At 34.9% G+C, this 144,179-nt stretch overlaps 1 protein-coding gene and 1 pseudogene across 1 annotated transcript; one reads left to right on the forward strand and one right to left on the reverse strand.

The window, feature by feature from the left end:
• The first annotated feature begins 819 nt into the window (after positions 1-819).
• LOC139865831 (bidirectional sugar transporter NEC1-like) lies at positions 820-2,455 on the forward strand. The gene is made up of 6 exons (XM_071853939.1): positions 820-973; positions 1,076-1,112; positions 1,221-1,431; positions 1,517-1,678; positions 1,782-1,901; positions 1,997-2,455. Exons 1-6 carry the CDS (start codon positions 928-930, stop codon positions 2,297-2,299), a joined length of 879 nt encoding a protein of 292 aa, XP_071710040.1. The 5' UTR covers positions 820-927; the 3' UTR covers positions 2,300-2,455.
• A 33,413-nt stretch (positions 2,456-35,868) lies between these two features.
• Positions 35,869-91,870, reverse strand: LOC139867962 (bidirectional sugar transporter SWEET14-like; annotated as a pseudogene).
• Positions 91,871-144,179: the final 52,309 nt, after the last annotated feature.

A 144,179-nucleotide genomic window follows, 5' to 3' on the forward strand; every position in this document is an offset into this window, starting at 1 on the left:
TTTGACCGTTGGTCTTTGGATACATAATAATGATTCAACGACACTGACAGTACAAGGTGTCACGGGGTAACTTTTGTTTAGTCGCGATATTACAAACAGCAACTCTTTCGATTGATATATTTGGTATCAATCGACTTTAAACTTAAATATTGTAGTCTAATGCTATACTGAACTATTGATTTATGATAAACCTATGAACTCACTCAACTTCGTGTTGACTTTTTAAAGCATGTTTATTCTCAGGTACTTAAATATTGCTTCCGCTGTATATCTGCTGCTTTGATGATGATTGCTTGCCATGCTTGGAGTCTTCATTACATATCATATCAATTAAAGATATTTAATGCTCTAAATACAATGTAATTTATTTAACTTCCGCTGCAAAACTCAATAAAACGTCTCATATAGAGTCGTTCTCGTTTGTACAACTATAATTTGATATAATTAGTCACAAATACCCCATGCCCTATTTGGAGGTGTGACAGAAGGTGATAAACCAACACACCTCACCATGAATGTATACAAATTTCAACAGATATGTTCATTCTTAATTTAACTTAAAGCCACAACCTCATAGTTGAAGGATTAACTAAATACAGCAAGAAGAGTGCTCTGTGGTTATAATAGTAGAGAATATATTGATCCTCTTATTAATTATACATGTACTTTTAAATATTAATTTAATTTAATTTAAATATAATACACCTCTATCATTTTCAAATGGAAAAGCAGACAGGGAAAGTGGAACCATCACCATCAACCCTTGCTTCCTATAAAAAGGGATCATTCTACAATATCTTATGCACATCTCATAGCAATTCAAGAAAAACCATCTAGAGAGATAGGAAGCAATATAGTTGCATATTTTTCTAAAAGAAACTAGGAGATAATAATACTTGTAGAACTGATCACTTAATTAAGGAAGATATGACAGGAAATATGGCTCACCTCACTCTTGCATTTGGCCTTCTTGGTATATACTCCACCCTTGATTTCTATTCATTTTGTCTATATATATATATATATATTCAAGCAGATTCTGCTACTAACATGGCTTAATTTCCAAAATTTGCAGGCAATGTTGTTTCATTTATGGTCTTTCTGGCACCAATGTAATTAAACCTCTTATTTAATGTCTAGCTTTTATATATTCTTATTTCATGCATTTTATAAAGACTATATACATTCTTACTAACATTCTGACCTTAACATAAACGCAGTCCGACATTTTATAAAGTCTATAAAAAGAAATCAACAGAAGGGTTTCAGTCAGCACCTTATGTAGTAGGCTTATTTAGCGCGATGCTTTGGATATATTACGCTTTGCTCAAGAGCAATGTCTTACTTCTAATCACCATTAACTCAGTTGGTTGCTTCATTGAGACCTTGTACATTGTTTTCTTCCTCTTCTATGCACCAAAGAAGGCTAGGGTATGTACAAATATATCTAATGATCATATATAGTCATCATTAAAGAAGCTAGGCTATATTAACAATTTTAAACTTGTTTATGCAGATGGAGAATTTGAAACTAATTGTATTGCTCATAGTATTTGGCTTCGGATCAATCGTTGGGCTTACGCAAATATTTACAAGTGGAGTTACGCGTGGCGTGATTGTTGGATGGATTTGCCTTATATTTTCTTTATGCGTCTTTGTAGCACCTTTGGGAGTTCTGGTAAGTATATTTCTATAAACTATAAACTAACACTTTTTTTAATTTTACTAAAATAACGAATACTATATAATATTTAATAACCCTTTTCTTTTGTTTTTTACAGCGACAAGTGATTAAAACAAAAAGTGTAGAGTACATGCCGATTCTACTATCGGTAGCACTCACACTGAGCGCTGTTATGTGGTTCTTTTATGGCCTACTTCTTGGCGACTTCAATATCGCGGTATGTACGCATAAGACACAATTTTGTTGTACCTTGTGCTTTACAAAGTTATATTTTTTATTTATTGAGTTTTTTTTTTCTAACTTGTTATACAGATTCCAAATGTTCTTGGATTCACTTTTGGAATAATTCAAATGATACTATACTTTGTATACAAAAACAAAAAGCCTGTTATCGATGAAAAGACAATTTTCGAACAGAAAATTTATGAAATGGAGCCGCAAAAGATCGCAGAAGTTAAAGACCAGAAAGTCATTGATGTTGTAAAGCTGAACGCTTTGTTACAAGCTGAGACTCTTTCAGTGGCTGCTAAAAAGCCTCATACGTTTGATCATGTTGCTGTCGAACCTCAAGTTGTTCGAGATATGCCTATTCACACAATTAATGTCGGTGCATGAAATCGTATAATCGACTAGGATGTCTTCTGATCGAGATGTTGTCTCCTGCATATATATCTTCTAATTGAAGTTAGTTATGTGTGGTTTGATCTATTTGGTTTATAAATTACTAGACGTTATCTACATGCACTATATTTTGAGATTTTGTATTTCACATGTCCAGTATTTTTCTTACGTTTTTATTTTCATAAATTTACACAGTGCTTTAAAGTTTTAACACACTGCATCTTACAATATTTTTGTAGACCACAAAATTTGTGTTTTGTTTATTTTATACCAAAACAGCCTACAAACTCACTCAGACAAAAAAAAAAATAAAAAATTAAGAAAACGCAAATAAATGTATCTCTTATATAACATTATTTATATTATTTTTGTTAACGTGTGCTCTTATGATACATTAAGCAGTATTTAGTGAAGCTATAATTTCCTTAAATATGATATTTTGTGATTAAACACTAAAAAGCAAATTTATATTGGTTTAACTTAGTAATACTGAATAAATTGCTAATATAATTTTTTTTTTCTTGTCCTAAATAAATCGAAATTAATGTTTGTCCATGTATCCTGTTTTTAATTTAACCATATGTCTTGAACATAATAAAGGCAATTAAAATTCAATCATATATACAGTTTCGGCAAACTTATATAAAAGTACGTCAATTTTATAAGATATGTTTAAACTTAGTAAAAAAACCAAATTTACTTCGAAGTTCTCATCTTTATCTAATTAAACAGGGTTGATTTATGCATAGCAGATAAAGTACTTTGCTATGTTTGGATCGCCGATGATGGTGGTTTGGAGGTGCTCACCACCGTGAAATGGTCAACTGCCACTCTGTTAGTGGTGGTTGTCCGTGGTTAACAGGGAATGGTGGAGGCGGTGGTGGAAGCGGTTCGGTCGTGGATTTGGTTGCTAGTTTCCGTGGATGTGTATCAGATCCTTTCTTTTCCGATGACATCGTCGACATTGTGGTGGAAGCGGTTCGGTCGTGGATTTGGTTGCTAGTTTCCGTGGATGTTTATCAGGTCCTTTCTTTTCCGATGACGTCGTCGGGTTTAGGTCATGATTTCCCAGTTGAAGATCTGGCTACAGACTTGGTAGTGGGTCGAGTGTTTTTGCAGTTTGGGATCTCCTTTAGACGGTTCGTGATCGTCCGTGGCTCTGGTGCCATTTTTGTTACGTGGCAGTCGGCGTTCTCTCAACCATCGTCGTTGTTTAATTTGTACTTATTATTCGTGTTCCGCCCTGTTCGTTAGACTAGTGATTTAGGTGTTGTAGTTACAACCAGGGGCATTTTCTAAAAGGGACAAGCGGGGGCAACTGCTCCCAGTGGATTTGCAAGTTTCAGTGTAAAATTTTTAGATTTTTCGACTTTGTCCCCGGTGGATTTTTTTTGCCCCAAAACCTACACATTTTGTCCCAAAACCTTCAAATTTTACCCCAAAATCTTCAAATTTTGCCCACAACCCTTCAAATTTTGCCCCAAAACCTCCATATTTTTCCCAAAAAAATTGCTACGGTTTTAATTTTTTTGTGTGCCCCCGGTGAAAAAAAAATCCTGGTACCGCCACTGGTTACAACATTTATTTGGCTATGTTTGGATCTTCTTTTGTCGGTTGTAGCTGTTGATCTTCGAAACGGTTTTAATGTATCATGTTTTTCGTAAAAAACTTAAAGTACTTTGCATACTCTCTTTCCCCTTTTCCATTTAAAAATAAACCTCGCATTTTCTAAACGTCAACAACCGTAACCATTACCCTAATCATCACAAATGCCACTCTCAATCACCATTCACCAACTTTAAACCACCGTAAGAACATCACATTCAAACCTTTCAATAGTCCATATTTATCTTCAAAGCTGTTCTAAAACACCTTCTATTTATTTCTTTTTCATTGCCACTAACGCCCCTCATCTCATTTCTTTTTAATCAGTTTTGAAGAACTTCAACGATTGTTCCTTTCCAACCACCTGCAACTCACCAGTGGTCTTGTATGTTTTTCTTTTTTTTTCAGGTTATCCAACGGCCGTTTGTTTCCCTTTTCTTGACGGTCGGAGGTTGCTCCAACGGCTATAGCCACCATCCACCATCATTTACGTGTTGGTTGTGGCTATCGCTTTTAGGGCTTCAATATGTCACCATTGTTAACCCTTTCTGCCATCGGATTTCTTTGATTTTATTTCGGTCAGTGATGGTTTTGTGGTCCAATACCTTATTGGTAGTAGCCACCGGCCATTTGCAGTGATGGAGGGTTTCGTTGCTCCTTCTTTCTTCCTTCAATTCCTCATGGTGTCCTATGTATTTAAGGCTCTTTAGTGGCCCACCACTTTGTTGATGGTAGCCATCGGAGGTTATTGTATGGTCAGTCGTCGTCCGGTGTACTGTGGTGGTCTACCACCTAGTTGTGGTGGCCACAAAGGACGACCGTATTATGGTGGATACGTTGTAATGACCCGAAAAATTTCGACTTATTTAAACCAATTCTCTATACGATTTATTATTTTGACACGTTAAACAAAGTCTGTTAGATTGAGTCTCAAAAATTTTAGAACTGTTTCATATATACAATTACCTTTGACTACTCTAGACGATTCATGAACAATTATATGTATGTATATATATATATGTGTACAAGTAAAAACGACTTTCCTACAGTAAAACACTAATTGATGCAGTAAAAATGACTTTGCTACAGTAAAACCGTATTTTGCTACAGTGCTACAGTGAAAACGTCTTTGCTACAGTGATTTGCAACAGCAAACACTATTTGCTACAGTAAACACTATTTGCTACAGTAACACTATTTGTTAAGTAAACACTATTTGCTACAGTAAACACTATTTGATGTCGACGAACTAGCAAACAAAAACGGATAAGGCGGCCATGCGATCGCATGACAAAAACACTGAAAACTCATGCGATCGCATGAGCTACAGTAAATGAAAATATGCCTATAAAAAGGCAGTTTGCTCGACGAATTTATTACACCATCTTTCTTTTCTCTTCTTCTGTACGTAAATTTTATATTTATAATTATAATTATAATTATAATTTTAAGTTTAATAATAATAAAGTATATTCGAGGGTATTTTTAATTCGGGTTTCAAACCGTTTTAAAATAAGGAAATATTAGGTATTGTTCGGGGTATTGTTCTTGAATCCAAGGCCAACCATACAGTCGTCTACCATCATTACGTCTACGCAAATTGCCTACAATATTGAGTCTCAATATTGAACTGTGGGTTTATAGTCTCCCTTTTTAAATACTTTAAATATTTTTGGGCTGAGAATACATGCAATTTATTTTAAACGCGATAAGACACAAGTACATACTAAATTCTACCCTGAGTTAAACCGAAAATCCCTTAGCTTTGGTAACTAGTAGCTGCCAGTACATAGGATATGGACTGGTGGGCGCGAATAATTGTATATGGATCCATAGGGCTTGACATCCCCGTCCGAGCTAGAGCGCTAGCCTTTTAACGGACGTATGTTATTTGAGTTTAAGACACGTTGGTTTGCGTGTATTAAAACAAATGGGGTAATTATCACTATAGCGTTAAGTTTAGTTACCAGGGTGCTCTGTTACGTAGAATCTATTGATAAACTTTTGATGAAATCTTGTGGTCTATCTTTATATATGTTTATGACTCGAGCAATTAAACCTATAACTCACCAATATTCGTGTTGACTTTTTAGCATGTTTTATTCTCAGGTCCTTAGAATGCTTCCGCTGTGATGTGCTTGTTGCTTGCATGGAGTCTCTCATGCTTTGTACAAAGTTTATTGCATTCAAAATAAAACTGCGTTGTGTAATAAATAATTGGACTGTGATGTCAACCTGTAAATTAAAGACTTATGTATTTCGGGGTTTTGCTTATACCTAAGCACTCGCCCACATGTTTATAACTTTCTATGTTTAGAAAGTCACTTATTTTAATGAATGCAATATTTTATCAAAACGTATCATATAGAGGTCAAAACCTCACTGTGGAATCAATGATTAACGTGCCGCGTCAATAGCGATTTTAACGGGTCGTTACAGTTGGTATCCGAGCTTGAGGTCATAGGGAACCAGAAATTACATTAGTCCAGACTCACTAATGCATCCAAAACAGATATGGTCATAGTCCAGACTCACTAATGCATCCTAACAATTTGGTCAAAAACATTATATGTGATATATTTATATGCTAACGTAATTGTTGTTTCAATTATGTGATAGATGACTTCTTCTAATCCTATCATTTTGTACGACTCGGAATCGGACACTGAATCTATTCTATCCACAACTGAAAAGGGCGTTCCAATACCTATTAAAGAAGAAATTGTGTTAGCCGGAGAATCTCAACTCCCGGTAAACCCAGAGGAGGTTCCAACTCCACCCAGCTTTAGTTTTCCGGAGCCACAGTATCATTGGCATGGACCCATGATCCCTAGAGTAAACGAGGATCGTCCATTTCTAAACAAATATGGACATTGGTCCAGATATACCGCCGACGGGCGGGTTGTGCCAATTACGCCTGGCAGATTTCGGTTCATGACCACCGGTACATATTCTCGCAGTTTGTCATCATATTCTCCTACACATGACTCAGACAGTTCGTCATCAGATGAAATCAGTAAGGAGGAGGATTTCGCTAATGAAATAAAAGAGGTCACTAAGGAGAAATTCCAACTTGCTATATATAATAAAAACAACCACAATAATAAAAAGTTCTTAATTATTAAAAAGGAACATGACCATTCGATCCGTAACCACCCTTATTGTATTAAGCCCACTGAGACAGCGGGTACCTCAAAACCCCAACCAAAAATAAAATACACTGCCAGAATGTCTGTCGGACCATGTGCACACAAACAATTGGCAGAGAGAACCGAATGGGAAGAAGTTTCTGATAGTTCTGAATAAACGACCTCGCAACCATAAATCTTCAATGCGCTATTTTATTGCTTATGTGTACTACTCTATCTTGTTATGTAAAATATGCATATGTAAAATATCGGTATTGTATGGTATTGTATTATTTTGGTTTATTAATAATAAATGCATGGAATGATTATTTGTATTATTACTACTTCTTATTATTATTATTATTACATAATAACGTAGTAACTCGCTATAATTTTTCATAGTGGAATATTATTAGGATTTTAGTAGTTAATTCCTTGTACTAGCTATTATGTATGAACTTAACGGGTAGGTAATACCCTAGAAATAATTATAAAATGCTAATAAGAAGAAAAGGCTTTTTATAATAATTGGTTCATATTATTAATATGCTACGATTAACTATTGACAACTCATTTTACCTATAATATTCTATATGATTAAATTATCTCTGTTATATTTATTGAAGAAACATGTCACAAATGTCGGATGCTGAGTTTGAGGAACTAGTCGAGAAACGTGTGAATGAAAGAATTGCTACAGCTGAGGCAGCAAAAGCAACAGCCAAAGCAGCAGCCAAAGCAGCAGCCGTAAACACAAACTCACGAAACGGATGCTCATACAAAACTTTTCAAGGATGCAAACCACAGACGTTTAGTGGAACCGAGGGACCAGTCGGTCTAACCCGATGGTTTGAAAAGATGGAGTCCGTTTTCAAAATCAGTAATTGTGCGAACGGAGACAAGTCAAAGTATGCTTCGTGCACGTTGCAAGACGGCGCACTTACTTGGTGGAACAATTATGCTAAAGCAGAAGGAATAGATACGGCATATGATATCTCTTGGGAAGAACTGAAAAAGATGCTAATCGAGGAGTACTGTCCTCGAAACGAGATCAGAAAAATGGAATCTGAGTTACGTAATCTGAAGGTTATCGGCACGAATCTCAATAACTATGAAAAGCGTTTCATGGAACTAGCCTTGCTGTGTCCCGAATTGGTGCCAAACGAGAAACGAAAGATAGAAATGTATATTGACGGTTTATCGATCAATATCAAAGGAAATGTTACCTCGTCCAAACCGAATACGATGCAGGAAGCCATGACAATGGCACACCAACTCATGGACCAGATCACAGAGAGTTCGATTAAGGCACCAATTACCGAAGTCAAGACAACTGAAGAAAAGAGGAAATGGGAAGACTATAAGGGCAAAAGTACTCAACTGAAGAAACAAGAAACTTTTAAAGGTAAACAAGATGGGGCAACTGCAAGTCCAAACTATAAGGGACCCCATCCGTTCTGCAAAAGATGTTACACACATCATGCAGGTTATTGCCAAGTGGTCTGTGATAAGTGCAACAAGAAAGGACATGTGGCGAAAGATTGTTATGCCACCGTTTCTGAAGTAAAGACAAAACCGACCGATGTCAAGAAATGTTTTCGATGCGGGAAGCCTGGTCACTTTATAAATCAATGCCCTGATAAGGAGAAGAACAAAGAACCCGCACGTGGGAGGGCATTTAATGTTAGTACCAGTGAAGCACGTGAGGATCCTAATCTTGTCACGGGTACGTTTACCGTTAATAATCAACTAGCTTCTATTATGTTTGATACGGGTGCTGATAGAAGTTATATGTGTAAAGACTTTAGTTCTAAACTAAAATGTGCATCATTACCTCTAGACGATAAATATACTATTGAATTAGCTAATGGTAAACTGTTAAAAGCCGATAAAATTTGCCATGGTTGCGAAATAAATCTCGCTGGTGAAACCTTCGAAATCGATTTGATACCCGTAGAATTAGGAAGTTTTGACGTAATCGTTGGCATGGACTGGATGTCCAAAACAAGAGCGGAAGTTGTTTGCGCTGAGAAAGCAATCCGCATCCCTCGTAAGGATGAAACGTCATTAATGATTTATGGGGAGAAGAGCAACTCAAAGCTGAACTTTATCAGCTGTATGAAGGCCCAAAAACTTATAAGAAAAGGTTGTTATGCTATTCTGGCACACATAAAGAAGATCGATACTGAAGAAAGAAGCATTAATGACATGCCGGTTGTAAGAGAATATCCCGGAGTATTTCCAGAAGAATTACCGGGGCTACCTCCACACAAATGTGTAGAATTCCAGATTGATCTCATACCAGGAGCTGCACCTGTAGCCCGATCTCCATATAGACTTGCACCTTCAGAAATGCAAGAATTACAAGACCAGTTGCAAGAATTATCGGACCGTGGATTTATTCGTCCTAGTTTTTCACCTTGGGGTGCTCCTATTCTGTTCGTCAAGAAGAAGGATGGATCTATGAGAATGTGCATAGATTACCGAGAATTAAACAAATTAACGATCAAGAATCGGTACCCATTACCGAGGATTGATGATTTGTTTGATCAATTGCAAGGATCAAGTGTTTATTCTAAGATTGATCTACGCTCCGGATATCATCAGCTGAGAGTGAAGGAAGAAGATGTTCTTAAAACTGCGTTCAGAACCCGTTACGGTCACTATGAATTTTTAGTCATGCCTTTTGGATTAACTAATGCTCCAGCAGTATTCATGGATCTAATGAATCGCATCTGTAGACCGTATTTAGACAAATTTGTCATTGTTTTTATTGACGACATATTGATTTACTCGAAGAACAAGGAAGAACATGAGCAACACTTAAGACTGGTACCAGAGATACTCAAGAAAGAAGAATTGTACGCAAAATTTTTGAAGTGTGATTTCTGGATACAAGAAGTACAATTTTTGGGCCATGTTGTCAGTAAACATGGAATTAAAGTTGACCCTGCCAAGATCGAAGCCATTAGTAAATGGGAAATACCGAAGACTCCAACACAAATTCGTCAATTCTTAGGTCTTGCTGGTTACTACCGAAGATTCATTCAAGATTTCTCTAGAATCGCCAAACCCTTAACTGCATTGACTCAAAAGGGAAAGAATTATGATTGGTCCACGGAACAGGAATCCTCATTCCAGTTATTAAAGAAGAAGTTAACTTCTGCACCCATTTTGTCATTACCAGAAGGAAATGATGATTTCGTGATCTATTGTGACGCTTCGCGCCAAGGTTTAGGATGTGTATTAATGCAACGCACAAAAGTTATCGCATATGCCTCACGACAACTAAAAATTCATGAAAAGAACTATACGACGCACGATTTGGAACTTGGAGCAGTAGTTTTTGCACTCAAAATATGGAGACACTATCTATATGTGTAACATCCTTGAATCGGGCCTAGTTGAAATGGTCTATTTTGCCGTTGTGTGGTTTTATATGTTTTTATTTTAATTAACATTTATTGTTATTTGATGACGTGGTTAGGACCAGTTTGTGACAAGGGTCACAGAACAGGTTTGTTTATTTAATTTGGACTTCGTTTGGGTTACCAAATGATGTACGAAAGATATCAGATAACTGATAAATACCCGTGTGTTGTGATGTATGAGTTTTAAGACTCATAAGTGTTTGGTGGGAGGGTTATTCTTCCATTTTCTAGAAAATTCCCCAAACCCACCCGTTCACTCACCTCTCCATCCTATCAAACCCTAATCTTCAAATCAAGGTCTTGAGCTCAATTAATCATAGCTTCTTGTTCTCTGTGATTTCGTGATCATTTTAAGGTAAGCTTCTCATAGATTCATGTAGTGATTCTTGCTCAAATTGGGTTTTTGTGTTAGTTTGTACAAAATGAGTAATTTCGGTTAAAATGGCTTGATTAAGTGTTGTTTGTGTTAAAATCTTGTGGGTTTATGATCCTAAGTGTTTAGTGTACAAGATGTGGTTGGTTTTGAGGTCGTAATTGAGCTCTAGAGCAAGAATTGGTCGATTTTGGGTGAAACCCGTCACTTTGTTCTTCAGCTTCTACAGATGAACACGGTCGGCCGAGTGTCTCGAGACACTCGACCGACTGACTCGACCGACTGACTCGACCATCGACCGAGTGAGTGAGACCCACGGCCGAGTGTGTCTGTGAAAGACCATCGACCGAGTGACTTGTCAATCGGCCGAGTGTGTGTAGACAATCGGCCGACTGTCTCTGACAGTCGACCGAGTGTCTTGGGCAGTGGAAATTTTACCAAGTGTTGATTTCTAGCCGTTATGCTGCTCGTTTGTATTTTGAGATTTTGATGAAAATTTCAAAAGTGCATAAGTGTTAAATAGAAAAATTTTAGCGGACAGATTTTCTGACAAAATTTATATATTTGTGTTATTTGGTGTTTATGGACATAAACTAACTCGTGTATATGTATTTCTCAGGAGAAAAGGAGAAAGAGAAGGTTCAGTGATTAGATAGTTGAACACCTTCTCGTTTGCTGGTAATCGGTGAGTGGGACTAACTGGAGAATATAGTATATAGAAGCATGTTATATTATGATTGCCATGCTTGTTAGATATACTTATTGTTGTGGTTAGTTAGTTCTTGTGATGACTGCATGTTAGTTGATGCTTGTCTGCTGGAGCCCAGTGCGTCCCTATTGTGTGGTAGCCTCGGTAGGAGAGATCAACCTGCAGGTTGGGTTCCTCTGTGGTAGCCTAGACAGCCGTGGTGTATATATATGTGAATGACGCGTCCGTCGCGTGTGGATTATGTATATACATACGGTGGTGGAGGAACTTCTGGTAAACCCCAGCCCGATCAACTGGTGGTTAATGGTTTGGCCGAGCCGCCAGAGTCTCTGTAGACGGCACTTGGGTGATGTTTGTGTGTTAGCTCTTTGTGACATGATTAGTATAACTGTTCTGTATACTATTGCCTGTGGTTAGTCGTACTCACTTAGCTTCGTGCTAATTCCCCTCCATCTCCTCCCTGCAGGTTATTAGCTTTTGTAGAGATGATGCTTTTGGGGAGAAGACGGGGCATGCTGATGTTATGTTTGACAGGAGCCAACTCTGATGTGTCTTTTCCTATAAAACTAAACTTTTGTTGAAACGTCACGTGACACCATATGTATTAGTTAAATGCTAGCTGTCAACTGTTTTGGTTATGTAATTATGATATGTTTATATTATTATAATGGTTTAATTAACGTTAATGCTTCCGCCACGTATTTATAAAAAAAAAATCAGCGGTGTCACAAGTTGGTATCAGAGCTGAGTTTGGCAGCATGTGCATTGTGATTCGAATGTCATGTTCCCAAACTTAGTAAAGTCATGTCAAACATAACATGCCGGGGATGGGTTAAGTGAGTATTAGGACAGGTTATGTGTTAGTTGTTAGTACTAACCGAGTTTATACTAAGCTTTGGTGTAAGATGATGTGCAGTACAGGTATGACTGATAGTGACGGTAACGCTGTGACCCCAACGCCCCTAGAACAGTTAGAGCTGCAGAGTACAGATTTATATCAGGTGAAGAACCTCGGAGACAGATGTCAAGGTTGTAAGGACAGTTATTGAAGATTCAGGGCAGGTAATATACGTTAGAGCAGTAAGTACAAGTGGACTTAGATATTATACTTCAGATCAGACGGTCTAGTCAGTGTCAGGTGGATGTTCAGTTTCTGCTTAGATGTAACCGTGATGGATAATATTTTAGTCACCGATGATACAACCTCAACAACAGTTCAACAACCGTACTATTATCTGATACAGAAGCATTCATCGTCAGTAGTAAAAGTAATAAAATAATGATAATAATAAAGAAAAAGATTCTGTTGGACGGAGTCGGTGTTCTCGACCTATTAGGTATTCCAGGTTAAATTGATCAGTGAATTAGGAAGTTTATTGGATTTAATCAAGTAGAAGGATAAAGATGAAACGATATGGGTTCTTTGTAAAAGATGAGGAGTGACAGGTACAGGTTGTTCTACTTCGGGGTATGATTCCTTCTTGCGATGTTAAATGTGGGATGTGGTATGATAAATCAAGAGGCGAAGTTGGATTCTTGCAGAGATAATACATATATATAAAGGATTTATCAACTTATGGGATACAAAGCGTTACAGTGTTCGTCAAATCAGAGATTGAGTTCTGGGGTGGGGTCCGGGGCACAGACTTTATCAGCCGGGTGATCTTCTGCTCTTGTTGTTGGACAGGAGAGGAGAAACCCCACAGATGATATAGTTGGAGCATGTTAGATGTTGACGGAGGCTTGTGATACATAAGATGACTTAAATGCCGGTACGTGTTTTATTACATTTTGTAATTTGTTAGTGCATATTGTAAGTCGTCATTTGTGGATATGTATGCTTCATAAATGTTGTTTGATGTGGTAGTGGAAACGGTTAAATGGCCTTAGAAAATTTTCCTTTTTAGCTAGTACATAGTGGCTTAGTTACTGTAGCGTGTTTACATGCTAGTTTGGATTTGCAACTTTTATTGTATGCAACATGTTAGATTTGTTAAGTACCATGCTTTAGGTATTAGTTAGTATGACTGATTTTGATTGGCCTGTTAGTCCGGAGTTGATATGATATTGTTATGCGTACTTTGGTTGTATTAAATTAAGACTTGTAAGAAGTCTTTCTCTTTACCATAGACCGTTGACTGGTTGGACACACGTAGTGACCAGTGGGGACTGTTTAGGTAGTAGTTCCCTTATTTCTTGACCCAAGACTTGTACCTTAGTTTGTGACCGTATGATATGTAGTCTGTAGGTTTACAGACTGTGACTGAAACAGTAGGTGACTGGCCTAGTAGTGATATTATATGCTTGGACTAGTTGTGTGGAACCTGTAGGGTTGTCAAGTAGAACTATCTTCCTACTTTGGTTTAACATCACCTTGTGTATGGTCCTTAGAAATTTATTGGGGGAGGCTTTCCTTATTTGGTCTCTTGAGGAGATAGAGACAGACTTTGACTTGACCTTAGATTAGATAATAATTGTACTACTGACTTCAAGATCAGTGGAAGTGTCAGACGATGTTTTGGGAATATCATGGCTAGTATTTTCTTAGAGTAAATTGGTATGGTTTGACCATGATTATTTCCAACGGTAGTGAGATCTCGTTAGTTGACAGTTGTGACTATATACGGCGGGAATGTGGGCGGTGAACCGTGTGAACTCTTTAGAGAATATGTGACTTTTGACTTAGAATTGTGATTGGAACATCGTTGGAATTGCATGGTATGATTTAATATATTCCTATACTTTGAGAGTTGTGTGACATTTGTACTTGACGATTGTAATCTCCAGGGATATGAATGGTAATGATGGGGTTAGTTATTGGTTGATGATATCATGTTCTGAGGGAACTATAACTTCTTCATTTAACAGTTGTAACTGTAGAGGATTTGGGTAGAAATGTCAGGATTTACCAGTGTGTTTGCAAAAGTGGATCAGTTGGGTAAATTCGAACAGTGTGATTGTGACAGGTGCGTTAGTATACCGAGATAGTTGCAATCAGGTGATCCAGTTAGAAACTTTACGTTAGAATAAATTTGTATTAGTGGATTGTAACTATCAGTGACCAGAGGAACATACTGTGATAGATTGACAGTCTTGATTAGGGACTTGCTCCGAAATACTCGAAATGAAAATATGATTTAGGATGATGTATTAAGTTTGGCCAACGAAAATACATCATGGTAAATCATGCAGTAGTTTCGGGAGTCGGAGGAGACGTAGCAAGTGACGAATAAGATGATAATTGATGTTTGGTATATATATGGTTTCGATGGATTGTAAACTATAGTTTGATTATGTATATATGAAATCTTCTTAAAGAAAGAAACTTGATGGATAATGATTGATATTTATTAGTGGAATTTCCTTTAATGTCGGTTTATTGCGATTTTTCAGAGGATTTTGATCAGAAGTTGACTTTCAGATTTGGTATTGATCGTTGGACTGGAAGTAGATATTGGATTATTATTGGTTAAACATTGTTAAATTGCGAATCTTAATGGAGTTTTAATCAAGTGATAACCTTACTGAGGTAGTGTGTGATGTCCGATTTGTATGCTGAGATTATTTGATGGATATAACTTGTTAATAACCGTGTCATAACAGTATACGTGGATATCCGTTAGTATAAATCATTGATGGTATGATTGAAAGTGGTTTGAGAATCGTGTTTGTAATAATTCTTATTGTTGAAGAGATGATCAGAGATATATTCTAGTCGACGGATTATTGAGTATATATAATAATATTCTTGCGAGAATTGTGGTTAAATTCTTAAATACCGGGTTAGTAATGGGTATGTAACTACAAATTTGGGTAAGTTTAGTGAACCAGTGTTGACATTGTGGTTCAGAAATTGCGGGAATGGATTGAACAAGTGTTTTCAAGTAATGTGATGACAACAAATTTATGGTTTAGATGAATTGAATTGGAAAATTCGATGGAGTTATCTAATGGGTAATCTCATAACCTGATGATATGGTTTACATATGATGAATTAAAAGTGGATTTCCATTCGTCTTTATGATGTGTGATGTGCAATTGTCGTTCTAATGTAGAACTTTTTATGGAGAATTGACGGAAACCAAAATGTTAGTGATAATTGATGGGTTAAATGGTGAACAATTACCTATGACTGGGAAAAAAGTGTGAAAATTTATTAGAATCGATGACGGATCGATGTATTGTCTATGTGTTGTTTCCTGTTTAAAAGGAGTTTAACGGTAGATGGTATTGAACTGATGAGTTGTTATCCTTTTATCTTAGAACTCGGATAGAAAATGACTTGCACAGTTTTTGAAATATGATTGACCGATGGTACTTACTTATGTGTGCAAGAGAAGAGTGTGATACTATGGTCAATTGTGTAGTAAATTGTCTGACTATTGTGCTGTATGATTGGAATTTAGTGAATTAGAGAAATATCTGTTGCATGTACTTAGAAATTTTTAAGAAAGATAACTGCATAAAAGAGATAAATGCTATGACAAAATGAGTAATTTGTTGATAACAGATGACATAGTGATTTGATATGGACCTTGATCTATGAAAGGACCGTGGAAATTGAGAATGATGATTGTTAGAACTACGAACTCTGTGGTAACCATAATTATTATTGACGGTGTTTGTCATGAAAGTTAGTTATCCTTTACATCTTGTTACAAACGGTGGTTGGTTTTAAATGATAAGAGTTTTGATTTGGTTATTGATTTTGGTAAGTAAATTTGTTGATTTTGTTGATGAGAAAGACCCTGGTGGTGATTTAACCGACTATGTGTGTTGGGGTACTTGTGCATCGTACGTTTGACTAGCACTTAGATTAGAGAACAGTGGATGTGATTAGAACCTGTGACTTTATTTGTTTTGGTAGACCAGATTCCGAGGACGGAATCTCTTTAAGGGGGGTAGATTTGTAACATCCTTGAATCGGGCCTAGTTGAAATGGTCTATTTTGCCGTTGTGTGGTTTTATATGTTTTTATTTTAATTAACATTTATTGTTATTTGATGACGTGGTTAGGACCAGTTTGTGACAAGGGTCACAGAACAGGTTTGTTTATTTAATTTGGACTTCGTTTGGGTTACCAAATGATGTACGAAAGATATCAGATAACTGATAAATACCCGTGTGTTGTGATGTATGAGTTTTAAGACTCATAAGTGTTTGGTGGGAGGGTTATTCTTCCATTTTCTAGAAAATTCCCCAAACCCACCCGTTCACTCACCTCTCCATCCTATCAAACCCTAATCTTCAAATCAAGGTCTTGAGCTCAATTAATCATAGCTTCTTGTTCTCTGTGATTTCGTGATCATTTTAAGGTAAGCTTCTCATAGATTCATGTAGTGATTCTTGCTCAAATTGGGTTTTTGTGTTAGTTTGTACAAAATGAGTAATTTCGGTTAAAATGGCTTGATTAAGTGTTGTTTGTGTTAAAATCTTGTGGGTTTATGATCCTAAGTGTTTAGTGTACAAGATGTGGTTGGTTTTGAGGTCGTAATTGAGCTCTAGAGCAAGAATTGGTCGATTTTAGGTGAAACCCGTCACTTTGTTCTTCAGCTTCTGCAGATGAACACGGTCGACCGACTGACTCGACCGACTGACTCGACCATCGACCGAGTGAGTGAGACCCACGGCCGAGTGTGTCTGTGAAAGACCATCGACCGAGTGACTTGTCAATCGGCTGAGTGTGTGTAGACAATCGGCCGACTGTCTCTGACAGTCGACCGAGTGTCTTGGGCAGTGGAAATTTTACCAAGTGTTGATTTCTAGCCGTTATGCTGCCCGTTTGTATTTTGAGATTTTGATGAAAATTTCAAAAGTGCATAAGTGTTAAATAGAAAAATTTTAGCGGACAGATTTTCTGACAAAATTTCTATATTTGTGTTATTTGGTGTTTATGGACATAAACTAACTCGTGTATATGTATTTCTCAGGAGAAAAGGAGAAAGAGAAGGTTCAGTGATTAGATAGCTGAACACCTTCTCGTTTGCTGGTAATCGGTGAGTGGGACTAACTGGAGAATATAGTATATAGAAGCATGTTATATTATGATTGCCATGCTTGTTAGATATACTTATTGTTGTGGTTAGTTAGTTCTTGTGATGACTGCATGTTAGTTGATGCTTGTCTGCTGGAGCCCAGTGCGTCCCTATTGTGTGGTAGCCTCGGTAGGAGAGATCAACCTGCGGGTTGGGTTCCTCTGTGGTAGCCTAGACAGCCGTGGTGTATATATATGTGAATGACGCGTCCGTCGCGTGTGGATTATGTATATACATACGGTGGTGGAGGAACTTCTGGTAAGCCCCAGCCCGATCAACTGGTGGTTAATGGTTTGGCCGAGCCGCCAGAGTCTCTGTAGACGGCACTTGGGTGATGTTTGTGTGTTAGCTCTTTGTGACATGATTAGTATAACTGTTCTGTATACTATTGCTTGTGGTTAGTCGTACTCACTTAGCTTCGTGCTAATTCCCCTCCATCTCCTCCCTGCAGGTTATTAGCTTTTGTAGAGATGATGCTTTTGGGGAGAAGACGGGGCATGCTGATGTTATGTTTGACAGGAGCCAACTCTGATGTGTCTTTTCCTATAAAACTAAACTTTTGTTGAAACGTCACGTGACACCATATGTATTAGTTAAATGCTAGCTGTCAACTGTTTTGGTTATGTAATTATGATATGTTTATATTATTATAATGGTTTAATTAACGTTAATGCTTCCGTCACGTATTTATAAAAAAAAAATCAGCGGTGTCACAATATGGCACCAAGTGTACAGTGTACACCGACCATAAGAATCTTCAGCATATTTTTGATCAAAAACAACTCAATATGAGGCAACGTCGCTGGGTAGAGTTGTTAAACGATTACGATTGTGAAATCCGTTACCACCCCGGAAAGGCTAATGTTGTAGCTGATGCCCTAAGTCGGAAAGAAAGAGTAAAACCTCTTAGGGTCCGAGCTTTGAATATTACAATTCGTCCTGATCTCACAAAGCAAATTCAAGCAGCACAGTTAGAAGCTTTAAAAAAGGAAAATGAAAAAGGCGAAATGAGCAAAGGGTTAGAAAAACAACTTGAAGTAAAAGCCGATGGAACCCTGTATTTTGCTGGTAGGATATGGGTACCAAAACATGGTAACCTAAGGCAACTAGTACTGGATGAAGCACACAAAACGAGGTACTCAATTCACCCAGGAAATGGGAAAATGTACCACGATCTCAAGAAGTTTTATTGGTGGCCTAATATGAAGACAGAAATTGCTACTTATGTAAGCAAATGTTTGACATGTGCAAAGGTCAAAGCTGAGCACCAAAAGCCGTCAGGATTACTGCAACAACCGGAAATTCCGCAGTGGAAATGGGAAAGAATAACCATGGATTTCATTACGAAATTGCCAAGGACTACAAGTAGTCATGATACTATTTGGGTGATAGTTGATCGTCTAACTAAATTAGCTCACTTTCTACCAATAAAGGAGACAGACAGTATGGAGAAATTAGCACGCCTATATTTGAAGGAAGTAGTTTCCAGGCATGGTGTACCTATCTCCATCATATCTGATCGCGACACCCGATTCACATCACGTTTCTGGCAGTCATTACAAAAAGCATTGGGAACTCGATTAGATATGAGCACCGCTTATCACCCACAGACAGATGGTCAAAGTGAAAGAACAATACAAACATTGGAAGACATGTTACGGGCATGCGTGATTGACTTTGGAACCAGTTGGGATCGACACTTACCGTTGGCAGAATTTTCATACAATAACAGCTATCATACGAGCATCAACGCAGCGCCATTTGAAGCACTTTACGGTAGAAAGTGCAGATCTCCTATCTGTTGGAGTGAAGTAGGAGAAAGACAACTTACTGGACCAGAAATTATTCATGAAACCACCGACAAGATCATTCAAATACAAAAGCGATTGAAAACGGCCATGAGTCGCCAAAAGAGTTATGCTGATGTAAGAAAAAAACCGCTAGAATTTCAAGTGGGTGACAAAGTCATGTTGAAAGTATCACCCTGGAAAGTTGTTGTACGATTCGGTAAACGAGGAAAGCTAAGTCCTAGGTATGCAGGACCCTTTGAAATCACCGAAAGAATTGGAGCAGTTGCTTATCAATTAAAGCTACCACAAGAACTTAGTAGTGTTCATGACACATTTCACGTGTCAAATTTAAAGAAATGTTTAGCTGAAGATGTAAAGACCCGTCCTTATCCATTCGGACGAAATCTTCAACATTTGGTTCCATTGCGATGATCGACTCCAAGTAATGTCTTTAGTATGAGCAAATGCACAGCGGAAGACTTAATTCGTACCTGAGAATAACATGCTTTAAAATGTCAACATAAAGTTGGTGAGATATATAGGTTTGATGCTAGCAGCGTTATAACTATGGACCACAAGATTTTAAGTTTATACATAATACACTCCTCGTGTATGGAAAAGTCGTTGAGCACTTGGTAACCATACTTAACAATTAAATCACAGCAGCATATTCTTAAATAAACCCTACACCGTACCAAGTGTAGTAACGAAACGAAGTACTGTGCAACCGTTTAAAACTGGTCGTCCAGCCCGGTTGGGGTTGTCAGGCCCGATAGATCTATCAACAGGATTCGCGTTTACAATACCGCTGTAAATATTAGTTACCAAGCTACAGGGAAGTATGCCAGTGGTACAACTCAACGTAGAATATATTTTTCAGTTACTTGTGTCCATAACGTAAAACATAAAATACATGTATTCTCATCCCGAAATATTTAGAGTTTAAAAGTGGGACTATATACTCACCATACTGTATTTTGTAGTAAAAATACATATAACATCATTGAACATGTGTAGGGTTGGCCTTGGATTCATGAACCTTATATAAACAGGTTTTAAAAAAAAGTTGTCCAGGACGGGGCTTGAACCCCCGACCTCTTGAAACACAACACCATCACTTAACTACTAGACCGATCCTGTCTTTCTGATTATAACACGATTTGAGTGTTTATAACCCGTTTTACCCAGCACTTATCTTCAACATTCCTGTTAATCTGGCCCATCCTATTTCGGCCCAACAGGAAAACGAATTCTAGCCCGGTCCAACAGATAATACCAGTCCAAAAACAGATTAAAATGTCCATGTTTATTACGTTTGGAAAATATGGCAAGGATCAAAAGAATCAGTCGCTATCCTAAACCACTTTACAGCTCGATTCCCTTTTTAATTGATAATCAAATGGGGTATTTGATTTATTGAGTGTCGGCCACAAAGGAAACGACCAAGAAACTGCACTTCATCATCCTTATCGATTCAAAGAGAAAAAAAAATAGAGATAAACCGGGGAACAAATACAGTCGAGTAGCAGAATAATTGCAGGTTTAATGGTGGTTGCTGTTTGAATAAAGAATGGTGTTTGACGATTAGGATAAACGTGGGGATATGGGTGGTAGTTCGTGTTCCAGGGATGGTGGTTGCTAGATGAATATGGTGTTGAACTAGAGAACCGATGTATATAGTCGACATCCATGATTGCCGTTCATCGAGAAGAAAATAAGAAGAAATAGAAATAGTAAACTTGGAGTTACAACAGGGATAGTTCAGTGGTGGTGGTGATCGTGAAGTGGTGGTGATCCGGTGGTGTTAATCGGGCATGAACACCACGGTTTTGATGACGATGATGGGTGTTGTTCTTAGTCGAAAGAAATAGAAATAATTACAAGCAGGTAGTTTTGGTTGTTATCGAAAGAAAATAATTAGATGGATAGAGAAAGACAAGGTGGTGATGGATGGTGAACTATGGTGGTGAGGTGAAGTGGTGTTAAAGCTTACGGTTGTGTGGTGTAGTTGTAATCTTGGTCGGTTGAAACAAAAAAAAAATCGACTTGAATGGGTTGTGGTTGGGTAGTAAGTCGAACAAGAAGATCACGAAGGTTGTTTATGAATGGTTCTAGTGGAATTTATGGTGGGTTTCGAATGGTGGTTCCATGGGAATGTTGGTTTGCAAAGATGGAAAAACAAATAGCGATAGGTGATGGTTCTTTCATGGTTGATCGATAGGAACAAGAAGGGTGGTATACGCTTGACTGTGGTGATGATCGAATAGGAATATTTCAATCAAATTTCTTGGTTTATCTAGACAACAAGGGAATTGCAACTTTACGAGTCTGGGTGAATGATGAATTTCAGATCATAGAATAGACAAAATGTTAAAGGAAAAGAGAGAGATTGTTTAAGGGTGTTGTTACATGTATTGAAAGATCATTTTTATAATGAAGGAAAAGGCAATTAAGATTCACGGGTTTAATAGAAAAGGAAGGAAACAAAATAAGCAGATAGTGACATATAGACACCTTAATTGCTAAATAAATCTATACATATCAGTTTATATTTACTTCTGTATATAACCGTATTTATGTATATAAGTATTTATATACTGTAATTACTCTTATTAATTAACAATTATAGTTATAATAGCATTACCCTTATTATTATAGATGATAAAAATTTATAAATAATGATAATACTATTATTATTGATGGTGATCATTATAAAATTTATAATAACGATATTAATAATAATAATAATAATAATAATAATAATAATAATAATAATAATAGTAATACTGATATAATACTATCTCTAAGTTTGTGGTTATATATTATTAACTACGTAATATTTAATAATCATATAATATATTATACAATACTTTTATTGAATATTTATCATTTATAAATTTTTATATATCATGATATACATATAATAATAATTATACCTATATTTATATTATATATATATATATATATAGATTCATTTTTTTTTTTAATTACACACACTATCTTAAATCCTATTTTAACTATTTAATTCAAACATTAAATTTATATTTTTATTGTTTCAATTTATTATATAAACATACATGTATACATATTTATCTGCAAACAATTGTTCGTGAATCGTCAGGCTTGGTCAAAAGGGTAACTGATTATCCGAATATAGATTTCAAACTTTCTAGACTCAACGTTGGGGTTTTTGCTTATCGTGTCAGAAACATATAGAGATTAGGGTTTAAATTTGGTCGGAAATTTCCGGGTCGTTACAGTACCCACCCGTTAAAGAAATTTCGTCCCCGAAATTTGGTAGAGGTGGTCATAAATAACAATAGGAATGTTTTCATGACGAATATGAGGTGATAATGGAGTTTTTTTTTTTTTTTTTTTATCATTAGTGAGAGATATAGATAAAATGATTCGATCAGATGAAGCGCACGAGTGAAGCTGTCACAAAAGAGTGAAATAAGTAGTTAAATGTATTCGTTTCAACCAATGACGTGGTTAGGATTGAATTCCGGAATTTAAGGGATTTAAAGAAAATCTTATGTAGTAAGGTTCGGTTTTTCGGCAATCAGGATCTTCTTTGATTTAATGCGGCCATCTGTTTCGATTTCTTTGTCGGATATTTTACTATAAATCCACCTCTTGCATTTCCTTATTTTCCACAACTCACATCTTCTATTCTTCCTCCTTAACTCCTACTTTAAGACATTCGTCAATATGTTCCATCCCATTCTGATTCTTGATGTACTCTTAATTTTCACATCTGTCATTCTTCTTTTTCATCTACCACAAAAAAAAATCTATTTACTTCTACTATACTCTTGTGTTTATAGTGTTTCTAGTTCTCCCGTGTCTCTATATTGCTATCTGCATCGATATGCACGGTTTGTAAATTCTGGGTGGTTGTTGGATTTTATATCTTCCCGTCCTCGAGTCAAGCGAGCAAGGGTCCAGAATTCGTAGGTATGAAGTTTGGAATGAACATAGCTAATGCTTTTAGAAAGAAATGGTATTGGCACAAATTTTGATTTGTTAAATTACCAGAATACCCTGGAAAAGATAGAACTATTAAGACGATATGTTCCTAATACGTTTGGGAATTGGACAGAATGTAAGAGCCGTGTAACATGGCACATGATGACGGTACTGTGAATCATCACATTCCATTAGTAACTTAACATGACTTACTGTAATATAATGAAGTTGATCAAGTTTCATTATATTATACTAATTCATGCATCAGTTCCCAACACTGCTTCAGAACATTCCTATTTTAAACTCGAAGGTTTTAGAATTTTAGAAACTAACACAGTTTCTTTTATATTATAACGCAGATATTACGGAGAGGTAAATGATTTGCAGATAAGAATAGTTGTGAAAATATTTTCAGAAATATTGAGGATAGGAAAGATACGATGATATCTTGGAATTTCTAATATCAAAGGATGATGATGAAGATTTACCCGTAAGGGTTTAGATTCGGAAGCAAGGTGTTCACTAAAGATTTCATCAGAAACAGAATCATCTGGATTCTTTAAATACAGAGTTTGGTCCTTGTATTTGTCCTTGGTCTCTTTCATGGTTAGCTCAATCCGATTTTCAATACCAAATTTTCCATCGGGTGTTCCTAACACCTCCTTCTTTATCATCAACTTTTGGTCATTAAAACCATCTACAACATGCTGCTTCGTCAGCATTTTCAAAGTTAACGAATTTGGGTCATTGGTTTTCAAACCGAGGTGATTTTAAGAGATTTTTGTTTTTAGATGATTAAACGCTGATGGTAGTATGGTAGAAAGGTTCTCCAGTAACGACGGCGAAAGGATATATATTGAGATTATAATAAAAGTAGTCTTACTGAGAAGTCGAAGTGGAGCTGTGACAAAATCAGCTTCTTGAAAAGGAATTGTGAGGTTGTTTTTGCTAATAAATGATAAGGAATTCGACGCGGATACGTTTTAACTAAAATTTTGGTTTCAAAAATTTTTCAGGTGCATAATGTATGCATAAATCTTTCTTCCGTAGATGAGGTGCGGCTGGTTCAACTTCTCGATCGAAGTGTTTTCAAGAATCATTAAAAGATTTGAACGCGGATTGTAATTGTCGTGGTACCAATGAGGTTTAAGATGAAATCAAGTGGCAAACTTGAAGAATTGTTTAGTTTCATATGTTATAATCAACATTTTAATTCATTTTTAATCGTCCAATGTTAGCAGTCCAATAGTCCGATTGTCCAATGGTACAATAAATTCATATATAAATTAAATATATAATATTCGAATTAATTAATACGTATCGTGACCCGTGTACCGGTCTCAGTGTCGATCACAACTCAAAGTATATATATATTTTGGAATCAACTCCGACCCTGTATAGCCAACTCCCACCTTCACATATAGAGTGTCTATGGTTGTTCCGAAATATATATATAGATGGGTCAATATGATAAGTCGAAACCTTGTATACGTGTCCCGTTATTTAAAGTGCGTAAAAGTAAATAACAGAAATTAAATGACGATAAATAAAATTGCGAGAATGTAAATTGCAATAAATTAAATGTTAGCCGGGAACAGTTAGCTAGGAACAGTTAGCGTGGATTCCTAACAATATTTCAATTTATTTAACTCGTCTGTTTCTAACAAATTTTATTTTGTCCAATGTTTTCTTCTTTATGCCACTTGTTGGATTCTGATAGGTCAAAATCCGAATATGAAATTTGAATAGAAATGGTTATTCTGTGGTGAACGGATACGTGTATTGGTAGTTGTAAATAGGATAGTAAATGATCGTTGAATCAGATTCGAAGAATGTACAGTGTAACTTATTAATGTGAATTCTAAATATTCCTCGGGTACTACCCACCCGTTAAAATATTTTCATCATTAACAGTTTGTACGAAAGAATTTTTAATTACAATTTCATCGGATGTAATCATGAATTTAATGAGTCAATAAGGTATTAAACTCATTTGATTTATCGTTAATACTAAATTACATATTCTCTAAAACATTAGAGATTATATAATCGCCTTGTTGAACGAAGATAAATGAGGTAGAACGATACGTAGAGCGAAGATAATTGATGTAGAACGATATATAGAATGGAGATCATGCTCGAAGTACAGATGGTGATATTGAGGCATGTGAGGTTGATATCCGAGGTACAGGTTGTGATGTTGAAGTTTACGACGCGGTTGTGGTGGAGGGTGATAAGAGTATTGTCGGCGTTGATGATGGTGGTACGGATTATGCTGTTGGTGCTTGTAACTTCCGCACTAGATTCTCCAAAGCCATTACTCGAGCATGTAGTTCGTTAACTTCTTATATTATGTCGGGATGATCGACGATTGAAGCGAGCGGATGAATAAGATTCGAAATATGGAATAGTATATAATTGTGACGAGATAATCTAGAAATGACAAAGAAAAAGGTTTCTCGAACAGGTTCGCCGGTAAGTGCTTTCAGGTTCATCGCCAAGAGAAAATCGATGAATGGAATGGATCTCAATGTGAAACGATTTTCGTAAATAGAATGATATTCTAAATCCATATTTATGGTACTAAAGATTTTGTAGACTATAGAGGAACCTATGGCATATATCAGGCAAGTCTACAGATGCGCTAAGATATGAATTTCGTCTATACACTATCAATGCACTAAATGCAGTAGAACGTGTCTAGACTGGAGAATGATAGGCAGGCAATTTCCTAAGGATAATAAGCAGATGGTTTCCGACTAGAAATGATAAGCAAAACTTTTAACATGCAGACACGGTCAAAGTCCAGACTCATTAATGTATCCTAACAACTACTAGTCAGACACACTAATGCAAGACCTGGTTCGCTAAGACCAACGCTCTGATACCACCTGTAAAGACCCGTCCTTATCCATTCGGACGAAATCTTCAACATTTGGTTCCATTGCGATGATCGACTCCAAGTAATGTCTTTAGTATGAGCAAATGCACAGCGGAAGACTTAATTCGTACCTGAGAATAACATGCTTTAAAATGTCAACATAAAGTTGGTGAGATATATAGGTTTGATGCTAGCAGCGTTATAACTATGGACCACAAGATTTTAAGTTTATACATAATACACTCCTCGTGTATGGAAAAGTCGTTGAGCACTTGGTAACCATACTTAACAATTAAATCACAGCAGCATATTCTTAAATAAACCCTACACCGTACCAAGTGTAGTAACGAAACGAAGTACTGTGCAACCGTTTAAAACTGGTCGTCCAGCCCGGTTGGGGTTGTCAGGCCCGATAGATCTATCAACAGGATTCGCGTTTACAATACCGCTGTAAATATTAGTTACCAAGCTACAGGGAAGTATGCCAGTGGTACAACTCAACGTAGAATATATTTTTCAGTTACTTGTGTCCATAACGTAAAACATAAAATACATGTATTCTCATCCCGAAATATTTAGAGTTTAAAAGTGGGACTATATACTCACCATACTGTATTTTGTAGTAAAAATACATATAACATCATTGAACATGTGTAGGGTTGGCCTTGGATTCATGAACCTTATATAAACAGGTTTTAAAAAAAAGTTGTCCAGGACGGGGCTTGAACCCCCGACCTCTTGAAACACAACACCATCACTTAACCACTAGACCGATCCTGTCTTTCTGATTATAACACGATTTGAGTGTTTATAACCCGTTTTACCCAGCACTTATCTTCAACATTCCTGTTAATCTGGCCCATCCTATTTCGGCCCAACAGGAAAACGAATTCTAGTCCGGTCCAACAGATAATACCAGTCCAAAAACAGATTAAAATGTCCATGTTTATTACGTTTGGAAAATATGGCAAGGATCAAAAGAATCAGTCGCTATCCTAAACCACTTTACAGCTCGATTCCCTTTTTAATTAATAATCAAATGGGGTATTTGATTTATTGAGTGTCGGCCACAAAGGAAACGACCAATAAACTGCACTTCATCATCCTTATCGATTCAAAGAGAAAAAAAAATAGAGATAAACCGGGGAACAAATACAGTCGAGTAGCAGAATAATTGCAGGTTTAATGGTGGTTGCTGTTTGAATAAAGAATGGTGTTTGACGATTAGGATAAACGTGGGGATATGGGTGGTAGTTCGTGTTCCAGGGATGGTGGTTGCTAGATGAATATGGTGTTGAACTAGAGAACCGATGTATATAGTCGACATCCATGATTGCCGTTCATCGAGAAGAAAATAAGAAGAAATAGAAATAGTAAACTTGGAGTTACAACAGGGATAGTTCAGTGGTGGTGGTGATCGTGAAGTGGTGGTGATCCGGTGGTGTTAATCGGGCATGAACACCACGGTTTTGATGATGATGATGGGTGTTGTTCTTAGTCGAAAGAAACAGAAATAATTACAAGCAGGTAGTTTTGGTTGTTATCGAAAGAAAATAATTAGATGGATAGAGAAAGACAAGGTGGTGATGGATGGTGAACTATGGTGGTGAGGTGAAGTGGTGAGGTGAAGTGGTGTTAAAGCTTACGGTTGTGTGGTGTAGTTGTAATCTTGGTCGGTTGAAACAAAAAAAAAATCGACTTGAATGGGTTGTGGTTGGGTAGTAAGTCGAACAAGAAGATCACGAAGGTTGTTTATGAATGGTTCTAGTGGAATTTATGGTGGGTTTCGAATGGTGGTTCCATGGGAATGTTGGTTTGCAAAGATGGAAAAACAAATAGCGATAGGTGATGGTTCTTTCATGGTTGATCGATAGGAACAAGAAGGGTGGTATACGCTTGACTGTGGTGATGATCGAATAGGAATATTTCAATCAAATTTCTTGGTTTATCTAGACAACAAGGGAATTGCAACTTTACGAGTCTGGGTGAATGATGAATTTCAGATCATAGAATAGACAAAATGTTAAAGGAAAAGAGAGAGATTGTTTAAGGGTGTTGTTACATGTATTGAAAGATCATTTTTATAATGAAGGAAAAGGCAATTAAGATTCACGGGTTTAATAGAAAAGGAAGGAAACAAAATAAGCAGATAGTGACATATAGACACCTTAATTGCTAAATAAATCTATACATATCAGTTTATATTTACTTCTGTATATAACCGTATTTATGTATATAAGTATTTATATACTGTAATTACTCTTATTAATTAACAATTATAGTTATAATAGCATTACCCTTATTATTATAGATGATAAAAATTTATAAATAATGATAATACTATTATTATTGATGGTGATCATTATAAAATTTATAATGACGATATTAATAATAATAATAATAATAATAATAATAATAGTAATACTGATATAATACTATCTCTAAGTTTGTGGTTATATATTATTAACTACGTAATATTTAATAATCATATAATATATTATACAATACTTTTATTGAATATTTATCATTTATAAATTTTTATATATCATGATATACATATAATAATAATTATACCTATATTTATATTATATATATATATATATAGATTCATTTTTTTTTTTAATTACACACACTATCTTAAATCCTATTTTAACTATTTAATTCAAACATTAAATTTATATTTTTATTGTTTCAATTTATTATATAAACATACATGTATACATATTTATCTGCAAACAATTGTTCGTGAATCGTCAGGCTTGGTCAAAAGGGTAACTGATTATCCGAATATAGATTTCAAACTTTCTAGACTCAACGTTGGGGTTTTTGCTTATCGTGTCAGAAACATATAGAGATTAGGGTTTAAATTTGGTCGGAAATTTCCGGGTCGTTACAGAAGAGGATGTCATAATTCCTCTTGACGAAATACGAATCAATGATAAACTCCATTTTGTCGAAGAACCTGTTGAAATCATGGACCGTGAGGTCAAACAATTAAAACAAAGTAAAATACCGATAGTTAGGGTTCGTTGGAACGCAAGACGAGGACCCGAGTTTACTTGGGAACGAGAAGATCAAATGAAGCAAAAGTATCCACATTTGTTCACTGATATCGCTCATGAAACAGGTACTACTCAAAATTTCGGGACGAAATTTTCTTTAACAGGGAGGTACTGTAATGACCCGAAAAATTTCGACTTATTTAAACCAATTCTCTATACGATTTATTATTTTGACACGTTAAACAAAGTCTGTTAGATTGAGTCTCAAAAATTTTAGAACTGTTTCATATATACAATTACCTTTGACTACTCTAGACGATCCATGAACAATTATATGTATGTATATATATATGTGTACAAGTAAAAACGACTTTCCTACAGTAAAACACTAATTGATGCAGTAAAAATGACTTTGCTACAGTAAAACACTATTTGCTACAGTAAGCCGTATTTTGCTACAGTGCTACAGTGATTTGTTACAGTAAACGCTATTTGCTACAGTGAACACTATTTGCTACAGTGAACACTATTTGATGTCGACGAACTAGCAAACAAAAACGGATAAGGCGGCCATGCGATCGCATGGCAAAAACACTGAAAACTCATGCGATCGCATGAGCTACAGTAAATGAAAATATGCCTATAAAAAGGCAGTTTGCTCGACGAATTTATTACACCATCTTTCTTTTCTCTTCTTCTGTACGTAAATTTTATATTTATAATTATAATTATAATTTTAATTTTAAGTTTAATAATAATAAAGTATATTCGAGGGTATTTTTAATTCGGGTTTCAAACCGTTTTAAAATAAGGAAATATTGGGTATTGTTCGGGGTATTGTTCTTGAATCCAAGGCCAACCATACAGTCGTCTACCATCATTACGTCTACGCAATTTGCCTACAATATTGAGTCTCAATATTGAACTGTGAGTTTATAGTCTCCCTTTTTAAATACTTTAAATATTTTTGGGCTGAGAATACATGCAATTTATTTTAAACGTGATAAGACACAAGTACATACTAAATTCTACACTGAGTTAAACCGAAAATCCCTTAGCTTTGGTAACTAGTAGCTGCCAGTACATAAGATATGGACTGGTGGGCGCGAATAATTGTATATAGATCCATAGGGCTTGACATCCCCGTCCGAGCTAGAGCGCTAGCCTTTTAACGGACGTATGTTATTTGAGTTTAAGACACGTTGGTTTGCGTGTATTAAAACAAATGGGGTAATTATCACTATAGCGTTAAGTTTAGTTACCAGGGTGCTCTGTTACGTAGAATCTATTGATAAACTTTTGATGAAATCTTGTGGTCTATCTTTATATATGTTTATGACTCGAGCAATTAAACCTATAACTCACCAATATTCGTGTTGACTTTTTAGCATGTTTTATTCTCAGGTCCTTAGAATGCTTCCGCTGTGATGTGCTTGTTGCCTGCATGGAGTCTCTCATGCTTTGTACAAAGTTTATTGCATTCAAAATAAAACTGCGTTGTGTAATAAATAATTGGACTGTGATGTCAACCTGTAAATTAAAGACTTATGTATTTCGGGGTTTTGCTTATACCTAAGCACTCGCTCACATGTTTATAACTTTCTATGTTTAGAAAGTCACTTATTTTAATGAATGCAATATTTTATCAAAACGTATCATATAGAGGTCAAAACCTCACTGTGGAATCAATGATTAACGTGCCGCGTCAATAGCGATTTTGACGGGTCGTTACATACGTGGCGCTCTAGTAGCAACGACGAACGTCGGGCCACCACCCTGTTGGTGGTGGACACATGAGGTTTGCAGTTCCAATCTACTCTTTTCAGGTTGTTGTGGTTGCTTTATACTCCGTTGGCGGATGGGAGGTTGGGGACCGGGAAGTTGGTAGTGGGTGTGGGGTCCCGGGCGGGTTAGGGTTGACTGCTATCGTGGGTACGTTTGTGGGTTCTTTCCTTTTCAGGGATGCCTTCGGGTTTTGGGTTGATAATGATCGTCATGTTGGAGATTCGGTTCTAGATTAGGGAGGGGTTCGGCTTTTTCAGTTTGACCTCTTCATAAGAGAGTTCGGATTGATATGCAGTTGCTGGTGTTTGTTTTGGTTGTTGTTGCGGTGCTGGTCAACATTCTCTCGACCGTTGCCGTTTTGTTATTTTGTACAGTATTTGTTTGTTTACTGCTTTTTAGTGCAACTAGTAGTTAGGTTATCACGTGTTTGCTTGTTAGGCATGAATTATTTTCATAGTTTTTGGCGTTCTGGCCTCTTGGCTGGAATTTTGATCTAAGTTAGTTTTTTGTGCCGTTTGTTTTGGCGACGTTTGGATATCATTTTTTATTGGTTGTACATTTTGATCTTCGAATCCGTTATATGTAATCATGTTTTTTTATTTCAAAACAGAAAGTACTTTGCACATGTACTTTATTGTAGTGTAGATCCCATAATTCACCAAGTGTTAAAGTGGAAGGTGTTTTACCTTGCATGGGGTGACGTTTGGAATTTTGATGACCGATGTTTATCTGCTACGGGGGAGTCAGTGTGCTCGTTCATAGGAGGAGGTTCCTCGTCACAAAAAAAAAAAAAAAAAAAAAAAAAAGCAAAAAATCCCGATATAATAAACATTCATTGCCGTTAACAAGAAAAAGCACTCATTAAGTTAAATGGCGTAATTCATAAATTATTTAGTATATGACAAATATTGGCCAATTGGATATGCATAAATTATCTAACAATATACTCCGTAATAGATAGATGCATTATGCATATATGGAGTGTCGTCATGGTGCCAGGAAGGACGTTAATTTAAAGCTAAAAGGGCAATACTTTTGGAAAAGAAAGATTGACATAAAAGGAAGGAAATGAAAAAAAGATGGAGATATAGCGCAATAACGTATTATTATTGGTAATGGAAGGATTGGTTTGATTTCAATCCTATCAATTGCAGATAATATATGGCATTGTTTCCATTACCGTACTGTTTAAATTATCACCTACATTAAGTGGAGGACGTAAGCATGTGTTTATATCTACCAGTTTGGTTGGAGGCTTGTGACCCATTTTGTGCTTTCTTTCATTATTTGCTACACCCACAAATAAATAATTCAATTAGAGGCGAAACAGGAATTTTAGAATGATAGTGGTACAAAACGTCTCTCTTTCGATCTTAATTTTTTTTTTCAAAATATCTAAAAAGAATGACACCGAGATCAAATTAATAATAATCGAACATTAGAAGTTATACAATTACAATATGAAGAATATAAATAATACAGTAATTGTTAACGACAATCTTAATTCTTAAGGACCCTTTAGTAATTTTTTTTATTTTTATTTTTTACCATTATCTCAATGCATTTGACTGTGATCATGTGCCCAAAGTTTATAGTTTCTTTGTTTTCGAAAGAAACTAGCGACCACTTGAACGCTTGTAACTATACTTCAATACTTGTTTGTGTTGTCACTTTTTCTTGTGGCGCCAACGATGACCCAAAGTTAATTTTTGTTATAACGAAATGTCAAAAAGAATGTCGTCATCCGATCATCATTGTAATGAAGAATGGAACTTATTCTCCTTGGTGTGAACCTTTGGCTATCATGAAAAGTGCTTTGATGATTTTATGTTAGATATAAAAAGTTATGTGTTGTAATTATTTGATATAGTTAGATTTAGGTTAGATTTGTTTACACCACAAGTTCTAAGTCTTTACAACGTTAGTCCTGAAACTAACGACCGTTAACTCTCAACAACCTTCCCTCTTATTTTGGAAAGAGTTTACCAACCTCGTTAATGGCATTAAAACTCTTTCCTTATTTGATGGAAAATTGTTTTTGCCTAACTCTAATACTCCGGCCGTGTTTGTAATTGTATCTACACATCTCTCACAAAACAATTCCATATCACAAAACAAATTCTCTCATTTCCTTGAAGCTATTTTCGTCCACCATCACTAAACCACCTTATTTAATCCTTGTTTGCTGTTTAGTTCGTGTTATTTATAGTTCAAGAATGCCGTGTAATGTTTTATACATTGTGGCAAGGTGTTTGTGTAACGAATTGAAGGTAACATTGATATTTATATAAGTTTCGGTTTATATTCTTATTCTTGAGTATTATAATTTGGTTTTATTATATCTGTTCGATCTAGTACGATTTTTTTATTGAACTGCAAATTTTCGCATCTAATACTCTCATTTGCTACCACACACGCTAGGTAGAAAACTCCAAGAGTTGACCCGGGTTGCTTGGCACCTAATCACGGGTTCCGGATTGCTTGGCAACTAATCGCGGAAAAATCCTGGGGAAATTAAAACCCCCCCTTATCGAAATTGAAGTCAGGTTACTTTACTACTATATTATTTAAGGGTGATGATATCTACACAACCAATTTTTACAAATACACAATCAAACATGCTTTACAGTGTTGTACAGTACAACACTGTAAAACATGTTTGGTTGTATATTTGTAAAAATTGATTGTGCAGATATCACTACCCATTATTTAATGATCAGTCATATCCACTAATGTTTCTCATGGTACGGATATATTTTTATATATTTAAAATACTTTTTGAATGGTTTGTTTGTAGCAACTAAATAAGATATTTATGCACTAGCTGTTTTAGGTGATCAAAGAATCACAGGGAAATTGAGTGCATGTCCTCTCTCTATTTCACTAGCAATTTGAATAAGGGTTGCTTACGTCCAAATATGTTGAATAAAACATCTAACACACAAAACAAACTCGAATCGATAATTAAAAACAAGAATATAATCGACATTAACACACCACTATATTTCTCTCTACTTTTTATCTTTATTATTTGTTAAATCATCAAACTCTATGATTTAGATTGACGTTACCCAAAAAAAAAAAAAAAAAAAAAAAAAAAAAAAAAAAAAAAAAGTTTATGTATCAACCCTCATCTGAGGAGGTTCAAACCAAATCCCCAATTATTGTACATTTGTTAAAGTTCAATAAAAACACGAATTCGTTCTTAAATCTATGCTAAACAGTATTGCTTACATTACTAAAAAAATAATACAAACAGCATTAGATTTAGTATTACTTTTGTAACTTGATTTTGGATTATTAGCTTTCATTTCTTAACTTAATAACAGTTTGCTGTTTCTAGTTTAAAATTTTGTGTACCTTATAGAAGTCGTATGTTCATAAAATTAATGTAACGCTACGAAGAATTTCTACGTGAAGATACCAACGGGTTAAATGAAAATTGGTTTAGTATATAAAATTTGTCGTCCTTGTTAACTGAAGAGAACGGCGATGTGTCGTCTAATTTGTTTCTTGAAATTGTATGTTATGACTTATGAGTGAAAACTAGAAGATCGGACAAAACCGTACCTTTCAAACGCGTTATAGTTTTGCAACAAAGTTCTTCGTTGTTTATTTTGAGTTCATGTGAAGATGGACGTCTGTATTTAACTACTTAAACTTGCAACCCGATAGATGTGGATAGGAAAATAGTTCTTTTTTCTCTGTTATGGTTGTTTGACAACAGAGGTGTATTCCTCTGTTTTGGTTGCTATATAGTTTTTTTTTTTTTTGGGACAACTGTCAGGATCACCCAGAGGAACTTAACCACCCACGCGTTCATCCTCTACACAGTTATACCCGCTTCCAACGGCGTGCCCAGGAGGAAAGCCGCACCAATCCCATACGGGCCATGGACGGTAAAACCCCTTGCCCCTTTACCCCCAACGCGATGTGGGAAATGTGCCATGGGTGGAACTTCATAGCAGAAATGAAATTGTGGGTTAATATGTAGTTAACGAGGGTCGAACTCCTGACCTCTCCACAGGAGGCAGGCCACCAACCGGTGGACCACATCACAACCTCGGTTGCTATATAGTTAATATTTGATTGTACTAGATTTGAATAAACTTGCTAGTATAAAAAAAGTTGTATTGATCTCCATTAGTTCATTACATGAATTTATGAAATACTCTTTTAACCGGGTATCTAGTAGGTGTCATTTTTATACTAATAGTTCTTGTGTTTTGTATCGAGATATACAGACTATTCTTATCTTTTAAATATCACACTGATAGTCTCTTTTTTTTTTTGTATTAAAAGTTACACAGGTTTATCCTTATTTTTTGAAAATTACATCAGTTGTCCCCGACTTACCTGAAATGTACGTCGATAGTCCTGGATTTAGTTAAAAATGCGCGTTGAATGTGTCTCTTTTTAACGTTCATTTTATGTACACTTTTAAGTAAGTCAGTAACGATCGTGTAATTTGTAAAATATATGGATTATTGGTGTATTTATAAAAGAAAAGGACGATTTGTGTAATTTAATGATAACCATAGGGACCCGCTCCATGAGCGACCAAATCCATCAGGGAAGCGATGTCTTTGGATGTAAACTATAAGGACCGTTGGTATAATAATGTACTCTATAAAATATCAAGAACCAAAAGATATAAATTGCATACAATTTTATTTTATTAATGGACAATAAATCAATAATGTACATAAATGGTATATATGGAACTACCGAAGGAACATACATACACACTTTGACGTAAGACTTAAAGCAAACGTCAAATATTCATGAAGATAGTGACCATTAAGTTTAAGCTCACACAATGTTTGATGTATAATAACAACCATGTGATAATTTCTCATGAGTAGACTTCAACGGTGTGATTTGGCAGAGTTTGAGATGCAACACGAATGTGATCTGAGACGTATTTGTTTGTGTTCGATTTATCGACTACAGGAAGAATATTTGAAGTCGTAAAAGTATTCAGCTTTGTTACTCCAATTGTTTTATGATCATTTATTTCTATGACTGTTTGCTTCTCCATTTCATTGAGAACTGGCTGCTTCTTTTTATATACAAAATACAGTATCATTTGAATTATACCGAAGGTGAATCCAAGAACATTTGGAATCTGTTAAAAAATTTAAACTCGTTATGAATGAGCGGGTTATAAATTTAGTTGAGGATCAAGATATCGTAATTTTTATCATACCGCGATATTGATCGTCACCAAGATGTAGACCATAAAAGAACCACATGACAGCACTAAGAGTTAGCGCTACTGATAGTAAAATCGGCATATACTCAACACTCTTCGTTTTAATCACTTGTCGTTGAAAAAAAAATACGAACGATGATAAAAGAATAGCCTTGAGCCATAAGGTTAACTTATGCCTTTTGTCGTGTAAGACCCCAATATTTATGGCACACAGAGTTTTAAATGATGTACGTTTAGTGGGCAAGCATTGTGTAATTAAACAAAGTTCAGATTCTGCCCAGACATGGGTGCGCGCCGCGCACCATAAGGTGTGCGCGCCGCGCACATGCCCAGCGACAGAATTCTGCCTTTTTCTATTTTAAGTTTAATGAAGGGCTTTTTGGTCTTTTCACTTGAGGCCGGATCTCAGGCCTTATCAGCTGGTTTGGATCCACTTTTGGATCATTTTCACATCCATTCATCACTCTCAAGTATCTTAGAGAGAGAGGGAGAATTCTAGTAAGAGAATTGGGGTTTTGGAGAGGAAGGAGCTTGAATTGATCAAAGTCTCGGGTTTTAAAGTTGTTCACCTCGTTCCTAGCTTCGTTTTGGTTGTTGTGGTAAGTTCTAACTCCGAATTTCATTGTTTGATTTTGATATTCAAGTTAGGGTTTGAACTTAAATTGTGATAAACCCATTTAAACTCATGAAGTGAGTTTAGTGTTGCTTGTAATCGGGTTTATTATTATTGTTGGTGGATTTTGGGTTGGTGAACAAATTGGTTATGATTAGGACTTGTAATTGGGTTTAATCACTAGGTTTAGTGATTATGGAAGTATTGGAACCCTTTTTGTGTGTTTGAAAGACTAATTTTGGAATTGAGTCAAAATTAGGGTTTTTGAGTGATTTTGAGATTGATAAGTGTTTAACACTTAAGATTGGGTCCATTGGCATATTAGAACCATGTTCAATTGTGATTAGTTATTATTGGTTAGTTTGGACGCGTTTTGTATTTATGAGTGCAATTGGTCGAATTTGCACTAAGTGTCGAATTGAGTTGGTTGTAAATCCACTCTAAGTGTGTTGTTGTAATTGTGATAAAGGAATATGTACTTTCCATTGACAAGTTGCGGATTACTTGGAAGCATTCATCAAGACGACAAGGTGAGTGTTAATATCCTATGTGCATATGTATGTGTAGGATGGGTGCGGGTCGGGTGAAGTGATTCTCGGTTATAGAGCTCACTTCACATATAGGTGGATTTAATGGACTTGTGTATAGGTCCAATTGGCACGGTTGTGCATTTTGGTTGACCACCTTTGGAGAGGTACACACTTGTGTGTACATTACCACATGTGCTTGTGATGTGGATTATATAACCCCAATGGCGAAGGGTTAGTGATATATGTGTTGTACGCTAACGGCTTCATGAATGGATATGTGTTGTCCAAGTTAGTGATATATGTGTTGTACGCTAACGGCTTTATGAATGGATATGTGTTGTCCAAGTTAGTTATATATGTGTTGTACGCTAACGGCTTTATGAATGGATATGTGTTGTCCAAGTTAGTGATATATGTGTTGTACGCTAACGAATTTATGAATGGATATGTGTTGTCCAAGTTAGTGATATATGTGTTGTACGCTAACGGTTTCATGAACGTATATGTGTCGTCTAAGGGTTAGTGATATATGTGTTGTACACTAACGGTTGTTACGAACACCGATGGGAAATTCGAGTACCATTCCTTTGTACGATTGGTTAACCTTGGACGTTTATATATTGTTATATATATATTAATGTATTGTGGTGATGTAGCTAACCCTCCGGGTGTAGCTCATTGGCGTTGTTCACATCGTCGTTGGTGAACCTATATTTTGTTGATGTATCTTTAGCTCGTTGCTTAGTGATCTTACGGTATGCTTAGACTAACTTGCCTTTATGCTTGGATGCTCCGGTATGCGGTATTTGGTTATTTGTGTGGCGTGTCCATTTTATGCATATATATGTATGTAGTATATTGTCACTCACTAAGCGTTAGCTTACCCTCTCGTTGTTTACATTTTTATAGATTGCATGGATGCGGTGGCTCGGGTAAGCGGGAACTAGTGGACTCGCATAGTTACTTTAGAAGGCTTGCTTTTGGATTCGATTAGGATTGGGTAGCGTATCCCCAATCGCCATGCTCGAATTTATTTTGTATTAAAAGTCATGTGGTCGAAGTTTGTACTTTGTACTTAATGGGTATTTTTGGCATATGTGGGCCCGGTGTCGTAAAACCCTTTTTATTAATGGAACGTGTTAGTTTTAACTATATTAATGTATTGTGAAAAGCATTTGGTCTAAATGTGTCGGGAAGTCGAAGATCTTTTCGCGTAAAACGAAATTTTTGGACAGCGGGCTGCCAGGACCTGTGCGCGCCGCGCACCCCATCTAGTCAGCCCAGTTTTAATTTTTTTTTTTTATGTTGCATTTTTAGTTGGTTAACGGGTTGGGTTGTTACAAGTGGTATCAGAGCATGTTCTAAGGGATTTAGGTGACTTGAGATAGGTGCCTAGACTTAGACTTTTGTGTGTGCTTAATTTGTTGCGGGACTTGTAGGATTACGGGTCGGAATAGGTTATAGTTAGTGCCTTGTTTGTAGGAGGACTAACGTTTATATTAGTAATGCGGATATTATTAATATATTAATTGTGTTGTGATAATAATTCTCGCGTATGTGCATATCGCATAGAATTTTGTTTGTGTTTATTTATATCATTGAGCGAGGCGGTCGTTGTACTAACGAGTTGATACGGTGTGTGTGCGTAATAAGGACTTGCAAACCTTATTACGGGTGCAAATCGTGTCTAGCAAGTGATGTACGACGAGTGTTTAGCAAGATGGAGCGGTATTGTGTGTGTGCTTTATACGTTCGTGATCTAATCGCTTTGCATTCCTTAGAATGGCGACGAGAAACGGGATCGAGACGAACGATTTGGAGTTTAACGCTAGAGTTGCAGCTGCCATTGCGTAGCAAATGAGTACGTTGGATGAAAGAATGGATAGGAGGTATTCCGAATTTCGGGGTAGTAGTGAAATGGAGCGGTGTCTTAAGAGTTTCATGAGGACTAAACCTCCGATGTACGATGGGAAACCGGATCCCTTGGTAAGCACCACTTGGATCTCGAATGTCGAAGGGTGTTTTCGCACGATTGAATGTCCTCCCGAAAAGAGGACAAGGCTCGCTACTATCTTGTTACGGGGTAGAGCAAAGGATTGGTTGGATGGTAAGATTGATCTTGTCGGTGGTGAACTGTTTATGGCGTTATCATGGGACGAGTTTAAGAGGGAATTCTTCGAGGAGTTCCGGACTTCAGCCGATTTGTCGGAAATGCGAAATGAGTTGCAAAATTTGCAACAAGGGTCGATGGACTTGAATACTCTAAAGACGACCTTTATGTCGAAGGCTCGTTTTTTCCCGGAGTATATTGGGAATGATCGGATGTTGATGGAAGATTTCTATCGGACGTTGAATGATGACTTGAAGATTAGAATTAGCCGGGGTCAAGCGAAATCGTTTGCGGAACTATTCGACTTGGCTAGAGGTTTCGAGTCATATTCGCGATCCAAGAAGGGTGAACCTTCAAGTGAGAGAAGGGTTGTTTCGTATAGTGCTCCGAGTAAGAGGACTAAGGGTCCGAGTGTGAGCACGGGTGGTACGCAGACGAGTATATCGAATTCTAGTGCGGCTAGATGTTACAATTGTGGCATGAGGGGTCACAAGTCTTGGGAATGTTCGGTATCAAAGGGTGATGGTATGGTGTGCTTCAATTACCAAGAAGAAGGACATCGTAAGTCGGAATGTCCCAAGTTAGCGGGGACGGGTGCGGCAAGGAGACGTTAAGGTACGTTTCATTTTAATAAATATGTCCTTTGATTATTTATTATGCGCCGTTGAGTTTGAGTTGATTAGATGCATTGTTTGTTCATGTTGTTGTTATGGGTGACGTTCCTAATGGAAGTACCCTATGGTGACATTTGATTGTCGGGCGAAGGGCGTAAGACTTGGTGCGACCAAGCATTCCTTAGTATTTGGGAAGTGTTTCTACCAAGCCATGGAAATGGGTTTTGGTGTTCGGTTGTTAAGCGTGTGTTCACTTTCATGTTGAAGTTGATGAACCATGAGGTTCGACGGGTAGGATGAAACCCGAGAAATCGAGTGTTGATCTTGATGTATGTTGGTAAAGGAGTCTACGTGACGCGACATAAGGTGCCTCGTTCATACCTACTAGCGTGGTGTTCGACTCCGATTGTGTGGCGGTTACATTGTACTTAGGGTACCGGAGAGAAACCCTTAGGTACATGAGTGACTAGGTGAAATTTGACAACTAAAGCAATTGGATGATTGCGAGGATATGGTTTGTGTAATTTGCGTTACACTTTTCGTTCGAAGTGTTTAAGGATAGGTTAAGATCCTTGGTATGCTCAAGGTTGGAGCAAGATATGGTGATGGGTCGTGTGAACCCAATTATTGGTAAAGTCTACCTTTGGTAGCATTGTACGGTTGTACAAGTTGTGGTTATGGAACGTAGTTTCAAGTGGGGGAGTTACACTCCCGCACGAGGAAGTTCTAGTGTGAGATTTCGGATGACGTTTTTAGTAGATCCGAAAATTGTGTTGGGGCCTATTTTTGGTCGATTTGTGGTAGAGTACAATTTCGTTAAATTGTACTTAGGATTTTGGATTTGAGTTACCACCGAGGTGGTAATGTGGTAGATCTCGTTGAGAGATAATGGACGTGTTTGACGAGCAAGGTGAAATCCCTCGGGTAAGGGATGTGCGTATCGGATTCTCTTCTAGGGAATTATTGTTTTGTGTCTATGTTCGATATAGGTGGTTCTTGCTCGATTGTGTGGATGGTTAGTGGTACCCGTTAGGGTTCACCATAGTGTAGCAGAGCGCGATGTTGCACTACTCGTTGTTTGAGGCCAAAAGTGCGTAGGAGATTGATGAAGCATGACCTTCGGGGTCCGCTGACTTCATCATGGTATTGTTGATTGGTGGAGCATGACCTTCGGGGTCCGCTGACTTCATCATGATATTGTTGATTGGTGGAGCATGACCTTCGGGGTCCGCTGACTTCATCGTGGTATTGTTGATTGGTGGAGCATGACCTTCGGGGTCCGCTAACTTCATCATGGGTTTAGTGTTATATCGGTATGGTATAACGTTATCAAAATGGGAGTACCATTCACGTGTTGTGTTGTGGGACGTGAATATCGGGTTGTTCGTATTCACAATAATTCGGGTAGTACGATTGTTCCTGTTAGTTGGACTCATAGTTTGAGGTAGTGAATGTCGGGTAGTTCGGATTCACTAAGGCTCGGGTCGTACGGCCATCCTCGGTTATACTATGTGGCGGAGGTAGTGAATATCGGTTTGCGCAGATTCACAATGACTCGGGTTGTGCGGTCATTTCGTTGTGGGATATATGGATTGGGTTGGTGAATTTCGGGTTGTGCGAATTCACTAAGGTTCGGGTTGTTTCGATCATCCTCCATATGTGTTTAGGCTCGGGTTGTTTCGGCCATATTGTGTTGTGAACTATTGGTTGTTTATACACCAATGGTGGGGTCGCGAGGACCATGTCGTGTGATTAGTGATGCGATAGCCGTGTTTCGCTCACATGTTGTTACGGGTGTGACAATAGTCGATTTTGTACACCTTGAGATTTGCATTGCTATAGTCGTTTGGAGCGCTATCGGTTTTAGCCGTTGCTTGTGATGTTACGATAGTTGCGTATTGGTTATATTGCGCACTACAAGGGGTGTTTAGTGATTGGTGTTATCCGTAAGGATTCGTTTGGTTCGGTCTTCATCATTTCGGGTTGTTGACCTTAGGTTGAGACTTGGTTGCTTTTAGCATTGTACTCGGTAAGGGTACGCTAAGGGATTGATATCTCGGTAAGAGATTGATTGAGTTTTTCCCGATGTGAGGGATTGAGCAAGTTTTAATGCTCGGATTGGTGGATTTGATAAATCGCGATGACGATTTAGTTGTTAGGCTATTCATTGGGAAGAATTGCTTAGGAAAGTCGGATTGGGACTTATGTTTGAGGACCTTGGAGTGTGGTTCGTTTGGTTAAGTAATGAGGATCACGAGGACATGATCGATTCTAAGTGGGGGAGAGTTGTAAGACCCCAATATTTATGGCACACAGAGTTTTAAATGATGTACGTTTAGTGGGCAAGAATTGTGTAATTAAACAAAGTTCAGATTCTGCCCAGACATGGGTGTGCGCCGCGCATCATAAGGTGTGCTCGCCGCGCACATGCCCAGCGACAGAATTCTGCCTTTTTATATTTTAAGTTTAATGAAGGGCTTTTTGGTCTTTTCACTTGAGGCCGGATCTCAGGCCTTATCAGCTGGTTTGGATCTACTTTTGAATCATTTTCACATCCATTCATCACTCTCAAGTATCTTAGAGAGAGAGGGAGAATTCTAGTGAGAGAATTGGGGTTTTGGAGAGGAAGGAGCTTGAATTGATCAAAGTCTCGGGTTTTAAAGTTGTTCACCTCGTTCCTAGCTTCGTTTTGGTTGTTGTGGTAAGTTCTAACTCTGAATTTCATTGTTTGATTTTGATATTCAAGTTAGGGTTTGAACTTAAATTGTGATAAACCCATTTAAACTCATGAAGTGAGTTTAGTGTTGCTTGTAATCGGGTTTATTGTTATTGTTGGTGGATTTTGGGTTGGTGAACAAATTGGTTATGATTAGGACTTGTAATTGGGTTTAATCACTAGGTTTAGTGATTATGGAAGTATTGGAACCCTTTTTGTATGTTTGAAAGACTAATTTTGGAATTGAGTCAAAATTAGGGTTTTTGGGTAATTTTGAGATTGATAAGTGTTTAACACTTAAGATTGGGTTCATTGGCATATTAGAACCATGTTCACTTGTGATTAGTGATTATTGGTTAGTTTGGACGCGTTTTGTGTTTATGAGTGCAATTGGTCGAATTTGCACTAAGTGTCGAATTGAGTTGGTTGTAAATCCACTCTAAGTGTGTTGTTGTAATTGTGATAAAGGAATAGGTACTTTCCATTGACAAGTTGCGGATTACTTGGAAGCATTCATCAAGACGACAAGGTAAGTGTTAATATCCTATGTGCATATGTATGTGTAGGATGGGTGCGGGTCGGGTGAAGTGATTCTCGATTATAGAGCTCACTTCACATATAGGTGGATTTAATGGACTTGTGTATAGGTTCAATTGGCACGGTTGTGCATTTTGGTTGACCACCTTTGGCGAGGTACACACTTGTGTGTACATTACCACATGTGCTTTTGATGTGGATTATATAACTCCAATGGCGAAGGGTTAGTGATATATGTATTGTACGCTAACGGCTTCATGAATGGATATGTGTTGTCCAAGTTAGTGATATATGTGTTGTACGCTAACGGCTTTATGAATGGATATGTGTTGTCCAAGTTAGTGATATATGTGTTGTACGCTAACGGCTTTATGAATGGATATGTGTTGTCTAAGTTAGTGATATATGTGTTGTACGCTAACGGCTTTATGAATGGATATGTGCTGTCCAAGTTAGTGATATATGTGTTGTACGCTAACGGTTTCATGAACGGATATGTGTTGTCCAAGGGTTAGTGATATATGTGTTGTACACTAACGGTTGTTACGAACACCGATGGGAAATTCGAGTACCATTCCTTTGTACGATTGGTTAACCTTGGACATTTATATATTGTTATATATATATATATATATATATATATATATATATATATATATATATATATATATATATATATATATATATATATATATTAATGTATTGTGGTGATGTAGCTAACCCTCCGGGTGTAGCTCATTGGCGTTGTTCACATCGTCGTTGGTGAACCTATATTTTGTTGATGTATCTTTAGTTCATTGCTTAGTGATCTTACGGTATGCTTAGACAAGCTTGCCTTTATGCTTGGATGCTCCGGTATGCGGTATTCGGTTATTTGTGTGGCGTGTCCATTTTATGCATATATATGTATGTAGTATATTTTCACTCACTAAGCGTTAGCTTACCCTCTCGTTGTTTACATTTTTATAGATTGCATGGATGCGGTGGCTCGGGTAAGCAGGAACTAGTGGACTCGCATAGTTGCTTTAGAAGGCTTGCTTTTGGATTCGATTAGGATTGGGTAGCGTATCCCCAATCGCCATGCTCGGCTTTATTTTGTATTAAAAGTCATGTGGTTGAAGTTTGTACTTTGTACTTAAGGGGTATTTTGGGCATATGTTGGCCCGGTGTCGTAAAACCCTTTTTATTAATGGAACGTGTTAGTTTTAACTATATTAATGTATTGTGAAAAGAATTTGATCTAAATGTGTAGGGAAGTCGAAGATCTTTTCGCGTAAAATGAAATTTTTGGACAGCGGGCTGCCAGGCCCTGTGCACGCCGCACACAGGTGGGTGTGCGCGCCGCGCACCCCATCTAGTCAGCCCAGTTTTAAATTATTTTTTTTATGTTGCGTTTTTAGTTGGTTAACGGGTTGGGTTGTTACAAGTGGTATCAGAGCATGGTCTAAGGGATTTAGGTGACTTGAGATAGGTGCCTAGACTTAGACTTTTGTGTGTGCTTAATTTGTTGCGGGACTTGTAGGATTACGGGTCGGAATAGGTTATAGTTAGTGCCTTGTTTGTAGGAGGACTAACGTTTATATTAGTAATGCGGATATTATTAATATATTAATTGTGTTGTGATAATAATTCTCGCGTATGTGCATATCGCATAGAATTTTGTTTGTGTTTATTTATATCATCGAGCGAGACGGTCTTTGTACTAACGAGTTGATACGGCGTGTGTGCTTAATAAGGACTTGCAAACCTTATTACGGGTGCAAATCGTGTCTAGCAAGTGATGTACGACGAGTGTTTAGCAAGATGGAGCGGTATTGTGTGTGTGCTTTATACGTTCGTGATCTAATCGCTTTGCATTCCTTAGAATGGCGACGGGAAACGGGATCTAGACGAACGATTTGGAGTTTAACGCTAGAGTTGCGGCAGCCGTTGCGGAGCAAATGAGTGCGTTGGATGAAAGAATGGATAGGAGGTATTCTGAATTTCGGGGCAGTAGTGAAATGGAGCGGTGTCTTAAGAGTTTCATGAGGACTAAACCTTCGATGTACGATGGGAAACCGGATCCCTTAGTAAGCACCACTTGGATCTAGGATGTCGAAGGGTGTTTTCGCACGATTGAATGTCCTCCCGAAAAGAGGACAAGGCTCGCTACTAGCTTGTTGCGGGGTAAAGCAAAGGATTGGTTGGATGGTAAGATTGATCTTGTCGGTGGTGAACTGTTTATGGCGTTATCATGGGACGAGTTTAAGAGGGAATTCTTCGAGGAGTTCCGGACTTCAGCCGATTTGTCGGAAATGCGAAATGAGTTGCGAAATTTGCAACAAGGGTCGATGGACTTGAATACTCTAAAGACGACCTTTATGTAAAAGGCTCATTTTTGCCCGGAGTATATTGGGAATGATCGGATGTTGATGGAAGATTTCTATCGGACGTTGAATGATGACTTGAAGAGTAGAATTAGCCGGGGTCAAGTGAAATCGTTGGTGGAACTATTCGACTTGGCTAGAGGTTTCGAGTCATATTCGCGATCCAAGAAGGGTGAACCTTCAAGTGAGAGAAGGGTTGTTTCGTATGGTGCTCCGAGTAAGAGTACTAAGGGTCCGAATGTGAGCACGGGTGGTACGCGGACGAGTATATCGAATTCTAGTGCGGCTAGATGTTACAATTGTGGCATGAGGGGTCACAAGTCTTGGGAATGTTCGGTATCAAAGGGTGATGGTATGGTGTGCTTCAATTGCCAAGAAGAAGGACATCGTAAGTCGGAATGTCCCAAGTTAGCAGGGACGGGTGCGGCAAGGAGACGTTAAGGTATGTTTCATTTTAATAAATATGTCCTTTGATTATTTATTATGCGCCGTTGAGTTTGAGTTGATTAGATGCATTGTTTGTGCATGTTGTTGTTATGGGTGACGTTCCTAATGGAAGTACCCTATGGTGACATTTGATTGTCGGGCGAAGGGCGTAAGACTTGGTGCGACCAAGCATTCCTTAGTATTTGGGAAGTGTTTCTACCAAGCCATGGAAATGTGTTTTGGTGTTCGGTTGTTAAGCGCGTGTTCGCTTTCGTGTTGAAGTTGATGAACCATGAGGTTCGACGGGTAGGATGAAACCTGTGAAATCGAGTGTTGATCTTGATGTATGTTGGTAAAGGAGTCTACGTGATGCGACATAAGGTGCCTCGTTCATACCTACTAGCGTGTTGTTCGACTCCGATTGTGTGGCGGTTACATTGTACTTAGGGTACCGGAGAGAAACCCTTAGGTACATGAGTGACTAGGTGAAATTTGACAACTAAAGCAATTGGATGATTGCTGTGACGACCCGGAAATTTCCGACTAAATTTAAACTTTATCTTTATATTATTCTGACACGATAAGCAATGTTTGTTAAGTTAAATCTCAAGGATTTTAAACTATGTTTATACATTCATTTAAACCTCGACCAAATTCCAATGATTCACGAACCATTAAATGAACATATTTGAATATGTATGTATATGTGTATATGTTATAAATTGAAAATGTCAACAAAGTATTTAAAAGTATAATGCTTTATATGAACGTATTTGTTTCAATATGATTATCGATGAAATTAAAAAAAAAATATATTAAATGATTGAATTATCAGAAACATTGAATTATGATTACAAGTCTCTATTGAGAGGTCCACTATGATTTGAGAAATCTATTCCTCTTAACGATATTCGGAATAATTTGTAAAGATATTTATAAATAAAAATAAAAAGTGTTATTTACGAAAGTTAGACAAAAGCTAGTGGAGAATTGGTTTCCATAATATTCTATTAATCTATTTTCAAAAGTACAAAAACGTTTTCAGTTTAAAAAGAACTTTATTATTAAAACATATATAACTTTTATAAATATCTAGAATCACTTTTGACAACTCATTACTTAACCAGTATAATAAATATAACGATATTTATATTTTATTTCATTAAATATATATAACAATTTAAATTAATATTATATATATTTATACGCGTATTATACATACATAGTTTTTATACTTTTACTATACTTTAACTTTAATAATTCACTTTAATAATTCATACTTTAATAATTCACTTTAATAATTCATACTTTAATAATTCACTTTAATAATTCATACTTTAATAATTCACTTTAATAATTCATACTTTAATAATTCACTTTAATAATTCAAAAATCTATTATAAATAGAATTCAATAGGTTTCATTATTTCATAGAAACTTGAAAATATATTTCTCTAAACTCTCTCAATCGATTTACATATATATATATATATATATATTTGCTCTGTATTATTTCAAGATATTATTAGTATACATAAAATATTACGACGGAGTGATGTCCGAATGATTTCAAAATAGTTTTTTGAATGAGTCGAAGCTAAGGAAATTATGGGTTATAGCTATGGAGGTGATGGGTATGGTTCATGGGTATGCTCGTGAGGTCAATCTAGTGTTTATCATCTCCGTTGCGACTACGTACTTTCCTGCAATATTGAATCTCAATATTGATACGTGAGCACTCATAACTTAACTTTTATATATCAATAGTGTATCCCTGACTAGTGCTCGAGTATATAGAATTATGCATGCTTGTACATTCGATATTGTCCTTAGATAGGTTTGTTGAATCCTGAATTAGATACATATGCTACTGAGATAGGGTATATGATATGCATGTCATTGGAAAGCTAGCGAAAAATTAAAAACTTTTCATTTAGATATCGAATGGTTTCGATGAACGGATTTGAAGTTATAGTCAACTGAATTTTAGTATTATTGTTAAAATGATTATTATTACTATCGTCGTTATTATTTTAATAGAAATATCATTGTTATTATAAAATATCATTATTACTATTATGTTAGTATTATCATTTTATCATAATAATATTTTTAGTAAATATAAATATTGTTATTTTTTTATAGAATAATAATAATTATTATTACAAAATAATATAACTTTTACTTATTATTATTATGATCAATATTATTTTATCAAATAAATAGGGGATACAAATATATTTTTCACCACGCGTAATATAATTACATTAATAATACTTACCACTATAGTTTTAAGATATTAAGTGAACTTTATAAATTTTACTACTTAAGATATATAAAAGTATATTTTATCATATATAAACGTTAATATAAATTTTTATTAATAAATGACTTTTATTATTATAAAATCTAATAAATATATTTAAATATATAAAACGACTATAGTTAAGTTATATAATAAACACGTATAAATTTTAGAAGTCATTTTGGGTCAAGTTGACTTTTGTTGACTTTTGCATATTAGTCTCGAGCATTAGGATTGTGGTACACTATGACTTGACCAAAAATTGTTAGACAAATATTGACCAACATATAAATATATATAATTAATATAGGTTCGTGAATCCGAGGCCAACCTTGTACTTGTTAAATGACGTTATATGTATTTTTACTACGAAATACAGTATGGTGAGTTTCATTTGCTCCCTTTTATATATATTTTTGGGACTGAGAATACATGCGCTGTTTTTTATAAATGTTTTACGAAATAGGCACAAGTACTAAAACTAATTCTACGTGGGTTTAAACCAGAAATATACCCTTAGCTTGGTAACATTAAACTACTTGTCTATGTACGGTAGGCGCGAATCCTAAAGATAGATCTATTGGGCCAGACAAACCCCATCCTGACTATGGGATGCTTTAGTACTTCGAGGTTATTTTAAACACACATGATCTGGTGTACTTCAGAGGGTAAAACATGAACGTTAAGGCTTGTTACCGGGTGCCTACAATTTATAGAATACTCTTATACACTTGCGAGTGTACATATATTTATAAACGGAAATCTTGTGGTCTATTAATATATTGAAATGATTGTTATGATAAACCTATGAACTCACCAACCTTTTGGTTGACACTTTAAAGCATGTTTATTCTCAGGTATTAAAGAAATCTTCCGCTATGCATTAGCTCATTTTAAGGATATTACTTGGAGTCATTCATGGTGTATTTTGAAAGACGTTGCATTCGATTCATTGAGTTCATCAAGATTATTATTATGTCAATTATAGTTGGATGTATTATGAAATGGTGTGCATGCCGTCAACTTTCGTTGTAAAGAAAGTTTGTCTTTTAAAAACGAATGCAATGTTTGTAAAATGTATCATATAGAGGTCAAAATACCTCGCGATGTAATCAACTATTCTGAATCATTTATAATGTATATGAACGAGTCCTTTCAGTTGGTATCAGAGCGGTGGTCTTAGCGAACCAGGTCTGCATTAGTGTGTCTAACTGATAGTCGTTAGGATGCATTAATGAGCCTGGACTTCGACCGTGTCTGCATGTCAAAAGTTTTGCTTATCATTTTTGTCGGAAATTGCCTGCTTATCATTCTTAGTCTAGACACGTCTTACTGCATTGATTGCATGAATAGTGTATAGACAAAGTTCATATCTTAGCGTATCTGCTAATCCATATCTTAGCGTATCTGTTACTGTAAACTTTGCCTGACATATCCCGTAATTTCCTCCGTAATCTACGAAATTTTTTGCGCTATATATATATAGATATTCTATGTAATTAGAATACCACCCGATAGCTGAAAAATCATTTCATATTGAAAAATTCTTTATTCAATCGAACGAAATGGAATTCGTCATTAGTTCAAGTCCCTCGAATTCCGATATGGAATCCCACTCAAGCTCCGAAAGCAGTGTGACCGGAATGGATCAACCAATTAGCCATCATCTATTCTGGATGAATTGGGGATAGGTTCGTAGCCTCCTCAATAATTGGAGACAAGAAGAAGGTGATCCCTTCCATCCACCACATTGCCCTCTTGGCGATGAACCTGAAGCACTTACCGGCGAACCGGTCCGAAACACCATTTTCTCTCTCATTTTCAGAGTATCTCGTCACGATTATATACTACATCAAATTCTAGATTTTATTTATCCGTTCGTCAGAACCGACAATCACCCCGGTGTAATAGAAGAAGTCAACGAGCTTCGCGCTCGAGTAGTGGCTTTAGAGAATATGGTGCAAGGGTTACAAACACCAACAAATAACGAAGTATTAATTCATAATTTCAATTTTATTGAATAAATACTCCGTAAAAGTTATGTAATTTCTAAAGTCTTTAGGGATTATTCAGTTCTAGTTTCAACCGTAAATCAAATGAGTTTAATTTAATATTAACTCATTAAATCTATGTTACATCTGAAGAAAATATGCACATATATATTTTCATAAAGAGTGTAATAAAATTCTGTTGTACAAAATATTAATTGTGAATTTTTTTTTAACGGGTAGGTAATACCCGAGAGATATATAAATTCACAATTAATATATTATATTTTTCGAATCTGATTAAGCAAATCATCAACTATACTCCCAAAATCTCACAACAATATACATTCTTGTATAGAAATCAAAGCAACCATTCTCACCCAAATTTGATTACGCATTCTGATTTTGACAAATCAAAATCCAAGTCATGATTTAACAGAAGAGATCACTCTTAGATTCCTACATCTTTCAAAGCTATACTTTGACTTCAAAACCGTGTTAGAACATCATATGTATAATAATGATTACAAACTGTGTTCAAACTCTCCGAAGTTTTCAAAGACACTTCAAACAATGAACAATCGAGATGATGATCCAACCACATATTACCCACATTTATGTACCTAAAAAGCTCTCGAAGCCAAAGTCATAGTTCGACGCGTATCCGTGTCAGACCCTTTGGCATTTATTAGCTAAAATGACTTTTCAATTCCTTTTCAAAGTAGACAGTTTTGTCACAGCTCCAGCAAGTTAACTTCGACTTTTCAGTCGGACTAGTCTTATTATAACCTCGATAGATACGTTGCCCTTTCGTCATCGTTACTGGGGACCTTTCATATCTCGCCACCTTAGCAATAAACTTATCAACAACTTCAATTATCTTTGACTTTTCGAAAAATCATTATATTTATTGAAATCACATCATTTACTCATTCGCATCTTGTAACAAGAATTGTCATATGAATCATCGAAAAATAGTAACCAGTATTTTGAAATCTCGCAGCATGTCTACGCCAACAGTTATATGTGTACGTAAAACGTCTATCTCCTAGACTTACATACTTTGAATGTGAAGTTCTGAAAAATATTTTGAACTGCAAACTAGTTCTTGAAATGCTGACGAAGCATCAAAAACTGTAAACGATCTTAACAGTAAAAAGTTTGATGACAAAGAATAGTAAGGTGGAAAAGCTGAGAAAAAGAGAAGGTTTGGAACTGGAAAACGGATTGAACAGACTATGAAGGAGGCTGTGGACAAATCACAAAGACTAAATCTACCTTCAAAGAATCCAAATGATTCAGTGCCTGCTAAAGTCATTAACGAATACCTTACTCTTTATTCTAAACCTTTATAGACAAATCTTCATCATCATCCATCAATATTAGAAATTCTAAGATATTATCATATCTTTCATTATAAATATCCGCGATATTTCTGAAGATATTTTCACAACTAATCTTATCTGAAGTCATTTATCTCTTTGCGCTATCAGTGTTACATCATATAAGAAACTATTAGTTTCTATATTCTATAAACTTTCGAGTTTAAATTATGAATGTTTTGAAGTAGTGTTGGGAACTGAAGCATGAGTTAGTATAATATAATGACACTTGATCAACGTGATTATATTACAGTAAGTCATGCTGAGTTTCTAATGGGACATGACGATTCACAGACCATGCCGTCATCATGTTCCATGTTACACGACTCTTGTATTCTATTTAATCTCTAAAAATATCAAGAATATATTTTCTTGATGATTCGGTCTTTTCAGGGTATTCTGGTAAATTAACAAATCAAGATCGTGTCATTACCATTTCCTTCTTAGAACATTAACTATGTTCATTCTGAAATTCATATCTGCGAATACTGGACCATTACAAACGTTGCTTAATCGCAAGAAGAAGAAACGAAAGGACAAAACTCCAAAATAGAAATTGGAGTATAAATCGCAGCAAATAGAAGGGAGCATTAACTGTGGATGTCAATGATTATAGAAGACAAAAGCAGGGGCTTTGAAATATAAGGGAAGATATAAAACCCAACAACCACCCAAAAATTATAAATCGTATATATCGATGCATATAGCAATATAAAGACACGGAAGAACTAAAAAAACTATAAAACCGAGAGTATAGTTGAAATAAATAGATTCTTCCGGAGGCAGATGAAAAAGAAGAACGACAGATATGAAAGTGAGGAGTATATCGAGAATCAGTACTGGATGAAGCATATTGACAAATACTTTAAAATATGAGTTGAGGGAGAAAGAATAGAAGGTGTGAGTTGTAAGAAAACGAAGGAGGTGGATTTATAGTGAAATACCCAACAGAGAAATCAAGATGGATTATCGTATTAATTCGAAGAGAATCATAATCTCCTTAATCACCGAAGCATCAAATCCAACATAGATTACAAATATTTTCTTTAAATTCGGAGATCAATTGTGATGACGTCAAAAGATATGACGAATCACTATAATCTTATTTCCTTCATTTACGATAACTTCCCTCATACGCTTTGAGTAATCGAATTATTTTATCCATACTTCTTAGACATGATAAAACTTCATAATCGTCATAATAACATTCTCATTGTTAGCCATAACGACCTCTATCAAATTTCGGGGACGAAATTTCTTTAACGGGTAGGTACTGTGACGACCCGAAAATTTCCGACTAAATTTAAACTTTATCTTTATATTATTCTGACACGATAAGCAATGTTTGTTAAGTTAAATCTCAAGGATTTTAAACTATGTTTATACATTCATTTAAACCTCGACCAAATTCCAATGATTCACGAACCATTAAATGAACATATATGAATATGTATGTATATGTGTATATGTTATAAATTGAAAATGTCAACAAAGTATTTAAAAGTATAATGCTTTATATGAACGTATTTGTTTCAATATGATTATCGATGAAATTAAAAAAAAATATATTAAATGATTGAATTATCAGAAACATTGAATTATGATTACAAGTCTCTATTGAGAGGTCCACTATGATTTGAGAAATCTATTCCTCTTAACGATATTCGGAATAATTTGTAAAGATATTTATAAATAAAAATAAAAAGTGTCATTTACGAAAGTTAGACAAAAGCTAGTGGAGAATTGGTTTCCATAATATTCTATTAATCTATTTTCAAACGTACAAAAACGTTTTCAGTTTAAAAAGAACTTTATTATTAAAACGTATATAACTTTTATAAATATCTAGAATCACTTTTGACAACTCATTACTTAACCAGTATAATAAATATAACGATATTTATATTTTATTTCATTAAATATATATAAAAATTTAAATTAATATTATATATATTTATACGCGTATTATACATACATAGTTTTTATACTTTTACTATACTTTAACTTTACCTTTACTTTACTTTTACTTTACTTTAACTTTAATAATTCACTTTAATAATTCATACTTTAATAATTCACTTTAATAATTCATACTTTAATAATTCACTTTAATAATTCATACTTTAATAATTCACTTTAATAATTCATACTTTAATAATTCACTTTAATAATTCATACTTTAATAATTCACTTTAATAATTCATACTTTAATAATTCACTTTAATAATTCAAAAATCTATTATAAATAGAATTCAATAGGTTTCATTATTTCATAGAAACTTGAAAATATATTTCTCTAAACTCTCTCAATCGATTTACATATATATATATATATATATATATATATATATATATATATATATATATATATATATATATATATATATATATTTGCTCTGTATTATTTCAAGATATTATTAGTATACATAAAATATTACGACGGAGTGATGTCCGAGTGATTTCAAAATAGTTTTTTGAATGAGTCGAAGCTAAGGAAATTATGGGTTATAGCTATGGAGGTGATGGGTATGGTTCATGGGTATGCTCGTGAGGTCAATCTAGTGTTTATCATCTCCGTTGCGTCTACGTACTTTCCTGCAATATTTAATCTCAATATTGATACGTGAGCACTCATAACTTAACTTTTATATATCAATAGTGTATCCCTGACTAGTGCTCGAGTATATAGAATTATGCATGCTTGTACATTCGATATTGTCCTTAGATAGGTTTGTTGAATCCTGAATTAGATACATATGCTACTGAGATAGGGTATATGATATGCATGTCATTGGAAAGCTAGCGAAAAATTAAAAACTTTTCATTTAGATATCGAATGGTTTCGATGAACGGATTTGAAGTTATAGTCAACTGAATTTTAGTATTATTGTTAAAATGATTATTATTACTATCGTCGTTATTATTTTAATAGAAATATTATTGTTATTATAAAATATCATTATTACTATTATGTTAGTATTATCATTTTATCATAATAACATTTTTAGTAAATATAAATATTGTTATTTTTTTATAGAATAATAATAATTATTATTACAAAATAATACAACTTTTACTTATTATTATTATGATCAATATTATTTTATCAAATAAATAGGGGATACAAATATATTTTTCACCACGCGTAATATAATTACATTAATAATACTTACCACTATAGTTTTAAGATATTAAGTGAACTTTATAAATTTTACTACTTAAGATATATAAAAGTATATTTTATCATATATAAACGTTAATATAAATTTTTATTAATAAATGACTTTTATTATTATAAAATCTAATAAATATATTTAAATATATAAAACGACTATAGTTAAGTTATATAATAAACACGTATAAATTTTAGAAGTCATTTTGGGTCAAGTTGACTTTTGTTGACTTTTGCATATTAGTCTCGAGCATTAGGATTGTGGTACACTATGACTTGACCAAAAATTGTTAGACAAATATTGACCAACATATAAATATATATAATTAATATAGGTTCGTGAATCCGAGGCCAACCTTGTACTTGTTAAATGACGTTATATGTATTTTTACTACGAAATACAGTATGGTGAGTTTCATTTGCTCCCTTTTATATATATTTTTGGGACTGAGAATACATGCGCTGTTTTTTATAAATGTTTTACGAAATAGGCACAAGTACTAAAACTAATTCTACGTGGGTTTAAACCAGAAATATACCCTTAGCTTGGTAACATTAAACTACTTGTCTATGTACGGTAGGCGCGAATCCTAAAGATAGATCTATTGGGCCTGACAAACCCCATCCTGACTATGGGATGCTTTAGTACTTCGAGGTTATTTTAAACACACATGATCTGGTGTACTTCAGAGGGTAAAACATGAACGTTAAGGCTTGTTACCGGGTGCCTACAATTTATAGAATACTCTTATACACTTGCGAGTGTACATATATTTATAAACGGAAATCTTGTGGTCTATTAATATATTGAAATGATTGTTATGATAAACCTATGAACTCACCAACCTTTTGGTTGACACTTTAAAGCATGTTTATTCTCAGGTATTAAAGAAATCTTCCGCTATGCATTAGCTCATTTTAAGGATATTACTTGGAGTCATTCATGGTGTATTTTGAAAGACGTTGCATTTGAGTCATTGAGTTCATCAAGATTATTATTATGTCAATTATAGTTGGATGTATTATGAAATGGTGTGCATGCCGTCAACTTTCGTTGTAAAGAAAGTTTGTCTTTTAAAAACGAATGCAATGTTTGTAAAATGTATCATATAGAGGTCAAAATACCTCGCGATGTAATCAACTATTCTGAATCGTTTATAATGTATATGAACGAGTCCTTTCAATTGCGAGGTGAAATTTAGAGTTATTTGCATATTAGTTTAGTTTTTAAGTTTATCTTTACCTTATTTATAGCTAAGTTGTTTTGGAAACCAAATCTTTAGTTTTGGTGTTTATCTGTATAAATAGGGTCGTATGGTTTGCTTTGAACTTGTATCTTTGCACGATCAACATTACCAATTTTATATTTCATCATCGTGTTCTCTCATTTCTTGCACTAATAATTCTTATTTATTGTTTAATTGAGAGTCTGGTGTTCATAGTTCAATTACTGTGAACTATAAACTAGTATCAGAGCGGGAAAGGTGTAAATCCAATTCTTGGTAATCTTTTAAAACGATCCATATTTTCATCAAAATGTCTACCAGTACCATTCCAACCCCTATCATGGCTGGAAAAGGTGTGCCAATATTCGATGGCACAGATTTTGCAACTTGGAAGTTGAAAGTCCTATGGTTTTTAGGATCTATTCGTGAAGAAGCTGAACAAGTTCTCACAACCTGCTTATTTTCGTGAAACCCCAAGAGAAAGGTGGTATGAGACAGAAGCCATAAAATTCAAACTTGATAGCAAGATAAGGAGTATTATTGGAAATGCTGTTACTGTTCCAATTCTAAGAAAGATCAGTCATGCCAAGACTGCTAAAGCTATGTGGGATCTGTTGCTTAATGACTATGAAGGAGTCACTGTTGTTAAGACTCAGAAGAAAAAGAATCTGATTAGATGTTATGAAAATTTTGCTGCTCAGCCTAAAGAATCTTTGAGTGATCTTCATTCAAGATTTCAGGTTCTGATAAATGATCTTGAAAGTGTTGGGGTAGAGAAAACACAACAAGTGTTGTGTCAAAAGTTCATTGAACTGTTACCTTCAAACTTTGAATCTGTGATTACATCTATGGTAATCAGTGAAAAGATAGATAACTATGAGTTAAATGAATTGTTTGGCATACTGTCAAACTTTGAGGAAACACAACTAAAGAACAAGATCAATGCTAAGAAAACTGCTAAAGATCCAGAAGCTGCATTGGTGGCTACCACAAAGAAGAATAAGCAATTGTTCTCTAGTTACTCTAGCAAGGTTGAATCTGAAAGTGATGAAACTTCTGATGATGATAGTGATTCTAATGAAGATGAGGAGATTAAAGATCTGGAAGATCAATTGGGTCTTCTGACTCAAAGGATTGAGCAAAAAAAAAATTGGTTACAAGAAGGGTAAAAGCAAGAGTACTTTTGATCCAAAGAAGGCTAAATGCTTTAAGTGTGGCAAGATAGGACATATAGCTGCTGATTGCTGGTCTAAAGGTGAAGGAGGTTCAAATACCAACAAGTCTGTTGACAAAGCAAGAAAGTATAAGCTCAAGTACATGAAGTTAAAGAGTGAAGCAGAAAAATCAAAGAACAAAGAACAGGAAAAGGCTTTGTACACAGAAGCATGGGAAGATGAAGACTCATCATCTGATGAGGAAGAGGATAAGTGTCTTATGGCTATAATTGAAAGGGATGGTGGCTTTAGCAAGTTTGAGGAAGATCTGAAAGCTGTTGAGAAGATGGATAAGGATACTACTTGTAATAAAGTTTCTGCCTATAAGGTACAAAACTTTGTAAACTATCTTGATAATGAAAAAGTGAGAATGTTTCAGTACTTGCTACTTGACTTTAAGTGGTACTTAGAAGATATTGATAGGTTAAGAACACAAATTTTTGATCTTAAAAATGCCGTCAAAAACAAAGATGTTGAAAAAAGACTTAAAAAAATGTGAGGCTGAACTTGACACCTATAAAATGGCATACACAGAAGAAACTAAAAGGTTAAATACTGAATTAGGAAGGTCAATGAAAAGGTCAAAACACTATTAAACAATTTGTAAATCTTGGTGTGTATCTTCCAAAAAGAATTCTGATGCTATTGTCAAACAAATTTCTAATGATGTCAAAGCTATACTAGGTGAAAACTACATATTAAATAATAATGTGGAAGTTGATCCAAGTATGTTCAAACCTGACATTTTACCAAATACTTTTGTAAAATTTGATGGTGCCAAAAGATTTTAACCAACGCTTTTGTAAGATCTTTAGATCCTATTGAGCCTTCTGAGACTATAATACTTGAAAGCAGGAATTCACTAGAGTCTGAACTTTTGAAACCTTCAGACTCTACCAGTTTAGTCTCTAATAGCAATAGTGTATGTTCTGACCTAGAGTCTGACACCCAAGAATCAAGTTGCAAGAACAATTCTGAATCATCCTCTGACACTGACATGTGTCCAGATCCAAATAGGTCAACTAAAAGAAGGTCAAAGTCAAAACAAGCTAAGACAATTCAAAAACTCAAAAAGGAAATTTCAAAACTCAATGAAAAAATAAAGAGTCAAGAAAAATCTTCAGTTAAAAGAACATCTTGCTTTCCTGAGAAACTTAAGAAGGTATGGACACCTAAAGCTTGTGAAAATAAAGGTGTTTTGAAAACAGTTAAGGATAAATTGATCTGGATTGGAAACAAAGCTTTTGTCTGGAGAGTGAAGGGTACTCCAATTGAACCCACTGAAAAGTGGGTTCCCCTTAAAAACTAACCATTCTCTTTTGTTTGTGTCTTGTGTAACAGGGTAACATGTGGTATTTGGATAGTGGTTGCTCAAGACACATGACTGGGTGCAAAGAGCATCTTGTAGGGTTTGTTGAAGAAAAAGGTCCTTCTGTTAGATATGGTGATAACTCTGTTGCAAAGACTATTGGTTATGGTACTGTTATAGCTGGAAGTATTTCATTTAAGAAAGTTGCTTTAGTTGAAGGGTTGAAGCATAATCTACTAAGTGTGAGCCAAATTGCTGATGAAGACTGTGAAATCAGAATAAGAAAGAAAGCTGGTATTATTTATGATCCAAAAGGATGGCCAACACTTGTAGCCTGGAGATTTCAAAATGTGTATATGCTGGATCTAGATTCTGTTGATGCTGGAATTGAAACATGTCTGTACTCTCAGACTGTCCCTGAACTTAATTGAATTTGGTACAAAAGGCTTTCTCATCTTAATTTTAAAAACATTAATGAGCTTTTCAAAAAAAAGCTTGTAAGAGGTCTGCCTCAACAACCTTTTAAGAAAGATAAACCTTGTTCTGCTTGTATTATGGGTAAACAAACCAAAACAAAGTTTCCCTCTAAAACCCTAGCTACTATTAGTGATCCACTTCACATGCTTCACATGGATCTGTTTGGTCCAATGAACACTAGTAGTCTGGGTGGGAAAAGATATACTCTGGTAATTGTTGATGAGTATTCTAGATTTACATGGGTTATTTTCTTAGCTGCAAAAAGTGATGCTCCTGAAGAAATCATCAATTTGATTAAGAGAGAACAGGTTCAAAAAAGTGTTCTTGTTAAACAATTGAGAAGTGATCATGATACTGAGTTCAAAAATGTTATATTAATTGATTTTTGTGAAGAGTCTGGAATTGGTCAAAATTTCTCTGCTGTTAGAACTCCACAACAAAATGGAGTTGCTGAAAGAAGAAATAGAACCCTTATTGAAGCAGCCAGAACCATGTTATGTCAATCAAATGTTGCTCTAAGGTTCTGGGCAGAGGCGGTTAATTCAGCTTGTTATACTCAAAATAGATCCTTGATTGTGAAGAAACATGGCAAATCTCCCTATGAGTTATATCATAAAAAGGTGCCTACTATTCATTACTTCCATGTATTTGGGTGTAAGTGCTATATTTTAAATCAAAGAGATCAGCTTGATAAGATGAGGCCAAAATCTGATGAAGGTATATTTATGGGATATTCTTCTGTATTTAAAGCTTATAAAGTGTATAATCAGAGGAGAATGAATATTGAAGAATCCATTAATGTTTCCTTTGATGAAGGTTCTATAGAAATGGATCAGACATCCAGAACTGAGCAATCTGCACTTGGTGAATTGTCAAATTTAATTTCTGGAAACAGTGTTCAAACTCTGGATTCAGAGTCTGAGTCAGATGAACCTAACTTGTCTGGGTTAAAAAATGAATCTGCAGATAATACTCACATAGAATAAGTTCCACAAGAAGATGAGCCTGTTGTTATTCAAGAAAGTGATCAGTCATCAAATGTGATGGCCCCGTCAAAACACTTAACGGCTCCGTCACTTGGTCTCACAGCTTGATCGAACTTAAATGAATTTAACAAACGACATTACATTCTTTTATTTCAAAAGTTTCCCAAAAAGGAAAGCATACCAAAACATGTAGTTTAAAAGTAACCCAACATATTAATTAACCAAAGTTGACATGAAACATTGTCAACAAACCACAAGTTTAAATTATCCAAAAACAGAATGCAAGCTTAAGTTTCATAAATTGTTTCATTAACATCTGCCCAAATGCATGCAGACTCTTCTAAACACAGCGGAAGCATTCACATAAACTCGAGTACCTGTGAAAACATGCGAGTAAACTGTCAACACAAAGTTTGAGCGAATTATAGGTTTAATTAATTGAATAAACTTTAGACCACAAGATTTAAAAATGTTAGAAAACATTAAACATTATTCCATTATCAATGAGCCACCTGGTAACCACTTAACCCTTTATTTACCCTTGCCAAACACAATAATAATATACACTGGACAGTGTATCTACAACAAAATACGAAGTACTAAACATTCCGATTATAAATTGCTAGCGCGACTAGCTCGAAATGGGGTTGTCAAACTCGATAGATCTATCCATAGGATTCGCGTTCACCGGTAGAAACCAGTGATTACAGTTACCAGACTAGAGAATATTTTTGTCCAACTCACAATGAATAATTCAAATTTAATTGTCACTTGTGTCTAAACGTGAAATAAAATGCATGTAATCACATCCCAAAAATATACTTTGAAAAGTATGTAAAAACGGGACTATAACTCACCTTAATAGTAACGAAGTAACCAACACAAATAAGCGAACAACAAATGAGTACAGTGATCAGGAATGATCACAACGCCGACCTATAAATAAAGCAGGTCGATATAAATAACTAACTTAGGTCAAGTCTTAGTATGATAGCTATTGTACATGTTGCAAGTAGTCATAGAACAATACTCAGCATGCATCGGTTTGATCGGAACAGCGTACGGACACACACTTTCTATTTTTAGAAAGTTTTTATTTTTAGCAGATTTCCATTTTTGGAAAGTTTCTATTTTTGGAAAGTTTCTATTTTTGGAAAGTTTCTATTTTTGGAAAGTTTCCAAATTTAGAAAGTTGCTATTTTAGGAAGGTTTATAAGTTAGGAAAGTTTCCTTAATTAGAAAGTCAACAAAAGTCAACTGAAAGTCAAAGTCAACCGAAAGTCAACTCAAAAGTCACCCTTGGTCAAACATAGTCAACGTTAATTTTAAAAGTGTAAGTTGTAATAATAATGTAAGTTATAATGTTTATTAAGGTTAAATATGTCTAATTATGTCATAACATAAGTTTAATTAAATTAAAATGAATTTTTAAAGTTGATATATGTTTAAATGATATAATTAATATAACATAAGTATTTAATTAATTAATTAAATATTATTCATAATATAAGTATTATTAATTAATAATAAATTTTAAATCATATCAAAAGTATTATTAATTAATAATGAATTATTAATCATATCATAAGTTTCTAATTATAATCATTAAATTATAAGTATTTAATAATTAAATTATAAATAAATAATAGCTAAGCCTTATAATAATTAAATAATTAATTAATCCTTATTATAAATCTTATTATAATAATCTCATAATATAAGTTTAATACTTATCATAAGTATTTTTCATTAATAATAAAAGTATTATTAATCACAAGTTTAATTAAAATGTTAATTAAATCATAAGTAATAATTAAATGATATAATAAATATATATATCATAAGTCTTAAAATTTTAATAATTACTTTTTGTATCATAAGTAATTAAATGATAATGAAATTCATTATTTATATCATAAGTTTTAAATCAAAAGTTCATCGGGTTGCATCTTGAGCCCCGGGTGTCGGTTTTCGGCGAGCCTTATATATATCCCCGCCTAATCAAACCACCCGACACTTTGGTACACTCAATAACACACCAAGAATAGTCCACAAGTCGTGGTGATCAGCCATGACACCACTTGGAACTTCAATTCAATCAAAATCGTGTTTTAGCCATAACGGGTGATTCGTGGCTCGGATTTAGATGACCCGAACATGAAAGTTCGTCCCACCATTAATCCTAACATACTAACACACCCTAAAGTCACCAAATATGGTCACAAAGTCGGACCAAACCGGGTTCATATCAATATTACATTTTAATTTTAACAAAATACCATTTTGATCATATCTAGGGCTCCGGGAATCGAAACGACATGAATCCGGAGTCTAAAGTTAATGTCTTGATGAGAGGAACTCATCTAACTACTTTATTTTCACTTTTATATCAGTCACAATTCCAGAATTAAACAAAAAGATGTTGTCCCAATTATATCAAACCGAAAACATATGTATTCGAGTAATTCTACGCATACAAACACCATTACAACAACAAGTAATCATCATACTATCAATATATAATCAAAATACAAAAAAATAAAGAAAAATTAAAAGTTCTAGGGTTAGGGTTTATACCCTAAACAAGAATCAAGAAGTATAATCGCGTAGAGGACGATTAGTAGAACGCGTTTATGTAAACCAATTGATGATCCAAGCAATATTGAATGATGATGATGATGTTTTGTTAGTGTAGGCCGACGGCAAGGAGAGGAGGAAGAGGAGAGAGCATAAAGAAATTTTAGGTTTTGGAAATATTGATGAAAAGAAAAATAAAATCACAAAATGAGAAAACAAGAGAGTATTACTCCCTCCCTTGGTGGTTTCGGTCGAACCAAGCAATGGGGTGGGCCCCATTAGCCCAAATTTGCTAAATGTTCAATTACTTATTGTAACATCCCGCGTTTTTCCGTTAAATTTAATTTTAACACCGTCTTTTTTTTTTTTAAAACATAATCTTTCGTATTTAAATTAATAGTTTCCGTGAGTAACATTCATTATATTCCCGCTATTTAATTTTGACATCACCCGTTTACTCGAGCGTTTTAAAAATATTCGTTTGGTTAATTCCCGCACCCGACTACAAACATGAGGGACTTAAGTTGACAAGTGGGCAAAGTGGTGACTAGGTCAACTAGTCAACCACTTCACCTCCTCCATCCATTTCCATCCATCTCCCTCATCTCTCTTTCTCTCTAGCAAGAACACACACACACAACACCCAATTCAATCATTCATCATCTAAATTCGATTTAGGAGGCTTACAACAAAACAAATTACATATTTGGAATCCTCTCTTCATCCTCTACAATTTGATACCAACTTCATCTCGTTTGGGTAACATTTCTAAAACTCTAGATTTCTCTAAATTCGTGTTTTTGATTTGAAATGGTGCTAGTTAGTGTCTATGGCTCAAGTCTAACATGAATATATGTTTGGTTTGCTCGATTTGTTGTTTTTGGAGTAACTAGCATGAACTTGAAATGGGTTTGCTTAATCCTTGATTTTGGATGAGTTAATGTTGTTAGATTGTTAAAGTGCATGTTTTAATTGTGTTACTAGTATCACTAGCTTCGTTTTGATGCGTAAGTTGATTAAGAAAACTTCAAAAACATGAATATTGATTTTGTGATGTTTGACTAGGGTTTGATAGTTCTTGACATGAACTTTTGATGCTTGAATGCCATGGAATGTTAATTGTTAGTGATTAGTTGTAATGTATGCTTAATTACCTTCGAAACGGCATATCGTATGTGTAAATTGGATTCCCGAAACTTAAAATGCAATTGATGAACTTGAAACTTTGAAAATGGACTTTTAAACGATCACTTGACGAGAAATCGGTTATGGAAAATGTTGTTTTTGTTTGATGAAACATGTTTAGTTGTGTTCCTTGTCAAAAGAGCTTTCCAACGGTATAAGATACGCTTCCTAATTGTTTACGGTTTGAGTTTTGCGTTTGTTTGAAATTTTACCAAGCCTTGAACAAGTGAAACAGGCCAGGGACCAGGCCACGGCCATTGTCGCGCCGCGGAGCAATTTGTCGCGCCGTGGCCCAAAGGGTGATTTTAGAACATGTTTTTCAAGCTTTCTGACCTTCAACATAGGCATTTGTCGCGCCGCGGAGCAATTTGTCGCGCCGTGACAATTGCCTGTTTCATCCGAACTTCAGCAAACTTGTTTTGGCCATAACTTTTTGACCGTAACTCCGTTTTCGATGAATCAAATATCGTTGGAAACGTAATAAGATTTCCTTTCTAATGGTAAGGTTTTGAAATGTCAACTCAAACTTTATTACAATCGTTCTAACATGCTTTTATACTTGATTCTTGCATGAAACTTGACAACGTGATTCACATGCTATACTATTCGAGTCGTAACGAGCCATAGGACTAATTGAACACATTTCACCCGACCTTGTGTCGTAACCGGTTAATTGATATAACTTACTTGTTTAGGTCAAGGCTAAGCAACTTTCATGCACACGTTTACTTGTTGAAGTACTTTTATACTCGTGCACTCGAGGTGAGATCATAGTCCCACTTTTTCAATCACTTTTATTCTTTACATCGTGGGCTGAGAAACACATACATTTCATACTTATTTACTTTTCATGCTTTTACATTGTGAACAAATACGAATACAAAGATGCATACGAGTTTGAACAAAAGTCCTCAATCCAATTATCATTAGTTCCACTTGCAGGGTGTAAGTGTAAGCGTGTAATTATGTTGTGTGGCCATACGGGTTTAACAAACCCTCATTCAGACGGTTCGCTACCGTTAGTGAATGAAATATAATTTCAACAATGTATAGTGTAAGTTCTAACACTAAATTCAAAATTCAGAGGGAAGATTCGGTTAAGCCTTGATAATTGGGTGCTCGTGATACAAATACTATTTTGGAATGTGAATGATTCTGGTTGAGCAATTCTTAAAGAACCTTGTGGTTCAATACAATTTACTTACTAAACCTATGATTTCACCAACGTTTTTCGTTGACAGATTTCTATGTTTTTCTCAGGTCTTGCACGATATGTGATACATGCTTCCGCTCATTATTTGATACTTGCATGGGATGTCGAGTATACATGCATTTCATGGAGCGTCTTTTGACTTTACTTTAAACCGTGTCGCCTAGATTTCAATCGTACTTATAACGTTGTAACTTAACTTTTGGTTGAACAATTCTTGTAAACTTTGAAACAATCTTTATTTTGAAATGAAGGCGACATATTTTGGTCAAACGTTATCTTAAAGACTTATAATCAGGTAATGGGACCCACGTAGCCGACGCCGTCACTTGACGATTTGTCGGGGTCGCTACAGTTGGTATCAGAGCCTTGGTTGTAGGGATTTAGAGTTCATTTGTGTCCACCCCGAGTCATAGGGTACATAGGTGAATCTAGACTACAACCGGCATATAGACTGAAGTAGGAATTACTTGACTATTTGTGCATTTATACTCGAACTCTTCTATCATATCTAACTCGTATTCGATCTTGATCTTACGTTGATAAATTTTGTTGACGCGCCACCTTGACTTTATGAAGTAATGTTAAATGCACATGAGAATCAGGGTAATATAATTTCCGGGATTATATTACGGTGATTCACATGGACGTTCCGACATTATGACATAAAGAATTTAGGGCGAGTCAAGGAAAATTTTCTCTCTATCCTTATTCCATACTCCGGTTAGTATTGTTGAAAATACTAACCAACGATATTCTCGTGTCATGAAGGAACAATGGCTCGTCGACGCGCTCCTCCCGAAACTCCCGAACAAGCCCTCCAACGCATGATAGCCGCCGCCATAGGTGCGGCTATGGCTAGTACCTCCTCCGACATCAATAACAACCACAACCACAACAACCATGGAGCCGGAAATTCAAACGAGGGTTGCTCCTACAAAACTTTCATGGGGTGCAAACCTCACACCTTCGATGGGACCGGAGGACCGGTTGTGCTCACCCGATGGTTTGAGCAAACAGAAGCCGTTTTTAGCATAAGCGGTTGTCGGGACCAAGACAAAGTCAAATATTCCACCCACACTTTTGCCGGTATCGCCCTCACATGGTGGAATACGTATGTGCTGTTGGTGGGTATCGATGAAGCCCACACACTCTCATGGGCCGACTTAAAGAAAAAGATGATCACCGAATACTTCCCGCGCGAAGAGACCCGTAAGCTCGAACACGAACTAAGAACTTTAAAAGCGGTCGGGAACGACCTTAAGGCCTATAATCAACGATTCTCCGAACTTGCTTTGATGTGCCCAAATCTTGTGAACCCCGAATCTTTAAGGGTTGAACTTTACATGGATGGTCTCCCCAAGAGCATCAAACAAGGAGTAATGTCATCCAAACCCGCTAACCACCAAGAGGCTTTGAATATGGCCCGCCAATTGATTGAAACAGTGGACGAAATTGAAGTGCCGGCACCTAAAGCCGAGGATAAATCGGGTGACAACAAAAGAAAATGGGAAGCCCCCCAATCAAGCAATTACAACAACCCCGCCAAGAAGCCCTTCATCCCCAACGGCAAGAAAGGTTATACCGGACACCTACCGTATTGTAACGAGTGCTACAAACATCATTTAGGTGAATGTGGCAAACCATTTTGCTTGAAGTGTCAAAGAAGTGGCCATGTAGCCCACGATTGTAGGAATACCGCTCCCGTCGCCCAAAAGGAGCACAATGCACCCAAGACGGGTGTTTGTTTTGAATGTGGCCAACCGGGTCATTTTAGGAGTGCGTGCCCAAACAAGAAAATCAACCCCAACGCACGCCGTTGAACTTTCAACATCGACACCTAGGATGCCCGAGACGACGATGGACTAGTCACGGGTACGTTTCTTCACAACAAACAGTATATTTCATACTTATTCGATTCGATTACCGCTAGATGTTTATTAACCAAGTCTTTGACTCGTACTCTCTACATTCCATTTTTTTTTTTCTTCCCCTAGATATTACTTAGACGATTTAAGTGACCAACGGAAAATATTGTGTGCCTATAAATTTTATTGGAGGATATACGTTAAGACTTTTGACTTGACACCTATAGAACTAGGGAGCTCGGAACCTATTCGTAAAAAAAAAAAAAAAAAAAAAAAAAAAAAAATATGTTTCCCCATCATCTTGTATAGATTATCGTGAACTGAGTAATTTTCGGTTGGAAACCGATACCCTCTCCCTCGCATCCATGACCTCATGATTTCTTGCATGAATCCCGTGTGTATTCCAAAACGACCTCCGTTCCGGTTATCATCAATTGGGGGTTAAGGGAGACGATGTCTCCTGAGTCTTTTCCGAACTCGCAACGTTAGTTGTAAATCCCTCTTAGTACCATTCGATTTATCCAAGGCTCGTCCGTATTCATGAACCTCCTAAACCACGTATGCAACTTATCTAGACAAATCTGTTATCACATTTATAGATGACATCTTAACTTATTCGAGTAAAGAAGGAAAACGAACAACATCACCATCTTACGCTCGAACTTTTGAGAAAAGAGCAACTTTATACCAAATTCTCCGAGTGAGAATTTCTGTTGAACGAAGTCCAATTTTCTAGACCATGAAGTTAATGGTCAAGGCATTACAATCAATCTCGAAATCAAGCCACACGTGATCATGAAACTCTCTCAACTCAGACTTGTATTCGTAAAATCTTAGAACTCGCCTGTTATCACCGAAGATTCATTTCTGACTTTTCTCGTGTTACCCGACTTTTAAACTCGTTAACTCACTAAGGGAAAACTTTAAACCTCCCCGTGTTCGAACCTTGAGCGTGATTCTTCACACCAACATTTCTAGTTAAAATCGTATAGCAACAGATGGAACTCAAACATGGAAATATTTCTACATGAACGCCGAAAGGCATACTCTCTCGACTCAAAAATTAACGTAACTAAAATTCGTTATTTTGCACGAAGAAGTCGAATACTAAATTGTGGATCCGATCAATTTTCTCGTCATCACGTACCACACTACACACCTCTGATATTTCACCGTTACCGTCTGATATTACTGGAACTTAAGATAACACACAATCCAATGATACTTCACTCTTCTTTGACTTAATGTCATTGTGTTCCTGATAATCGGCCAACTATTATTCAACCCCGAACTATACAATTACGTGTACTATCTCGTTTCTCTTTCAGGCTTCATTTTTTTTACAACTAGAGGCACGTTATGGCAACCTCGAGATGTAAGCTCATCCTATTCAAAGTCCTCATTTCACTCCTATCCTCATCGCTCGCATTTCCGTTAAGGAAACTCCTTGTAACATTTCTCCATGGATAGAGAAACTCCTCATATTACATTAGTATTCGCCACGAGGGTGAATAGTCCTAACGAACATTTTTCGAACCCTAACTGACTTGTTCAAGCACATCTTAAAGAGATTCTATTCCAACACGGTGTATCTTTGTCAATTATCCCGTATCGAAATACTCGCTTCACTTCTAGAAATCTTGGAGACCCGCTTAGACATGAGTACCGCGTACCACCCACAAACCAACGAACCGAGAAAACGAACGATTTATGTCTTGGAAAGACATGTCACAAACTGGTATTGTCACCTTTAGTAGTTCCCCTTACTGCGACAGCTATCACTCGTATATTAACGCAGCACTTCCGAAACCCTATATGACCGCAAATGTCATACCCCTGTTCATTTAACCAAAGCATGCGGCAAGCAAATCGCCAAATCTGAACTCCATCAAGAAACAACAATTGAGATAATCCAAGTCCGAGAAGGGCTCGAGACGACCCGTAGTCGCCCAAAAGAGTCATACCAAACTTAGATGAAAACCTCACAAATCCCAGTGTGTAACCGCGTAATATTGAGAAACCGCACCTTGGAAAGGTGTAATCCAATTTGATAAATCGAGAAAGGCTATATCCGCAATATCGAACCTTTTGAAACCTTGGGGCGTATTGGAACCGCTTCCTATCGTTTAGAACTTCCGACTCAATTAAGTTTCCGTTTACCTTACATTACGAGTAACAAACTTAGAAACGTGTCCTGCGGAACAGGAGCGTACAATCCTGCTAGATACATCAACTATCGATGACAACTTCTCTAAATAGGAAAACCAGTTGAAACCGGGGATCGTAAAAACCGAACCTTAATGTAACGTAAAACCCTGACTATCCAAATTCATGAGAACCCTCAAGGACGTACTTTCACTTATTCATTGCATGGACAACATAAAGTCTCGAGTAAGAGATATCGACTACTACTTCCAACTAAATTTCGGGACGAAATTTCTTTTGAGGTGTGGATAATGTAACATCCCGCGTTTTTCCGTTAAATTTAATTTTAACACCGTCTTTTTTTTTTTTTAAAACATAATCTTTCGTATTTAAATTAATAGTTTCCGTGAGTAACGTTCATTATATTCCCGCTATTTAATTTTGACATCACCCGTTTACTCGAGCGTTTTAAAAATATTCGTTTGGTTAATTCCCGCACCCGACTACAAACATGAGGGACTTAAGTTGACAAGTGGGCAAAGTGGTGACTAGGTCAACTAGTCAACCACTTCACCTCCTCCATCCATTTCCATCCATCTCCCTCATCTCTCTTTCTCTCTAGCAAGAACACACACACACAACACCCAATTCAATCATTCATCATCTAAATTCGATTTAGGAGGCTTACAACAAAACAAATTACATATTTGGAATCCTCTCTTCATCCTCTACAATTTGATACCAACTTCATCTCGTTTGGGTAACATTTCTAAAACTCTAGATTTCTCTAAATTCGTGTTTTTGATTTGAAATGGTGCTAGTTAGTGTCTATGGCTCAAGTCTAACATGAATATATGTTTGGTTTGCTCGATTTGTTGTTTTTGGAGTAACTAGCATGAACTTGAAATGGGTTTGCTTAATCCTTGATTTTGGATGAGTTAATGTTGTTAGATTGTTAAAGTGCATGTTTTAATTGTGTTACTAGTATCACTAGCTTCGTTTTGATGCGTAAGTTGATTAAGAAAACTTCAAAAACATGAATATTGATTTTGTGATGTTTGACTAGGGTTTGATAGTTCTTGACATGAACTTTTGATGCTTGAATGCCATGGAATGTTAATTGTTAGTGATTAGTTGTAATGTATGCTTAATTACCTTCGAAACGGCATATCGTATGTGTAAATTGGATTCCCGAAACTTAAAATGCAATTGATGAACTTGAAACTTTGAAAATGGACTTTTAAACGATCACTTGACGAGAAATCGGTTATGGAAAATGTTGTTTTTGTTTGATGAAACATGTTTAGTTGTGTTCCTTGTCAAAAGAGCTTTCCAACGGTATAAGATATGCTTCCTAATTGTTTACGGTTTGAGTTTTGCGTTTGTTTGAAATTTTACCAAGCCTTGAACAAGTGAAACAGGCCAGGGACCAGGCCACGGCCATTGTCGCGCCGCGGAGCAATTTGTCGCGCCGTGGCCCAAAGGGTGATTTTAGAACATGTTTTTCAAGCTTTCTGACCTTCAACATAGGCATTTGTCGCGCCGCGGAGCAATTTGTCGCGCCGTGACAATTGCCTGTTTCATCCGAACTTCAGCAAACTTGTTTTGGCCATAACTTTTTGACCGTAACTCCGTTTTCGATGAATCAAATATCGTTGGAAACGTAATAAGATTTCCTTTCTAATGGTAAGGTTTTGAAATGTCAACTCAAACTTTATTACAATCGTTCTAACATGCTTTTATACTTGATTCTTGCATGAAACTTGACAACGTGATTCACATGCTATACTATTCGAGTCGTAACGAGCCATAGGACTAATTGAACACATTTCACCCGACCTTGTGTCGTAACCGGTTAATTGATATAACTTACTTGTTTAGGTCAAGGCTAAGCAACTTTCATGCACACGTTTACTTGTTGAAGTACTTTTATACTCGTGCACTCGAGGTGAGATCATAGTCCCACTTTTTCAATCACTTTTATTCTTTACATCGTGGGCTGAGAAACACATACATTTCATACTTATTTACTTTTCATGCTTTTACATTGTGAACAAATACGAATACAAAGATGCATACGAGTTTGAACAAAAGTCCTCAATCCAATTATCATTAGTTCCACTTGCAGGGTGTAAGTGTAAGCGTGTAATTATGTTGTGTGGCCATACGGGTTTAACAAACCCTCATTCAGACGGTTCGCTACCGTTAGTGAATGAAATATAATTTCAACAATGTATAGTGTAAGTTCTAACACTAAATTCAAAATTCAGAGGGAAGATTCGGTTAAGCCTTGATAATTGGGTGCTCGTGATACAAATACTATTTTGGAATGTGAATGATTCTGGTTGAGCAATTCTTAAAGAACCTTGTGGTTCAATACAATTTACTTACTAAACCTATGATTTCACCAACGTTTTTCGTTGACAGATTTCTATGTTTTTCTCAGGTCTTGCACGATATGTGATACATGCTTCCGCTCATTATTTGATACTTGCATGGGATGTCGAGTATACATGCATTTCATGGAGCGTCTTTTGACTTTACTTTAAACCGTGTCGCCTAGATTTCAATCGTACTTATAACGTTGTAACTTAACTTTTGGTTGAACAATTCTTGTAAACTTTGAAACAATCTTTATTTTGAAATGAAGGCGACATATTTTGGTCAAACGTTATCTTAAAGACTTATAATCAGGTAATGGGACCCACGTAGCCGACGCCGTCACTTGACGATTTGTCGGGGTCGCTACACTTATGGCCCAAAAGCCCGAACGAAACCCGAAACGCGAAAACACGCTTACGCGATTAAAAATCCGTAGAGATAACATTTACGCGACTAAAAATAAATATAAATACTATATATAATAATATGACCTTAAAATATCATATTTAAAATATTTAGGATTTAAATATCCCAAAAACTCGACCGTTGGTTTGAAAACCGAAAAGATTCTCCGGATAGAAATCCGCGACACGTAGAAAAGTATAACTCAAAATATGAATACAAATTTTCACATAACACATAATAATTAATATATATATATATATATATATATATATATATATATATATATATATATATATATATATATATATATATATTATAAAAATAATAATATAGGTCATAGAAATGGCGTAGCACGAATAACAGTTAACGGTCATTAAATAATTAATGGTAAAAGATAACGAAAAAAGTAGGGTCGTGACAGTACCTTCCCGTTACGGAAATTTCGTCCCGAAATTTAAGCAGGTGCAGGGGTTGACTCAGCATCTGGGAACAAATGCGGATACTTCTGCTTCATCTGATCTTCACGCTCCCAAGTGAACTCGGGACCGCGTTTGGCGTTCCATCTAACCCGGACAATAGGAATTCGGCTCTGCTTAAGAGTCTTAACTTCTCGATCCTTAATTTCAATAGGTTCCTCAATAAAATGAAGTTGCTTATCAACATGAAGTTCTTCCAGAGGAATAGTTTTATCGGCTTCAGCCAAACATTTCTTTAAATTCGATACATGAAAAACATCGTGAACAGCACTGAGTTCTTGTGGCAACTTCAAACGATAATCCGCCGGTCCAACTCTCTCAACAATCTCAAACGGCCCAACAAAACGAGGACTTAACTTTCCCCTTTTACCAAAACGGATCACACCCTTCCAAGGTGAAACCTTTAACATAACACGATCACCAACTTGGAATTCCACATCTTTCCTTCCCCTATCGGCATAACTCTTTTTCCGACTTCTAGCGGTTCTTAACTTTTCCTTAATCTGTACAATCTTCTCGGTAGTCTCATGAATAATTTCTGGACCTGTGAGTTGAGCATCCCCAACCTCATTCCAACAGACAGGAGACCTACACTTCCTACCATACAGAGCTTCAAACGGTGCGGCTTTAATACTTGCATGATAACTGGTGTTATAAGAAAACTCTGCTAGCGGCAAATATTTATCCCACCCATTACCAAAATTAATAACACACGCTCGTAACATATCTTCTAACGTCTGAATGGTCCTTTCACTCTGACCATCTGTCTGAGGATGATAAGCGGTGCTCATATCTAACCTAGTTCCCAAGGCTTCCTGTAAGGATCGCCAAAACCTCGATACAAATCGACTGTCTCGGTCTGAAATAATGGATACAGGAACACCATGCCTAGAAACAATCTCCTTCAAGTACAAACGAGTAAGCTTCTCCATTGAATCTGTTTCCCTAATCGGCAAAAAGTGAGTCGACTTAGTGAGTCGATCTACAATCACCCAAATAGTGTCATAGCCACCCGCAACTCTCGGTAACTTAGTAATAAAATCCATTGTAATCCCTTCCCACTTCCACTCGGGAATTTCAGGTTGCACCAAAAGTCTGGACGGTTTTTGATGTTCAGCTTTAACTTTAGCACAGGTCAAACACTTAGCCACATACGTAGCCACATCACCTCTCAAATTAGGCCACCAATACAGCTCCTTAAGATCATGATACATCTTTCCTGAACCAGGATGAATGGAGTACCTAGACTTATGAGCCTCATCTAAAACAAGTTGTCGCAGTTCACCAAATTTCGGAACCCAAAGACGTCCTGCAAAGTATCTAGTACCATCTGCTCGTACCTCAAACTTCTTAGCCATACCTCTTACGTTCTCATTCACAAAATTCTCTTCCTTTAAGGCTTCTTGTTGTGCCTCAAGAATCTGCCTTGCGAGGTTTGTTCTAATTGTCATATTCAAGGCCCTAAACCTGTGAGGTTCAGCCCTTTCTTTACGACTCAACGCATCTGCCGCAACATTGGCCTTACCCGGATGATATAAAAGTTCACAATCGTAATCATTCAACGTCTCAATCCATCTTCGTTGTCTCATGTTCAACTGTTTCTGATCGAGGATATGTTGAAGATTTTTGTGATCTGTGTACACAGTACTCTTGACCCCATACAAATAATGTCTCCAAATCTTAAGCGCAAAAACAACGGCCCCCAACTCTAAATCATGAGTTGTATAGTTCTGCTCGTGAATCTTCAATTGACATGACGCGTACGCGATAACTTTCTTTCGTTGCATCAAAACACAACCAAAGCCTTGACGCGAAGCATCACAATAAACAACAAAATCATCATTACCCTCAGGTAGTGACAATATCGGAGCGGGAGTCAACTTCTTCTTTAAAATCTGAAAAGCAATCTCTTGTTCATCCTTCCACTCATACTTCTTCCCCTTGTGCGTTAAAGCAGTCAGAGGTTTCGCTATACGAGAGAAATCTTGAATGAACCTTCTATAGTAACCTGCTAATCCTAGGAACTGACGAATCTGAGTAGGAGTTTTCGGAGTTTCCCACTTTTCAATTGGCTCAATCTTAGCAGGATCAACTTGTATTCCTTGTTTACTAACAATATGACCAAGGAATTGAACTTCTCATAACCAGAATGCACACTTAGAGAACTTAGCGTACAACTCTTCTTTTCTTAACAGATCGAGCACTAACTTCAAATGTTCTTCGTGCTCTTCATCACTCTTCGAATAAATAAGGATGTCGTCGATGAACACAATAACGAACTTGTCCAGATAGGGTCTACACACACGGTTCATGAGGTCCATGAACACAGCAGGTGCATTTGTCAATCCGAACGGCATAATAAGAAACTCAAAGTGACCGTAACGGGTGCGAAAAGCAGTTTTCGAAACATCAGATTCTTTAACACGCAACTGATGATAGCCGGAACGAAGATCAATTTTAGAATAAACAGATTAACCCTGAAGCTGATCGAACAGATCATCAATTCTCGGAAGGGGGTAACGATTTTTAATAGTAAGCTTGTTCAACTCACGATAATCAATGCACAAACGGAAAGAACCATCATTCTTCTTAACAAACAGAACAGGAGCTCCCCAAGGGGACGAACTAGGACGAATGAAACCTTTGTCCAACAACTCACGGAGTTGACTTGACAATTCTTGGAGTTCGGAAGGCGCAAGACGATAAGGAGTACGTGCTACAGGAGCAGCACCGGGAACAAGATCAATTTGAAATTCTACCGCGCGTTGCGGCAGAAGGCCAGGTAAATCTTCGGGAAATACCTCGGGAAAATCTCTAACAATATGAACATCACCAACGCCCTTCGTTTCTTTATCGGAATCAACAACATGGTCCAGAATCGCATGACAGCCTTTGCGAAGATGTTTAAGAACTTTCAAACAGCTAATAAGATTTAACTGTCGGCATTTCTTATCTCCGAAAACCATCAGCGGCTCTCCAACCACATTAGTAATACGAATAGCTTTATCATAACACACAAACTCAGCACGATTCGCAGATAACCAATCCATCCCAATAACAATGTCAAAACTACCAAGTTCAATCGGTACCAAATCTACCTCAAAATCTCTACCAGCCAAACTAATGTTACATTTACGATGCACAGTCTTAGCAGTAAGCACTTTGCCATTAGCTATTTCAACAACATAAGTATTGTCTAAAGGAGTTAACGGTGTTTTGATTTTTGGACTTAATTTACTTGACACAAAACTCAAATCAGCCCCTGAATCAAATAGTACATAAACTGATAAATCGTTGACCGAGAACGTACCCGTAACAAGTTTAGGATCTTCCTCAGCATCCCTGGCGTTAATGTTGAACGCTCTACCACGTGCAGTCTCTGCAGTCTTCTTGTTGAGACAGGCATCACTGAAATGCCCCGGTTTCCCACACTCGTAACAAACTCTCTGATTACCACCATTATTCGACTTTCCATTACCATTACCATTCCCACCTTTATTACCAGCATTATTACCATTATTACCACCTGCAGCAGGAGTAGCAGAACCCGAAAGAAGCACCGTACAATCTTTAGCAATGTGTCCCTGTTTGGAACACCTCTTACAAGTAACGGTACAGTAACCATCATGAGCTTTGTAACATCGAGGACACACAAGCAGACTGTGGTTATTCGAACCAGAAGTATCCTGCTTTTTCTGCTGACCTTGGCTTTGATTGCGGTTATTATCTCACTTTCTCTTCCCATTATCAGCTTTCTTAACAGTCTCTTCACTGGGTTCGGTTACAGCAGCCTTGCTTTTTCTCAAGATCTTATCATTCAACTTATGAGCCATAGACATCGCGGCCTCAATTGTCTGAGGCTCACTAGACTCAACCCCATGCTCGATTTTCTCAGATAATCCATCAATGTAAGTTTCAATCTTAAGATTCTCATCAGCATAAACATTAGGGCACAACAGAGTCAACTCGAAGAACCTTTGCTCGTAGGCATCTAATTCGGTGCCCTTCATTTTCAAGTTCTTAAGTTCAACCTCTAGCTTCTTAAGCTCACCCCGGGGACGATAGCGGGTGATCATTCTTTCTTTGAAATTATTCCAAGTTAAACCATAAGCCACATTATTTCCCAAACTATTAACCAAGTTGTTCTACCAGGTCAATGCACTATCCTTAAGAGTGCAGTTAGCAAAACTAACCTTGTCCTCCTCTCGAACTCGGCTAACCCTGAAAATAGAATAGATTTTCTCGAACCAGCGGGTAAGTCCTATGGGTCCTTCCGTACCACTGAATTCCTGTGGACGACTTGCCATGAACATTTTGTGAGAACATCCCACCTGATTGTTGTTATTTGCATTAGCATTAGCATTTGCTGCCATAGCAGCAGCTATCCCTTCGGTGATAAGTCGTTGCATACGAGCTTCGTTGGACTCTCTAGGAGGCATGATCTTCAAAACAGAATAACACAACTGTTAGTACTAAGAATAATACCAGTGTTATAAAGGAATAGATCGAACACGAAAAGATTAACCATTAAAATAATAGTCAGTAACCACTATGAGTAATGACATGACAGTTATGATTGTTATAGAAATAACCACCACATGCATACATATTTTATGATAACATCATACAACATACATAGCACCTAACATACATGATCTACATTATGCATAATATAACATGCCAAGAGTCACAACATCAGAAATAAAATGTGATAATGATAATAGATGTCATAAAAATAACCATCCATACATAATGAAAAACATCCCATAACAAAACCTTAATAAAATCCTCGGCAAAACGACGTACATAACCCAAAAATGTATGTATGAAAGGACATTAAGTCTTATGAAATAAGTAATCAATCATGAATCATCATATCACATCTGCTTAGAGCGGGTATGATAAGCTGGGCCGGCATGAGTCTCGGCAGGAGGCTCATACTTTCGCAACTTTCCTTTCACTTCTTCCAACTCTGCCTTCAAACCACGAACTGTGCTCTTGAGAGCCTCGAACTTAGCGTCAACTTCACGGTTACGCTTACGATTCTCGAACCCAACATTATTCTTGAAGCTAACAAACGAATCCATACTAGCTCGAATCTGGTCCATCATCTCGTTATGCTGCAAAGTACGCATACAATCACTAAGCGCATTAATACGCGTCTTGTCGGTGTAAGCTCTGTTCATGTGAGTGAGAGTGGAAAAGTAGTAGTGAACGGGATCATCGATCAAAGGTTGATCAGCACGGCGTCTTTCAGCAGCCGAAGGAGCAGGAGCACGAACGGAGTTGTTGCTCGAAGTCGACATCTGCAAACAGTAAAATCACAAACCATATACCAAAATAGGAATAAATGCTTACGATATATCTCAAACGAAATGAAATGCATAATAATGCTATAGTAAAAGGGTCGGGCTGTAGACTAGACTCTAATGCACCCTAAGAACCACGGGTTGATCATATTAAGACCGCCTAGTTCCCTACAACCAGAGCTCTGATACCAACTGTGATGGCCCCGTCAAAACACTTAACGGCTCTGTCACTTGGTCCCACAGCTTGATCGAACTTAAATGAATTTAACAAACGACATTGCATTCTTTTATTTCAAAAGTTTCCCAAAAAGGAAAGCATATCAAAACATGTAGTTTAAAAGTAACCCAACATATTAATTAACCAAAGTTGACATGAAACATTGTCAACAAATCACAAGTTTAAATTATCCAAAAACAGAATGCAAGCTTAAGTTTCATAAATTGTTTCATTAACATCTGCCCAAATGCATGCAGACTCTTCTAAACACAGCGGAAGCATTCACATAAACTCGAGTACCTGTGAAAACATGCGAGTAAACTGTCAACACAACGGTTGAGCGAATTATAGGTTTAAATAATTGAATAAACTTTAGACCACAAGATTTAAAAATGTTAGAAAACATTAAACATTATTCCATTATCAATGAGCCACCTGGTAACCACTTAACCCTTTATTTACCCTTGTCAAACACAATAATAATATACACTGTACAGTGTATCTACAACAAAATACGAAGTACTAAACATTCCGATTATAAATTGCTAGCGCAACTAGCTCAAAATGGGGTTGTCAAACCCGATAGATCTATCCATAGGATTCGCGTTCACCGGTAGAAACCAATGATTAAAGTTACCAGACTAGGGAATATTTTTGTCCAACTCACAATGAATAATTCAAATTTAATTGTCACTTGTGTCTAAACGTGAAATAAAATGCATGTAATCACATCCCAAAAATATACTTTGAAAAGTATGTAAAAACGGGACTATAACTCACCTTAATAGTAACGAAGTAACCAACACAAATAAGCGAACAGCAAATGAGTACAGTGATCAGGAATGATCACAACGCCGACATATAAATAAAGCAGGTCGATATAAATAACTAACTTAGGTCAAGTCTTAGTATGATAGCTATTGTACATGTTGCAAGTAGTCATAGAACAATACTCTGCATACATCGGTTTGATCGGAACAGCGTACGAACACACACTTTCTATTTTTAGAAAGTTTCTATTTTTAGCAGGTTTCCATTTTTGGAAAGTTTCTATTTTTGGAAATTTTCTATTTTTGGAAAGTTTCTATTTTTGGAAAGTTTCCAAATTTAGAAAGTTGCTATTTTAGGAAGGTTTATAAGTTAGGAAAGTTTCCTTAATTAGAAAGTCAATAAAAGTCAACTGAAAGTCAAAGTCAACCGAAAGTCAACTCAAAAGTCAACCTTGGTCAAACATAGTCAACGTTAATTTTAAAAGTGTAAGTTGTAATAATAATGTAAGTTATAATGTTTATTAAGGTTAAATATGTCTAATTATGTCATAACATAAGTTTAATTAAATTAAAATAATTATTAAAGTTGATGTATGTTTAAATGATATAATTAATATAACATAAGTATTTAATTAATTAATTAAATATTAGTCATAATATAAGTATTATTAATTAATAATAAATTTTAAATCATATCATAGGTATTATTAATTAATAATGAATTATTAATCATATCATAAGTTTCTAATTATAATCATTAAATCATAAGTATTTAATAATTAAATTATAAATAAATAATAACTAAGCCTTATAATAATTAAATAATTAATTAATCCTTATTATAAATCTTATTATAATAATCTCATAATATAAGTTTAATACTTATCATAAGTATTTTCCATTAATAATAAAAGTATTATTAATCACAAGTTTAATTAAAATGTTACTTAAATCATAAGTAATAATTAAATGATATAATAAATATATATATCATGAGTCTTAAAATTTTAATAATTACTTTTTGTATCATAAGTAATTAAATGATAATGAAATTCATTATTTATATCATAAGTTTTAAATCAAAAGTTCATCGGGTTGCATCTTGAGCCCCGGGTGTCGGTTTTCGGCGAGCCTTATATATATCTCCGCCTAATCAAACCACCCGACACTTTGGTACACTCAAGAACACACCAAGAACAGTCCACAAGTCGTGGTGATCAGCCATGACACCACTTGAAACTTCAATTCAATCAAAATCGTGTTTTAGCCATAACGGGTGATTCGTGGCTCGAATTTAGATGACCCGAACATGAAAGTTCATCCCACCGTTAATCCTAACACACTAACACACCCTAAAGTCACCAAATATGGTCACAAAGTCGGACCAAACCTGGTTCATATCAATATTACATTTTAATTTTAACAAAATACCATTTTGATCATATCTAGGGCTCCGGGAATCGAAACGACATGAATCCTGTGATGACCCGGGAATTTCCGACCAAATTTAAACTTAATCTTTATATGATTTCGACACGATAAGCAAAGTCTGTAATGTTGAGTCTCAAAATAAAAATGTTGGAACTATATTCATGAATTCATTTACCTTTCGACTGCTCTCGACGATTCACGAATAATTGTTTGTAAATAAATATGTGTATATATATAGATTAGTAAATACTGTATAAAATATAATATTAATATATCAAACTTAATTACAAGTTATAGTATAAGTTGTTATTATTATTGTCACTTTCATTAATATTATTAACATTAATATTAATATTAATATTAACATCGGTGTTATTAATATTATTGCTTTAATATGAAATTTGATACATGTAACTTGTTACATTATTATTATTATTTTATAAATATTATTATTATCACTAAAAATCATTATTATTATAAATAATACAATATGTTATGATTATCATGAATAATAGTGTTATTATCTTTTCTTTTATAATTAATTTTCTTCTTATTATTATTAGTCTAATTTTGATAAAAATTTTATTAATATTATTATTAACTCTATTATTATTACTATTATTATTATTATTATTATTATTATTATTATTATTATTATTATTATTATTATTATTATTATTATTATTATTATTACTATTTATTATTATTAGTATTCATATTAAAACTAATAATATTAATAGAATATATTAATAAATTTAGATTATTAATAACAAATATATAAATACTGATGTATATATAAATCTAAATATCGAAGTACGTTTTCAATTGCAAATTACTTTCCAGCTGTAGAAGATTTGTTGTCGTACCAATCAGTGTTTACTCACAAGGATATATCCAAAATTTGTTATCTATCACAATCAATCTATATTCTATTTTCTCTGTAATTGATTTCCTGTCTAATTCATGACGATATCGATTGCAATACATAGTAAACGATCACTTTATGTTATAGATAGAATTCACTCAGTTTCTTCACCCTCAATCTTAACTATAACTACCTGCTATCACATTTTCAACCAAAACATCGAAATTAAAACAGAAAGAAACCCAACATCTTTTTTCTTCAACCCCTTCTGCAAAGTATGTTTATAATTCAGTTCAAGAACCAAGTTGTTACTACACCCCTTTCTTATATTTTCTTTTCGTAAATAAACAATAAACCTCCTCAAAACATGCTGTAAATCGATCATCAAAAGCCACCATGAACACCCTTACTACAACCATCACCTTAAACAAACCACCACCTTTCTTCATAACTCTTCGTGATGAATAATCATCATCACAACCCGATAAACCTGCTGCTACAAACGTGTTCTGTTACGGACTTAGCCACCACCACGTAACCCTTCATCACTTTTTACTCTCACCCTTATTACTCACAACTCGCGTAACTTTACTTGCATTATATACTCCGTAAGCCATAACGCTCATCATCTCCCTCTCTTCTCTCTCCCTTCTTCTTCTTCTTCATGAAATCTCCAAACACCACCTTTAATCACTTAAATACAACTGCTATTATTCTATCGATATTTCTGCTTGCTGACGGGGCCAAAAACCAATCCAAAACTCTCATTAATCCAGCTGTAACGAATGGAAGCACCTCTGATTTGATCTAGGCGAATAAAGTGGAGGTTGTTATGTCTTTTCTTCTCTTTATGGCCGACCATGGAAACTAAAATAAGGGACGTACAATTTTTTTTAGTAAATTATAGAACCCCACATAAAAGGTTGATGATGAGGCTTGAGTGATGTATCCACTTTCTATTATATTATTCAAAAACAGAAACTTTTAAGAGTAATATGTTGGCCTGTTTTCCCCACTTGTTGACTTCGAGTTCTATCATAAACAAACAGGTCATCAAGTTTTTGTTAATAAGATCGAGAACATGCAGATACATTGTTGGACCGAATGCTTTTAATTTCCTAGTTGGGCCGTTAATTGCTAGGTGGACTGCCATGATTATATTTGTTTGGGCCGAGTATAGGATTAATTGTTGGGCCTTAAAATCGTTTAGGTCATTGGGCTAAATATTTGATTGAGTATTGGGCCTAGTTGCTGTGCTCGTATACTGCAGCCCCACCTATCTATATATGTTACCACTTCTGCTGCAACATGATATTTTGTATGATGATGATACAAAGAATGGTATTCTAAGGATGGTGATAGTGTTAATTATGATAATGATGTTCATAAAAGAAGGATGACGGGTTGATGATTTTGATGATGATAAAGTAAGTTAATGATGATGATAAAGAATGATAATGATAGTATTAAGATGATAATTATAATGTATGATGATTAGAGTTACATATAATTATGATGATGGGTTGTAAGTTTAAGGAAGAAGAACAAGAAATAGAACAGATAAAGATATAGGAATAAAATGGAAATTTAAAACAGAAAGACATATTAGATCAGATGGATAGGTGTGTTGGTGTTAATCAAAAGGTCGCGGGTTCAATCCTCGTCCGTGGCAAATTTTTTTATTTTGGAAAAAGAAGAAGAAGGACAGTTAACATGTTAAACAAATTTAAGTATGGTTACTATGAGAAAATAAGAAATAGAGGAGTGGTTTGTGGTGTTATTGGGTTAGCGGGAGGTCACGGGTTCAAACCCTAGCTTGGGCATTCTTTTTAGGACTACTCCTTTGAGGTAGTTACTTATCTATTCATTTATTAATCATCTTATTACTATTATTATAAGTATTAACATATAAAATTTTATTATTAGTATTATCATTAATTTAGTATAATTATAATTAATATTTTAACAAACAAAAGATACTTAGATAAAAATATATTTTACTACCTAAATCATGACTATATTAATATTACATATTATTTTCTTTAAAATGTTATCTATAATTATCTTACATTAAATAATTTACATAGCATATATAAATATATTTTTGGGTATATATAATCATATAAATAAATACTAATATATATATATATTTTTTAAAGAATATAAAATAAATACATTTAATTAAGTTACTAATGAAACACATAATTTATTAAAATAACAATTAAATCACTAATAATATATAAATTTGTTCGATTACCATTATATGTGTTAATATATATAAATGATATAGGTTCGTGAATCCGAGGCCAACCCTGCATTGTTCAATATAGTCATATGTATTTTTACTACAAAATACATTAGGTGAGTTCATTTGCTCCCTTTTACTCTTTACGTTTTTGGGCTGAGAATACATGCAAATGCTTTATTAACCGTTTTACAATATTTATATGCGTGAGTTCATTTGATTCCCTTTTACTCTTTACATTTTTGGGACTGAGAATACATGCGCTACTTTTACAACTGCTTTATTAAATGTTTTTGAAATACATTTTGAACTGCGAATACATGAAATGCTTTTATAAATGTTTGACGAGATAGACACAAGCAAAACATTTCTCGAATGAATTATGTGGACGTGATAATTGCCACCATTGAATTATGTGGACGTGATAATTGCCACAATTGATATGAATATTTTTCCCCTGATTATTATTGCTTGATAACCTAAGAATTAGGGAACATCACTAATTTTTAGAATTAGTGCACGCCTAATTGACGCGAATCCTAAAGGTAGCTACCGGGTTTAACACTCCCACCCAGAATGTTCACTAGACGGAAGATCTAGTGGGCGTGGTGTTTAGTACTTCGAAGTTTATATGATTATTATACATAGGAGATGTTCTGTTTTGGGGATATTATTATGCGCATTATATGTTAAGGTCGGTTACCAAGCCAAGCTATGAAAGCAATGAAAAGTGAATGTTATGTATCGAGAGAATGATTTTATACACAGGTTATGTGTATGTTATTTTTGTGCACAAGATATGTGTACGGTTACTAAGATTTATGAAAGATGATTTCGTACACGAGAAAGGTGTACTGTATTTAAAAGATATCGCATGTACATTACAGATGGGTATAGGATTCGGGCCCATTTGTACCATGCAGCATTTAAATCTTGTGGTCTATCAAAATGATGAATTTTATTGTTTTATGATAAACTTATGAACTCACCAACCTTTTGGTTGACACTTTAAAGCATGTTTATTCTCAGGTATGAAAGAAATTTTCCGCTGTGCATTTGCTCATATTACATGGAGTCGTTCATGGCATATAGAGGTCAGAACCTCGCAATGGGACCAACTGTTGAAGACTTCGTCCAGATGGATTAGGACGAGATATTTCAAATCCGGAGTCTAAAGTTAATGTCTTGATGAGAGGAAATCATCTAACTACTTTATTTTCACTTTTATATCAGTCACAATTCCAGAATTAAACAAAAAGCTGCTGTCCCAATTATATCAAACCGAAAACATTGTATTCGAGTAATTCTACGCATACAAACACCATTACAACAACAAGTAATCATCATACTATCAATATATAATCAAAATACAGAAAAATAAAGAAAAATCAAAAGTTCTAGGTTTAGGGTTTATACCCTAAACGAGAATCAAGAAGTATAATCGGGTAGAGGACGATTAGTAGAACGCGTTTATGTAAACCAATTGATGATCCAAGCAATATTGAATGATGATGATGATGTTTTGTTGGTGTGGGGCGACGGCAAGGAGAGGAGGAAGAGGAGAGAGCACAAAGAAATTTTAGGTTTTGGAAATATTGATGAAAAGGAAAATAAAATCACAAAATGAGAAAACAAGGGAGTATTACTCCCTCCCTTGGTTGTTTCGGCCGAACCAAGCAATGGGGTGGGCTCCATTAGCCCAAATTTGCTAAATGTTCAATTACTTATGGCCCGAAAGCCCGAACGAAACCCGAAACGCGAAAACACGATTACGCGATTAAAAATCCGGAGAGATAACATTTACGCGACGAAAAATAAATATAAATACTATATATAATAATATGACCTTAAAATATCATATTTAAAATATTTAGGATTTAAATATCCCAAAAACTCGACCGTTGGTTTGAAAACCGAAAAGATTCGCCGGATAGAAATCCGCGACACGTAGAAACGTATAACTCAAAATATGAATACAAATTTTCACATAACACATAATAATTAATATATATATTATTATAAAAATAATAATATAAGTCATAGAAATGACGTAGCACGAATAACAGTTAACGGTTGTTAAATAATTAACGGTAAAAGATAACGAAAAAAGTAGGTTCGTGACATCAAATACCACCGTGGATCCTGTTGTTCCTACTAGAAAATCATCTAGAAATATAGTCCCTCCAAAGCATCTTGAGGATTATGTTGTGGATCCTACTGGTTTGCCTAAACCTAGTTCTTCTGCTCAGACACATGTGTCTGACTTTGCTATAGCAAATTACTGCTTCTTTTCTTGTTTTCTTTCACTAATTGAGCCCATAGAAGTATATGAAGCATTAGCTGACAATGATTGGGTTGAGGCTATGACTGAAGAATTGACAGAATTTGAAAGAAATGATGTTTGAGAATTGGTTCCAAAGCCTGCTAATAAAACTGCAATAGGCACAAAATGGATTTTTAGAAACAAGGTTGATAAAGATGGTATTGTAATCAGAAATAAAGCAAGGTTGGATGCTCAAGGGTACAGACAAGAAGAAGGAATAGACTATGATGAGACTTTTGCTCCTGTTGCTAGAATTGAAGCTATTGGACTGTTTCTGGCATATGCTGCTCACAAAGATTTCAAGGTGTTTCAAATGGATGTGAAGAGTGCTTTCCTGAATGGTAAATTGCAAGAAGAGGTGTATGTGAAACAACCTCCTGATTTTGTAAGTAAGAAATTTTCTAAGCATGTTTACAGATTGAAGAAAGCATTGTATGGTCTGAAGCAAGCTCCCGGAGCCTGGTATGATACCTTGTCAACATTTCTTCTAGAAAAGAACTTTTCCAGAGGAGCCATTGACAAGACTTTGTTTATCAAAAAGGACAAAGGTGATGTGTTACTAGTTCAAATTTATGTTGATGACATTATTTTTGAATCTACTAATCCACACTTAAGAAAATGGTTTTCTGACATTATGTCTGAAGAGTATAGAATGAGTAATTTATGTACTTTAAACTATTTTCTTGAGTTGCAAATAAAACAGAGTTCTGAAGGCATTTTTATTAACCAAAGTAACTACATTTCTGATATGTTAACTAAATATGGTTTTAAAAATTGTTCTACTTTAAGAACTCCAATGAGTGTTTCTGAAAAGCTTGATAAAGATGAATCTGGGAAACTCACTTGTCAATCAACCAATAGAGGTATGATTGGATCTTTGATATACTTAACTGCTAGTAAACCTGATATAATGTTTGCTACATGTCTTTGTGCACGTTACCAATCAGATCCTAAGGAGTCTCATTATAAAGCTGTGAAAAGAATTTTTAGGTACTTAAAAGGTACCCCTAACCTGTGTCTTTGGTATTCTAAAAACTCAGGGTTTGATCTAATTGGTTACACAGATGCAGACTATGCAGGTTGCAAATTAGACAAAAAAAGCACTTCTGGTGGATGTCAATTATTAGGTGGAAAGTTGGTTAGCTGGTCCAGTAAAAAGCAAAATTCAGTGGCCACTTTCACAGCAGAAGCTGAATATGTAGCAGCAGGAAGTTGTTGTGCTCAGTTACTTTGGATACAACATCAACTTTTGGATTTTGGGTTAACATTGACCAAAACTCCAATAATGTGTGACAATGAAAGTGCAATTGCTATTATTGAGAATCCAGTGTTTCACTCCAGAACCAAGCATATTGAAATCAGGCATCATTTTATAAGGGATTGTGTTGAAAAGGGCAAAGTGTTTTTAAAGCATATTGACACCAAGGATCAATTGGCAGATATTTTCACTAAAGCACTTCCTAAGGAAAGACATTTTTATCTTCTTGGACAACTTGGAATGTTAAATCCATCAATTGAAATGTTGTCCAATGATGATACTCTCTAAACTGTTGTAAAAAAAAAAAATTAGAGTTTGGATTACGTCATATTCAGAGTCTGGATGACACCATGTTATTTAGAGTCTGGAAAGGTTTACTCTGTTTGTGTATTTTTACTGTAAACTTGTTTTCTTCTTTGGTCAATAAAGGTTTTCTTTATTCGGGTTTATAAAGTAAAAAGTTAAATTTTGAAGGGGGTTAATGGTAATTTTTTAAAATTTTTGTGTCAGAGGTATTTATATTTCCCCTAATTTTCTTTCTTCAAAATCTTCTTCAAATTAATCTTCAAACATAAACCCTAATCCCTCTCATTCGATCATCATCTTCTTCAAAACCTCTCTCGGTTTTCATAATTCACTCGTGTTCTTGCAAGTTTTTGATTGAAGCTAATGGCAAATACGAAGTTCATTCCTTTTGTTCTTGTTCCAACTGATAACATGATTAGGGCAAAAGAAATTAGAGGAGAGAAGGATGTGCAGGTTTCAGCTAACAATAGGGTTGCTTGTGCTACTATTCCTGCGAATTTTGCTAATGAAGGGTATGAGGATTTGGTATTGTTCATGCGAAATCATCCTTTAAAGGAGGCTTTCTTCAAGACAACTATCACGTTTCCAGAGATGTTAGGCGAATTTTGGTATACCTGTGTTGGAAACAAAGAAGCTAGATCTATCACTGGTACTTATCGAGATGGTAACAATTCTTTAACTATTACAGAAAATCATTTAAGAATTGCTTTGAATCTTCCTGTACAAGATAACTTTGTTAGAACTGTATCAAGGTCTGCTGTGAGATCTTGTTTTCCTATGGTTGGTCAGCCTGTAACTAATTCTTCTGTTAAGATTAGTATGTTCTCTCCAAGGTGGATGTTTTTGTTATCGAATGTCATTAGAAGTTTGAGCTTCAAATGTGGTAGTCTGACTGAGGTTAATGATTATGAGGCACATCTGTTTCATGCAATAGTCACGGGAAGGAATATTGATTTTGCACGTTTAATCTTCAATGAGCTCTTGGTTCTCACTGAAAAAACTCCAAGAGATCATAATGTGCCTTTTATCAGGTTTTTAAGTTTAATGTTTGAACAAGCTATGACACCTGCTTTGTATGATGGGCTTAAAGTGTTTCGTGTGTATGAGTATACTTTTATTCCAGAATGTAGTGTCAGAATGTTTCACAGCCACATTGTGAATGATCAAGAGGTAGCTCTTACTCTTGCTATGTTGCATTGGGTTAATCTTGGCCGTGCAGACCAACCTACAGATTCTGAGCAATCAGGGTCTGCAGGGGCATCTTCTTCAGAATCTGAGCAATCAGGGTCTGCAGGAGATCACAACAATGGTCAACCATCTTTAGAATTTGAGCAATCAGATTCTACCCCCACACAAACTCCACCCCATGTTGTTTCACAAACAGAGCAGGCTGAAGACATGGGTGAGGAAATCCCACCTCACTCTAACCCATCTTCACCCACTGCTGCTGAGCAAATTATCCACTTAACCCACCTTATGAACCCACCAGTTCATACTGAGAATACCACCATATCTAACACCTTAGATACTACAGCACTTGTGGATTCACCTCAAAAATTCACTAGGAAGAGTGCTGCACGTACTGCTCCACCATCTCTGCTAGAGGTTGGTGAGAGGAGTGCTTTGACCACACCTGAACCTGGTAGGTTAGTTAACTTGGATACCCACATTACAGTCACTGAGAAAATCCACTCAGTTGACTTACATGAAGAAGTCCCAATCCTGGACTCAAATAACCAAATTCAACAACCTACTGAAATGGCCAAGCCAACTGCTAACCCAGACTTAAGTCTGCCACTACCCACCCAAAATATTCCATCCTTACACCTTCTTGCACAGGCTGCCAATATCACACTCATGTCACAGGGTGAGATACAGGCCTCAAAATCTTCTATGTCCAAAGATCAGCTTTCTTTACAACAGGAAGGCTATGAGGACATACCAACCCTACCCTTATCTTCTGGCACTACTTCTCAGACTGAGGCACCAGTCACCATGGTTGGCCTGCATCAGGTTTTGACCAAGTTAACTGAGGAGTTTGATGACAAGCTCTCTGGTGTGCAGTCTAAGATTAATAATCTTAACTTTAATAATAATTTTGTTTCAAAAGATGAGCTGATGGAGGTAAGGAGGTTGGTTGGGGATATGCAGGGGTTGACTAGTACAGGAGGTTCAGGGTCTGTTACAGAAATTAATCACAGGTTGGCTGAGCTGGAGAAAAGAATGGTTGGTGTTGATGAACTGAGACAATGCTTTACTGGATTTGCTTCTGATATTTGTTCTCTCAAAAATCAACAGACTGAAATTTGGAAGGTCATATCTTCTCTGCCTTTAGATGATGTCAAAAAGGGGGAGAAAAGAAAGAGGTCAGATGATGCAGGTACTGCAGATGCAGATTTTGCAAGTGTTGAGGGGGAGCAATCTAAGAGGACTCAAATTGAGGAGGAGCATCAGGTTGAGGGGGAGAATATAACTGATAGGGGTGTTGGTGATACTCAAATGGTTGCTGTTGGTGGTGCTGGTGATATTCAGGAGAGTTCTAGTGCTGTTGTGGTTGCTGCTATGCAAAGGACAGAGGGTGATCTAAGGGCTCAGATGAACAAGAGATTTAGATTCAGAAGATATGAAGGTGATGTTGTCAAGGTTGAGGTTGATAAATCTGAATTTGAAAGTGTAACTCTACTGCTAACAATGACACACTTACCAGATAGGAGGTTAAGAGTTAAAATAAATCAAATTGTTCGTTTGAGTTTTTGTGAGTGGAAAGGCATAGCTGTGTGTATCAAGGAGTATGCAGGAGATCAAGTTGTTGTGAAAGAAGTGTTGAAGAGAGTTTATATGCTGGTACATTTGGTGTTTGAAGAAGGGTTTATAAGTTTTAAGGATTATGAGGTGTTTTGTGGAATGTTTGATCTAGAGATGAAAGAAAGAAGAGCTAAGGGACATGTTGAAAGGTATGCTGTCCCTGAACATTTAGAGTTTGTTGATGATAAGTATGTTGAGTATTTGGATGGTTTGATGTTTAAGACAAATGAAAATCAAAGGATGTTGATTAGGGTTGATCAGTTTAAAGGGGCTAGTATTGAGATGATCAGTTTATTATCCAGATGTGAGACAGAGCAAACTTTTCCTTTTAGGGTTCAATTGTTGAATCACTTGTATAGCAAGCTAACCATGTTGAAGAAAATTCCTCACATGAAGAACAAGTGTAAGCTTATCGAAAAGGAGTATGCTAAGGTGGTTAATTAGGTGTACAGGTTGTTTTGACATCATCAGATAGGGGGAGATTGTTGGGAAAATGAAAATCTGATGAGTCAAAAGCATGCTAGAGTTTGGAGATTTAGAGTCTGAAGTTGTAGACTCTGATGTTTACTGAAGTCAACGGTTTGAGATTTCTTGATGCCTAAGCTAAGGAATATTCTGGAGATATGTTTAAAGTTTAAGAAGATTTGTTTTGATTCGGTTTTATCTCCAGAAGATTAACTTTAGAGTTATTTGCATATTAGTTTAGTTTTTAAGTTTATCTTTACCTTATTTATAGCTAAGTTGTTTTGGAAACCAAATCTTTAGTTTTGGTGTTTATCTGTATAAATAGGGTCGTATGGTTTGCTTTGAACTTGTATCTTTGCACGATCAACATTATCAATTTTATATTTCATTATCGTGTTCTCTCAATTCTTGCACTAATAATTCTTATTTATTGTTTAATTGAGAGTCTGGTGTTCATAGTTCAATTACTGTGAACTATAAAATATTACAGAGTAGAATATTAGGATTGGCTCAACCTAACTGTATAGATGGGCTCGGTTCATCTATAAAATTGGATTGAGCCAGTCCTAATATTCTAATAATGAGTATATATACTTACCAAAACTCCCAATGGAGCTACAAAAACACATAGCGAGAATACAAGACAAATCCATCCAACTATCACACCACGAGTAACTCCACTTGCAAAGATTTGAGTGACACCGATTATTAATCCAAATCCAAAAACTATTAGCAATACGATTAGCTTTAAACATTCCATCTGCAAAACAAGGATTAAATTTATTATTACAAGTCCTTAAATGATAACTGTCATTGATAAATCTCATTGTAGAATATTGATCGTTACATACCCTAGCCTTCTTTGGTGCATAGAAGAGAAAGAATCCAATGTAGAAGGTTTCAATGAAACAACCAACTGAATTAATGGTGATTAGAAGCAAGACATCGCTCTTGAGCAATGCGTAATATATCCAAAGCATTGCACTGAATAATCCCACCACGTAAGGTGCCGATTGAAACCCCTCCGTAGATTTCTTTTTGTACACCTTGTAAAAAGTCGGTCTGCATTTATACGAAGTTAAGCATCCAACGTTAGTAAAGATATGATCTATCACGAAAAAAGAAGATACTATTACTAGATAGAATATAAGAGATGTACGCACATTGGTGCAAGAAATACCATAAATGAAACAACATTACCTGCAAAAATTAGAAAAGGAAGTTGTTAGTAACAGATTAAACGTGTAAACGGATAAGACTTTTTCTGTTCAGTTCCCGTGAGGATATCATGACGCTAACCACTAGATTATGTTATGATAATAACATAAAAAAATATATAGACAAAATGGATGGAAAAGGAGAACTCAAAAGTGAAGTATATACCTAGAAGGCCAAATGCAAGAGTGAGATGACCTATATTCCAAGTCATATTTCTTAAATGGTTACTTATAAAACTATCTCTCTGTTTCCCTTTTTAAAAATGTAAGTGTTTTGTAAGCAATGCTATTTTTCTGTCTGTATTTCTCTTGTTGTGAGTCCTTACAAGTGGTGCATAAGATATGGTAGAGTGATCCCCTTATATAGGAAACGATGGTTGAGGTTGGTGGGTCCACCAATACTAGAAGATAGCAGTCAATTTTCTCATTTTGATTTAAAAATGAGACTCGCGCAAAACAATTGAAGAATAGCGGATCACTAGTGGAGCTTTTGATGTCACCCACCCATCCAGTTGCGTTACTTTAGAATTACTTTAGAATTAAATGAACTGAGAACTAAATAATACACAGTATTTACTTTTATAACTAGGTGAGGAACCCGCGCGATGCAGCGGAAGAGTGACATTCTCGTGGAGGGCAACTAAAAAGAGCAAACCAATTCAAAAGGTGACAAACTAACAAAAACATACATAGTATTTTTGCGAAGGGTGCAGAAGTAACACATATATACATAGCTTGTTTGATATTTGCAAAAGGTGCATAAGTTGTATGAGATACTGGTACAAAAGTTAGGCTCTTTCAGAAATGTTACAAAAGAATAAACTGTGATAGTAGTTGTCACTGGCTTCATATCAATGGGTATCGAAGTTTATTACTCGCTCGTTCGACCGGATGAGGGACAAAACATCGTTACTGTATATGATTCTGTAAAACAGTCAGCCTGCAAAATCTTTTCAACACACAACAAATAATACATACCATTATGTTGTAACGTCAAAAAAGGTCGAATGATGAAGTACTGCACTGACAATATGATTCGAGAGTTGCACCAACTGATACGGAGTATCATTGTTGGGAAGCAAATGTCAAGTTGAAGAAACACAGCAAAAGCAGATATCAACCCTTATTATCCAATAACTTAAATACATATTAACACATAAGACTAAAGGGATGCTTACCTTTCAAATCATAAGGCAAATCGAGATGAAGCAAATAACATGCGAAATGAAGCACTAAGAACATACCTTTTCCTGCAGATGGCTGTTGACTCTGGCCTTCAGAATTGCTACTAATAACTTGACAAAAAAAAAGAATGTGCCATCCTCCATGAACAAACATGTATTTATTATATCATTATATAATGGCCATTTATGATGAGCAAATTTAATGTGAGTAGTGAGTACTAAACATTTACAGTGTATACTATTCATCATGTAATTAATTTGTAAATGCATAAACATCTTGCACATTAATTATAAAAGGCATATCACTAAATAGAATGACATGAATCAAAACAACTACGCGTTCAATAATTATCTACAGCAACAATGAATCTCTATGAATACACTGTAAATAAGGTAGTACAAAGCACATAAAACAACACAATTAACAGAAAAAGCTAGTAAATATAGATTGCATATCGTAAATTAGGCATACTCATATTTATATGGAACACCTTAAACAGCATATTGAAGATTATTGACCATGAAATCAAAATGGACACCACCATATAACAAAAAACATAAGCAAAATAATTAACAAAGCATTAGAAGCAAAACATTCGCATAATAAGGACGCCAAATACCTTTGTGTGCAAAAGAGAATGAGATTTCTAACAGAGTGTGCTCGAATACAATGTCAGTTTTTCGACACCACAGGTAAACACCTTAACCTTGAGAGTCAATTCTAAGAGAACTGCAAACCTAATTTTTTTTGTAGCGTAATAAGCTGGTTTAAAACCTAAAAAGTTCAAAAAAGTTTCAAAAACTACAAAAGATCATAAGGCTTTTTCTAATATTTGGGAATCCATTATAGGATTAGAGATGTAATAGCTAAAATTTAACAACCTACATTCTTATAAGAACATGCCAATGTTTGAAATATCCAAACCATGCCTACCAACTGAAATTAAAAACCTTTCTGTATTACAACAATAAAACCTAATCTTTTTCATCTCTTAAGCACCAAGCGAACAACGTCAATTAAAAAAGGGAAAATAGACTAAATCAAAGAAATGTAACTCATCTTAATCAACAGCACATCGCTGATTCACGGCTTATCACCACCCAAATTGATGTTGTCCAAAAAAAAAGAGAACTTTATATATTTTTATGCAATCGCAACAGCTAAAAATATTAGGGCTTATCGCAGCAAATAACCCTAATTTTGTATGTCGATCGCAGCAAGGGAAGAGGCAGAATCCGATGTCAATCGAAGCAAACTAAGTGGCCAAAGTCCGTGAAACAATCGCCATAGTCGACAGAGAACGTGATTTGCTGGGTTTATTTTTGTGAAGCTATGAGTGTGAAGGATCTGGAAGATACACATCAGTGTTAGAGGGAAAAAAAAAAAAAAAAAACTATAGTGTTTGCTACGGTATAACTGTGTTTTTGGGTACTTGGCGGGTCCGTATTGGTCGTCATTTTACAGCAATTAGTATATATGTACTAGTTACGAGCCCCGCGCACGCGTTGCGGCGCATGTGGCTGGGTAAGCTGTGGATATTATAAAAATTTACATGTCATTGCATGTGTACAAAAGAAGAGTTCACATGCTTTATGTGTGTTATACACAAGGTTGAAAAAGACGCGAGACGGGGCCGAAACGGTAGCGACCTCAAAACATTGCAACGGAAAAAAGGGGCCGAGACGTGGTCGAAACGGATGTTGACTAATGTTGACTTATATATATATATATATATATATATATATATATATATATATATATATATATATATATATATATATATATATATATATATATATATATATATATATTGGTAGAATCAAGAGGGAAGTAACCAATTGAGGGGAAGCGGGGGGAAGCAATTTTTTTTTCGTTTTTTGAAAAAACTTTGTTCACGAACATTATAGATGGGATGAAAATATGAACATTTAGTAGAGACACTTTGTGATAAATGTTTTTATTTTGGCGAGAAAACGCTCGAAGAAGTAATATATAACAATTATCGTGTTTTTCGAGCGTATGTTGAGATTTTAGCTATTGGGGTTTAGATATTAGGGTTTAGATATCAGGGTTTAGAAATTTAGGGTTTAGGGTTTAGATTTAGGATTTAGATTGAGTTTTTAACACGAACGGTTTATGGTTTAGGGTTTAGGGTTTATATTTTGCCCCAAACCTTTTATATTTTGCCTCAAAACTTTCATATTTTGCCCTAAAACCTTGATATTTTGCTCAAAAGCCTTTAAATTTTGCTCAAAAAACTCTATATTTTGCCTCAAAACCTCTGTATTTTGTGGGGGGAAAAAATCCTTACATTTTAAAAAAAAAATTTTGCCCTCGGTGAAAATTTTTTCTGGATCCGCCACTGATTATATGCATTTATTGTTATCTTACATTCTGTATTTCGTAACCGCTCGGATGCAGAATGCATCCGTACGGATACAAGTGCAACCCCACGGTTGTAAGATACAACTGCACGGTTACACATGCATACACTATAAAGTGAGGATGCGGGTTCATTGTTAAGGTTACGAACATTTTAACAACCCTAGATGTTTTTAACACCATTTGCAAGTCTAACACTCATCTAAGCCGGTATATAACATTTACAAGTCGTTTACAATCAATAGATCAAAGTTGTTTAATGTGTTTTTGATATAAAACTCAATATTGAGATTTCCTGCACTCGATATTGTTGATTAGGTCGATAATGCTGTTTAATATATCGGTCCTACACTTCGAATTTATGCTAGTTGCTGTTATGCTTAACTAGTTTTTCTGCATAATACCATTACTTATGTGCGAGTTAATGGGCGTTAGAATTGACGTGTCACAAGGAACCGCCAAAAAAACATCTAATGGGGTGTTAGACCATATGTTACAGCTTACTCCCACGTCGTGGGATGGTGAGGTGGCAAGGGGCAATGCCTAATTTTTCTTGTTACAAGGCGTTGGTTTTACATGTTAATTGGGCTCAAGTAAGAAACTCATAGAAGTACTGAGCGTGAAGTTTTTTCCGTTGGTCAATTTTTTTCTTTATATAAACTATTTAAAATAAATTATTTTTATTCATTTTTTATTCCACTCCAAAACATATTTTATCACATAATCACAATATTTCTCACACACAAACCAACTAATACGAGCATGGAGCTATGTTAACGACAATTAAATATATTTGTAGCAGTTTATAAGAAAAGGCTTCACGACCTGCGGATGAAGTGGTCTACCATATAAAATATTTATTTATATTCAGTTTAGTTATTAAAAAGTAACCCACATTACTACAAAAAATAGACAAAGAAACCTCATTTTTTGGCTTTAGGAACCTGCTTTACAAGAGGTTCCTTTAGATGGAGGTTCCAAAAGTATGGAACCGGTTTTAAAACCGGTTCCTTTGATATCGTAAAGAAACCATTTTTTTATTAAAAAAGAGATTTCGATTCCCTTTCAAAGAAACCTCTTTTAGTTGAAACCGGTTCCTTTTATTAACAAAGAAACCCCTTTTTGACCAAAACCAGTTTCAAATTTTACAAAATGGAACATCTTTTATACAAAAAACCAGTTTCCAAAGATTTCATTTTTTTTTTTTTTTTTTTTTTTTTTTTTTTTTGCAAAATTTCATATTTTATAAGATCTGCTATTCTATATCTTAAAAGACCCACCAACAAAGCACTTCCATATTCCAGTTTTTTCTTCATAAAGATACAAAATTCTCCATATATAGTACCTACTTACATAATATGACTACAGTGAGTCAATCTAAATTTACTTAATAATAATAATAACATTTTACTAGAAAACTAAGTTGTTGTCCATTGAATCTTCATGAGTTTATGATGTTCATCCAACCACCACTATACAACAACAACAATAAAACCCAATACTACATGTGTGGTGTATGAGGGAGGTGAGATGTAGACAATTCTTTCCCTATCTTTGAATAAATAGAAATCATTTCTCCACCCAGAGTGATACACTCCAAAAAGTAGAGAAAGTCCTCCCTCTCTCTTCGACGGATAGAGAGATTGCTTCCGAATGGACCTCCGGCCAATAAGTAGAGAAATTTTTTATAAAAAATTAAAATAAAATAAAAAAATAAAACATGAGACGCCATGAAAATAGTAGGATCAAATTTCCAAGGGTTTTAAATCATGCACATTCAATTTAGGCTCTAAGCAACAGTCAAGTCGTCAATAAATCGACGCTTGCTGACTAAATTAATCACCACTATACACTCTCAACCAAATTTAAGATCCAAACAAAGATCTCAACCCCAACTATATCAAAGCACGCATATCACCCGTAACTATCTGGTAATTAAACTCCATAAAATGTTTCAATATCTAATGAACGATAAATTAATGGATCTGTTTCAAATTTGAAATAAATGAAACAAAAACATAAGTACGATACGTAGTATATTGAGAGTAAATAGAAAAGAATATGTGTTATACTTCTATTTGAAGTGATATGCTCCACAGCACTAGCAACTTACCTCTTCCCATGCTCTAGAATTTTAAAAGATGAGAAAGATTAAATACTAAAATTATAAGTTATGTTTCTTAATAAAACAAGGCACTGGATGGTCCTTAAATAGATGGTGGAAGTAGGTAAAATCTAGAAGTGTATTGTGAAGTTAAAATAGAGGGTTTTAGTCTTGTTCAAAATTTTAATTATCCCGCTCAAAAAAGTAAATGCATCGAAACATGTTTTTTTTTAAAAGAGGTTCCTATAGTGAAGTCATTGAGACAGGTTTTATTAAAAAAGAGGTTTCCAAACATTGAGACCGGTTTATTGCAAAAAGAGGTTTCTATTGTCCATCAAAGAAACATCTTTTTTTATGTCCCCAAAAAATCGGTTCCTTTTTACTTTAAAACCTCTTTTTTAACCTTTAACAAAAAAGAGGTTTCTAATATGAGTTTCTATTCTACTTTTTGTAGTAGTGCCATGTTCTAGAATAGCATCCAGTAACCGTACGTTTTTATTAGTATAAATATTTTGTAATTCTTTGTTTGGAATGATGAATGAAAAGTTTGGTTAATTTCAAAAGTCTATCTTCTTAGTCTAATTTTTTTTTTTTTTTTTAGATCAGCCATCTCGAATCGGCTCCTATCTTCGAAGTTTACGGTCAACTCAAAGAGACCGTATCACCAACTCACACCACTATAACTTCACATTTTTAACCCACAACGCCATGCCATCAAAAAAAAAAAAAACCCTCACCACCATAACAAACGATCATATAAACGAGAATATTTTTGTGGCGTTAATTAGAACATATCAATAAGAAATGGGTGAATATCAATATCAATTCAATTCATTTGTGAATCAAACAATCAATTGAATGAGTTGAATTTTCAATTAGAGTTGAAACCGTATAAAGATAAAGATTTTTAATGACCCTTGCATAATAAGAATATCATAAAACGAACAACTCGAGATAGAATCATAAGTCTAGATAGTCCACTGCTTATAAAACAACCCAAAAATATCACAAAGTACGATATCTATTTGCTTAATTTATTTATTGAAAGAATGATACAAAGTACGATAGTCCTCAGCGTTCAATCTTTCTCTCCTTTTAAAATGAATTTGGCGATCTATGCATTCCGTGGGATCTACTTGGGTTAATCTCCTTAAAGCTATACGTGGTGAGAAGCTTGGCCTTGATGGTCATAGTTGTAAGGCTAATGGGTTATGGGCTGCTATTGTTTCTAATTACAAAAGTTACAAAGATATAGGTGTCTCTATGATTCGTAAAGTGGGTAACGGTCTTAACACGAGATTTTGAAAAGACCATTGGTTTGGTCCAGAACCACTTGCTTCCCGATATAATAGATTGTTCAGACTTGAAATGTTCCCTGATTGCAACGTCTTTGAAAGACTCCATGGTCCAGCTTGGGGCTGGTCGCGCACACCATCAGGTATGTGCCACCTTGATTCTCTAGTTGCGGAAATTCAGCATACTGTCCTGAACATCGACGAGGATCGATGGGTTTGGATTCTTGACGATGAAGATTGATTCTCGGTTAAAAGTACACGTTGCTTCCTTGATAAACATTTTCTTCCATCACGAGACCAGCCTACTTGGTGGTTCAAGATCATTCCTATTAAGGTGAATGTTTTTATGTGGAGGCTACATCTTGATAAATTACCTTCTAGGTATAATTTATCGCATCGTGGCATCGAGATCGAATCTATTGTTTGCCCAAATTGTCGTTCGGGACCTGAAACAAGGGATCACACTTTTATTACTTGCGGGGTTGCCAATTCTCTATGGAATCGTATCCGCACTTGGATGGATATTTAGTGGCCAACTTTCACCTCAATAGGTGAGTTGTTCGCGTAGATCTATTCGCGGCCCATTCACTCTTCATCGAATGTCAGGATGTTATGCATTGTCTCGGCTACATTATGGTGGATTTGGCGGTTCGGAAATGATATCCTCTTTTCCTCTAATCACATTAGGAAGGAGAATTTGTTTGATCTTATTAGACTTTTTGCTTTTTATTGGGTTAAAAGTAGGAGTAAATTTGTTCCTTCTTGGAACTCTTGGCTTTGTAATTTTTTGTAATCTGTAATTTTTTTCTAGATTCTTGCTAGTATATTAATAAAATTTGCTGTTTCAAAAATGAAATAAAATGATACAGAGTACAAAGTTGTAGAATGGATAGAACACTATGGTAACAAGATATATACTGAGTAAATACTTGTTAACCAAGCTGGAAATATAAAATATATTTATTTATTTTGATAGGCAATTATATATATATATATATATATATATATATATATATATATATATATATATATATATATATATAGTGGTAGGATCAAGAGGGATGTAACCAATCGGGGGGAAGCGGGGGGAAGCAAAAACTTTTTTTTTTGTTTTTTGAAAAAACTTTTTCACGAACATTATAGATGGGATAAAAATATGAACATTTAGTAGAGACACTTTGTGATAAATGTTTTTATTTTGGCGGAAAAAAGCTCGAAGAAGTAATATATAACAATTATCGTGTTTTTCGAGCGTATGTTGAGGTTTTAGCTATTGGGGTTTACATATTAGGGTTTATAGGGTTTAGAAATTTAGGGTTTAGGGTTTAGATTTAGGGTTTAGATTTAGAATTTAGATTGAGTTTTTAACACGAACGGTTTAGAGTTTAGGGTTTGGTGTTTTGGGTTTATGGAATAAATCCAAAATACCAAACCCTAAACCCTAAACTCTAAACTCTAAATCGAACTAAATTTTACTTCACAAAACATGGAAAAAAAACGTTCATATTCTTCACGAACAATATTATCTTGAATGTTATTTTTGTCGATTGTTTTCCCGCCTAAATAATAACATTCATCACGAAGTGTCTCTTCTAAATGTTCATATTTTCGTGTAATCTTGATGCCGGGAAAAAAAATCCAAAAAAACGAAGAAAAAATTTTGCTTTCCCCCGCTTCCCCCCGATTGGTTACTTCTCCACGAACAATATATATATATATATATATATATATATATATATAGTAGAGGGATTAAATGAGAACATTTTTAGAATGAGAACTCCGAGAACTAAGGTAGTCGAGCAAATATTATGACGCGGTCGAACAAAAATTGTTCTAGTCGAACAATTTTAATTTTTTGTCTTTTAGATGCATTGTTTCTTGGTTCTACATTTTATGTAGAACATGATGTAGAACACATGTAGAACATGCTGTTCTACACTTGTTTTACATCAATTTTCATCAAATTAAGTTAGGGTTTAGATTTAGGGTTTAGATTTTAGGGTTTAGGGTTTAGATTTTAGGGTTTAGGGGTTTAGATTTAGGGTTTAGAATGAGTTTTTTACACGAACGGTTTAGAGTTTAGGGTTTAGGGTTTAGGGTTTAGGGTTGAGGGTTTACGGAGTAAACCCGAAAAACGGTTTAGAGTTTAGGGTTTAGGGTTTAGGGTTTAGGGTTGAGGGTTTAGGGTTGAGGGTTTACGAAGTAAACCAGAAAACCCTAAACCCTAAACTCTAAATCGGGCTAAATAAAAAAAAAGTTGATTTTGATGCAGAACGTGTGAAATTCGAACAAAAATGGTGAAATTCGAACAAAAAATGTATGATTCGAACAAAAATGCTTCAATTGGAACTAATTTTCGTTCTACAATTTTGTAGAACCGAACAAAATAATTGTAGAACCGAATAAAAACGGGAAATTCGAACAAATTTTGTGAAATTCGAACAATTTTAGGTTCTACATTTTTGTAGAACATGGAGGAATTAGAACAAAAATTAGGAAATTAGAACAAAAATATGTAGAACATGATATGTAGAACAGAAATGTAGAACTAAAATTGATTTTGTGCTTTTAATTTATTGTTCGACTTCATTCAAAATTGTTCGGCCGCGTTGATTTTTTGCTCGAATATCGGTTCTCAGGTTCTCACAGTAGAATAGTTCTCAGTGGATCCCTCCCATATATATATATATATATATATATATATATATATATATATATATATATATATGTGTGTGTGTGTGTGTGTGTGTGTGTGTGTGTGTGTGTGTGAGAGAGAGAATAATAATTCAGAAAAGTGTGTTGGTGGTACGTTTGGATATAAAGAAGACCTTATTATTATTTTATTATTAATTAATATTAATATTAATTATTAATTATTAATGACTAATTAATGAATAATAATAACAAAGTGGTCGATCTTTTTTTTTTTTTTTTTTTTTTTTTTTTTTTTTTTTTTTTGAAAGGCAAGTAAATTTTATTAATAAAAAAACACAGTACACGAAAACTAGCAAGGAGCTAGACAATAAACACAACAACACACAACACACAACACACAACCGCAAAATTAAGACGAACACACACACTTAATCTCGAAACTATAGAAGGCGCATAATCACGAGGGCATTAAAGGCGACACGACACGACAATAAGCAAAACTATGATTCCGAGTCCGATGACGCGCAAGAAGAGCAACATGAGCAGCAACCAATATCCTCATCCGAGTCATTCATCACATTCTCGATAAAGTATCTATCATGCCAACAAAAATTGTCTCGACGTCGGTTACGCTTCATATTACACCTACCCCACACATGTTTAATAAAATGACTTTTGATTAAAGGAGGAGCTTTTTTCTTTTTAACGCGTAAACGAGCTACCGCGGAATATGCTCGACATTCAATTTTTTCTGGGCTAGGGTCACCAACGTTTCTTTCATCTGAGCCCAGCTCCAGCCCAATTGAGGCCTGATTGTCCATATTAGAGGCACTTGTATAATCCAGCTCCTTTTTATCTGCGCTTTAACGAGATAAATTTGATTGGTGGCTTCACACTTTTCATGTTACTTGATCTTCAGACATAGTAAGTTTACTAATTAATTATTTTAGATAAAGATATTATTAAGTTGTTTATCTAATCTATCTATAGTTTCTATTAAAATTGTATAATGATGATGTCATTATTAAGTTAATTTATTTGTTAAGAAAAAAATCAAAAAGAAAAAGAAAAAAATCCAAACCCTTAAGCTGATGTCATTAATCTAATTAATTAATAATTCAATTAAATCTACTTATTTATTTATTTCATATTTTTGGGAGAACAAATCCACTTTCATTAATTATCAATTAGATCGATAAAATAAATGTTACAACGATAAAATCATAATAGTTATATACGAGATATATTGCTGTATTAATCGATGGGGTTTAGTGCTTTTACCCATTTACAAAATGTATTTATATATAATATACAAGTAATTAATAAATGTAAATAAAATCTTAAAAACCTGAGTTTAGTTGCAACACTTCTTGTAGGTCAATAGTTGATTTATTAACCAAGTTAAATGTAAAAAAGTAAAAAAAAAATGAAAATGTTGACCCAAGGTCAAAATTTATTATTATTATATTATTATTATTCAAATATAGGTTCTCTTTACGGGATTAATTACGTTACATATGTATACGAACTAAATATCTCAATAAAATGTTATAATGTAAGCTTTTATGACAAGAAAAATAATAATTGTGATGAAAATTGGAAAAATATCGTGGGAGAATAAATGTAGTTCATTTATTCTAACTAAGTTAAGTATATTGGAGTAATATGTTTGTAAAAATGACAAGTTACTTAGTCGGAATCTGTGGTTCCACGGGTCATAAAACTAAATGACTTTTAGCATTTACGTTCACTTAATAACTAAAACATCATTAAACTGTTTCTTTAAACAAACCCGTGATTTCACGGGTCATTTCACTAGTTAGTCTATAATAATTGTCTATGTATAGTATATATGCCGGGTATTTATATGTGAAATAGTTTATTTATGTACTACGCATTTTAATATCAATTACATATATCAATACAGATTACAGAATACTACGAATGAAGTGTTTGTTCACTATAACTCATGTTTTGTTTCTCTTTGGAAAAAAGACCCAAGTAGTTGAAGCAAGAGGAAATTCTATCGATGATTATTACTGTATAATATAACTAACATTATTTCATATGACAAAGGCGGATTTTAGTACCAAAGAGCCAATGACTTTGCGGTATCGAAGTCACCCTTACAACCTTGAAGTTGATGGTTCGAGTCATGCTTATGACATTTCGTGGTATTAATATTAGGAGTGTGAGTTTGCCTTTAAAAAAAAAGACGGATTTTAGTGGAAAATAAGGGGCTTTGCCCGCTCAAAACTTGACATACGTATTAGGAGTGTGTGAGTTTGCCTTTAAAAAAAAGTCGAATTTTAGTGGAAAATAAAGGGCTTTGCCCGCTCAAAACTTGACATATTAGTGTAATATTTAAGCTATGTAAGGGTAAATAAATTATATGTTTTTTTAATGACAAAAAATTACATGTTACTTGATTCTCAAAATTACAGGGTGTCGGATGATCATGTATCATTGTATCCACACATGGATTAAAGAAACTCTAAATCCTGCTAAAAACTATTATACCTTTAAAACTCTCTCCGGCCCATCTTCATCAGAAAAGCTCTTAGTAACCCTAATTTGCATCGCCACCCCCTCCTTTTTTACTCCGATCGTTATGACTTGGTCGTTTTGTGACGCGTGTCTGTTCTCCTTTTCCATCAAGTGACGTGGAGCTCCATCCGATATACACTTTCTAGCCGTCGTTCTCCATGTTTTTTATGTACCTTGGTGCTGATCTATAATGTTTGCCGTTTTGTTCTCTTTCAGTTTGTTGTCTTTCTAACCCTCCTTTCGGTTGCCAACGTTTTCATGGATCTCGCCGGAGTGCTCTCATATGCCGGTTTGGTCGATGTTCTCTCGACCGACAATGCTTCTATTTGCTTCTTCTTCGTGTTTCTAGTGCTGAACGTGGCTCCAGTGTAGGGATGGCAATGAACATCTGATCCGATGGATATCTATATGATCTGATCGGCTAAAAGCGGATGGATGATCTTAAATGGATATGAATACGAATATGGATGAATTGAAATAGATATGGATGAAAATTTTCATCCATCGATATATACATTTACACACGAAATACATATACAAATACATAAATATAGATATATGCATACACAATAACTATTGCAAATGTATTAACATTACACATGTATTTTATTTGCAATCATATAATGAACTTACTATGGGTATGTAATAACCCGTCTTTTTTCGTTTACTTTTCGTTTAATTATTTTAAAGTCCGTTATTTAATTATAACATCTTCTGTTTACTCTAGCGTATTTAAAATAATTCGTATGGTTAATTCACGCACCCGCTTTTAAACTCGAGGGACTAATGTTGCCAAGGGACCAAACTAGTGACTAGGTCAACTAGTCAAACCCCACCCCCTACCATTCATTCCACCTCCCACCATCTTCATACTTCCACTTTTTCTCCATTTTCTTCATAATCAAAGATTCATCATCTAAATCAAATCTAGGAAACTCACAACAAATCTAATTACATATTTGGAATCCTTGCATCTTCCTCTTCAATTTCATACAAATTTCATCTTTAGTGGGTAACTTTTCTAAAACTCTAGATTTCTAGTTCTTGGTGTTCTTAACTTATAAATGTGTTAGTTAGTGTCTATGGCTCAAGTCTAACATGAATATGTGATTTGTTTGCTTGTTCTTGTCATTTTTGTGTAACTAGCATGAACTTGAAAAATGACTAGATTAATCTTGAGTTTTGGTTGATTAAATGTTGTTATATGTTAAAGTTCATGTATTAAATGTGTTACTAGCATCATTAGCTTCAATTTAATGTGTAGGTTGACTTGGAAAACATCACTAACATGATTATTGAATTTGTGATTCTTGGTTAGAGTTTAGTAGTCTTAAATATGAATTTTTGATGCATTGAATGCTTCGTAGTGTTGTTGATAAATGTTTAGTTGTATTGTATGCATAATTACCTACGAAACGGCATATCATATGTGTGCATTTAATTCATGAATCATCAAATTGCATTTATGAACTTGAAGCATTAATGATGAACATTCAATGATCATTCAATGTGGATTTGGTTGTTGTAAATGATAGATTTGATTGATGATATGTATCTAGTTGTATTCCTTGTTAAAATACCTTTCCAACGATGTATGGTATGCGTTTTTAGTGTTTTCGGTTCATTAATTGTGTTGGAAAGAAGTTTGGTTCGAGACTTGACCAATTTTCAGCAATACGGCACCTGGAAACCAGGGCCTCGAGATCGCGAGCCCTGGAATGCATGAAATCTCGCGATCGCGAGAATATCTCTGTCCCAATTTTTTGTGTGATTTTCCAATTTCGTTCCCGCTTACTCGCAACTCCGATTAACATGAAACTTGGCCAACATGCTTATATATGATTACGTTTTTATGGACAATGGTCGGATATCCGACCTATAACAACCCTCACATTTCCATACTTGAATTGGCTAATTTTCCCCTAGGGTTGTTATCCATACGTAATATATGATTAAATTCGACGTTGATTAAATATTTATTTTTAGTCGACACGTTTTGTTAACTAAAGTTTATATTAATTATATAAAATAACTTTAGTTAATATTAATATTAATATTAATGTGTATTATATATAAAACTATATGTAACATAATTATTAATTAAATGATAAGTTATTTTAATCATTATTTATATTTTTAGTTTATAAAAAAAAGAAATAAGATTTTTTTTATAAATTAAATAATGAGCCCATGAATTTTGACTAAATATTTTCAAAGACAAAAACTTATTAAAAATATTTTTAACATGTTTTTTTTTTTGTCACAATTGGCACCTTTATTTTATTTTTTTTCTTTTCACCAACCATTTTTACCTATACATACATGGCTCCTCATTCATTTTTTCTTGCAAAAACAAAAACTTAAGTTATTCTCTCAAAATCTTGAAGAAAATTTGAGGTACTTTCTATTTTTTTAATATTGTCGATTATATTTATATTTATTGTATATTCTTTATAAAATTTAAAATTAATTATGTTTATATGTTATAATTAGTATTATAAGTATTATGATGTTTAAAAATAATTTTGATAATTTATGGAATATTATTTATAATTAAATACGAATTATGTAGTATTTAAATGTAAAAACAATGTAAAATTCGAAATAAATATTTTTAACCAAAAATAAAATATATATAATTTTTTTCTAAGTTTATAAAACTTATATAGATCTGCAAAAATTATAAAAATAATTACTTGGGTCGAATTGGTAGTTATTATATAATTAAACACTATTATTATATAATTTAAAGGTAAATTAAGAATAAATATAAAATAATAATAAAATATTTTTTTAAATATTTTTCTACCAGTTAGTAGACTGATAGAAAATTATAAAAATTATAAAAATAATTATTTGGGTTTATTTAGTAATTATGTAGAATTAAACTTTTTTTGTGAATAAATTAAGGGTAAAAAAAATAAATACAAAAATATAATAAAAATGTTTTCTTAAATTTTTTTACTAATCTATATGATTAATTAAGATTATAAAATTTATGTATATAATTTCTAGATATTTAATTAATTATTTATTTATACATTTTTAGATAATGTTTAATTAATAAAACACTATTATTTTTGAAGTAATTTAGGTATTTATTTAAAGGTAATTATATTTAATATATATAAGACATACTAAGGTATAATAACTAAATATTAAATAACACTTAGGTTATATTATCACATATATAATTATTAAGTACATTAATAATTCGTTGTGTGTATACACCTATAACGTGAAGGTTATAATTAAAAGATAACGTGCACTTTATACGAACCTCACCGCTACTTACGGCCTAGGGTGGTCCTTGTTGCCTTATGGGAACCGCTTGTGGATCTCGAATGCCAAGACTTATATTCTGGTCAAGAGTCCTGGGCGCTCGGTAACAACAGATCATCAGAGTGACTTACTTGATAGCAACGAGGTTTGGGCAAAGTTGTACAACTCTTTGTGAAGGATTATAACCCGAACTTCCCAAATTAGAAACATACTAAAAGTGAAAACTTTCCATAAATAGTAACCTTTTGAAAATGGAAATTCTTTAGTGAACCATTACTATTAATATAGCACTATATACTATTGTCTGTTAGGCAATGTCTGATCATACGTTCTATCTCTAGGTTGAGATCTCGGTCACGTCCTTTCATTCAATTCTTTCGTTTGTGGAATACTCTTCTGTGCTACTAAGATGAACTTCATAGCACCGTTTTTACTATTTCATAACTGTTTACAACTTAGGGTGAGACATATGCTTGCTTTTAAACTATTTTATGCTTAGACACAAGTACTCAACTGTTAACTATGCTGCCTTGCTTTGATTCATGCTAAATCCCTACCATAATATCGTTAATTGCTACATATAAATGCAAATTTAATTATTGTGAGTAGGCCTATTGAGAGTAACGTCTCTAACCATTCGACCGTTGGTCTTTGGTTACATAATAATGATTCCACGATGTAACGACCCGGATTTTTCCGATCATTTTATACCTATGAGATTAATATTTACATAAATTAAACCTTACCAACATGATAAGTAATCTAAATTGTTGAGATTTATGTTTTTAAAAAGAGTTTTACACAACGTTTGACCGTCCAATTTGACCGATGATATCACGAACTATATAACAAACGATAATTATGCGTTTGTGTATATATATGTATTTATATATATTTAACATGATCTAAGAATGGTTTAACATCTTATTGTGTACTAATAACAATAAGTTATAAGTATACTTTGAGACTACTAACTTAAGTTTTCAAAATGATAACTATACGTAACGTTATTTGACATATATACCTTTAACCTATAATACTTATACAAGTATCGTATAAATATGTATTTAATCACTTTTAAAGGGCTTATATACATAAAACAATATAAGTATATTTACAAAAGATAGCTATATTTGAATTCTCGTTCCGTTTCCTCAAAATTTCTACATGTATACCTAGAGTATATGTACTCGTATCATACCCAGCTCCTATACGTATTTACTATTAGTATATACACATCACAATCACTTTATTAGCAGCCATGAGTCAGCCAATTTTGGATCTTAGCATGCATGATTAATCAATTTGGCATATTACAAGACTTTTGCACAATATTACAAATTTATACATCTTTTCACCACCATTTATACTCCATTCCAATTTCATTTTTACTACACATTTTCTCTAACTAAAAACACACTCTTAGGAACCTTAAGTGTTCTTCACAATCTCAGCAAATAACCATGAAGATCTAGCTTCAAAAACAAGCCTTAATCATCATAATAAATTCCTTACAAGAAAACTTCAATAATCCTTCCAAAAATACAAGTTTACTTCCAACCTTTTGATCCAACTCCACCACTCTTTTGGTTCTAAGATTTTTCTCATCTTTTACAGTAACTTTGTCCAAGTAACTTGAGGTAGTAACCTTGTTCATAACCTTATTCGATTCATATTTATATAGCTATCTTATTTTGTGTTGTAAAATTTTAACAACAAGAACATAGTTTGAATGATTTCAAACTTGTTTGCAAACTAAATAGATCTTTCTAACTTAACTTTTAAAACACTTCAAGATCTGTAATATATCATAATGATATGCTAACTTAACAAGATATAACTTGGTTTTACAAAGAACATCTTAAAAACTGAATCTACGTCGTCGGAGTGCAACCGGGGGCTGTTTTGGGTTGGATAATTAAAAACCATCTTAAGCTTTGAATTGGAAGTTCATGTTCTGAAAAAATGATATTTCTTATGAATATGTTAACACATAAAAATTTCATGGTTTAACTCAAAGTGTAAGTATTTTTAGAAAAATGATCATTAAATGTTATTTTTATGATGGAAAATGATCACTTTCATAAGTTTCACCAAAGTTTGACCTATAACCTGTGATTTCGAATACAACCTAAGGTATTTTCAGTTCATATTCTTAAAATTTGACTCGATCCAAGGAAGTGGCAAGTTGAACCAACAAAAACGGAGTTGTAATGAAGAAACTACGACTAAAACAAGATCGGGTATCCGAAGCTAGTTTAGCTACGAAAATATTTGGAGAAAAATTAAATTAATCATATATTTCTAATTAATATGATATTTCATATATATTTACTTATGATTTGATTTTATATATTTCAGGACCACCCGTAAACAACACGAGAAGATTAATCATAAGACCTCATGATTGTACGCAACACGTCATTTGACAACACGGTACTTTATGTACGCAACACGTCACTTGACGACACGGTACCATGGGTCGAGATTAATTCTGATCAATACGAATACGATGGGGTCTTTATTTATTTTATTTAAGCAACTAATTGTGGACCACTAACATCGGACTGCTAACTACGGACTAAAAAAATATTAAAAGTATTAAAAGTATATATATATATATATATATATATATATATATATATATATATATATGTGTAACGATTACTTAAAAAGAAAATATGTTGATATATTATATATATGGTTAGGTTCGTGATATCTATCGGAGACCAAGTCATGATAAATACCTTCAAGGCAAAAGTGAGTATATAGTCCCACTTTTAAACTCTAAATATTTCGGGATGAGAATACATGCATTTTATGATTTACGTTATGGACACAAGTGATTAAAAATATATATTCTACGTTGAGTTGTACCACTGGCATACTTCCCTGTAACTTGGTAACTATTATTTACATGAGGTATTGTAAATGCAAATCCTGTTGATAGATCTATCGGGCCTGACAACCCCAACCGGACTGGACGACCAGTATTCAACGGTTGCACAGTACTTCGTTTCGGTAACTACACTTGGTACGGTGTAGTAAGATTTCATAATAAAGGGAATATGCGACGTTGATTAAATGTTAAGTATGGTTATCAAGTGCTCAACAACTTAGAATATTTTTATTAAAACATTTATATATGAAATCTTGTGGTCTATATTTATAACGCTGCCAGCATTAAACCTATATCTCACCAACTTTATGTTGACATTTTAAGCATGTTTATTCTCAGGTGATAACTAAAAGCTTCCGCTGCAACATGTTGAATTTAAGCAAGATCTTGAGTATGCATATTTGTGTCAAAAATAAAACTGCATATCGGAGGATTTGTAATGTAAAATATGTTGGAAGTCGTATTGTTATTATCACATGTAAAGTTTGTAAGTCTAAGATTATCGCTAAACGATAATCATTATTAAGTTGTTTAAACCTTGTATTTGTAATAAAAGCTATGGTTTGTATTGTAAAAACGAATGCAGTTTTTGAAAAATGTCGCATATAGAGGTCAATACCTCGCGATGAAATCATATGTTATTGTAATCGTCCTTATGGTTAAGGTCGGGTTATGACATGTGGTATCAGAGCGTTGGTCTTAGAGAACCAGAAGATTTGCATTAGTGTGTCTTATCGAGTTTGTTAGGATGCATTAGTGAGTCTGGACTTTGACCGTGTTTGATTTAGAAAACTATTGCTTATCCCTGTTGGTTAAAAAAATTAATATGTAAATATTATGTGATACTAACATGCTAGTTGTTATGTGATAGATGTCTAGCTTAGAACTTGTTATCACATTCAGCGACTCCGAACCAGAATCTTCAGATGGTGTTCCAGTCATTAACCTATCCGATGATGAAAACGACACCTTTGGGGAAGACTCACAAGTTCCGGATGAATCAATTGAAGAGGAACCGGAAAGTGATCCTGAGGAGGAAGAAATACAGGAAATTACGAAAGACAAGTTCGAACGAGGAAAGAAACGAAAGGCTACTGAAATGGAAAATCCAAATCCCGAGTCTAGAGAGGATGTTGTGGCACCAACTCCACCAGATACTTCCACACCAATTCCCGCTATTCCTATTAGTTCTATCCCGACATCCAGTTCTTCGATTCCTCAGCCAAAACGTGGGGAGACAACCAGGATAACCTTTAAGCGATTTCTTTGAACACAAATGTTTTGGATTAAATGATGCGCTGGTGTTTTAAACCATGGGATCATATAATGTTTTGTATAATATTACTAGTGTGGTTTGCTTAATGTTTGATGTAAGATAAGCATATGTAAAATAGTGAAGTGTGAAATGCAATAATTTTCCATGGTTGAGTATTAATTGGGTGATAGTAATTGATTTTCGTACTAAGCTATTAAGTATGAACTTTAACGGGTAGGTACTACCCTAGGTATAATTATAAAATGCTAATAAGAAGAAAAGGCTTTTATAATAATAACTGGTTCATATTATTAATAAGCTACGATGTACTGTAAATACATACTACATCTATAATATTCCATGTGAATAATTATTTTTTTCCATTTTTATTGAAGATTATGGCGCGATTGAACCGAATGACGGAACAAGAAATCCAGGAACTCATCAATCAGCAAGTGAATGACAGAATGTTATGGGTCGAGGCTGCAAGAGGTGCTGCAGTTAACCCAAATCCTCATGTGGGATGCACTTACAAAACTTTTCAAGGTTGCAAGCCCTCATCATTCAGTGAAACAGAAGGACCGGTCGGTTTAACCCGGTGGATCGAAAAGATTGAGTCTGTGTTTAAAATCAGTGGTTGTATTGAGAAGGACATGACCAAGTATGCATCGTGCACCTTACAAGATAGTGCACTCACGTGGTGGAAAAACTATGTGAAGGCCGTAGGAGGAGATGTAGCTTATGATACTCCCTGGGAAGTATTCAAAACAATGCTAATCAACGAGTATTGTCCAAGGAACGAGGTTAGGAAGTTGGAAGCTGAATTATGAAGCCTGAAAGTTGTTGGTACTGAACTCACCAACTACAATCAGCGATTCATGGAATTAGCTTTGCTATGTCCCGAATTAGTACCAATCGAAGAACGGAAGATTGAACTGTACAAAGACGGTTTGCCTAAAAAGGTCAAGGCAAATGTTACAGCATCCAAACCCAAGACTATTCATGAAGCTATCACCATGGCGAATGAGTTGATGGACCAGATTATTCTAGATAAGAACACCGATGTCAAGACATCGGGAAACAAAAGAAAGTGGGAAGGTAATCATCAACAATCCAACAAGAAACAAGAAACCACGCAAGGTGCGGGTAGCGGTTCGAACTCAGGTTACAAGGGACAAAATCCTTTATGTAACAGATGCCACAAACATCACTCTGGTTATTGTAATGTGGTGTGCAACAATTGTAATCGAAAAGGTCATCTTGCTGAAGATTGTAGGGTTCCCGCTATAAATACAAACGGTACCAAGACTCCTGCCACCAATGCAAATAGAACTGCCTTGGCCACTGTTACTTGTTATGGGTGTGGGAAAAAGGGTCATTATAAGAGTCAGTGCCAGAATCCAGAGAAGAATAACGGATCTGCACGTGGAAGAGCATTTGTTATTAATGCTAGAGAGGCGTGCGAAGACCCGGAGCTTGTTACGGGTACGTTTATCATTAATAACTTATCCGCATCTATTATATTTGATACTGGTGCCGATAGAAGTTACGTGTGTAGAGACTTTCACGCTAAATTGAATTGTTCATCATTACTTCTAGATGCTAAGTACATGATTGAGTTAGCTAATGGTAAACTAATTAAAGCCGATAAAATTTGCCGTGATTGTAAAATAAATTTAGCCGGAGAAACATTTAAGATTGATTTGATACCCGTAGAATTAGGAAGTTTTGATGTAATAGTCGGCATGGACTGGATGTCCAAAATAGGAGCTGAAGTTGTGTGCGCCAAGAAGGCAATTCGCATTCCTCGTAAGGATAAAATGCCAGTAATGATTTATGGAGAGAAGGGTAACTCAAAGCTAAAACTCATTAGTTGTTTGAAAGCTCAAAAGTGCTTGAAGAAAGGGTGCTATGCTATCTTAGCATATGTTAATAAAGTCGAAACGAAGGAAAAAGTGAAGAGCATCAACGACGTGCCTGTGGCAAGAGATTTTCCTGAAGTATTTCTGGAAGAGTTACCAGGATTACCTCCATTTAGATCTGTAGAATTTCAAATAGATCTAGTACCGGGAGCTGCACCAGTGGCTCGTGCTCCATATAGACTTGCACCATCTGAGACGAAAGAGTTACAAAGCCAGTTACAAGAATTACTGGACCGTGATTTCATTCGACCGAGCACTTCACCGTGGGGAGCTCCGATTTTATTCGTCAAGAAGAAAGACGAATCTTTCCGAATGTGTATAGATTATCGTGAATTAAATAAGTTAACTATCAAGAATCGGTATCCACTACCGAGAATTGATGACTTATTTGATCAATTGCAAGGATCATGTATTTACTCGAAAATCGACCTAAGGTCGGGCTATCATCAACTACGCGTCAAAGAAGAAGATATTCCGAAAACTGCTTTTTGGGCACGCTACGGTCATTATGAATTTTTGGTCATGCCGTTTGGATTAACAAATGCGCCAGCTGTATTCATGGACCTCATGAATCGAGTTTGTAGTCCGTATTTAGATAAGTTTGTTATCGTTATCATTGACGATATTCTTATCTATTCCAAGAGTGAGCAAGAGCATGAACAACATTTAAGATTGGTATTAGAATTGTTAAGAAACGAACAATTATATGCCAAATTTTCTAAGTGTGCGTTTTGGTTGAAAGAAGTGCAATTTCTTGGCCATGTTGTTAGTAGCAAAGGAATTCAGGTTGACCCAGCTAAAATTGAGGCCATTGAAAAATGGGAGACTCCTAAGACACCAACGCAGATACGCCAATTTTTGGGTTTAGCTGGTTATTATAGAAGGTTTATTCAAGATTTTTCCCAAATGGCTAAACCATTAACAGCGTTAACACAAAAAGGGAAGAAGTACGAATGGACTTCTGAGCAGGAGAGTGCATTTCAATTACTGAAGAAGAAGTTGACTACAGAACCTATTTTATCGTTACCTGAAGGGAACGATGATTTTGAGATATATTGTGACGCTTCGCGACAAGGTTTTGGTTGCATCCTTATGCAACGGAAGAAAGTTATAGCATACGCATCCCGACAATTGAAGATTCATGAGCGGAATTATACGACGCATGATTTAGGTTTGGGAGCTGTAGTGTTTGCATTGAAGATATGGAGACACTACTTATATGGGGTTAAATGCACTGTGTTTACCGATCATAAAAGCCTTCAACATATCTTCGATCAGAAACAGCTGAACATGAGGCAACGTAGGTGGGTCGAGCTGATAAACGAATATGATTGTGAGATTCACTATCATCCCGGGAAAGCGAATGTAGTGGCCGACGCTCTAAGAAGAAAGGAACGGGAACCAATTCGAGTACGAGCAATGAACATAAAAATTCGCATGAATCTCAACTCACAAATCAAAGAGGCTCAACGAGAAGCTCTTACTAAAGAAAACATAGGAAATGAAATAATGAAGAAGTATTTTAATAACCGAATCTGGGTCCCAACCTTTGGAAATCTTCGAGAACTAGTCTTGGATGAAGCACATAAGACTAGGTATTCTATTCACCCAGGCTCTAGTAAAATGTATCATGATGTGAAAGAGTTTTATTGGTGGCCTAATCTGAAATATGATATTGCTGAGTATGTAAGCAAGTGTCTTACTTGTTTGAAAGTTAAGGCCGAGCATCAAAAGCCATCTAGTTTACTTCAACAGCCGGATATTCCGCAGTGGAAGTGGGAATGTATCACTATGGACTTTATTACTAAATTGCCCAAGACTTCTAGTGGCAATGATACTATTTGGGTCATAGTGGATCGCCTTACTAAATCTGCACACTTTTTACCGATCAAGGAAACCGACAAGATGGAGAAATTGTCACAACTTTACATCAAAAAGATTGTCTCACGACATGGAGTCCCTATTTCTATCATTTCTGATCGCGATAGTCGATTCACTTCTAGATTCTGGAAAACTTTACAATCTGTTCTTGGAACTCAACTCGACATGAGTACCGCTTATCATCCGCAAACTGATGGTCAAACTGAACGAACAATTCAAACGTTAGAAGATATGCTTCGTGCTTGCGTTATCGACTTCGGCAAAGGTTGGGACAGGCATCTGCCCTTGGCTGAATTCTCTTACAACAACAGTTACCACTCAAGTATTAAGGTTGCACCTTTTGAAGACTTATACGGACGGAAATGTAGATCACCCCTATGTTGGGATGAACTAGAGGACAGACAGTTAACTGGTCCTGAAATCATACATGAAACTACCGAAAAGATCGTACATATTAAGAAATGATTGGAAACTTCCTGCAGCCGACAGAAGAGCTATGCTGATAATCGTCGAAAGGATTTGGAATTCCAAGTTGGTGATAAATTCATGTTGAAAGTATTCCCTTGGAAAGGCGTCGTTCGTTTTGGTAAACGAAGCAAACTAATTTCGCATTTTGTTAGGCCTTTCAAGATTACTGAAAGAATTGGTCCCGTGGCATATCGATTAGAACTACCTGTTGAACTTAACAGTGTACACGACGTATTTCACGTCTCGAACCTGAAAAAGTGTCTTGCTAATGATACACTTGTTATTCCTTTGGATGATCTCCGCATTGATGATAAAATGCACTTCATCGAAGAACCTATAGAAGTTATGGATCGTGAGATTAAACGCTTGAAACAAAGTAACATTCCCATTGTTAAGATCCGTTGGAATTCACGACGTGGCCCCGAGTATACCTGGGAACGTGAAGACCAAATGAAACGGAAATATCCTCACCTCTTCTCAACCGCCGATGCATCCGAGAAGTCTACTTGAAACTTCGGGATGAAGTTTTCTTTAACGGGGAGGTACAACAACCCTCACATTTCCATACTTGAATTGGCTAATTTGCCCCTAGGGTTGTTATCCATACGTAATATATGATTAAATTGGACGTTGATTAAATATTTATTTTTAGTCGACATGTTTTGTTAACTAAAGTTTATACTAATTATATAAAATAACTTTAGTTAATACTAATATTAATGTGTATTATATATAAAACTATATGTGATATAATTATTAATTAAATGATAAGTTATTTTAATCATTATTTATATTTTTAGCTTATAAAAAAAAAGAAATAATATTTTTTTTTATAAATTAAATAATGAGCCCATGAATTTTGACTAAATATTTTTAAAGACAAAAACTTATTAAAAACATTTTTAACATGTTTTCTTTTTTTGTTGTCAAAATTGGCACCTTTATTTTATTTTATTTTTTCTTTTCACCAACCATTTTTACCTATAAATACATGGCTCCTCATTCATTTTTTCTTGCTAAAAACAAAAACTTAAGTTATTCTCTCAAAATCTTGAAGAAAATTTGAGGTACTTTCTATTTTTATTATTTTTTAATATTGTCGATTATATTTATATTTATTGTATATTATTTATAAAATTCGAAATTAATTATGTTTATATGTTATAATTAGTATTATAAGTATTATGATGTATAAAAATAATTTTGATAATTTATGAAATATTATTTATAATTAAATACGAATTATGTAGTATTTAAACGTAAAAACAATGTAAAATTCGTAATAAATATTTTTAACAAAAATAAAAAATATATAATTTTTTTTCTGAGTTTATAAAACTTATATAGATATGTAAAAATTATAAAAATAATTACTTGGGGCGAATTGGTAATTATTATATAATTAAACTCTATTATTATGTAATTCGAAGGTAAATTAAGAATAAACATAAAATAATAAAAAGATATTTTTTTAAATATTTTTCTTCAGGTTAGTAGACTGATAGAAACTTATACAAATTATAAAAATAATTGTTTGGGTTTATTTAGTAATTATGTAGAATTAAACTTTTTTTGTAAATAAATTAAGGGTAAAAACAAAAATAAATACAAAAATATAATAAAAACGTTTTCTTAAATTTTTCTACAGATCTATATGATTAACAAAGACTAAAAAATTATGTATATAATTTCTATATATTTAATTAATTATTTAAACATTTTTGGATAATGTTTAATTAATAAAACACTATTATTTTTGTAATTTAGGTATTTATTTAAAGGTAATTATATTTAATATATATAAGACATACTAAGGTATAATAACTAAATATTAAATAATATTTAGTTTATATTATCACATATATAATTATTAAGTACATTAATAATTCGTTGTGTGTATACACCTATAACGTGAAGGTTATAATTAAAAGATAACGTGCACTTTATACGAACCTCACCTCTACTTACGGCCTAGGGTGGTCCTTGTTGCCTTATGGGAACTGCTTGTGGATCTCGAATGCCAAGACTTATATTCTGGTCAAGAGTCCTGGGCGCCCGGTAACAACAGATCATCAGAGTAACTTACTTGATAGCAACGAGGTTTGGGCAAAGTTGTACAACTCTTTGTGAAGGATTATAACCCGAACTTCCTAAACTAGAAACATACTATAAGTGAAAACTATCCATAAATAGTAACCTTTCGAAAATGGAAATTCTTTAGTGAACCATTACTATTAATATAGCACCATATACTATTGTCTGTTAGGCAATGTCTGATCATACATTCTATCTCTAGGTTGAGATCTCGGTCACGTCCTTTCGTTCAATTCTTTCATTTGTGGAATACTCTTCTGTGCTACTAAGATGAACTTCATAGCCCCGTTTTTACTATTTCATAACTGTTTACAACTTGAGGTGAGACACATGCTTGCTTTTAAACTGTTTTACGCTTAGACACAAGTACTCAACTGTTAACTATGCTGTCTTGCTTTGATTCATGCTAAATCCCTATCGTAATATCGTTAATTGCTACATATAAATGCAAATTTAATTATTGTGAGTTGGCCTATTGAGAGTAACGTCTCTAACCATTCGACTGTTGATCTTTGGTTACATAATAATGATTCCACGATACTGACAGTACAAGGTGTCATAGGTTAAATTGTTTAGTAGCGATATTATAAACTGTAGCAACACTTTTAGATTGATATATCTATATTCATCAACTTTAAACTAAATCTTGTGGTCTAAAACTTTGGATATTATTTATAAACCTATGAATTTCACTCAACCTTTTTGGTTGACACTTTAAGCATGTTCTGTCTCATGTGATGATTGAGCTATCTGTTACTTACTACTAGATGATTGATGTATGCTTTGCTGCTTGCATGGAGTCCATCATTCATATTTATCATTTTGTTTAGACATTTTCCATTTACTGTACTCTTATGATGTAAAACTTTGAATAATGCTTCCGCTGTTTATTTAATAAATAAAATGTCTCATTTAGAGTCGTTCTCGCTTATATACTTGTGTTATGATATTGTTAGTCACAGTTACCCCCGATCCTATTTAGGAGGTGTGACACGACCCGACCCGACCCCGTTGACTTTGACCAAGTTTGACTTTTAGTCAAACTTAACCAAAGACTTATGTAATCGTTCTAACCTTCTTTTATACTTATATCTTGCATGAAACTTGACAACTTGACTCACATGCTATATAATCGAGTCGTAACGAGCCATAGGACTAATTGAACAACTTTGACGGACCTCGTATTTTACAGAAATTGATACAACCTACTTGTTTAGGTCAAGACTAGCATTCGTTCTTGCACACGTTTACTTTGTGAAGTACCTTTTTACTCGTGCAATTAAGGTGAGACCATAGTCCCACTTTTACTCTTTTACACTTTTACTTGGGATGAGAAAACATAAACGTTTCATTTTACTAAATGAATACAAGTACGAAAACAAACATTCTACGTATGAATTAGAACAAAAAGCCTCAATTCAATTATCATTAGTTACACTTGTAGGGTGTAAGAGAGAACTTATGTTGTGTGGATCCATACGGGTTTGACAAACCCTCATTCGGACGGTTAGCTACTGTTGGCGGATGAAATGTAATTTTGAGTATAGTGTAGTTCTAACACTATGGCAACGAGGTTCGTATACAGTTAAGCCTTGATAATTGGGTGCTCGTGATACAACAACTTTTAGAATGGTTTACTATTATTTCAACGTTATAAATCTTGTGGTTTAATATAACATGCTTACTAAACCAATGATTTCACCAACGTTTTCGTTGACAGATTTTCTATGTTTCTCTCAGGTCCTTGAATGCTAAGTGGTACATGCTTCCGCACACTATTTTGATACTTGCTTAGATGTCGAGTATACATGCATACATGGAGCATCTTTTGACTTTATTTAAATTATGTCGCAAAGGTTTCATTTGTACATAAACGTTGTAACGTAACTAGTTGACAAACTACTTTTGTAAACCTTAAAACATCCTTATATTTGAAATGAATGCGACATACTTTTGGTCAAACTTTGTTTTAAGGACTTATGACCACGTAACGGGACCTAAGTTAACGGCGCCGTCAATAGCGATTTCGGCGGGTCGTCACAGAGTAATCACAATAAAACTTGTATATCTAACTTAATAGACATATAAGTTATACACTTAATTTTTCATAATCTATTTGATAGTAAAATTTCACAAATTGTGTTCAATCTCAAAGATTACACAGCTTGCTGAAGGATTTCAATTTATGTCATATTATATTTATTTTTGTTATACTACGTTTTTATTTTCGTCACACATTAGAAAATATTATAACATTTCTTAAATATCAATGGACATCCATTAATCCACTTAATATGGATATGAATGGATGAACTGAATTTTAATGGATATCGATATGGATTAACAAACCAAAATGTTGATATAGATAGAAATGGCCTTACCCGATGCGTACGCGATCCATTGACATCCCTACTCCAGTGTAGTTTTGATAATGCTAAAAACGAACATATATTTCATAGCATTATCCTTCAAGAAAGACAAGCTTTTAGTTGCAATTGTTCTATTTCCAAGTGATATTCGTTTAAATAAAAAAGGTGAAGACAAAAGACAGATTCGACGATTTGAAGACGCAAACGACCAAAAAGCTAAAACGTACAAAGTACAATACAAGTGGTTCAAATTATTGGTGAGAAACGTATAAAAATTAAAAGAGTACAAGCCGCGAAACGCAAAGTACAAGATATTAAATTGTACGAAAGGACGTTCAAAAATCCGGAACCAGGACCTGAACCGAGTATCAACGTGCGACGCAACGGACCTAAAATTATAAGTCAACGATGCACAAGAATATAATATAATATATATATAATTATATATATTATATAATAAAATATACCAGCAGCCCACGTTTTGCTAAACAAAATATCTTGATCCAGCTGGCCATGCGATCGCATGGCCTTGAAGAACAAAAACCATGCGATCGCATGGCACCCAGGAGATGGCCAAGTCCTATAAATTGCAACCTTTTCTGCCGAGTTTAAACACACCTTCATCAATCATCAATCTCAATCTCTCTAAATATATATTTATATTTATTTTATAATTATAATTTTAATATTAAGTTAATAATAATAAGGTTATAGTAGCGAATGTTTTAAGGTTTGTAAGTCGAAACTCTGTCCGTGTAACACTATGCGATTAATACTCATTGTAAGTTATGTTCAACCTTTTTAAATTAATGTCTAGTAGCTAAGTTATTATTATGTTTATTTAAGCCGAAGTAATCATGATGTTGGACTAAATATTAAGATTGAGTTATTGGGCTTTGGACCATAATTGGGGTTTGGACAAAAGACCGACACTTGTGGAAATTAGACTATGGGCTATTAATGGGTTTTATATTTGTTTAACTGAATGATAGTTCGTTAATTTAATATAGAGATTTACAATTTGACGTATCTATAAATAACCACATACACTAGATCAGATACGATGGGCGGGATATTTATAAATACTAATAATCGTTCATTTGACCGGACACGGGAATGGATTAATAGTCAATGGACTCATTAAAACAGGGGTGCATTACATACGAGGACACTTGGTGTAATTGTTAACAATGTATTAAAACCTTGGGTTACACACAGTCGATAACCTGGTGTAATCATTAACAAATTATTAAGACCTTGTTACAGTTTAAGTCCCCAATTAGTTGGAATATTTGACTTCAGGTATAAGGGTAATTTGACGAGGACACTCGCACTTTATATTTATAACCGATGGACTATTATGGACAAAAACCAGATGGACATATCGAATAATCCAGGACAAAGGACAATTAACCCATGGTAATAAATTAAAATCAACACGTCAAACATCATGATTACGGAAGTTTAAATAAGCATAATTCTCCTATTTTATATCTCATCGCACTTTTATTTACTGTCATTTTATTTATCGTCATTTTATTTATCGTACTTTAAATTATCGCACTTTTAATTATCGTACTTTTATTTATCGTCATTTACTTTACGCTTTAAATTAAGTTATTTTTATATTTAATATTTTACATTAGGTTTTAATTGTGATTTAAGTCTTAAAATGGGTAAACCGGTCATTAAATGGTAAAACCCCTCTTTTTATAATAATAATAATACTACTTATATATATATATATATATATATATATATATATATATATATATATATATATATATATATATATATATATATATATATATATATATATATATATTTATACAAATATAGTTTAAAATAAATATAGCGTTAAACTTAGCCAGCTCCCTGTGGAACGAACCGGACTTACTAAAAACTACACTGCTCTACGATTAGGTACACTGCCTATAAGCGTTGTAGCAAGGTTTAGGTATATCCCATTCAATAAATAAATAAATAAATAACTTGTGTAAAATTGTATCGTATTTAATAGTATTTCGTAGTAAAATATAATCTATTTCGTATTACACCTCGTACACATCAAGTATTTTTGGCGCCGCTGCCGGGGACCCGAAAGCGAACGCTATAAAAAAATATTTTTAGTTTTTAAGCTATTTTTGTAAAAATATATTTATATAAGTTTTAAATATTAAAAATAAAAATATATAAAAAAGTATATATATATATATATATATATATATATATATATATATATATATATATATATATATATATATATATCTATCTATTTAAGTGTTTAAATAAAAGGAAAATATATTTTATATAATTTATATAAAGTATAAAAGTATTTTTTTTTTAGTTCTTAAAAATATAAGTTTATTTTAATAAATATTACTTATAATAATTTTGTAAACATTATAAAGTAAAAGTAAAAAAAAATACAAACTGAACCTGCGTAAATTGAGCCTGCATCTTATCTGAATCTGCAAGCCATGCGATCGGATGGCTGCAGTGTAAAAAACTTATGCATTCGTATGAGGTAAGCTGAAACGTCTGACCTGATCCTCGTACAACATTAATTACGGAGTATTATTAATTATTATTATTATTATTAAACCTAATTAGGGTTTAGTTATTTTATAATTAGTTTTAAATTTAATTAATTTTGTATGTTATGTTTTAATTAGTTTTATTAAATATAAAATTAATACTTTTATAAAATAATAATATAAAAATAATATTTTTATAAAAATAAGTAATTTTTTCATTTTTTTCTCTTTTTATAAATTGTATATTTTAAACGTTTAATCGTAATTTGTATATTTTTCGTTTGTAATTAGTTTAAACTTAGTTTTTGCCGTAGTTATTTTATATTTCTAGATTTTTAGGCTTTGCCGTAAAATTCCTTAAGTGCTTTTTCTTTAGATTAAGATTTAGGTGCTTTAGAATTTTACGACGTCACTTATCGCTTTAATATTTAATAGATTTTAGTGCCTATTTAAGTTATTGTCGTTTTGTAACGACCCAACCCGTTATCCGACCAAAAACACGCCTAAAAAAAAAAAAAATTTGTAACACAGTTCATCTGGACGGCGTCCAGTTATCTGGACGGCGTCCAGTTATCTGGACGGCGTCCAGTTATCTGGACGGCGTCCAGTTGTGAAGACCAGGATGGCGTCCAAGTCTTTTGGACGGCGTCCAAATGTACTAAAAATTCCTGATCAGTTTGTCAAAGTTACGCGGGCAAAAAACCCGCTTCCCGACACTTTTAAACCAAAACACTTTCACAATATGTTATAATAATTAAAACTAAGAGTTTTTCACAATAAAACTGAGTTTTATGACACCGGGCTCACATCGGCCGTTTTACGACTTTCGTACAAAATTACGAGTTTTCGACCATATAAGTTTAACACAAAAACGAAGACCGAGCAAGGTGATTGGGGATACGCTACCCAATCCTAATCAAACCCAAAAGCACGTCTTCTAAGCAACTACGCAAGTCCACTAGTCCCCACGCTTACCCGAGCCACCGCATCCATGCAAATCTATAAAAAGGTAAACAACGAGAGGGTAAACTAATGCTTAGTGAGTGAGAATATACTACATACATACATACATATATATATATATATATATATATATATATATATATATATATATATATATATATATATATATATATATATATATATATATACATAAAATGGACACGCCACATAAGTACCTGAGCATCCAAGCATAAAGGCAAGCTAAGCTAAGCATACCGTACGATCACTAAGCATCAAGCTAATAATACCAACAATAAGATAAGTTCACTAACGACGATGTGAACAACGCCAATAAGCTACACCCGGTGTGACGATCACTCCAAATCCATATGGACGAATACGTCATTCATCGATTTCGTTGCGAGGTATTTGACCTCTATATGATATGTTTTTATAAACATTGCATTCTTTTGAAAAGGTATACCATAAATGAATATTTAAACCCAAGGTTTTCGACATCTGATGATTTCTACATATAGACAATCACCGTAAATAATAGTTTACAATAATACTTCCGTTGACAATGTAGTCAAAATAGATACATAATGATGGTTTTGTGAATGCAACGTTTTCTTGAATAAAGCATGTATGACTCCATGCACAAAGCTTGTCTAAAATATAAGCAAACAACGGAAGACTTCTAGGAACCTGAGAATAAACATGATAACAAGTGTCAACACAAAGGTTGGTGAGTTCATAGTTTTAGTGTTTCGCATAATCTGTATATAAAGGTGGATCACAAGATTTCATTTGTTTCATCCAGAAACGTTTATCAAAATATTCTATGAAATTGAGCACCCTGGTAACTGAACTTAACGTATATATAATTTATACCCTTTGTATAATCATCTTAATAATACAAGCAAACCAACGTGTACGCTTCTCAAATAGCATACGTCCGTTAAAAGGCTAGTGCTCTAGCTTGGACTGGGATATCAAGCCCTATGGATCCATATACTACTACTCGCGCCCACCAGTTCTTATAACCGGCAGTTACTAGTTACCAAAGCTAAGGGATTTTTGGTTCAAACTCAGTATAGAATTTAGTATGTACTTGTGTCTATTGTGTTTAAAATAAAGTGCATGTATTCTCAGCCCAAAAATATAGATTGCAAAAGCAATTAAAAGGGGAGCAAATGAAACTCACCTTAGCAGCATATAAAGTCGTTCATCAAAATGTGACTGAAACTCGGATTACCAAATAACCGTAGATCTCAACCTAGAGAACATATGTTGGTCAATAAATGTCTATCAAGCTAGGTCAGGTCATAGTGTATCATAATCCTAATGCTCGAGATTGACATACAAAAGTTATCAAAGTCATTTCAAAAAGTCAATCTGATTCAATGCTATAGTTGAATGATTATGATAATCTAAACATTTTAACATTTCACACAGTTTCCCAATTCTTGTAAAATTGGACTATAGTTTTTATAAGGCTTTAAAATATGATAAAATAATCAATTTTGACAATTGTTCAACAAAACAAGACGTGCCTTATATAAGGATTCATTTACTCGGCTGGTAATATTCAAAAATCCAATTTATCAATCTTACATACAAGTTGTTTAAATATCAATTGCAGATTCAAAAGCAATTTTAATTAATGTCAATCATAATTCAGTTGATCATATCTTTTAATCCGTTCATCGAAATTACGCGATTTCTAAATGAAAAGTTATTGATTTTTCGTCAGCTTTCCAAAAACATGCATATCATATACCTTTTATCAGTAATATATGTATTTAATTCGTGATTCATCATAAATTGTTTAACGATGAATTTAGCATACAAGCATGCATAAATATATATACTCGAGCATTAGACATGGATACACAATTAATATATAAAAGATAAGATATGAATGCTCATGTATCAATATTGTGATTCAATATTGCAGGAAAGTACGTAGACGCAACAGAGATGATAAACACTAGGTTTGACCTTTGACTCCTAGTTAAAACCCCCAAGAAATACCCATAACCTTCATAGCTATAACCCATAGTTTCCTTAGCTCTATCCGAAAACCCATTTCAAAAGTGATTTGCTCATGGCCTCGTCGTAGTATTTTATGTACTAATACTACTAATAATAATAGGATTAATAATAATATTAATCTTAATAATAATAATAATAATAATAATAATATAAATAATTTAAATAATTTAAATGATACGTAGTAAAATGAATGGGGAAAGAAACTGGAACCAGATCGAGCTTTTATAGATGTCCTGAAATCCCCTGCCATGCGATCGCATGGCTAATGTGAGGGGATTCCATGCGATCGCATGGATCCCTTTTCCAGCTCACACATGTATTTTAACTCTTCCTCGTCGACATATTTATTTATTAATATATAATATATATAATTTATATTAATTAATTATATATTATATTATATTCTCGTGCCTAGTTAACTTGTAATTTTTGTTCCGATAAGTCGTACGTCGTCACTCGACGTATATCCCGGTTCCGTTTTTTCGAACGTCCTTTCGTACACTGAGAAAACTTTTACTTTACGTTTCGTGAGTCGTATCTTTATCAAAAATTAAACTTAATCATTGATAAACTATGTCACTCGAAGTGTAGCTTTAATCAATTAAGTGTTTTGGTTATTTGCTTCTATAAAGCATCGTCTCGTAGTATATATATATATATATATATATATATATACATTTTCATTTTAAAATAGTGTTTTACTGTAGCAAATAGTGATTTTCGAAAACACTGTAGCTTTTCGAGTACTGTAGAAAATTCGAAAATACTGTAGCAAATTAGTGTTTTACTGGTTCCTCTTAAATGTTTTAGTTAACTTATCTAAATATCAATCGAATCAATAATCGAATGTTACTATCGTTTACTAAATAACTTGAAATCATATATATATATATATATATATATATATATATATATATATATATATATATATATATATATATATATATATATATATATATATATATATATGTATATATATATATATATGTATATATATATATATATGTGTATATATATATATATATATATATATATATATATGCACATTAAGTTGCATATATATTGTTCGTGAATCTTCGAGAACAGTCAAAGAATAATTGATTACATGAATATAGTTCCAAAACTTTCGTGACTTAACATTACAAACTTTGCTTATCGTGTCGAAAACATTAAATCATTTAAAGATAAAGTTTAAATTTGGTCAAAAATTTCCGAGTTGTCACAGTACCTACCCGTTAAAGAAATTTCATCCCGAAATTTGGTTGGGATGGTCAGGGATGACAATAAGTATGTTTTCATGACTCATACGAGTTGAAAATTAGAGTTTTATCATCATTGAGTAATATGGATAAAACAATTTGTTTATGTGAAGTGCACGAGTGAAGTTATCACAAAAGAGTGAAATGAGAAAAACTAAGTTTCGTCATATCTTTTGACGTAGATGGGTTGATTTCCGAAGTTCAAGAGATTTGAAAAAAATCTTCGTAATGAGATTTGATTCTTCGGTAATTAAGGAAATTATGATTCTTTTCGATTTAATGCGATGATCTGTCTCGATTTTCATGTCTGATATTATACTATAAATCTACCCCCTTCGTTTCCTTATTTTCCACAGCTCATACCATTTATTCTTTCTCCCTCAATTCTTATTTTAAAGCATTCGTCAATATGCTTCATCCAGTTCTGATTCTTGATATACTTCTAACCTTCATATCCGTCATTCTTCTTTTCCATCTGCCGCCAGAAGAATCTATTCACTTCTACTATACTCTTGGTTTTATAGTGTTTTTAGTCCTCCCTTGTCTTTATATTGCTATATTCATCGATATATACGGTTTATAATTTCTGGGTGGTTGTTGGGTTTTATATATTCCCTTATATTTCGATGTCTCTGCTTCTGTCTTTCCATAATCATTGACATCCACAGTTAATACTCTCTCCAATTTACTGTGATTTATATATACTTCCATTGATATTTTGAAGCTTCACGCTTTTGTTTTATCTTCCCGACTTTAAATCAAGCGAATAATGGTCCATAATTCGTAGGTATGAATTTCGGAATGAACATAATTAATGTTCTAAGAAAGAAACGATAATAGCACAATCTGACTTGTCAAATTACCAGAATACCTCGAAAAAGACCGAATCATTAAGAAAATATTTTCTTGATAGGTTAGAGGTTAAATAGAATGAAAGAATTATGTAACATGATTTATAAATAGGGTATGATCTATGAACCTTTACCACGTTCCATTAGAAACTCAGCATGACTTACTTTAATATAATCACGTTGATCAAGTGTCATTATATTATACTAACTCATGCTTCAATTCCCAACACTGCTTCAAAATATTCATAATTTAAACTCGAAGGTTTACAAAATATAGAAACTAAACAGTTTCCTTTATGATATAATACAGATAACGCGAGGAGATAAATGATTTCAGATAAGGATAGTTATGAAAATATCTTCAGAAATATCGAGGATATTTATAATGAAATATACGATGATATCTTAAAATTTCTAATATCGAAGGATGATGGAACTATACTAACTCGTACGTCGTCACTCGACTTATGTCCCGGTTCCGGTTTTTCGAACGTCCTTTCGTACACTAAGAAAACTTTTACTTTACGCTTCGTGAGTCGTATCTTTATCAAAAATTAAACTTAATCATTGATAAACTATGTCACTCGAAGTGTAGCTTTAATCAATTAAGTGTTTTGGTTATTTGCTTCTATAAAGCATCGTCTCGTAGTACATATATATATATATATATATATACACATTTCCATTTTAAAATAGTGTTTTACTGTAGCAAATAGTGATTTTCGAAAACACTGTAGCTTTTCGAGTACTGTAGAAATTCAAAAATACTGTAGCAAATTAGTGTTTTACTGGTTCCTCATAAATGTTTTAGTTAACTTATCTAAATATCAATCGAATCAATAATCGAATGTTACTATCGTTTACTAAATAACTTGAAATCATATATATATATATATATATATATATATATATATATATATATATATATATATATATATATATGCACATTAAGTTGTATATATATTGTTCGTGAATCTTCGAGAACAGTCAAAGAATAATTGATTATATGAATATAGTTCCAAAACTTTCGTGACTTAACATTACAAACTTTGCTTATAGTGTCGAAAACATTAAATCATTTAAAGATAAAGTTTAAATTTGGTCAAAAATTTCCGGGTTGTCACACCCGGTGGGTTAGCTACATCACAACAATACAACAATGTACAATATACAAACGTCCAAGGTTAACCCCTTAACCCAATACCGGAACTGACTACCAATTACCAACATGAAGATTGGCCGAACTACACGAGCCTTAGTAAATCCGCATCCACACGAGATTACTATCTTCAATACCACAACAACATCGAGGTTGGCCGAACTATACGAGCCTTAGTGAATCCGTAACCACACGAGATCACTACCTCAATAAGATGACCGAACTACACGAGTCATCGTGAATCCGAACTACACGAGACTCACTTTCTCAATAAGATGACCGAAACTACATGCGTCATCGTGAATCCGCATCCACACGTGATCCACTTCTCCAATCACAACTCAATACCAACCCTTCACCATTGGGGTTGTATAATCCACATCACAAGCATATGTGATATCGTACACACAAAGTGGGCACCTCGCCAAAGGTGGTCAACCAAAACGCACAACCGTGCCAATTGGACCTATTGCACAAGTCCATCAAATCCACCTATATGTGAAGTGAGCTCTATAACCGAGAACCACTTCACCCGACCCGCACCCATCCTACACATACATATGTACATAGGATATAACACTCACCTTGTCGCCTTCATGAATGCTACCGAATAATCCGCAACTCGCCGATGGAATGTACCTATTCCATTATCACAAATACAACAACATAATTAGGGTGGATTTACAAACCAACCCAATTGACACTTAGTGCAATTTCGACCCAATTGAACTTCCAAGCACAAACCGCGCCCAAACTAACCAATAATCACTAACACACCAATTAAACCTGAACACAAGTGTTAAACACGTGTCATACCCGATTTGAAACCAAAACCCTAATTTTGATCCATTTCAAAATTAGTTAACCAAACACACTCAAAAGTGTTCCAACACTTCCATAATCACTAAACCTAGTGATTAAACTCAAGATCAAAGCCTAATCAAGGCCAAATCGTCAACCAACCCAAAACCCACCAAGTGACAAGAATAACTAGTCACCATAAACCCATTTCATCATCTAAGAGGGTTTCACAACAAATCAAACTCAAACCCTAACTTGAATATCAAATCTTACAAATGAAATTCGGAGTTTGAACTTAACAATACTACCACAACGTAGCCGTGAACGAGATAAACAACTTTAAAACTCGAGCTTTGGTGAGAATTCGACTCCTTCTTCTCCAAATCAAGCTCTCTCTCTCTCTCTCTCTCACTAAAAGTGAGTTTCTCTCACTAGGGTTTAAAGAGAGTGTTTGTGTGGGTGAAATGTGATCCACAATGATCAATGGATCAGCTTTGAAGGCTCCAAACCGACACCCAAGTGAATTTACCAAAATACCCCTTTTTAAAACTAAATAAAACAGCTGGCCAGTCAGACACTTTGGGCGGCGTCCCAAAATCTGGACGGCGTCCCACTCTTCACTGCTGGACGGCGTCCCCCAAATCTGGATGGCGTCCCAATCAACTGAAAGAGGCTGAAACAGAAACAGGGTCTTACAACTCTCCCCCACTTAAACATGATCGCGTCCTCGCGATATGTGCCACTTAACCGAACGGACCACACTCAACGGTCCTCAATCATACGTCCCAATCCCACCTTCCTAGGCAACTCTTCTCTATAAATCACCCTAACAACTGAATCGTCATCCGCGATTTATCGAATCCGCAAATCTGGGCACTAAAACTTGCTCAATCCCTCGCATCGGGAAACACTCAACCAATCTCTTACCGAGATATCAATCCCTTAGCGTACCCTTACCAAGTACAACACTAAAAGCAACCAAGTCTCAACCTAAGGTCAACAACCCAAAATGATGAAGACCAAACAAACGATTCCTTACGGATTACCCTTACCTCTTAACATCCCTTGTAGTGCGCAATACGACCAATACGCAACTATCGTAATATCATAAGCAACGGCTAAGACAGATAGCGTCCAAACGACTATGGCAACGCTAATCCCAAGGTGTTTAAAATCAACTATTGTCACACCCGTAACAACATGTGAGCGAAACAAGGCTATCGCATCACTAATCACCCAACATGGTCCTCACGACCCTACCATTGGTGTATAAAACAACCAATAGATCACATAACATGAAGGCTGGCTGAAAACTACACGCGCCTTAGTGAATCTGTAACCACACGCGACTCACTACCTTCACCGCACAACAATCGGGATTGGCCGAACTACACGCGCCCTAGTGAATCCGAACTACACGAGAATCACTATCCCAAAAGAATGACCGCATCCACACGTGTCATTGTGAATCCGAACTACACGAGACTCACTTCCTCAATATAATGACCGCATCCACACGAGTCATTGTGAATCCGAACTACACGAGACTCACTTCCTCAATATAATGACCGCATCTACACGAGTTATTGTGAATTCGAACTACACGAGACTCACTTCCACAATAAGATGACCGAACTACACGTGTCACCGTGAATCCGCATCCACACGTGATCCACCTCCCAAATCTCAACACAGGAATGGTACTCCCATTCCCCATCGGTACTCGCATTTCCCGATAACGTTATACCATACTGATATAACACCACTCCCATGATGAAGTTAGCGGACCACGTCAACGGTCATAACTCTTTTGGCCCCATACAACGAGTAGCGTAACATCGCGCACTGCTACGCCATAGTGAATCCTAACAGATTACACTAACCATCCATTAGTGTACATACGCCGCGTAATCACTAATCCCTCGGGTGATGTCTTAAACACCGCGACTAACTCACCCCCATGACAATGTGGTGTCTTGAACACCGCAAAAATTCAACACGTCAATCAAACCAATGAGTGGTGTCTTAAACACCTCGACAATTCCACTCGTTACGTAGAACGTGGTGTCTTGAACACCGCGACAGTCCCACATTTCACGCTACACAAATAAATACATTATTCCACTCACTTGGAAATCCTTGCATACGCATCATACGTACGTGTACACAATTCCATCACAATCGAGCAAGAACCACCTGTATCACACATAGGCATAACACAATAATTCTCTAAAAGAGAATCCGACACGCACCTCCCTTAACCGAGGGATTTCACCTTGCTCGTCAAACACGCCCATTATCTCTCAACGAGATTCACCACATTACCACCTCGGTGATAATTTAAATCCAAAATCGTAAGTACAATTTAACCAAAATTGTACTCTACCACAAATCGACCAATCTAGGTCCCAACACAAATTTCGGATCTACTATAAGCATTATCCGATATCTCACACTAAGACCTCCTCGTGCGGGGGTGTAACTCCCCCACTTGGAACTACGTTCCATAACCGCATCTTGTACAACCGTACAATGCTACCAAAGGTAGACTTTACTAACAATTGGGTTCACCCGACCCATCACCACATCTTGCTCCAACCTTGAGCATACGAGGGATTTTAACCAACCCCTAAACACTTCGAACGAAGAGTTCACCACTATTTGCACAAACTTTAATCTCGCAATCATTAAATTGCTATAGTTTGTTAATTTCCGCCTAGTCACTCATGTACCTAAGGGTTTCTCTCCGGTACCCTAAGTACAATATAACCGCAACACAATCGGAGTCGAATACTACGCTAGTAGGTATGAAAGAGGCACCTAATGTCGCGTCATGTAGACTCCATTACCAACATACCTCGAGATCAAACACTCAATCTCTAGGGTTCTAACCACCCGACGAACCTCACGGTTCATCAATTTCAACACGAGAGCGAACACGCTCTAACATCCGAACACCAAAGCCCATTCCCAAGGCTTGGTAAAAACATTTCTCAACACTAAGGAATGCTTGCTTGCACCAAGTCTTACGCCCTTCGCCCATCAATCAAACGTCACCATAGGGTAATTCCACTAGGAACGTCACCCATAACAATAATATGCTCAACACAATGCATCCAACAAACCCTAACGCATCGGCACATAAATAAATATTCAAAGGACATATTTATTAAAACGAAATGTACCTTAACGTCTCCTTGCCGCACCCGTCCCCGCTAACTCGGGACACTCCGACTTGCGATGTCCTTCTTCTTGGCAATTGAAGCACACCGTGCCATCACCCTTTGGCACTGAACATTCCCAAGACTTGTGACCCCTCGCGCCACAATTGTAACACCTAGACGTACTAGAATCTGATATACTCGTCCGTATACCACCCGTGCTCACACTTGCACCCCTAACTCTCTTACTTGGAGCGCCATACGAAACAACCCTTCTCTCACTTGAAGGTTCACCAATCTTCGATCGCGAATACGACTCGAAACCCCTAGCCACCGCGAATAACTCCGCAAACGACTTCGCGTAACCCCAGCTAATTTTATTCTTCAAGTCATCATTCAAAGTTCGATAGAAATCCTCCATCAACAAACGATTATTCCCTAAATACTCTGGGCAAAAACGAGCCTTCTCCATAAAGTTCGTCTTGAGAGTATTCAAATCCTAAGAACCATGTTGTAAATTTCACAACCCGCTACGCAATTCTGAAAAATCGGCTGAAGTTCGGAACTCCTCAAATAATTCCTCCTTAAACTCGTCCCACGATAACGCCATAAACGGTTCACCACCGACAAGATCAATCTTACCATCCAACCAATCCTTCGCCCTACCCCGCAATAAACTAGTAGCGAGTCTTGTCTTTTTCTCAGAGGGCATTCAATAGTGCGAAAACACCCTTCGACATCCGAAATCCAAGTTGTGCTTACCAAAGGATCCGGTTTTCCGACATACATCGGAGGTTTAGTCCTCATGAAGCTCTTAAGACAACGCTCCATATCACCACTACTCCGAAAATCAGAATACTTCCTATCCATTTCTTCTTGAAACGCACCCATTTGCTCCGCAACGGCGGTCGCAACTCTAGCGTTAAACTCAATGTCATTCGTCTCGATCTCGTTTCGCGTCGTCATTCTAAAGAATGCAAAACTATTAGTCCACGAACGTCTAAAATCACACGTACCACACTGCCCCATCTTACTAAACACTCGTCGTACATCACTTGTTAGACACGATTTGCACCCGTAATAAGGTTTGCAAGTCCTTATTACGTACACACGTTGTATCAACTTGTTAGTACAACGACTGCCTCGCTCGATGATATAACCAACACAACGGAAATCCTACGCGATATAAACACACGCAAGAAAATAGCATCACAACATGAGCCAAAAATCCTAGTTAGTCCACCTACAAACAAGGCACTAACTATAACCCGTTCCGACCCGTTCACCTACAAGTCCCACAATAAATAAGCACACACAAAAGTCTAAGTCTAGGCACCTATCTCAAGTCGCCTAAATCCCTTAGACCATGCTCTGATACCACTTGTAACGACCCAACCCGTTATCCGACCAAAAATACGCCTAAAAAAAAAATTGTAACACAGTTCATCTGGACGGTGTCCAGTTATCTGGATGGAGTCCAGTTGTGAAGACCAGGACAGCGTCCAAGTCTTTTGGACGGCGTCCAAATGTACTAAAAATTCCTGATCAGTTTGTCAAAGTTACGCGGGCGAAAAACCCGCTTCCCGACACTTTTAAACCAAAACACTTTAACAATATGTTATAATAATTAAAACTAAGAGTTTTCCACAATAAAATCGAGTTTTATGACACCGGGCCCACATCGGCCGTTTTACGACTTTCGTACAAAATTACGAGTTTTCGACCATATAACTTTAACACAAAAATGAAGACCGAGCATGGTGATTGGGGATACGCTACCCAATCCTAATCAAATCCAATAGCACATCTTCTAAGCAACTACGCAAGTCCACTAGTACCCACGCTTACCCGAGCCACCGTATCCATGCAAATCTATAAAAAGGTAAACAACGAGAGGGTAAGTTAATGCTTAGTGAGTGAGAATATACTACATACATATATATGCATAAAATGCACAAGCCACATAAGTAATCAAATAACGCATACCGGATCATCCAAGCATAAAGGCAAGCTAAGCTAAGCATACCGTACGATCACTAAGCATCAAGCTAATAATACCAACAATAAGATAAGTTCACCAACGACGATGTGAACAACGCCAATAAGCTACACCCGGTGGGTTAGCTACATCACAACAATACAACAATGTACAATATACAAACGTCCAAGGTTAACCCCTTAACCCAATACCGGAACCGACTACCAATTACCAACATGAAGATTGGCTGAACTACACGAGCCTTAGTAAATCCACATCCACACGAGATTACTATCTTCAATACCACAACAACATCGAGGTTGGCCGAACTACACGAGCCTTAGTGAATCCGCAACCACACGAGATCACTACCTCAATAAGATGACCGAACTACACGAGTCATCGTGAATCCGAACTACACGAGACTCACTTTCTCAATAAGATGACCGAAACTACACGCGTCGTCAAGAATCTGCATCCACACGTGATCCACTTCTCCAATCACAACTCAATACCAACCCTTCGCCATTGGGGTTGTATAATCCACATCACAAGCATATGTGATATCGTACACACAAAGTGGGTACCTCGCTAAAGGTGGTCAACCAAAACGCACAACCGTGCCAATTGGACCTATTACACAAGTCCATCAAATCCACCTATATGTGAAGTGAGCTCTATAACCGAGAACCACTTCACCCGACTCGCACCCATCCTACACGTACATATGTACATAGGATATTAACACTCACCTTGTCACCTTGATGAATGCTACCGAATAATCCGCAACTCACCGATGGAATGTACCTATTCCATTATTACAAATACAACAACATAATTAGGGTAGATTTACAAACCAACCCAATTGACACTTAGTGCAATTTCGACCCAATTGCACTTTCAAACACAAACCGCGCCCAAACTAACCAATAATTACTAACACACCAATTAAACCCGAACACAAGTGTTAAACACGTGTCATACCCGATTTGACACCAAAACCCTAATCTTGACCCATTTCAAAATTAGTTAACCAAACACACCCAAAAGTGTTCCAACACTTCCATAATCACTAAACCTAGTGATTAAACTCAAGATCAAAGCCTAATCAAGGCCAAATCGTCAACCAACCCAAAACCCTCCAAGTGACAAGAATAACTAGTCACCATAAACCCATTTCATCATCTAAGAGGGTTTCACAACAAATCAAGCTCAAACCCTAACTTGAATATCAAATCTAACAAATGAAATTCGGAGTTTGAACTTACCAATACTACCACAACGTAGCCGTGAACGAGATGAACAACTTTAAAACCCGAGCTTTGGTGAGAATCCGACTCCTTCTTCTCCAAATCAAGCTCTCTCTCTCTCTCTCTCACTAAAAGTGAGTTTCTCTCACTAAGGTTTGAAGAGAGTGTTTGTGTGTGTGAAATGTGATCCACAATGATCATTGGATCAGCTTTGAAGGCTCCAAACTGACACCCAAGTGAATTTACCAAAATACCCCTTTTTAAAACTAAATAAAACAGCTGGCCCGTCAGACACTTTGGACGGCGTCCTAAAATCTGGACGGCGTCCTACTCTTCACTGTTGGACGGCGTCCCCCAAATCTGGATGGCGTCCCAATCAACTGAAAGAGACTGAAACAGAAACAGGGTCTTACACGTTTTAGATATAGAATTCCTTTTAAGCTTTAATACCTTTAGTCGCAACTTTTAGTTTTAAGTTTTTCGACGCTAAGCTTTAGACGTAAAATTTTAATTTCTAAGTATAGATTGTTTTTCAACATTTATTTTTCGACGTTTGTTTTTCGACTTCTTATTTTTCGACGCGCTTTTTCTTTCTTATTTCTACGCTCTAGTTTTTAGGACATAGAATTTTCAAAGTTTTCTTTAAATTTTGACGAAAAAATTATTTTAAGCGGTTAAATTGATAGACATCCAAAATTTTCTGGTTCGTAGTAATAGTTGGATTTGTTAGTGGCGAGTTGTGGGCTTCCGATTTAAAGGGTCCTGGCTACCTGCTGCATCTATTGGCTATTCGAAACGTGGGCAAAATCAGAAATGCCTATTAATTTGATAACTTTAATAATTTTTATCTTTATAACTAATAGGATATTCAGTGAATGCACCGAGCAAAACGTTCACCACCTTTCATACGTTCACCTCCTGTAACTCGATCAAGACATCTAGCCAATATTGTCGCCGTTGATTTTTCTTTAGAATCATCATCTAGTCGACCAAGTACTCCAATTCAAATTTTCGATAATCCATTTTTTGGACCCGACCTCACAATTGAGAACCCGGAGGATATTCAAGGACAATTCAGAGATCCTGAACCACTAATCATTCCTCCTGAACCACAAATCACTCATCCAAAGATTGTCGAGGAAAAACCATTAAATCAGAATCCTCGAGTGATTCAGATTCAACAAATTCAATCATGGAAAATCAGGAACCTCTAAGTATGGAAGATCGAATGAGAGCTACACGCACTGGCCAAGGTCATGCCATTACTCAACCAGATATTAATGCGCCAGATTATGAAATCAAAGGACAAATCCTACACATGGTAACTAATCAATGCCAATTTAGTGCTACACCAAAAGAAGATCAAAACGAACATCTTCGAACCTTTAATAGGATCTGTACTTTATTCAAAATCAGAGAAGTTGAGGATGAACAGATCTATCTCAAGGAGAAATTGTTACGTTCACGCAAAATCCAAATGAAACATTATATAAGGCGTGGACAAGATTCGAAAAGTTGTTGAGAGGATGTCCTCAACATGGTTTAGACACTTATCAAATAGTGCAAATATTCTACCAAGGATGCGATGTTGCCACACGAAAGGACATCGACACAGCAGCTGGTGGTTCCATTATGAAGAAAACCGCAACTGAAGCTCACAAAATTATTGATAACACAGCATCTCACTCACATGAGTGGCACCAGGAAAAAGTTATTCTTCGTTCATCTAAAGCGGCTAGAGCCGATTCTAGACATGACTTTGATTCCATTTCCGCAAAGTTAGATGCTTTTGAGAGACGAATGGAAAAGATGACTAAAGATATTCACGCAATACGAATTAGTTGTGAGCAGTGTGGAGGACTACATTTGACAAAAGATTGTCTCAATATTGAACAAACAATGGAACAAAGAGAGAATGTTTCATATATGAACCAAAGGCCTCGAAATAATTATCAAAATAATTATCAACCGCCAAGACCAAACTACAATCAAAATCAGAATTATAACCGAAATGTTCCGTACACCACCCAACAAGGTCCTAGCAACCAACAAGTATCTAATAATACTTACAACCATCAAAGACCAATTTTTCCAAATAAACCACCACAAATCGATGATAAAAAGCCAAATTTAGAAGATATGATGTCGAAACTAGTTGAATCTCAAACGCAGTTTTTCACATCTCAGAAATAAACTAATGAACAAAATGGTCAAGCATTTAGAAATCAACAAGCTTCAATCCAAAATCTGGAACAAGAAGTAAGTAACCTAGCAAGGTTAATAGGTGAAAGAAAACCGGGGAGTCTACCTAGCGATACAAATGTTAACCCCCGAAATGAAACAGCTAAAGCAATTACTACAAGAAGTGGTATTACACTTAAACCACCTAAAATACCTGTAATTTCTGATAACTCTATTCCTACTACACAGACAGCACAACCTGAGCAAGAGAAGGAAACAGAACCGGTAGTTGAAAAGGTTAATGAAGATAACACAGTTAAGGCAAAGCCATATGTTAAACCATACCAACCACCACTTCCTTACCCGAGTAAAATGAGAAAAGAAAGATTTGAAGCCGAGCAATTCAAATTCTTGGATATGTTTAAACAAATAAATGTCAACCTTTCTTTCATTGATGTGATTTCAGGAATGCCAAGATATGCTAAATTCCTGAAAGATCTAATCACAAATAGAAAGAAAATGGAAGAACTCTCGGCTGTTACAATGAATGCTAATTGTTCTGCAGTGCTGTTGAATAAACTACCAGAAAAATTATCAGATCCAGGAAGTTTCACAATTCCATGTTTTCTGGGTAGTCTTAGTTCAATAGAAGCATTGGCAGACTTAGGTGCTAGTATAAATTTAATGCCGTATTCACTATACGCTAAACTAGATCTTGGAGAATTGAAACCAACATGAATAAGCATACAACTAGCCGATCGATCAGTAAAATATCCTAGAGGGATAATGGAGAACATGCTAGTTAAAGTTGGTACTTTAGTGTTTCCAGTAGAGTTTGTTATTCTGGACATGGAAGAAGATTCTCGAGTTCTTCTCATATTAGGAAGACCATTCTTAAACACGGATAAAGCAATAATAGACGTGTTTGGTAAGAAACTGACCCTAAGTATAGAGGACGAGAGTGTTACCTTTTCTGTTGATAGAGCCTTGCAACAACCACAATCTGCAGATGATACATGTTATTATATTCAAACTGTAGATTCACATGCAGAATTGTTACAAGAATTTCCAGAATTACAAGGGACAGGAGAATGTTTGAAAGGACACGTCCTAATCCATTCGGACGAAGTCCATATCGATTATAAACGATTCACAACAGTTGATTACATCGCGAGGTACTTGACCTCTATATGATACATTTTACAAACATCGCATTCGTTTTTAAAAGACAAACTTTCATTTACATCAACAATTGACAGACATGCATACCATTTCATAATATATCCAAATATAATTGACTTAATAATAATCTTGATGAACTCAACGACTCGAATGCAACGTCTTTTGAAATATGTCATGAATGACTCCAAGTAATATCTTTTAAATGATCAAATGCACAGCGAAAGATTTCTTTCGTACCTGAGAATAAACATGCTTTCAAGTGTCAACCAAAAGGTTGGTGAGTTCATTAGTTTAGCATAAATAATCATTTCATAATTTTAATAGACCACAAGATTTCATATTTCCATTTCTCATAAACATACGTCCCATGCATAGAGACAAAATATCATTCATATGGGTTGAACACCTGGTAACCGACATTCACAATATGTATATAAGAATATCCCCATCATTCCGGGATCCTCCTTCAGACATGATATAAATTTCGAAGTACTAAAGCATCCGGTACTTTGGATGGGGCTTGTTGGGCCCGATAGATCTATCTTTAGAGTTCGCGTCAATTAGGGTGTCTGTTCCCTAATTCTTAGATTACCAGACTTAATAAAAACGGCATATTCGATTAGATAATCCAACCATAGAATGTAGTTTCGATTACTTGTGTCTATTTCGTAAAGCATTTATAAAAGCAGCGCATGTATTCTCAGCCCAAAAATATAAAGGGTAAAAAGGCAAATGAAACTCACCTATTGTATTTTGTAGTAAAAATACATAGAACGACATTGAACAAGTATAGGGTTGACCTCGGATTCACGAACCTATATCATTTATGTATATATTAACACATATAATGGAAATCGAACAAATTTTATATTTTATTAGTGATATAAATATTATCTTGATAAATTATGTGTTTCATTAATAATTTAAATATATTTATTTTATATATTTTATATGAATAATTATAAAAATACTAATGGAGTTGTTATGTAATAACTATGTTTTTATATAAATCTATTGTTTGTAATTTTAATAACTATAATAGTACTAAATTAATAATATTAATAGTAATAATTATATTTAGTAATGATATTGAAAATAAAAATTTTGTTACTAATGTTTGTCATTTTATTTGTATTAATATAATAATGTTAATAATATTAATAAGGATAATAAAATAATACTTGATTAAATTTGATGATTATAAAATATAACATTCCTTTTTACCATGACTATATAAACATAACATCGTTCTTAATATTTAGTGTTTTAATTGTATCATTAAGCGCAATCATAACCATATCTACTTTCATCTTAACATTTCTAAATTTATATTTTCTTTTATATCATAATAATTAAAATTAATATTCGTAATAATAATAATAAAAAAAATATAATAATGTTAATAATAACAAATAGGATAATAGTACTACCTCCAAGTAATGAGCTCTTAAAAAGAAAATAAACACCATTGTCCGGGCTTAAACCCCTGACCTCTCGTTATACGCAAACACCCTTGACCATGACACCAATTCTGTTTTTCTGACTAAGTTGATAACGAATTTTACTTATCCTATATCCCTTCTGTTTTCTTTTCTTCCTTCTTCTTTAAAAAAATAAAAAATAAAATGCCCTTGCAGGGCTCGAACCCAAGACCTTTTGTACACCCAACATACCCCTTAACCATTCGACTGGATCCATTTTTCTGATTAAACCTCAACTGAAAAACCTATAACCCGTTTTCATTCAGCTAGGCCCAATCAACAACCCAACAGAAAATCGGTTCTTGGCCTGATTAGCTAAATGAGTTTGAGGCCCAATTTCTATGATAAGCCCACGACCCAACTGGAAATAATTTATGGTGGCCCAATGCTAAAGAAACAATCCGATGGTTAGTATACCCGCATAAAGGATTCGGTTTGCAACAGGAATCAAGTACCCCTACCGGTTCTATATACCTTCGGTTCTTCATCATCATCTTTTATTTCTTAACATTACCCTCAACATCATAATTGTAATTTCTAATCCTATCATCCCACGGCCCTACTAACCAACTCCACTACTATATAACCTCATATTATAAGCAAATGGGAATATTATGGTTTGTGACTTTCGGCCAAAAAGCAAAGAAAAGACACACACTTGTTATTGTTGTAATGATATTCTTCCCCACTAGTGAAAATGTTTGGCAAGTGGGGTATTTGTTTGGTGAAAGTAGGCTACAAGGAGAAGCACATTATATAAGATACCTTAGTTTATATTCGGCTTTTAAGATAAAAAAAAATAGGAGCCGTCGCAGTATTTACGTGGAAGATGAGGGTTGAATCACAACAGGAACTAAAGAGGATAGTAGTCGTAAAACATAGTAGCGGTGGAGGTGATTATTTGGGTGATCTTTGGGTGGGCTGCTCAAACCGAAACAAGATCAACAGATGCCGCAACAGTAAGGGTGATGATGTCAGTTGTCATGTTTTGTTAAAGGTGATCAAAAGTTTAGGAGAAGATAGGTTGTCAGTCATGGTGGTGATTGATAGATAATTATCTTGCGGTTTATGGTGGTTGTGGGTTAGTTGCAGCGAAGGTAACACACAGATACAACAAAAAAATATGCAGTAACCATAGTTCTTGGTTTGTGGTTTTCGAATTGGTTTTGAGGAGAGACAAGGTAAAAGGTGGTTCGACTTGGTATACGCGTGTATGTATCTATATAGATGAAAAGCTCGGGAAAGTTTGCAAGGCGATGGTTTTTGTTTAAGTTCTTGATGGATTGTTTTAAATGAAAAGATGTGTGAGTCGACAGAATCTTCACCCAAACAAGGAGAAGAAACCAAAAATTTAAAAAGCAGATAGAGATAGTTAACAAATAATATTGCAGTTGAATTTACTCAGTGTACCTTTGTTTTGTAGCTTGATTTTGTTCGACACAATTTATTCTGTCAGAATAAATAAATAAAAAGTTATATTTGATCTTAACTGATTTTGTTGTTATTGAAACACTTGAAATCGATCTGTACTAGATGGTAGACCCAAAACAGATTTTGATATAGTTGGAAAGTGATAGGCAAGAGAATACAAAATTTATATAGATATACATGTATTAAGGCGTAATTATATATTTATACTAATTTTTATTTTTAAAACCTTTATTTTGAGAATCCTAACCTTAAATCTATTAGACTTTTAATACTTACAATTATAAAAAGTAATGACACAAATATTGACATTAGTATTAATAATGTTGATGAAGATAATAATTATATTATTTTAACAACTAGATTTTGATTTGCAATCAAATTTACTTTGTTAATATTACATTTTATTATTTATATATTTTATATACATTACCATATAATAATTATTATTTATAAGAATCATATATATATATGTATATATGTGTATATATATATATATATATATATATATATATATATATATATGCAGTTTCATATCATATACATATATATATATATATATATATATATATATATATATATATATATATATATATACTTTAATAATAATTAATTATTATTATTTTACATTTTTAATTACGTACAATTGTTCGTGAATCGTCGGGAATGGTCAAAGGGTAAAAATGATTTCATGGAATAGTTCAAAACTTTTAAGATTCAGTTAAATAGACTTTGCTCATCTTGTCAGAATTATATAAAGATTAAGTTTAATTTTTGGTCGAAATTTCCCGGGTCATCACAATGTTCTTTAGGAGAAGGAACTGAACCAATCGATGAAGCTGAAATATTAGCTACACTCATGGCTAATGATTACGAACCAACAACAGAAGAACTTCAAATACTAAAAGAGGAAGACAGATATCGATACAAATCATCGATAGAAGAACCACCGATATTAGAATTAAAGCCACTTCCAACCCATTTGGAATACGCTTATTTACATGGTGAATCTGAATTACCTGTAATAATATCGTCTTCTCTTACGGAAAATGAAAAATCTCAACTCATTTCTGTGCTAAAAGCTCATAAACCAGCCATTGCATGGAAGATTCATGACATTAAAGGAATAAGTCCTTCGTATTGCACACATAAAATCCTTATGGAAGAAGGTCATAAAACATATGTGCAACGCCAACGAAGACTAAATCCTAATATGCAAGATGTGGTTAAGAAAGAAATTATTAAACTGCTCGATGTAGATTTAATTTATCCAATCTCTAATAGTCCATGGGTAAGCCCAGTTCAATGCATACCTAAGAAGGGTGGCATGACTGTCATCACAAATGAAAAAGATGAGCTTATTCCTACTAGGACTATAATAGGATGGCGTGTCTGTATTGATTATAGAAAATTAAATGATGCCACCAGAAAAGATCACTCTTTCTTACCTTTCATTGATCAAATGTTGGAAAGGTTAGCTGGGAATAGTTACTATTGTTTTCTTGACGATTTCTCTGGATATTTTCAAATTTCAATAGCACCCGAGGACCAAGAGAAAACCACCTTCACGTACCCTTATGGTACTTTTGCTTACAAACGCATGCCATTTGGACTTTGCAACGCCCCTGCAACCTTTCAAAGGTGCATGATGGTGATTTTTCACGACATGATAGAAGAATGCATGGAAGTTAATCTTGAACATGTCTAGTTAATCTTGAACGAATGCTTATTAGATGCGAGCAATCAAATCTAGTACTTAATTGGGAGAAATGCCATTTCATGGTTAAAGAAGGCATCGTTCTTGGTCATAAAATTTCAAAGGAAGGAATTGAAGTGGATAGAGCTAAAGTAGATGTAATTGCTAAACTTCCACATCCCACCAATGTTAGAGGAGTTAGGAGTTTTCTAGGGCATG

Source organism: Rutidosis leptorrhynchoides, chromosome 9 (assembly GCF_046630445.1).
Source record: "Rutidosis leptorrhynchoides isolate AG116_Rl617_1_P2 chromosome 9, CSIRO_AGI_Rlap_v1, whole genome shotgun sequence".
Classification (NCBI taxonomy): domain Eukaryota; kingdom Viridiplantae; phylum Streptophyta; class Magnoliopsida; order Asterales; family Asteraceae; genus Rutidosis; species Rutidosis leptorrhynchoides.

Bases quoted from the DNA above. Each gene is read 5' to 3' on its own strand.
- LOC139865831 (XM_071853939.1), top strand. From the start codon at position 928: ATGACAGGAAATATGGCTCACCTCACTCTTGCATTTGGCCTTCTTG. The intron at 974-1,075 runs GTATATACTCCA...CAAAATTTGCAG, and splicing joins TCTTGCATTTGGCCTTCTTG to GCAATGTTGTTTCATTTATG. The intron at 1,113-1,220 runs GTAATTAAACCT...ACATAAACGCAG, and splicing joins ATGGTCTTTCTGGCACCAAT to TCCGACATTTTATAAAGTCT.